We start from the raw sequence: 144,179 nt of genomic DNA, 5'->3' as shown, positions 1-144,179 counted from the left end.
AAAGAGTAGAGGAAGTCACAGAACTCCAAACATATAGGGAGAACAAATAAACTTTATTCCATAGCACCCCCCCCAACACGTGTCTGTGTTTTGGGGAAAATACCACCTGCATCAGGGGGTCTAACAGAACTCTATAAGAACAATCTTCTGTATATGGTGCAAGATGGAATTTACACTGATGCGAATAAGTAAAGCAATCACAAATACACTCTCAGAAAAAAGAGAGAATCAGTTTGCGTCTCTCGCTGCTGCTAAGCTTTTGAGTCCTTTCTATTGAAAGCCATGTTGCAGGACCCATAATGCATCATAATAGGCTTATCAGAAAGCTAGGATTGGCCAAAATCTCCCTCTAGGACCTGGATAACTTGACAGCTCTACATGGTTGCCATGCAAGTCCACTTTAAAGGTAATAAATAGAAATAAAAAATATTTTGCTTTTCTATTTATAGTAGTACCTTTAAGCTGCTATGATCACTCAAATTTAGTTGAGTCCTTCTATCAGGTTTTTATTCAGGTGACATTGTCAATCTATCAGTACCTTTACTTGGGCTGGTTCATTCTGTCACAGAAGCCCTAGACAGCTACTAGCCCAGAACTCCAAAGAATATGCAGGAACAAAATGGAAAATAGGATTGCTCAAGGTAAGTCTTAATGTCATTGTAACTTGAAGAAGTATAACTGCAAATAAGTATTATGGAAAGCAAAGCACTTGATAAGAAGCTGGGATCTTGTGGCATCTGGAAAAAAGGCAAGAGCCAAATGCATAGCTGGACAAAAAAAATCAAGGCTGAAACAGCAGGGAACATGCCCAAAGGTGGGGTGGAGTGCGGTGGGGTGGGGGTGGGGGCAGAAATGCCCAAGCCTGCTCTGTGCTGCTCCCTGATGGTCTTATCAGGAAGCAGGAATGAAGTTTGCATGATACAGCTAGGAATGGTCTGCCTAGAGCTAGAACCTCAAGAGCTAGAATAGTTCTTCATGGAAGTAGATGATGCCTAATTCAGGGATCACTGGTTCAAGGCTGGCTGTATGCATTTCAGCAATTTGCAGTATTAGAAAATAAAATCAGAAATTCAACAACACAGGGAAAAAAATCTGATATTTTGTCAACCCCCCCCCCCCCCCATCATGTTATTTCTGTCTTGAAATAATATGAAACAACACATCTACATTCTGACTAGATAGCCTTCTAACAGTCCTGGTACATAACCATAAAAAAAGAATTTACCATGTTTGTATGTATTACATATAAATTTGAGATGGCTACTGATGAGAAACTCCTGGTGAGGAGTAGAGTATTCGACATTTGGCAGCCCTTGGACAATTACATATGCAATATTGATCTCTGCGGTCCTTTATTTCTTATATATTAGATGATGCACATATAAGTTTGTTGGTGTTTGTTTTTGTTAAATGTGGTTATTTCTAATGTTCAATAAAAAAAACTGGAGAAAAAAAAGAAAACTCATTAGATGATTGAAAGCATAGTGCTCCTTTACCAAAAACATTCCCATTTCTAAAGAAACACCAAGTAACACTGTGTAAGAAATAGGCCAATCCGATTAGGTGGGGCCAGACACAACTGGGCTGAAGGCCAATGAGGGGTAGGATTAGGGGGGGGGGGAGGGAAGGAAATGCTGCAAGGAAGGAGGAAAGGTGGGAGATAGGAGGTAAGGAAAGGGTTAAGGGGAGGGAGGGGGAGGAGGGAGAGGGTGATAAAGTAGAGCTGCTGACGTAAGGAGGGGTCATTGTGAGGGAGCAGCAGCAGGGTTAACGGAGCTGACCCGGCCCATCCACCCTTGGGTAGGGGGCGGTTTGTCGCAGCTGGGCGGTAAGTGACGGTGATTGTGTAAGACTATGGTGGGTACACAGCATGTCAGCACATAATAGTGCTTCGTTATTGGTGAATAATTGCTAAAATGTTATTTTCAAGTTGAAGTTTAAGGTTACGCCTGTATGCTGGCAGGTTGCAGTTAATTGAGTGTCATTATAGTTTGTCTCTTGGCTTGGACGGCCGGAGGCCAAGATTTTCTGCGGGGTGCATCCTTAAACGGGATGCACCATAATCATCGGGTGCTATAAGAAACAAAACATATAGGAGGGGGGTGTGCTTAGACGGCACAACCGGAAGCGTGTTAAAACGCGATGGGGATGAAAAGCTGTGTACCCAGGGTTTTGATTGGGTTGACATGTTATAAGAAGTTATCCAGTTTTGTAACATATTAAGTGGCATTTTGTGAAATAGAATGTATAAAGTGCCTGGCTGCGGCCTTAATAAATTCCAAATTCGCTCAAAAGAAGTGGCTTATGGGTCTTATTGGTTTGCAGAAGGAGATTGGGTGTGCGAGTTGGTACCGAATGCCCCAGTTGATGGAGCTACATATACAAGTGCACAGGCATAATGTTGTTAGCTCTGCAGAATTCAAAGTCTATTATTCTGCTTTATTGATTGTTGTTATAAAATTTCAGGTTTCAGAATATGTGGAAATTATCAAGACCAATATATTTACTGAAACACTACCAGTTGATTTTAGTGTAAAAGAAACATATAACATTGAATGTTTCTTCCATCACTCTGAAAATTAAGGTTGGACAAGCCTCACAGAACTTTATGTGTATCTTTCAGATGTAATTTTATTTTGTGTGTAAGATTTTCCATTGTGGAAAATTTATGCATTACGATTAGGTAAAAGCAGCTGTTTCTAAATTGCTCAGTTATGCAATGATTTTTTACACATATTCACCATGGAGATGACATGCAGCCATTAAAAAAACACCTCTGAATTAATTATAATTGATACAATTAGATATGTTTTATTGTTTCCACTGGAAAGACAGAGCATTCATAATAATAAAAAAAACACTTCTTTTATTTTCAAGGTTCAGATTACTGCAACCCACTCAGAAAATAACATAAGATGTAATAAAAGGGTTATACTTTCAAATTAGAAAGTTATCACTTGCTTTGTTTAAACTCAAAGCCTCTCATTTCTTTCTGATTTATTGTTGTGTATTTTGTTTGTCTCATCTGGACTGTAATCACTAATAAGAAGGCACTGTAAGTTCCTATGTGTCTGTAAAGCAATGCACACACCTGGTAGTTCTACATTAGTGATTGTACCACTATTACTACTACTTCCACAATTAAGGTATTGCCCGAGGTAACAAAAAAGATTTTAAAAAACAAGTTAAAAACAACTTCAAACTGGAAAAACCCTGGCCCTGATGGAATGACAAATTTCTTGGCTCAGTTAACATCACTCAACCAAGACCTGGGAGATTGCAACATTTGAACGATCCAGCAGCCAGACCTAACACCTCAATGGTTAATAACAGGAAGAACACTTCTTCTTTCAAAGAGAAATGCAAGTAATATTCACAAAAATTACAGACCAATAACTTGTCTACCTACAGTGTATAAGCTATTCACCACAATAGCTTATACACTTTATTCGGCAAAGCCTTTGTTACGGTTCCTTACAGAATACTCATGAATAAGCTGAGAGGGCTTAAGAATTTTTGGGGCCGCCCATAAGGGGTTTTTGCCTATGATGAAGAGAAGACTAGTAGGACTGTTTTAGCTCCGACAGATGGATATTTGATCTGGGAGCTCTTTTAGGCTTTTCCCCCATTACCATTGTAGTTTTGTATGGAGTGGAAGTTTTTGTATTGAGTGGAAGTTTTTGTATTTAGTTTTTGTATCTAGTGAGCTCAACTCCTGGTGAAAAGTGGTCAAGTACAGGTGAAGTTTAAGGGTACCTGCTCTGCTTTAGTCCTGCCGGTTTGCCTCAGCTGCAACTCCAGTCCAGAGGTCCAGTCCTGTTCTGCCTAGTCTCCGGTGTGGGGTGGTTTTGCCTGCCACTGCCACTCCTCGGCAGTGGCCCAAGGGCTCACAAACCCAGTTTCCAGCTTGAAGATGTGACAACACCTGAAAGCTTGAGGGCTATTATAATGATGTACTGTGAGGTACATTAGTTTTTTTTTCTGTCCCTGGAGGGCTCACCATACAATATAAGGGGGTTATGGTGAGATGTGTACCTGGGACATTTTATGTGAAGTCCACTTCAGTGACCCTTAGACTGCCCCACTGCTCTGCTGGAATGTATGTTTGGCCAGTCTACTAAGAATGAGGGCTCCAAGACATCCTCAATGGCTGTTTTGGGGGCATTTTTTTCTTGGATGATTTGTTTTTCCCCAAAATGGTCCCAAATGAAAAACACACTTAGAACAAAATGTCTAGAAAAAGGTGATTTTCAAACCAAAAAGAGAGATGTTTTTCAGGTTCAAAAATGGCTTTGTTCACCACTGAACTTTGGGCGTTTTTAGCAAAACATCCAAAATCAGACTTAGATGTTTTATTGAAAAAATGCCCATCTAGATTTTTTCTAATGTCATTCTCAGTAGTACAAGGTGAGTTACATTCAGATATTTCCATGTCCCCAGAGGGTTTACAGTCTAATGGGTTCTTTTACTAAGCTCTGTCAGGCGCTAATGTGCACCTAAAACAGCAAAAATGACCTATGGCTTTTGTGCACACTAAGGACTAGATTCTATATATCACACCTACAAAAATTGGCACCAAAATTACATTTGCCTAAGCGCATTCTATAAAGTACACCTTAATTTAGGTGTACTTCATAGAATAAGCTTAAATTTCCATGTGGTACATAGAACATGCCAAGCACTGGTCCATGCAACTAAATTTAGTCGCAGGCAGTTATACCAAGGTAAACTCGGTGTAAATTCTGATGTCTAAATTATGCACAGATTGGATGTATTCTATAACAATGCACATAGATTTTAGAAATGCCCATGACCCACCCATTCCACACCTATGGCCACACTCACTTTTCAACTATACGATTTAGAATTTACACACACCACGTTACAGAGTACAATTAGACAATTCTGTGTGTAAATTCTAATTAATGCCAGTTAGTGCTGATGATTGGTTGTTAACATCCAATTGTAAAAATGGATTAGTTTGTTAACCAATTAGCTTACATGAATTGTTATGGAATGTGCCTCGATTTGTGCACGGAAATCTCAGCGTGATATATAGAAACTCAAGGTAAGCATGTGGTATTTAATTTTTTTGGGGGAAGTAGCATGTCGGGGGGTGGATAATGAATAGAGAGTGGGCTTGGAAACAGTAGTTAGCATGGTGCACATTAGCATGCATTAACTTGTTACTGCAGGGTTAATGCAGGAGCCCTTACCAACTCCTAAATAAGAGGCAATAAGAGGCCCTTACCAACTCCTAAATAAGAGGATCCAGCCTTATTTTTTTTAATGGCCACACACTAGTGGTTATGTTAATTAATGGCTGAACAAGAAATGGGCTTAGTGCATGGGAAAGATTCGCTAAAGGATGCACTAAATCCATTTCTTAGAGCAGCTTAGTAACAGAGCCCTTGGCTTCTCTTTGAGCAGAAGATCAGTTTCAAATTATTGATACTTACATTGAAAGCACATAGATCAGGTCTTCCTCAGTCTTTATCATCTGTTACTATTCCATATTCACCAGCTCATCTTCAGTCCATTAATGATAACTGTTTAGTCCACCCTAGACCTAAGTCTGCACAGTTAGAATCGACTATGCACCGTGCCTTCCTTTTTGCAACACCTTTCTTTTGGAACTCCCTCCCTTTATATATTCAAGCCGAATCTTCACTGAAAACATTCAAAACAGCAATAAAAACTTGGCTTTTCACCAAAGCCTACAGCCCTATATATGGCAAATGCTGCTTCCTACTGCTACCTTATTGCCCTTCCTTACCCTCTTTGCTCCTTCTTTGTTCTATCCTCCTGTCCCTTCTCTCTTTCCTTTTGGTCCTGTAGGCCTCCCTATTCCCTCACAATGTGAGAGCCTTTCACATGAGTACTGTGTTCTTTCGTGTTGAAATATTGTATCTCTTTTCCTACTTTCTGTTTATTTTTCTTTTTAATTTAAACTTGTAAACCACCTAGATCTGCCAATTAGCCAAGGCGGTATAGTAAGTTTTAATAAACTAAACTATACCTGAGGCAATAGAAGGTTAAGTGATTTGCTCAGCATTTGAACATTGACTTCCCTGGTTCTTAATCGTTTGCTCTAACTATTAGGCTACTCCTCCAGGTCCTCACTATTTGAGCTACTGAATTGCTGTGTGCTTCTCTGATTTAGATAATTCACAGTGTTATTTGCATTTAATAATTAACAAACATTACTAATCCATTTAAAATGAAGAACAGTGAGGAATGAGGAATGAGTGAATTAGTGACGGAATAAAATGTATTTATGTATTTTATGAAAGTCATAGAAATATTTCAAACAATGTCAGTAACTTCTGCCCACTAAGCCTGTCATTTGTACCCACCTACTGTTTTATCACATCTTACTTGTTTGGTTGCCATCTCCCTCACTATGCTACCAAGGTGGCAATTCAAAATAGGGTTTCCATATTTTAGAGCCAGGAGAGCACCTAGTTGGAACCCATGCTGCAAAAGACAGTAGACACATACTTCCCTTTATTGGATGTTAGTGTAACCCAGCATATATTTGCATATTTATTTATTTGGATTTTGCTCTTTTGCTCACACCTTTTTCAGTAGTATCTCAAGGTGAGTTACATTCAGGTGCACTGGGGTGTTTTCTTGCCTGTGGAGAGCTTGCAATCTAAGTTTGTACCTGAGGCAATGGAGGATTAAGTGACTTGCCTAAGACCACAAGAAGAAGCAGTGGAATTTGAACCAGATGGCAAGACTGGTGCTCTAACCACTAAGCCACTCCTCCATATGCACATAGGCCTGAGCTATAGAGCTTGTGTAAATACATGTGCCCGGTTTCTGGAGACATATATTAAATAAGCTACATGTGTAATTATGCACCCCACTCACTCTCCACCAAGACTCTGCCCATAAGCAAGCTCTCCTTCAAACTGTGCACCATAGCATTCAGTGGCCTTATTATAGAATAGCATATAGCCATTATTAGCATCGAAGCACAATATTAGCATTGATGCACATATGTGCACATATTCATGTGTATATGCCAATATTCTAGTCATTTAAGTGTATATTTAGCCCCTTCACTTGAACTGTGACAATGTTCTGGATCTTATAACGTCCACTGGAAGTCTCATCCAGGCATCTACCACCTTCTCAGTGAAAAGTTTTCTCTCATGGTTTTTGTGTGTTTCCTATTCTTCAGTTTCATGATAACCTCTTATTCTTGAATGCTCTATTTGGCAACAGTTATCTTCATGTACTTTACTAAAGCCTGCTAGATATTTGAATACTAATAAAATGTCTTTCCCCTCATCTTGTTTCCAAGTCAGTCAGTCTCAGGGGGAAATATCTCCAAATGGGTTAGTTTTCTGCACTACAAGATTACTGCTAGAGGTCATGGTGGCCATTTTGCATCTGGAGACATCAGAGGCAAAAAAGAGTGGGCTTTTCTCTTGCCCAGATGATCCAGTAGCAGCTCATCAGGGATTTTCAAGTAGGCCTGAGGGGGGCCTGCTGGAATGTGGAAGTGGAGCTTCTTTTGGAGGGCCTGGAGAAGGTCTTTTCCAGTAGTTCAGGAGGGGTACACTTGTGGTCAAGAGTTGGTAGGAAGGTCACATCATGTTGGGGGAAGTCAGGCATTTAGGGAAGGATCAGGAGATAGGGATCAGATCTTGCTGGATAATTCTTTTGTTGCAGGGGATCAAAAGGCATATCAGAATTGGAGAAGGAGAAGAATGATCACTTTGTGCAGGTCCCAGCTGTAATTCAACCAGAACCCACTTAAATATCTTATGAAGATCCCAGCTAAGTATTGGCCAGAACCAACATAGCAGCCAGAACCAACATAGCAGCCAACAGATCTCTGTTTAGCCCAGAATATTGAATACCAATGTCTGGACATGGCCCAGCCAATGCTGACTGCTGCTGACTGAATATGAGGGGATGGATGCTTACTTTTATATTTCAACACCTTTTGCACATTTGGATCTTATAATGCTTAAGTAAACCTGTAGGCCTATGTTAGTAGCTTGATAAGTATTATCTATCTCTATGCGACCCATTTCTCTAGCTTAAAGAATGTTAAGGCTGTAACTGGATCCAGATTCACAGGACAGGGTTGATCCAGTCCTGAGTTTACCCAGTTGCATGCTGGGACTCGTAGTCTCAATTTTCTTAGATAATGTAATGGGGAAATCAGAACTACAAGTCCCTGCATGCAATGGGTAAACCTAGGACTGGATCCAGTTGGCAGCCTTAATGTACAGTCTTAGCATACACTAATTTTTACAAATGATGTCATGAGCATGTAGGAGTTAGTTCATACACTCAGTTTTTCAAGATCTTTAAGAGGCCAGTCTATAATTGCAAACCTGTATGAGAGTCCAGAAATTACCAGCTGATTAATGACTTGAATAAGATACAAGTCATATCAATATCAATTTTAGTCTCCTGTAATATTATATACTGGTCTTTTCTCTAAGTGATTTAAATTGCCTTTGCTTCTCCAGTCCTAGATACTTATATATACTTTCCTGTTCAAGTTCTTTTATCTCACAATCTTCAGTCAGAAGAATGTTTTCAGTTCTGCTCAATTTCCCTCTCATGAAAGTTGCCCGAGCACAGCTGTCCAGACCAAAAATCATATTGATCTTATCTGAGAAGCTTTTCACTACATGGACTTATTCTGCTAATTCTTAGTACCTGGGACTGTAGAGTTTCAAGTCATTTACAAACAGTGATATAACCTATAAGTCATGTCTATGTTTATAATTAAGGATAAACCCAAATCCCAATGAGTTAATAAGAGTACACGTTTGAGTGATAAACTTCTTCTTGACGTATCTACCTTTAGACATATTACACTGGAGGAATGTAGATCCAGGATATTCTGTGAGGAAGAAGCACATTTGTGGAATACGCTTCTTGTAACTCTAGGCAATAATATGAATTATGTTCATAAATTCTTAAAGTCACTGTTATGCAAGAAAGCTTATAATCTGGAATGAGCTTCTTGTAACTATATGCAAACAAGAAATGCATACATTTTTGTAAAATTTTTAAAGATACTGTTAAGAAAGTTTAACGCTGAGAATTTATAGCTTTAGACTGTGATGGACATTTAACAAAAAGATCTATAATCTGGAAAATAGAGTTAGGCCTTGTGAAGAAATAGGTTTTAATTTAATTTTTTAGTATGTTTTGTTGTAGTTCAATCTGTCATATTGTCACCACCCCCCTGCGCTCCGTTGTATCTGTGTAGGTTTACCCAACACCTGTTGTTAGTAGTCGTGGCTAATGTTGGGTACCACACGGAGCTCAGGGGATGGTGCAGGAATACTAACCTCGTCCCACCCTTTCAAAAAGATGTGGGAGGAAAAATAAACTAAATTGGATACTTTTCTAAATTAACCAGAACCAACACAATATTAAGATTTTCAAACAATAAGTCAACTTTAATTTCAGAAATTTCTATAACAAATATTATAACATTGAAAGTAGATAATAATTGTAATACAATGTGCAGATTAACTCTTTTGTTGTGCTATCTTACTTATTTTTGTACCTCTTTTCTCTTTTAGGTTCGCTTTCGTCAGAACACACCCCAAAATCAGATAAGTACAAATTAACCTTAGCAAACCCAAATTTTCTCTGTATTTTCTCTCTCTTTGTGAGTATTTCCCTGAATTTGATTCTTTGGTGTTTTCTTTTCTCTTTTCAGGTCTCCGTAAGCAGCCCACCCCTCTCACCAATGAAGTAAGGTAAGTATTGTTTTTTTTTTTCTTCCCTATTAGTCTTTCTCTCTTTACTTCTAAACACTTTTTGTGTCCCAGAATGTCACTTAGCTGTCGTTGGTTCACACTCCGTTCTTGTCGCCGTCTTTCTTGCGTGGGGGCCCGTTGTCAACAGTTGCTTTGTTTCTGTGAAGTCTTCATTCTAAACCTTTCCTTAACAAAATGAAATGGGGGCAAAACCCTCTCTTCCTGGGTTGAACTGAAACCAGTTTAGCTAAGGAGTGATATCTGGAAAACTGTGGCCAACTATTCTTCAAAAATAAAATTAATTAAATGTTCCCTATCTTCCAGGTCTAAACTTTAGGTTTTTTTTTCCTGAACTAGTGGTGAGAAAGATTGATTGTCCCTTTCACACAATCACTCCCACACAATTCTTTTATTACACTATTCAAATTCTTATTTCAACTCACTACCCATTAAGCTATAACTCTACTTCCATTGAATTAAACTTTAAATTTATTCCCAAACCCTTTACCAAATACTCCTTAAGCTACTAATACTGTTACACTAATAACCCTCTCTTATCAAATTCCCCTTAACTCTTACCCTATTACTACATTCACCCTATCCTAATAAAATTTTAAAGCTTATTCTATAAATCACACCTTCCTTACACACCTCACTTTCATTCACCATCAATCACCAGAAACCTTTCCCAATATCCTATCTTTTACCATTAAAACCCTCCTCTCACTACCAGCACCTCCTCAGCACCTCCACTCTCTCTGACCATCAATCCCACTCTGACCAACTGCAACTCCCCGGTTACCTTGGAAACCAGCTTTGGCTTGCGTTCCAAACCAGCCCTGGCTTGCGTTCCAAGACCCTTCCAGCCAATCCCTGACTAGTACCAACATTCCAATCTCCACTGCTGACCAGCGGAATTCTGGCCAGCAGTGCAAAATCCCCATTTTAACCCCATAGAAACTAATGGAAAAGTAATAAAATTAAATAAAAACCCTATAAAACTATATCCAAATCACCCCAAAATTCCTACCCCAATTAAACTTCCCATTCCCTATTAAATCCTGCTTTTAAAATTTAAAAATATCACTTTTTACAGTCCGCCCGCAATTATCTCTCCTAAACCCCCCTCAAAAATCCCAAAATAATTTGAAACCCACTTTAAAAATTCAATCCCCTTCCCCTCTACCTGCTACGTCGAATTTAAAATTTTACAATGTAATTAACCCCTTAAAACCCACACTACACCAGAACACCCCCAAAAAATTTTAAAATTTAAAATGTAACCCCCCACAAAAATAAACAAAAATACCCCGATCCCAAATATGCAAAAATATTTCCAATCCGTCAAACCCCTGATTTTTTAAAAATAAAAAACCCAATTTATGCAAATTAAAAATTAACCAATCAAAATTCCGGGCCAAACGACCCCTTACCTTGTTGTAGAATTTCCCCTCACGTTAAGCCTTCCATCCGTTCCGGTCTCCGACGTCCTGGGGCAAAAACAGAGCGATAAGAAAACTTGCCCCGAAAACCGCGATTCTTATGGAGCTCCGGCTTAAAAATCGAGGCCCAGGCTTGTAGGCCTCGCCGGAGCTCCCGCCGAAAAACAGTTCGTGCGCGTGCGCGCACCCCCGTCCCACCTCTCACGCTCCTCCCTTGGGCCAGGCAGGCCCCGCTCGCTACCCCCATCAAAAAAAATGACGGCGCTGCTCCTCTTCGCTCCCGGGGACATGCCCAATCGTCCCCGGGAGCCCAAAAACAACGGCGCCGCTTCTCCCTCCAGAGGAGGCACCGGATGGCCCCAAAAATCTCTCGGGAGCGCCACTCTCCTCCTGCAGCGCTCCCGACTACCAAAATGGGCCCGTTGTCGGCCCCGACGCGACCCCAAGACTCGGGCAGCGCCCTGAAACAACGGCGCAAACCTCCCCTTTCCTCCACCAAAAAAACAAAACAAAACTGCCTCCCACAGCGCATCCCCCCCGCAATCCAGCCACAATCGGCCCAAAAACAAAACCCTGCCTCCTGCAGCACACCCCCACTGCTTCCCAAGACCCAGGTAAGTATTTTTTATTTTTTCTTAACCCTTTATTTCTTAACCCTGGTTACAATATGGTTTTAATAATTTTATTTTTACTATGTATGTGTTTATTGTAAATCTGCCTAGGATGTGGGATAGAGAGGTATATAAATCATGGAAATAAGTAAATACTCAGTAGATTAAATGCCATGCAAAATCAAAAGTGGTGACAGGAAACCTTACTATATCTTGATACTGGAAATGACAAACTGACCTCTTCATATTTCAAGTGAAATATGGTTTGCCAGTTTTTCATGGTGAACTTGGGGGGGGGGGTATTTTACAAAGCAACGCTAGTGTTTTTAGCTGGCAGTAAAAATAAGCTGGCGGTAAACGCTGAGATACCCACTATGGGTATCTCAGCATTTACCGCCAGCTGATTTTTATTGTGAACTAAAAATGGTTGCACAGCTTTGTAAAAGGCCCCCTTGATGTACTCAATCCAGTTTTTTTTTGTACATTTCAATGGAATTTATTATCTAGGAATGTGGAATGCTATCAAAATCTTTCTTATAGTCAATCCATGCTATATTGAAATTTCTGCTATTCTTAGCACTGGCTATGATGGATTTATTAAGAAACCAGTTGCAACAAATTGATTTATTTGGTCTTAGTATTAGCAGTTTCATCATTGAAGGATTTTCAGAAGTAGGCAAGGTTGGAATTTCTGGTGTAATGATGGATTATTAAAAGTGTATAAAATATCAGTGAAGATTGCTCTTCCAGTGTGTGAGATTCAGTACACTTTTAATTACTCTGAGCATCAATCACTTTTATTCAAAATAATTGATACATTTATAAATTAGTTTATGTAATTGGAGTTGCAACTGGTTTCTTAATAGAGATAAACTGTTAATTATAGAAACTAAAGAGAATACAATACTCTGTAATATTTTGTGATTAAATTTTAACTGCCAGACCTTTGACCATTCTAATTTTTGGAGATCTCTTCTCGTGGTTTCTACTCCCTCTGGGGTATCCACTCAATTGGCTATCTTTGTGTCATCTGTAAAAAGGCAAACATTTCCTTTTAATCCTTCAGCGATGTCTCTCACAAATATATTAAAGAGAATCAGTCCTAGGACTGAACCCTGAAGCACTTCACCACTCACCTTCCTTTCCTCTGAGTGGATTCCATTTACCACTACCCTTTATCACCTGTTGGTTAACCAGTTTCTTTCTTTTGTTACATTTGTACGCTGCACTTTCCCACTCATGGTAGGCTCAATGTGGCTTACATATTATAAACAGGTTATTTGTACCTGGGGCAATGGAGGGTTAAGTGACTTGCCCAGAGTCACAAGGAGCTGCCTGTGCCTGAAGTGGGAATTGAACTCAGTTCCTCAAGACCAAAGTCCACCACCCTAACCACTAGGCCACTCCTCCACTCCACCAAATCTTGACTTTAAAATACTTCTTAAAAAGGAGAGGTTTCAGTTCCCACCTAAATTGCATATAATTTCTATGTGCATACAGTATATATTCAAGGGAAGAGATTTCCAAAGTTCTGGACCAATACCCATTATGCATATCCTATTCCATGAATTCAATCTAACAATTTAATGGACAATAAAGACAATCAACATTTTTCCCTCATATCTTAAACTTCTTCTTGATATGTTACCTAATTTTCCCCATAATTGGGGCAAGGCCATGCAAAATTTAACCACTGATTTTCCCACTTACCATAGCCATACCTCTGAGCAGTGTCCGTGCACTGGTGGTTAACACACCCTCTCCATTTTTTCCCCCTTTTTTAATGTTAATTCCATGACACATCTATTAGACAATCCTGAATCTGTTGTGTTTATGCATCTATCCACCTTTCTCGATATCAGCATCCTCACATTTTTTCTCCATAGTTATTTTCTTTACACCGCACCATTTATGTCCACCAATCACCAGTTTTTTAAAAGTATATGTTCTTTTTTGTATACAGTCTATACCTTTAGAGGCAGATCTCTTATCTTTTTAGTTTTGGTGATTGTTTCCACTGTTCTTTCTCAGTTATCATATTATATCATGGTTTAATAATTTTTTTTATCTCTCACTAAAACACTACTGTAGATTTCCATGATTGATCACACCACCTGGTTAACCTTCATACGATCTGTTGTCATTTTCTGACTCTCTCTTCCTCTCAGCTGCTTGTGACTCTGGGCAAGTCACTTAACCCTCCATTGCCCCTTGTACAAAATAAGTACCTGAATATATGTAAACCGCTTTGAATGTAGTTGCAAAAACCCCAGAAAGGCTGTATATGAAGCCCCATGTCCTTTCCCTTCCCCTCATATATACTGTGTTTATGAAGTATTTTCATATGTATCCTTTATATATATAAAGGATACATAAGAAAATACGCGTCCAGTTTTTCCTACATAAGCACACAACTATGGAACGCATTACCAAAAGTCTTGAAAAACTATGAACGGCCACCTAAACTTCTGGAAAACACTAAAAACTAACCTGTTTAAAAAGGCATACCCTACCGATCCTGATCTTTGCAACACAACAAAACTAAGGAACGTAATGGACATAACACAACTCTTCCGCTGTACGATTCCCTAGTGTGGCTGTGCCACATGAACTTTATCTTATCACAACATCACTTTGTATTTGTTTACACCGGAGTCTGTAACGCCTCTCTGGTATTATGTAAGCCACATTGAGCCTACAAATAGGTGGGAAAATGTGGAATATAAATGTAACAAATAAATAAATAAATAAATATATGAGGGGAAGAGAAAGGGAAATGGGACTTGATATACCGCCTTTCTGAGGTTTTTGCAACTACATGTTTCTACATCTTTTATTGTGATTTATTTTATTCCTGAGGCAGGTATTGTTGCCAAAACACAGTGCCATGTTGAGTCCAATTTTATCTACAATTAAAAAATATTTTTCCACACTCCAGCTCCTTGGATTTTTGGAAGAGTGTTGTTGATTACGCCACTCCTCTGTTGTTGCATGCAAAATTTTAAACATGAACCCCTGGATTCTATATATAGTGCCCAGCGTTCCACACTGAAATCCAAGTCTACTGTATGACAATGTGTGTAGCTTAATTGGCTTAATAAGCTAATCAGCATTGATAACAGCACTTAACAAGCAATAATGAACACTCATTGCCAATAATTAGAATTTAGGAACATAATTCATTCTGTAATGAACTGTGCCTAAATTCTAATATGTGCAGTTCAAAAGGGGCATGGCAATGGCTAGGGAAATTGGCATTTCGTGGATATTCCAAAATTTGCATGTATAGCTATAGAATATGGCCCAGTGCATGTAAATATAGGCGCAGGGATTTACACCACATTTTTTAGGTGTAAATGGAGGCGCATGGTTTTAGGCACTGGGATATGAACTAATCTTACCACACCTAAATCTAGGTGTAGCTTATAGAATATGCTTAATCAGAAATGTTTACTGTGTCAATATTTTAGGCACCATATATAGAATCTGACCCAAAGGCATCAAAAAAATCAGCACTGCCCCCCCCCCCCCCCACACACACAATTAGCACTATTCTATAACCCTCACCTAAAGTTAGTCGCAGTTCATAGAATATGTGTAGCATTCATTTGGAGTCTATATCCCAGAAATAAGGGGGCCCTTTTACAAAGGTGCCCTGAAAAATGGCCTGCGGCATGTTTGGGCATGCACAGAATCATTTTTCAGTGCACCTGTAAAAATGTCTTTTTTAAACTTGTTGCTGAAAATGGACATTGCCGTGTGTCCATTTTTGGTCTGAGACCTTACCGCCAGCCATTGATGTAGCGGTAAGGTCTCACGCGGTAACCGGGCGGTAATGGTCTATGTGCGTAAAATGCTGATTACCGCCCGTTTACCACCTACAGGCCAGAAAATAAAAATATTTTCTGGTGCGCATAGCGGACGTACGTCAAAAACGAAATTACCTGAAGGGCCAGGTGGTAGCCAGGCGGTAACTCAAAATTGACTTGCATTGGGCACGTAGTCGCCTACGCAGCTTAGTAAAAGGGCCCCAAAGATATTGCTATATTCCCAAAACTGAGATATGCGACATGTATGATATTTCTCTGGAAATAGATTATTTATACTTTTATTCTCAGGATACTAGTGTTTGTACAAGCTACCATAATGCCTCATTCGCATATAGGTAAATTTAAAAAGTTCCTGTAGTAAAAGGTATACAAATAATCATGGTGGTGCTCTCTTAACAGTGGTTTTCTCTTATAAATACTGTTTTATTCTCAGTTTTGATATTGCTTGCTTGGTGGGACTACTTTTCAGGGTGGGCTTGTCTGCACAGGTACAGCTTGTCTTTACGATGACTGCTGTGAAGTTTGATTTATGTTTTTCAGTCCAGCAGACTGGCACATGAGGCTTTTTGCTAACACCAGCAGCATCTCACTTGTGATTGCAATCACAGGATCTTTGAGTTTGTCTATAGGTAATGTGTCCCAGGGAGATGGGAAATGGCTATTCAATTTGCCACTGGAGTGAAGGATTACTTGAAAATCATGTTTGGTGGAGCTGTTCTCAGTTTTTCCCTGATGCAGGTAAATATATGGAATAGTATTAGTGATTAGATTTGGCTAGTTCTGTAATTTTATTGGGCTCATTTACTGGTAATAAAAATCCTTTTCATGCTTTGAAGCCAGCTCTCTTTTCTTACACCTTAATCACTAGAGAATTTCTCACATCACTTAGCTGGATATTTTCTCAAAGAAACCTGGATGTATGGTACAGAAGATCATTATTCACAGTTAATTTGGTGAAAAGGGATTGTGCACTTTAAATTTACATATTTAGGTTGCCCTATTATGGAGAAGCCAATCTCAATTCTTAATTTTTGCAGTGTACAAGACCTAATCATATTTCTTTGCACAAGTCATATATAAGGTAAAGTGTGTTTGTGTATAAGGCGATTACTTACTATGGGGTTGAAAACATTACTAGAAGTACTGATGATACAGGACAAATACACAAGTTTTCTACAACTTTTAAAATCTTTTTGCTTTTACAAATGTAGGATCTCTTTTATTAAGCCGTGTTAGCAGTTCCCGCATGGCAATGCCGAGGGAGCCCATTCAAAGTGAATCGACTTAGTTGGCATTGCCACACCCAGGACTGGTAGTGTGGCTTGATAAAAGAGGCCCTTAAACTGTTCACAACATTATGGTGGCTATTTTAGAAGCTTTATTCTTGTTTTGAATGTCTGAAAACTGGCATTTAGACATACATATTGCACAGACATCAAAATCCCAATTTTACAAAGGTAGATTAAGGACATCTAATACTGCAGTACGTCCATACGGCAAGGGAGTGTGGTCTGGGTGTGTTTTGAGTAGGATTAGGAGGGCCAAAAATATGGATATCCAACTCCGATCACAGACGGGCATCCATATTTATACCTGGTACTTGTCACATCCAGGTTACAGAAAGGTGCTCTGATTGAGTAGCTGTCCACTGGAGGGATTATGGCACACCTCCTTAATTCCTCAGTGGTTGCTGTCTCCCTCCCTCTCCCCTGAATGTGAAACCAGCAAGGAATACCAGGCTGTATGACAACTTCAGGTGTTATGGACATTATTTTTAAATAATTATTTTATTTTTATTAATTTTGCAAATTTCAATCCAAGTATAATAGCTTGTACAGAAAAAAAAATCAAATATAGGTAATAAAATAATAAAAATAGCATAGTAACATAGTAGATGACGGCAGAAAAAGACCTGCACGGTCCATCCAGTCTGCCCAACAAGATAACTCATATGTGCTACTTTTTGTGTATACCCTACTTTGATTTGTACCTGTGCTCTTCAGGGCACAGACCGTTTAAGTCTGGCCAGCACTATCCCCGCCTCCCAACCGCTGGCTCTGGCACAGACCGTATAAGTCTGCCAAGCTCTATCCTCGCCTCCCAACCACTATCCCTGCCTCCCAACCACCGGCTCTGGCACAGACCGTACAAGTCTGCCCAGCACTATCCCCGCCTCCCAACCACCAGTCCCGCTTCCCACCACCGGCTCTGGCACAGACTGTATAAGTCTTCCCAGCACTATCTCCGCCTCCCTACCACCAGCCCCGTCTCCTGATCTTGACTAAGCTCCTGAGGATCCATTCCTTCAGCACAGGATTCCTTTATGCTTATCCCACGCATGTTTGAATTCTGTTACCGTTTTCATTTCCACCACCTCCCGCGGGAGGGCATTCCAAGCATCCACTACTCTCCCCGTGAAAAAATACTTCCTGACATTTTTCTTGAGTCTGCCCCCCTTCAATCTCATTTCATGTCCTCTCATTCTACCATCTTCCCATCTCCGGAAAAGGTTCATTTGCGGATTAATACCTTTCAAATATTTGAACATCTGTATCATATCACCCCTGTTTCTCCTTTCCTCCAGAGTATACATGTTTAGTTCAGCAAGTCTCTCCTCATACGTCTTGTAACGCAAATCTTATACCATTCTCGTAGCTTTTCTTTGCACCGCTTCAATTCTTTTTACATCCTTAACAAGATACGGCCTCCAAAACTGAACACAATACTCCAGGTGGGGCCTCACCAATGACTTATACAGAGGCATCAACAGCATACTGTTAAAAATCCTCAACATAGGTTGAAGTATCAAGACCAGAATCAAGGAAATAGGAAAATCCAAGAATAGAGGAAACATAAGCAACTACATTTATGGACATTCTTAACAGAGCAGTATGCAGGTCTGAGGAGTAGCCTAATGGTTAATGCAGTAAACTAAGACCCAAGGGACCCAGGTTCAAATCCTGTTTTAGGTCTTGTGTTTAAATTGTGAGTCCACCAGGGACAGAAAAATACCTACTAAGCCTGAATATATAGGACACCTGCAAGCTTGAAGGCTATTAAGGTGGTGTATATTCAGGTACTGTAGGTATTTTTCTGTTCCCAGAGGTTGCACAATTTAAACAAAAATTGCAAACAGTTGAAGTGTATTTTGAACCTGTGTTTCCTGACTCAACCCACTACTTGAACCTTTGGCCTACCCCTCTGCGCTGCATGGAGGTCAGTGTGGCCATTTTATAAGATGGACATTCCTATGTTGCCCTACAGAGGTCCCTTTTTCTCCCATTTATAATTTGGATGTTTCAGTTTGTAAAATGGATTTTCATGCTGGATGTTTCCTGCACATGAACATTCATCTCACATGTATTTTAGAAACGGACGTTACCTGTTCTAAAATACATGTGAGATGGACATCCATTTGTGAAATTTTCTTTTTCTTTTTTATTGATTAGATATTTAATAATCATTCATACAAGCAAACCATACTTGTCCAGAAAATAGAATGCAATGAAGAAACAAAAAAATATGACAGTATACATATCCAATATAAGAAACATTCATGAATAAAGATTACTATCCCCTCATAGTCCCCAAGTAACAGGATCCAACAGAAATGCTAACAGAAAGAAACAAAAAAGGAAATACAACCATCAAAAAGAAAAGGCCAAAACATGATGTTTATTCCTGCACCTGAACATTCTACCCCTAGACCGAAAGTTCACTAAGCAGCTGCAAAGGAAATTTGTGGCATTCTGACTTGGATGTCCATATTTTGAGTTGGATGTCCTTTCTAAAATGTTACTCTTATATTTCCAGCAAGCAAATAAGAATCCTCCCTTCTAGACAATTTACATTCCTATCCGTTTTTTATATATCCTTTGACTCAGCCTTCCATGCATCAGCTCATCTATGGTCATGGCCAAAAGTTTTCATTATTTAAGACTGATATTTAACAACATACACATGAAACAAATCAAAATTTAAAGCTACAAATTGTCTATGTTGTATTTAGCATTTAACATAACTGTCTGCAGACATTTTCTGCTAGATATCAGTACTTGCAGTGAGGTCTTTTGCTTTTAATAACTGTTTGTGTGCTGGCTTTGTCCTGGCTTGTTTTCTGCAGAATTCTGGAGTTATTTTCCTGAGTCCACCTAGCTTTGATCCATTACATAAGGTCTACTTCAGATGTTGGATTGTGTAATGCCACTTTCTGCTTCATCAAGGTCCACACATTTTCAAAAATGTATTCCCTTGCCAAAGTTCCAGGGCCTTTTTTGTGCTGATATGCACTGGTGTGGTGTACTGGCACATTTTTTCCCTTCCATGCTCATTTCCCCCATCTCCCTCCTCTCTCTTGTGGCCACAACTGCTTTTCTCCAATGAGCTGCATAGCAAGGAGTAACAGGCACGGGGCTGCACACACTATTGGCTCTGCCGATCCCCTGTCCTGGAACAGGAAGTTAGATTGTAAGCTCTTTGAGCAGGGACTGTCTTTCTTCTATGGTTGTGCAGCGCTGCGTATGCCTTGTAGTGCTATAGAAATGCTAAATAGTAGTAGTAGTAGAAGGGCAGGGGATCGGCAGAGCCAACAGTGTACATCTGAGCACTGTGGCCTCACACCTTTTACTCCTTGATTTGCCTACCGCTGCTGCTCGTTGGAAGAAGTAGCAGCGGCCCTAGGAGTGTTGATAAATGGGGATAGAGGAGACAAGGGGAAAAATGCTGGATGGGAAGAGAGTAGGAAGGGGATAAATACTGGATGGGGAGAGAGGGGATAAGGGGAGAAATACTGAATAGGGAGAGGGAGGACAAGGGGAAAATACTGGATGGGGAGAGAGGGGGCAAGGAGAGAAATGCTGATGGGAGAGAAGGGGCAAGGAGAGAGAGATGCTAGATGGAGAGAGAGGGGGGGAAAGAGTAGAGATGCTGAATGGGAGAGAGAAGGCAAGGGGAGAAATGCCAGATGGCGAGAGAGGGGTCAAGGGTAGAGATGCTGGATGGGGAGAGAAGGGGAAAAGGGAGGAATGCTGGATGAAAGTGGGGAGGAGAAAGGGGGCAATTGCTAGATGGAAGTGGAGAGAAGATAAGGGGGAATGCTAGTTGGGAGTGGGGAGGAAAGAGGGGGCAAATTCTGGAAGGATGTGTGGAGCAGAGAGAGGGCAAATGCTGGTTGGAAGTTGGGAGGAGAGAGAGGGGGCACATGCTGGATAGATACAGGAAAGAGAGAGAGGAGAAAGCTGTAGGTAGACACAGTCAAAAGAGGGAATTTGAAGATTGGATAGCAAGAAAGAACTAAATGTGGATAAAGGCAGAAAACAACATCGAAGAATGATGCAAGGTAAAGGAGGAGAGAAAAATGGCAAACAGGAAATTGTGGCAATAGATTAAGAGACGATGAGGAAAGTAGAAACCAGAAACTGGGACCAACACAAATGAAAAGAAGTACATAGCAGAACAACAAAGGCAGAAAAAATAATTTTATTTTTATTTTAAGATACAGAAGTGTGGTAGATGTGCAAATTTTTTTGTTTTATTTGTAGTTGTTAATTTGTAATGTAGTGGATGGAATATTTTAAATTTATGTCTGCTATTTTTATAGCAAGGGGAAAATATTTTTATTTTTCTGGTGTTATCCTACATGCCAGAGCCTGGTTTTGGGGGGTTTCAGCTGATTTTTTTGTCTACATATTTTATTATTTTATGATCAATCCTAGGGATTCTTTTGTTGGACCTAGGGACTTGTGCACCATTTTCAATTATAAACTATATCATATATTATTGCTCTAGAATTAGAGATTTAACAGAGCATTTGACCTCATAGATTGTTAATTAATAATAATTAGCCTCATAAGCCCAGGGTACCTTTATATTAGGACACCACTGACTAGCTCTCATCATAGGCTAATCCACCAGCCTGAAAACGCAGAAAAAAAACTCTCATATTAATCATTCAATGAGAGAAAAGTCTGCAATATCTAGACTTATGGGAAAACAAACAAAATCTAATAAAACATAGGTCAAATGCCCAACTAATTCTCTAAATGACCAATGAAACTCTGAATTTGGTCTAAAAAGATAAGAAGAAAAAAATGTATATGTCCCAATTTATATGCTCCATGGCTGGTAAAATGGATGTGGCTACTATGGGGGTGGAGTCATAGTGACCCCACCCTTAAGGTTGCACTGTATGAGTACCGGTGCCTTTTTTCCTACAAAAAAAGGCACTGCAAAGTTCTAACAATTGTGTCTGTTCACAAGTCAGCCATGCCTTAACAGCTTTTGTTCCATGGTATGGTGCACCATCCTTTTGACACTTAATAACCTTTCTCCATTATTTTCCTTTACTTCCTCATAAGTGCCCACCAAAGGAACCCATATTTTTTTTCAAACCTGGCTGGCTGGCTGGCCCTTCAGAGAACAAGCAAGTTTATCATCTCATCAACTCTCCTCATCTCATCCACCAGTCCTGGAGCAGCGGCTCAGACTCTTCTTTCCACCTCCAGTCCACTGCCATTCTTTCAGTTAACAACAACCTTTGCATTAGTTCCCCTTTTTCTGCCCCCTTTCCCCCATGTCAACCCCAGCAGGAATAGCTGTGGATCCATGTCCAATGTAAGACTCAACATCTTTCCAATCTGATCCTTTATATCCCTCCAAAACATTTCTATATGTCCTCATTCTCATCATATGTGATTGAGACCCCTTTTCCCAATACTGTGTCTAGCACTCATGGGAAGCTTCATCATCTTACACATTTGTACAGGTGTAGTGTAGATTCAGTTTACAACTCTATATTGAGTTTGCCTGTAATCAGTGGTAAAGGAACTTCCACACACATATTTATACATCTTTGCCCACTCCTTAAAGGTTATTGTTCTTCCCCATCCAACAATCCAATTATGACTTTTCTCCCTGACCTCCTTTTCCCTCCTCAGTTCTTTATATAGTCTAGAGAGCAGCCCCTTGAAGCTCCCCCACTCTCTTGGAATAATAATAATTCTATTGGCCGGGGCTTCTAAGATTGTCTTTGGCCATCAAAAATGCCTTAACCGAAAGCATAAGAAGGGTTTCCTTTGTTGCAACTTGGATTCCATTTGATTCATTGAAACAAGAATAACCTAGTCAAAAATGGTTCTAAACTTCCCCCATCTGACTGCCTAATTTTAACTTTTCTCATCCAGTCTGAGAGAAAGGATGATAATTTGCCACCATTCCATGGATGAAAGTTAATCACATAATTCTTTGCCCTCACTAGTTTCCAATTTTTTTATAAATTGACCTACTGTTTGCCAACCATGGATTCCCCCACTTCAAAGACAAAGTACAGATGGAGCATTATTCTCTCTCTGCCATCCCAGTGTATCCATGAATTTTCAAAGCACTTAGACTTTATAGTAACCTATGGAACTTTGTAAGTCTAAGTGCTGTGAAAATTATCACCCTCAGCTGGTCTATCATAATGATGCTTCAGAACTTTCACCATTACAACTCTATAAGCAGCCCACAAAATGGGATATTTTAATTCTCCTTCTTTTTTTTTCCACAATTATGTCCTCTAATTGTTGCTATGCCACTGCCCCATCCCTCCCATCCCCACACACACACATTTTTCAGTATTGCCTTTTGCCATTGTGTGAACAGAAAGTTAAATTTGGGAAGTATCACCATTTTACAAGCCACTATCTCACCCATCCAGCTGACAGTCAAATTGGACCACCACTCCATTTTGATTTTGATTTTTTTCATCATGAGAGGGTATTCTGGAAGGAAGTGGGAAGGAGAAAGGGGCAGATGCTGGAAAGAAGTGGGAAGAAGAAAGGGGAAAGACACTGGATGGATGAGAGACAGAAATAGGGCAGATACTGAATGGAAGAGAGGAGAGAGGGGGGGCAGATTCTGAAGAGAAGAAAAAGAGGGCATATGCTAGATTGAACGGGGGAGAGAAAAACAGCACATGCTGGATGGAAGCATGCTGCTTACTTCCTCACTGTTCATACAGCATGGAACCCAGGGCTTGGGCAGCACAGCACGTCAGCTGACAAGGTTTGGGCATTCCCATCAGCAAAGGTAGAACTACAAGACAATGATGATAATGACGATGCCACCAGGAAGGAGGAAGGAAAGAAGACCTGAGAAAAAATGTGCAGCTTAGGAGCGCTGTGAAAAAATAACCCTTTTGACCATTGGATGCATAATTGTTTAACACACTTGCTTTTCAATGCAGAGGATGTTTGCAGGCTGTGCCACTTTGCTTTTTTGCATCCATCTAGAAAGCAGAAATCGCAAAACAGAGAAGAATTCATAGTACATTTCTCAGTCCATGGTGATTCAGATTGGAACGGTGGCTAAGAAGGACCAATGAGGTTGCTATTAAGTGTATCCTTGACTTTAGTCCCATGAAATGAGATTGAAGTGTGCTGTGATCCTTCCATTATACTTATGTAGTAAAGTGCAGACCCAATGTAATGTCAAGCTGGGCTTACTACACTGTAGTACTGATTTCTCTTTCATTCACTTGTCAGTCATTCTTTTGGTTGTAGATATTTATTGTGCACACATCCTTAGCTTGCTTTGCTTTAATGGAGCTATATTGGAAGGCAAAAAGAAAAGGTGAGAGAAGCAACTTGTATTATTATGTAACTAGTTTAATCTTCCTTTGGGGCCTTTTTACAAAAGCGCAATAGGGGTAGCTTAGGAACCTGGCAGTAGTTCCAAAGTTGGGATGTGCAGTTTCTCGTGGTAGAAAATAATTTTCTATTTTCTACCACAGGGGGCATTCCTGGTGGTAATCAGCAGTGCAGCCACTTTGCTGCACATTGCCTGATTACAGCGGGGTTAGTGGGTGAGCCCTTACAACCAAGTAAATAGGAGGCGGTAAGGGCTCCTATGGTAAATGGCCAGGTGCTAATTTGGAACTTAGCGCCTGGCCATACATACTATAAATAGAATTTCACCATTTATGCAGATGCTATAAGAGGTGGCCTGAGCACATGAGAAAATCACCCGCAAAAAGAAGTGCAGGCCACTTTTTAGTGCGTCTTTGTAAAAGGATCCCTTTGTGAATATTGAGCATAGGACCTCATGTGGTTTAAAGACTGAATATTCATGCCTAACTGGCTATCCTGCTTATTTTTGAACGAGAAGGCCGGCCATCTTCCCACAGAAATCGGGAGATGGCTGGCCATCTCCTCAACCCGGCCAAATCGGTATAATTGAAAGCCGATTTTGGCTGGATTCAACTGCTTTCCGTCGCGGAGCCGGCAAAATTTCAAGGGGGCGTGGCAGCAGTGTACCAAAGGCGGGACGGGGGAGTGGTTAAGAGATGGCCGGCTTCAGCCAATAAAGGAAAAAAGAAAGCCGGCCCTGACCAGCTTTTGGCTGACTTTACTTGGTCCCTTTTTGTTCATGACCAAGCCTCAAAAAGGTGCCCCAACTGACCAGATGACCACTGGAGGGAATGGGGGATGACCTCCCCTTACTCCCCCAGTGGTCACCAACCCCTTCCCACCCAAAAAATAAAAAATAAAAAAAACATTTTTTTGCCAGCCTCTATGCCAACCTCAAATGTCATACCCAGCTCCATGACAGCAGTATGCAGGTCCCTGGAGCAGTTTTTAGTGGGTGCAGTGCACTTCAGGCAGGCAGACCCAGGCCCATCCCCCCCTACCTGTTACTACTACTACTATAAATCACTTCTATAGCGCTACCAGTTGTACGCAGCGCTTTACAATTGAACATGAAGAAGACAGTCCCTGCTCAAAGAGCTGTGGTGGTAAATGGAAGCCCTCCAAAACCCACCTGAAACTCACTGTACCCACATGTAGGTGCCTCCCTTCATCCCTAAGGGCTATGGTAGTGTTGTACAGTTGTGAGGAGTGGGTTTTTGGGGGGGTTGGGGGGCTCAGCACCCAAGGTAAGGGAGCTATATACCTGGGATCAATTTGTGAAGTCCACTGCAGTGCCCCATAGGGTGCCCGGTTGGTGTCCTGGCATGTGAGCGGGACCAGTGCACTACAAATGCTGGCTCCTTCCACGACCAAGTGCCTTGGATTTGGCTGGGTTTGAGATGGCCGCCATGAGTTTCCATTATCGGCGAAAACCAATGGCGGCCATCTCTAATGCCGGCGATCTCTAAGGCCGTCCCAAATGTTGAGATTTGGGCGTCCCCGACCGTATTATCGAAACAAAAGATGGCCGGCCACCTTTTTCAATAATATGGTCGGAGACGCCTCTTTACGGGGCCGTCCCCGGAGATGGCCTCCCTTAGAGATGGCTGGCTCATTCGATTATGGCCCTCCATGCCACACCATATAAGCGGTTACCCCCAGATTCTATATAGGGCAACTAGAGATCTGTGCTGATATCGGCACAGATTCTATAACAACGTATGTAATTTAATTGGCTTAACCAGTTAATCAGCATTGATAAATTTTAACAAGCAATAATGAGCACTCATTGGCACTGATTAGAATTTAGGTGTACAACTCATTAAGTGTATTCTATAATGAAGTGCACTGAACGTATAACGTATGCAGGAAAAAAGGGGGTGGTTATGAGTGGGGAAATGGGCATTTTGTGGACGTTCTGAAATTTGCATGCGTAGTTATTAGAATATGACACATAGTTATAGAATATGGTGTGTAAATCTACACGCTGGGATTTATGCCACATTTTCATTGCTGTAAATGAATGCACATAGTTTTAGGAGCTGAGATATCAACTAAGCATATTTTTTCAGCACCGATTTTTTAGGCACAATATGTGGACTCTCACCCTAAGGAGGAGATTCTATATATAACGCCTAAAACAATTGGTGCTGGAATTAGTGCCGACTAAATGTATTCTATAATCGGCAACTAGGTTTAGGCGCTGATTATAGAATAAGCTTAGTTGATATTTCAGAGTCTAAATCTGTGCGCATCCATTTATGCCAACTAAAACATGGCGTAAATTCCAGCGCTTAGATTTAGGTACGCTGGGCCATATTCTATAACTAGGCGCCTAAATTTTAGAATACCCATGAAGCTCCTAATTCCCTGCCCATAGCCACACCCCTTTTTGCCTGTATACATTAGAAGTTTGGTGTTCATCATTACCGAATACGCTTAGCAAGTTGTGCGCCTAAATTCTAAACAGTGCCAATTAGTGCTCATTATTGCTTATTAAGTGCTGATATCAGTGTCCATTAGCTTGTTAAGCCAATTAACGTATGGTGTTACAGAATCTGCACCGGTTTTGGTGCCTAAATCTAAGTGCACTATATAAAATCTGGGGGTTAATGACTAGTTGATAACCGTGGATATTTAGCGGGAGATCGGTTATCTCCCGCTGAATATCTGTGGTTAGGTACCGATATGTTATTTAACTGATCAGGGGCCGTGTCTGGCTGGTTAAATAGCTTTGAATATTGGGGGGAATATTATTAGCCTGTAATGTAAGAAAAAGAGAGAAGAGCAAACAGTAATGAATTTTGCATATTCTTTTCTTTTATAATGGTGGAGACAGATGTTGCCAGATCACATACCAGTTGCTAAGTGATTCTATTTTTATAAGACATTTTTTTTAAAGTAGAACAAAATTAAATGTCAGGATGATAGAGCTACTCTGAGATCCGAGGGAGAGAAACCTTCCCCAACTCATTAAACAAAAATCAGTTGAACAGGTGTTCTTGTGAGACAGATTTTGGTCAGTAATTGAAACAAAATATGGATTCTTCATATGCTGCTGCTAGCAGCACTTCAGCCTGACATGTTAATGCAGACTTTGCCTTCTAGAAGATAACCAAGTATATTTTTTCTGAGAACACACGGACATCCACCTGTTCACATTTCACCTACTTGTGCATGGGCCTTAGCTCCTCAACAAACCTGTGTTGCTCTTCCCTTTGTCTGTTTCCAATTCCCCAAGGCACAGATACAGCAGCTGTATGTAGCTGCCAATGCATTTTCCATGTTTGATATATTGTATAGCAGCCACATTAGTCAGCTGCTTATTATTAACATCAGTATGTCAATTAAGATATCGATGTGACAAAAGTGCATAGTAAAGAGAAAAAATACTTTTAAAAAGTGATGCTCCCTAGAGACAGATAAGGTATACCTGCTGCAGATTTCTGTTAGTTATTTTCATGGCTTTTGACATGTGCAAAATAAAAACAGAGTTCATCCTCACATGTCCAGTTTCTTTATAGTTTGTGAGGTGAGGAAAGTGTAAGAACATTCTAATTACTTGGTATGGGATCTGAATTTCTACTCTGTACAGCAGGGATATGCCTTACTATCTGTGGATCTTACATTATTCCTACTGTGACAGCATTGTCCCCCAAACAATAAGACATGCCACTATTTCTTATTAAAAGCTTACTGTAAACATTCGCTAGAGAGCTTTTATGTCATTCCATTTATTTAAAGTGTAATTCTTAAAGAAGGCTTGGATATTGCAATTTGTCATTTCTAGCTCCTGTTCTTTTTTTTTCCCTATAGAAATACAATAAAGCACTTCAAATTGAAAAATATTTTGTTTGCGTTGATTGTACAGTTTTATATTGAAAGCAGATGCTAGTGGACACTGTTTGTACACTCTGCTGCACCTGATATAGCAAATTGTTTTCTATCTTTAATTGGATAAGGATAAATCAGCCTATTTTGCAAGAAGCAGATAACTAGAATGATTATTTTGCATGTTGTTATTTGTCTGGATCTCGTGATACCAGAAATGCTATCAGCAGCCTCTTTTTCCGGATGAAGGAGATTTGTGGGCTCATTTTCGAAAGAGAAGGACGCCCATCTTTCGACATAAATCGGAAGATGGGCGTCCTTCTCAAAGTGTTGTCCAAATCGGTATAATCGAAAGCTGATTTTGGACGTTCCCAACTGCTTTCCGTCAAAGGGACGGCCAAAGTTCAAAGGGGCATAGTGAAGGCATAGCGAAGGCGGGACTTGGACGTGCCTAACACATGGATGTCCTCAACTCATAATGGAAAAAACAGGGCGTCCCTGACGAGCACTTGGACGACTTTACCTGTTTGTGTTTTTCTTACGACCAAGGCACAAAAAGGTGTCCAAACTGACCAGATGACCACCGGAGAGAAATGGGGGTGACCTCCCCTTACTCCCCCAGTGGTCACTAACCCTCTCCCACCCTCAAAAATATCTTTGAAAATATTTTTTGCCAGCCTCTATGTCAGCCTCAAATATCATACCCAGCTTCATGACAGCAGTATGCAGGTCCCTGGAGCAGTTTTAGTGGGTGCAGTACACTTCAGACAGGCGGACCCAGGTCCATCCCCCCCACCTGTTACGTTTGTGGAGGAAACAGCGAGCCCTCCAAAACCCACCACAAACCCACTGTACCCACATCTAGGTGCTCCCCTTCACCCATAAGGGCTATGGTAGTGATGTACAGTTAAGGGTAGTGGGTTTTGGGGGAGTTTTGGGGGGCTCAGCACACAAGGTAAGGGAGCTATGTACCTGGGAGCAGTACCCCCTAGGGTGCCCAGTTGGTGTCCTGGCATGTGAGGGGGACCAGTGCACTACAAATGCTGGCTCCTCCCACCACCAAATGGCTTGTATTTGGTCGTTTCTGAGATGGGCATCCTTGGTTTCCATTATCGCCAAAAATCAGAAACGACCAAGTCTGGGGATGACCATCTCTAAGGACGACCAAATTACAGGATTTAGGTGTCCCTGACAGTATTATCGAAATGAAAGATGGACATCCATCTTGTTTTGAAAATATGAGTTTCTCCGCCCCTGGATGTGGATGTTCTGCGAGGAAATCCTCTTCGAAACAAGGGCGTCTCTTTCAATTATGCCCCTCTTGGACTCCTATCCAAGACATATTTCAGTTTGCACTTGATCTTTGACATCCTGCTAAAGTGCATTAATGTTGTGAAAAAAGAAAGATGCTCCTCAAGATCCAGCCATCCTCTTAATTTCTGTTTGTTATCTCACTCCCAGTTCTTGTACTAGCTCCATCTCTTTCTCACACACATCTCCAGCATCATCTGGATTAGCTTTACATTTTCCTTATAGCTCATTGTCTAATTGTAAAACCTTAGAGAAATCATACCTATATGCCAACCTGTGCAAAACCTTTAATGACAATTTGATTCATTAGTATGCCTTTAAAATTTTCCTGTGCACTAAGTTGATTTAAGACACATTAACCCTATCAATTAATGAGTATTGTGCCAATTAATAAACTTTTAAAAGCTTTTAAAATGTGTTAACATTTTTGTAGTACAAATGTGTAAAATGGAATGAAAAACGCTCAATATCAAAGAGAAAGGCAAAATAAATTGAAAACCAGTTGAAAATGTTTGCCATGTGTGCATCCCTAATTATTGGTAGAGCTAGATGGCTATCACTTATATCTTACCCTGTTATGCCAAGTTTTCCACTTTCTCCTCATGTACTCCAGATATTTGCTGCAATTTTGTAATATACATGCCATTTGATACAATAGAGTGGGTTGTGATGATGTTGTGTAATATAAGTAAGTAAACTATAGGGCTCATTTTCAAAAGAGAAAACATCTAAAAAGTTGCAGTCCTCAAAACATACAAATTAAAATTTTTGAAACCATTTTCCAGACATTTTTTCTATGCTGCTCATCTGTAGTGCATCCAGTCTCATGGGGGCTTGTTAGGGGTAAGTTAAGGGCGGGATTTGGGCACTCCTTATACCTGGACATTTTTCAGTCATAATGGAACAAAATGAAAACACCCAGGACTAAAACTAAGGGGTCTTTTACTAAAGGATAGCTCAAGTTATCTGCAGCAGGTCCCATTTTATTCCTATGGGCCCTGCTGCAGATAACTTGAGCTAATCTTTAGTAAAAGACCCCCTTAGAGATTGAGTTAGACCAGGGGCGTAGCCACGGGTGGGCCTGGATGGGCCCAGGCCCACCCATTTTCCCTCCAGGCCCGCCCATCCTTCGCACGCTGTCGCTGCCCTTTTGTCCCGCGGAGGCAGCATTCAGAATTTCCTTCCTGCCCTGTCTTCTCCCCAGGCACCGCTGTATCGTCCCTGCAAGTGGAATTCTTCTCCTTTTCGGCCGTCGCGCTGCGCTGCCATACACACAGGCAGCTTCGCTCCTCCCCCTCCGCATCCATTCTGGCCCTCTCTGATGCACTTCCTGTTAGGGCCGGATGAACGCGGTGGGGGAGGAGCGAAGCTGCCTGTGTGTATGGCAGCGCAGTGCGACGGCCGAAAAGGAAAACGATTCCACTTGCAGGGACGATGCAGCGGAGCCTGGGGAGAAGACAGGGCAGCAGGAAGGAAACGCTGAATGCTGCCTCCGGGGGACAAAAGGGCTGCAACAGTGCGGGAAGGATGTGGATTCGCGGGCCTGGGGGGGAAAGTGGCTGAGCTGCTGGGACATAGGAGGGAGAGGAGGAAGGGACTTGAGGGAAGGAAGAGAGAGCTACTGGGACATGGGAGGGAGAGGAAGAAGGGACTAGAGAGAAGGGAGAGAGCTGCTGGACATGGGATGGAGAGGAGGAGGGGATTGGATGGAAGGGAGAGAGCTGCTGGACATGGGAGGGAGAGGAGGAAGGGGCTGGAGAGCTGCTGGACAAGGAAGGAAGAGGAAGAAGGGACTAGAGGGAAGAGAACTGCTGGACATGGAAGGATAGGGAGAGAAAGAGGGGAGATGGATGAAAGGATGCAGAGAGAAAGGGGAGAAACTAGAAGGATGTGGAGAGAGGGAGGAGACTGAACAGAAAAGGGTAGAGAGATAGACACTGGATAGAAGGAGAGGGAGATAGAGACACTAGATGGAAGGATCAGGAGAGAGGGTAGATGAGTGGAAGGATAAGGAGAGAAAGAAGACACTGGATGGAAGGGTAGGGAGAAAAAGGAGACGCTGGATGCAAAAGAAAGAGGGGAGACACTGGAAGGATGGGGAGAGAAAGAGGGGAGCTGCTGTATGGAAAGAGGGAGAGGACAGAGTAGGGAAAGACTGAGAATAAGAGGAAGGGGCATGTGGCGAACAAGGGTGAGGAAAAGATGAAAAGCCATAGGTGATGAATGGACAGGAAACCCTGGCAAGAGAAAGACGAAGGAAAGCAGAATCTAGAGACTGGGAGCAACACAATGAGAAAAAGTAAATGGCCATACAACAAAGGTAAAGAAAATAATTTTATTTTTAATTTAGGATAAAGTAATATGGTACCTGTGTTAATAAAGTTTTAAAGACCAATACTTCCTTCCTTAGGTCAGGAGAGGATACCGTAACAGCATTATACTGACCTGAGGCAGGAGGTTTTGGCCTCTGAAAGCTCACTGAAAAGTGTGACTAAATTTTGCTGGGGGAGGGGGGTAGAGAGAAAATTTTGTGCCCACCCACTTTGGGTTCAGGCCCACCCAAAATTGGCAGTCTGGCTACGCCACTGAGTTAGACCTGTTTTAATAATTACTAAGCCACAAAAAAGTGCCCTAAATGACCAGATGACAACTGGAGGAATAAAGGAATGACCCCCCCCCCCTTTAATCCCTCAGTGGTCTCTGACCAAACCCACCCCCCAAGGATATAAAAGAAAAAGTACATACCATCTTCTATGACAGCCTCGGATATTATAGCTAGTTCTATTAGAGCAGCAAGCAGGTCCCTGGAGTAGCCTAGTGGTCAGTGCAGTGCAATGTGGAGAAGGGGACCCAGGCCCATAATTCGCCCTAACAGTTACACTTGTGGTAGAATGTGTGAGCCCTCTAAATCCCACCAAAAAACCTACTGTACCCAAATATAGGTGACACCTCCAGCCATAAGGGTTATTATAGTGGTGTAGAGTTGGGTACAATAGGTGTTTGGTGGGTTTTGGAGGGATCACTACAATAGAAGGGAGCAATGGTGAGATGTGTATCTGGGAGCTTTTAGGTGAAGTCTACTGCAGTGCCCCCCAGGGTGCCCCACTACTCTGCTGGAATGGTTGTGTGACCTGTCTACTAAGAATGCTGCCTCCTCCTAAATCCCAATGGATTGATTTTGTGTGTGTTTCACTTAAATTTCTTTTTTTTTTTTTTTTACAAAATGGATTAAAAGACATAGAGCACAAAAACATATGTCAAGCGGCTATTTCAAAAACAAAACAAAACAAAAAAATATTTTGCTGCATTTGCTTTTCAGATTCTAGACATTTTGAGCAAAATGTCCAAAGTCAGACATCATTATCGAAAATGTCTCTATAAATATGTAGGGCATTTTCCTAGCAAATGAGATCCATTCTTTAGTGAGTTATAACCATTAATGAAGAATTTCAGTTTTATCAGCTGCATCAGCTTTCATTAATTCATGTTAGCAAAAAAAAACCTGAATTAATTTCTCTGGATCCCATTCTAATTAATAAAAAAATTGACCTATGAAATTAATTGTATTATCATGATTAATTGTATTATCAATGATTAGCAATGCTATTCCTCATTTATGTCACAGACTAGTACTGGGAAGTCATTTCTGCGTACAAAGTCGAATTCCTTAGATGTTTAAAATAAGAAATCCATTGTTCAGGGTTCTAACTGCCACTTAGGGCCCTGTTTACTATGCCGTGCTAGAGGCGCATTAGTGCTTTTTGTGCACTAACCATTAGCATGCGCTGTATTGGTGCTCACAATATTCCTATGGGCGCCTATACAGCGCACGCTAATTTTGTGCACGTGCTAAAAATGCTAGCGCACCTTAGTAAACAGAGCCCTCAATGCAGTTTATTCCTTCTACTTTTGTTTAGGGCTGTAACTACCACACCAAACAAGTCCCCCCCCCCCCCCATGCCTTTTTTTGAAGTGTGAACCAAAAAAAGAGCACCACAGGCCTTTAAAAATGGAACACAGTTCTTTAATGAATGAGCTTTGACAAAAAGACCCGACACGGGCCGTGTTTCGGTGACTAGCACCTGCGTCAGGGGTCACAGTGATGACGTGGAAAACTTGGGGAATAACTCGAATATATTCCTCTCTAATATATTATTCCTTACCCCACGTCTCATATAGTAAAAGCTACAAAGCACCAAGGCACTTTCACTTTCTGTATCCAAATGGATGAAAAAAGGATACAGAAAGTGAAAGTGCCTTGGTGCTTTGTAGCTTTTACTATATGAGACGTGGGGTAAGGAATAATATATTATAGAGGAATATATTCGAGTTATTCCCCAAGTTTTCCACGTCATCACTGTGACCCCTGACGCAGGTGCTAGTCACCGAAACACGGCCCGTGTCGGGTCTTTTTGTCAAGGCTCATTCATTAAAGAACTGTGTTCCATTTTTAAAGGCCCGTGGTGCTGTTTTTTTTGTTTGGACTTTAGTTTGTACTTCGTTCCCTCTCTTTTTTTGAAGTGTGAACATCATTTAAATTTTGCTTTGAGAGGAAAAGCTGTTCATATTAATTCAATCCTTTTGCTATACAGGGATCCTCTGTGTCTTTGGGGAAAAATTGTTTGTTCATTAACACCTTTCAATTATTTAAATATCTGCATCATAAATCTGCTGTCCCTCCTTTGCTTTATGATTATATATATTCAGGTCTTTAAATCTCTTGTCATCCTTTTTTTTTTGGCACAGATCCCATATCATTTTGGTCACTTTCCTCTGAGCCGCTTCAGGTCTTTTACATCCTTACATTTAGTTGCGGTGTGTTAGCCTTCAGATAAATTCATTTGTACATGTAATTGTTACTAATAGGCAAAAAGCAGCTGCTTAGAAAAAAACTGACTAAGGGCTGTCATAAGGAAATACCAGGGGGAAAAAAGACACATGGACATCAAAAGCAACTTCAACATAAATTCTGTTTGTTTTAATAATTTAAACAATTTTGACAACAAAAGACACAGGCATTAATATATAACAACTGTAGCACCTTCTTGCAGATGTGCTGGGTTAATCTGTCCTGAATGTTTGGTGCCTACTGCCTCCATGGGAAAAAGATGAGTGCTAGTGGGTGGGATTTCTCTCCCTTCCTCCCAAGAAAATGAAAATCAAGTGTGACTGTGCATAAGGATGGCTGGCAGTATTTAAAAGTTGATTTAAGTTTGTACTTTCTATGAGCCTACAGTTGTATGCCACTGCATTTAAACAGTTGAGGTATTAAACTCATTGAAGCATAATCATCCAAACAACAGCTTACACGTTCTTATACAGCATTATATAACTATTTAGATAATATGAGTGAGATATTAATTCCAAAATGATATTATCAGTTAATTGGGGAGGTACAATTTATTTATATATTTGGATTTTGCTCACACCTTTTTCAGTAGTAGTTCAAGGTGAGTTACTTACAGGTACACTGGATATTTCTCTGTCCCAGGAGGGCTCACAATCTAAGTTTGTACCTGAGGCAATGGAGGGATAAGTGACTTGCCCAAGCTCACAAGGAGCAGTAGTGGGATTTGAACTGGCCACCTCTGGATGCTAAAATTGGTGCTCTAACCACTAGGCCACTCCTCCACTCCGCTATTCTTACTATATCTGATTACTAGGTGTCCTTCCTATTCTTTTTCCACTGTACCCCAAGTCTCATCCATATGTAGAAGTGCAACTGGACTTGTGACTGCTGGAAGTCCTGAGAGGATCTGTGAGGCTTGGCCTAACTAGTTTTTGCTGTTCTGCTGCCTGGTCCCAGAGCTTCATGTCTGTGACTAGCTCCACCCCTCCTGTCTCTCTGCTGTTGACTTCCATCATCCTAGAGGAGTCACTGATTCACCCCTGCAGCCCTTCCTCTTAGGAGCAGATCCCTCCAAGCACCTCTGCCTTGGGAGGGGTTTTTATCAAGATTGGCTACATTCCTGCTAGGCTCAAGGACCAGTAGATCTAGTTATTTGTGGTTACAGTTCACAGTAGTTCCAGCTAACCAAGCCTGCAGTTTAGCCTCCCCAGCTAGGAGGAGCATAACCCCTTTCGGCCAAAAAGGCAAGTTAGGAAGACAATGGGCCAGATGTAGTAAATGGCGTGCAAAATTAGGCACTGTTAAGATCCATGCTAAGCTACTATTCTGTAAAGGGCATTCTGCTTCTCACACCTAATTTGGGCGTGAGGATTTACGCCTGTCAAAAGCTAGTGTAAATCCTCATGCAAAACTAATGGCAGTTAGATGCATAAATGCCAGTATTCTATTTGATCTCGCCAAATTTCTGGGAACACCCCTGACCCACCCATGCCTCTCCCCCTTTTGAGTTTGATGCTATGAAATTTAAGTGCACATGTTATAGAATAGGGAGATCTGTGTGTCATTCCTAATTATTGCCAATTAAGTGCTGGTTAAAACTAACAATTGATTGCTAGTGCCTAATTGACTAGTTTATGCACAGATCTGGAATCCCTGCCCAAATTTGGGCAACTTATCTGGGAGATAATGTGCAGTATTAATTAGACCACCTGGACCAATGATGACTCATCAGTTTTCTTTGGTTTCTCTTAAACTAACTCTCCTGATCAGTGGCGTAGCCACAGGTGGGCCTGGATGGGCCAGGGCCCACCCAGTTAGGGCTCAGGCCCATCCAACGGTAGCACATGGTAATGAAAATGCTGCTCTCCACAATACTGGCACCTTCAAATGCCCAGTTTTCAGTGCATGCCTTCTGCAGACTACCAAGATGGAGACTGGAGAGAAGCATTTTCCCACCAGCTGAGATATTTTTTTGATGTGGGGGTGGGGGAGAGAACATTTGGTGCCCACCCACTTCTTGCCTAGGCCCACCCAAAATCTGCTGTCTGGCTACGCCCCTGCTCCTGATACCAGGCGCCAGCATGACCTTCTGGGATTTGTAGTTTAAACCTTTCTAAAGGAACCTCTGTGTTTGTGTGCCTGAATTTACTGAATGGATTTTTCCTTGCTTGTATGCTTTCCTACTACATGATAGGTGTCCCTTGGCTTATTATCACTATATATAGACAGATAGACAGATTGTTCACTTTCACTGATGGGTAAGAATCATCCACCACTATTATTTCCACATATAAATAATAATATCATTCAAAGTTGAAAAGGAAGAATATCTACCTCCCTATATATATATATATATATAGCTATATAGATAGATAAATATTCTTCCCGTTCAGCTTTGAATGATATTATTATTTATATGTGTAAATAATAGTGGTGGGTGGTTTTTACCCATCAATGAAAGTCAGCAATTTGCATGTCCCGCCTCCTGCAGTTCCCTCTAGTCAAGTACAGTAATTGCCTGGTTACCCACTGATAGAACATATTACTCTGCAGGAATGTATAACTTCTGCCTTCCTGTACTTGAAGATTGTTCCAGCAAAATAATCCACTCTTATCTCCCCAAAACCTCTGGGGTCATTCACATTGCATTAAGACACTAGCAGCAGGCCACCGATAATGAATTGCCCCATACACTTGGAGGAAGAAAATTCTAGATGGGTTTTGAGACTACTTGAATTGTAAGTCTGTTCGTATATTTTCTTCTTTTGCTGTCAATCAATTCACTTAAATAGAATGCTAATAAGTCTTTAAAAAGTTTACAAGATAATTTTACTTTAAAATACACTAATATATCATCTTTACTTGCAATGTATACAGACCTACCATAGCTGTATATCATTTTGGGATGCAGTTTTCATTTAAAACCAGAAGAAAAAAAAAACTCAGATCAACTTTCTTGAAAAATTCCACTATGCTTACAGTGCCATATATACGATCCAATTGGTAGGTGGTTTAATAAAACAGTTTAATCATTTTTTTGTTTGATCTTGGATGGTACTCTACAAGTAGAAATCTATGGTGGAAGTTTTCAAAGAGCTTGCTTTTGAAAACTGCCCACTACTACAAAAGATCTGTAGGCCTTGCACCTGCTTTTTCTATGGGCAGACTTTTGGTGGAAAACAGCATATGCAGATTTGAAATTTCCATTTAACAAAAGCTTTGCCATATTGGGACAGACCAAATGTTCTTCAACCCAGTGTCCTGTTACCAATAGTGGCCAATCCAGATCACAAATACCTGGCAAGATCTCAGAACAGTAAAACAGATTTTATGCTACTTATCCTACAAACAAGCAGTGGATTTTCCTAAGTTTATCTTAATAATTGCTCATGGACTTTTCTTTTAGGAACTTATCCAAACCATTTTAAACCCTGCTAAGTTAACTGCTTTTACCACATTCTCTGGCAACAAATTCCAGAGTTTAATTATTCATTGAGTGAAGAAATATTTTCTATGATTTCTTTTAAATTTACTATTTAGTAGCTTCATTCCATGCCCCCTAGTCCTAGTATTTTTGGAAAGAGTAAAAAAGCAATTCATGGGGTCCTTTTACTATGGTGTGCTGGAAAATGGCTTGCGGTAGTGTAGGCATGGGTTTTTGGTGCGTGCCATTCCATTACATGCCATAACAGATCTCTGTAAGCCACATTGAACCTGCAAGGAGGTGGGAAAATGTGGGATACAAGTGCAATAAATAAATAAAAAAAATTAATAAATTTTTAGCGCATCTGTAAAAAAGGCCTTTTTTGCCAAACATGGATGTGCGGCAAAATCAAAATTGCCGCAAGTCCATTTTGGGTCTGAGACCTTACCACCAGCCATTGACCTAGCCGTGAAGACTCACATGGTAACCGGGCAGTAATGACCTACGCGCACCAAATGCCACTTGGCGCGTGTCCATTATGCGCGCCTGAAAATAAAAAATATTTTTCAGATGCGCGTATTGGACACGTGCCAAAAATGAAACTACCTCAAGAGCCACGCAGTAGTTGGGCAGTAACTCCATTTTGGCATGCATGGGTGCGCATAGATGCTTATGCGGCTTAGTAAAAGGGCCCCCATGTCTACCTGTTCCACTCCACTCAGGAGGTCTTTTACTAAAGATTAGTTTGAGTTATCTGCAGCAGGGCTCATTTTATTCCTATGGTCTCTACTGCCGATCTCAAGCTAATCTTTAGTAAAAGACCCCCCTCAGTATTTTATAGACCTCCTTCATATCTTCCCTCAGCTGTCTCTTCTCCAAGCCAAAGAGCCTTAGCCACCTTAGCCTTTCCTCATAGGGAAGTTGTCCCATCCCCTGTTATCATTTTTGTTGCCCTTCTCTGTAGCTTTTCTAATTCTGCTATATCTTTTTTGAGATGCGGTGACCAGAACTGCACATAGTATTCGAGATGTGGTCACATCATGGAGTGATACAATAGCATTTTAACATTCTAATTTTGTTTTCCATTCCTTTCCTAATGATTCCTAATATTCTAGTTCCTTTCTTAGATGCCATTGCACACTGAGCAGAGGGTTTCAACGTATCATTAACAATGACACCTAGATCCTTTTCCTGGGTGATGACTCCTAATGGAACTACTTAGCTATAGTTTGGGTTCCTCATTCCCACATGCATCACTTTGCATTTTATCACATGAACTGTAATTTCCATTTGGTCTGGACCTATTTCAATCATGACTAAGTTACAAAAAGGTGACCTAAATGACCAGATGACCACTGGAAGTATTAAAGCATGATCCCCTTACTCCTCCAGTGGTTACTGACTCTCTCCCAAAGATGTGATAGTAATAGTACATACCAGCCTCTACAACAGCGTCAGATGTTATGGCCAGTCCTTTTAGATCATCAAGCAGGTCCCTGGAGTAGCCTAGTGGTCAATGCAGTGCATTGTAGAGAAGGTGACCTAGGCTCATATTCCACTCTGTTACACTTGTGATGGAAAGTATGAGCCCTCCAAAACCCACCAAAAACCTACTGTACCCATGTATAGGTGATACTTGCAGCCATGCGTGCTATTGTAGTGGTATACAGTTGGGTACAGTAGGTTTCTGGTGGGTTTTGAAGGGCTCACAATACAAGACAAGGTGTTAATGGTGAGATATATACTTGTAACCTTTTATGTGAAGTCCAAGTCATCACCACCTATGGTGCCCCACTGCTCTGCTGGGATGTCTGTGTGGCTAGTCTACTAAGAATGCTGGCCCCCCACACATCCCAATGGCTTGTTTTTGTGTATTTTTCCCTTGGATGTTTTTTTTTCTCCCAAAAATGAGCCTAAATGATAGATGTACTAAGCACAAAAACATCTAGGAAATGGTCATTTTTGAAACAACAAGTTGGACATTTTCTGGTTTGAAAATGTCCATGTTTGCAATTGGATTTTTGGACATCCAAAATTGAATTTAGACATCATATTGAAAATGCCCCTCCACATATTACAAAATTAAGCATTCATTATATAATGAAGGGATGTATAATATTTGCATGCCAGTAAGGGATATGCGATCAATGAGCAGTGTTTTTTTTTTTTTTTGCAAATTCTGTGAATCACATTCTTAAATAAACAGGATTTATTTCTATTGTGATAATGTTTATTGTTCTTGGGATATGATGCAATAAACATTTGATTTAAAAGTATATAGCTCTGCAGGGGGATACCATATGTTTTTTCAGCAACGCAAATGTTTGTTACTTTCAGGGTTCTATGCATGCTCAACTACAATTATAGGAACAGATGTATACCAGTATTTTCTTGGAAATACTTTAGGGTCTCTGCTTGTTGCTAATTATACTTTAAAGAAAAGAGCAGTAGTAAAACAGGTACAAAAACTTGAGAATCTCATTCTGCAAAATGTTACAGCAGACCGATTCTGCATTATACACTTAAATCTGTAAAGAAAATACTTAACAAGCTGATGGATCTGCACAGAAATTCAGCCAACAGAGACCTGCACTGAATGTGACTTGGCAGAATCCCAACAGTCTGACCCAGATTTTTCAGACCAAGAACTAATAAAAGGGTCTAATCTGTTATGCTTCATAAAATAATAAAAGTTTTAAACACTGAAGAGAAAGGAATAGAAAGTGTGTGTGTGTTGGCGTGAGTGGTGTGCTGCTAAATGTTTAACAACAGGCTCTCTCCCCGGTCCACCTCTGTGCCCCCCCCCCGTCACCTCTGCGCCCCCCCCCCCCCCCCGTCCACCTCTGGACCCCCCCAAATTGCAGAGCTGGCTATAGCTGGGGAGAGAGCCGGGGGGGGGGGGGGCAATGCATTACTCCAGGAAAAAAAAATTAACTGATCCCAGGTTCCAGTCTAATTCATGTTTAATGTGGGATAAAATGCCATAAATAAGTAAATAAATATAAACTTTTAATGTTGAGCACCTGATTCTGAAAGTGGACATATTCCAAACACTATAATGAAAATAAAATTATTTTTTCTACATTTGTTGTCTGGTTTTTCTGATCATGCTGGCCCAGTATCTGATTCTGCTGTCCTCTTAACTCCGTTTCCAGGGCTTCCTGTCCATTTATTTCTTTACTTTCCGCCTTTCTTCTTCATTTCTTGCCCTATATCCGTAAGTAAAAGTTGGGTCCTCTGCAGACTTGACTGTCCAGTGGAACCAGCTTCTATTTTCTTCATCCATGTGCAGTTTTTCTCCTCTCTTCCTTTTCCCTCATCTCATCTCCTTCCTCACTCTTCCCTCCCCTCCAATCATGTCCAGCATTTCTCTCTCACTTCCCTCTCCTCCATCCATGTCCAGCAACCCTCTTCTCCCCTGCCTTCCCCTCCATCCACCCATGTCCAGCAACCCTCCTCTCCCCCTGCCCTCCCCTCCATCCACCCATGTTGAGCAACTCTCCTCTCCCCCCTGCCCTCCCCTCCATCCACCCATGTCCAGCAACTCTCATCTCCCCTTCCCTCCTCTCCATCCACCCATGTCCAGCAACCTTCCTCTCTCCCCTGCCCTCCCCTCCATCCACCCATGTCCAGCAACTCTCCTCTCCCCTGCCCTCCCTCCATTCATCCATATCAGAAATTCTCTTTTCTCCCCTGCCCCCTCTATCCATCCATACCCATTGATTCTCTTCTCTCCCCTGCCTCCCTCCAGCCACCCATACCCAGTGATTCTCTTCTCTCCCCTGCCCCCCCCCCCCAGCCATCCATACCCAGTGATTCTCTCGCTCCCCTGATTAACTCCGTCGAAGCAGCTGTGTTATTGAAAGCCCTGCCCGTCTCTAGCCTTCCCTTCGAGTTCGATCCTTCAGAGTCCCGCCCTGGCGGAAGGAGGAAATGATGTCAGAAGGCGGGACTCTGAGGGAACGAACTTGAAGGAAAGGCTAGAGATGGGCAGGGCTTTCAAAAACACAACTGCTTGAACGGAGGTAATCAGGGGAGTGAGGAGAATCGCTGGGTATGGATGGCTGGAGGGTGGCAGGGGAGTGAGGAGAACCTGAAGTGTACTGCACCAACTAAAACTGCTCCAGGGACCTGCATACTGCTGTGATGGAGCTGGGTATGACATTTGAGGCTGGAAAAAATGTTTAAACAGTTTTTTTTAGGGTCATCCCCGATTCCCTCCAGTGGTCATCTGGTCAGTTTGGGCACCTTTTTGAGGCTTGGTTGTGAAAAAAATGGACCAAGTAAAGTCGACCAAGTGCTTGTCAGGGACACCCTTCTTTTTTCCATTTTCAACCGAGGACGCCCATCTCTTAAGCATGCCCCAGTCCCGCCTTCACTACGCCTCTGACACGCCCCCGTGAACTTTGGTCATCCCCGTGACGGACTGCAGTTGAGGACACCCAAAATCGGCTTTCGACTATGCCGATTTGGGCGACCCTGAGAGAAGAACGCCCATCTCCCGGTTTGTGTCGGAAGATGAGCGCCCTTCTCTTTTTCGAAAATGCCCCTGATAGCTTGCAAATTCACATGCACTAATGTATACCTTTTCCATTCTATGGGGCCCTTTTATAAAGCTATAGTAGAAAGTGATCTTAATGTGCCCTTATAACTTTTCACGGAGAGAGTGGTGGATGCTTGGAATGTCCTCCCTCGGGAGGTGGTGGAGATGAAAATGGTAACAGAATTCAAACATGCGTGGGATAAACATAAAGGAATCCTGTTCAGAAGGAAGGGATCCTCAGGAGCTTAGCGGAGATTGGATGGCAGAGACGGATACAAATCAAGGGGCTGGTGGTTGGGAGGCGGGGCTAGTGCTGGGCAGACTTATACGGTCTGTGCCCTGAAAAAGACAGATACAAATCAAGGTAAGGTATACACAAAAAGTAGCACATATGAGTTATCTTGTTGGGCAGACTGGATGGACCGTGCAGGTCTTTTTCTGCCGTCATCTACTATGTTACTCTATGACATGGGAATTTTAAAAAGCATGGAAGAGGAGAGAAGGTCTGTAGGGGTGAGAAACTAAGGCTAATGCCAGAGATTTGTGCTATTGCAATTGGTAACAATGTAGCAGATTGAATGCGTTTCAAGATTTTTATCTGCCATCAATTTCTGTTTTATCTGTATTATTTATTTTCTTCCATTGGCCTTAGGTGGTCAATAAATTGTACCAGTTATATTGATAGATTACTCCTTTCAGTAAGAGATCATAAAAGTGGTTGAATGATTCATTTTTCTAACCATACAATAACAGCATCTGTGATCAGAAAGTGTTGATGATGATGTATATCTGATCTGAAGTGAGATACGTGTAGAACTGGTAGAATATTTAAGTTATTGGCTTTCTGCAGTGATCTCTCATTTACCAAGCTGAGGCTGAGGAAATGATTTTATAGACATAGCAATTCTGACCTCTGGAAGAAGAATACTAGGTGGTGATGAATGCAGTGCATTTAGGACCTGATTTTATAACATGACACCTATATGAGAAGCCTACTTTATGAAGACAACATGGGCACTCAAGTGCCTTTGGAGTTCATTTTACAAATCTTGTATGATATCTACACATATAAATAGTGGTATTGAGATGTGTATGTTGCAGACACTTGTGAACATTGATTTGAGAATACTGCTAATTACACATGTAGAGGCCCCCACAACGCACAGATTCAAAAGGGGTGTGTTTTGGGCATGGTTTGACTAGTCTAAAAAACTACACATGTATTTTCCATTTTACAATGGAAAACAAATATATAAGGGTGAATTTGAAGTTAGGCACTGTTTATAGAGTGGCACTTATGTCCTTTTTTAGGGTGAGTGTTTTCACATTTGTTGCATGCGCCTGACCTCCACCCTGGCTGGATGTACAAGTGACATCACCCATTCTCCTGTCCAATAGCAGCTCGCCCCCAGAGTCTCTGCTACATGCTATTGGTGACACACTCCTTCCTCCTCCTCCCAGGCAGGCATGAAGATTGCCGCCATGATGACTCAGTGACATCTTCCTGCTCTTTACTCAAATTTATAAATCTCAGGTCTATGTGACAGGCCCTACGATGTTTGAAAGCCACAAATGGCAGTTCGTTCGCTTGAGGCCAGTCTCTCTCACAGCCAAATTAAAGTACTTTTCCAACACTTTCAAATGTCAGTGTGAAACAAAAGTATTATTTTTCACACCCTTTCCATCCCAGCAGAGCCTCCAGAATTTTATGTAATGCCCCTTTGCCTGGGCACTTCTGGGTCCAGGCTCTGAGTTGACTGGAGCCTCCACAAAGGCAGGTTCCATCAGACCCTCACTCACTCACTTGGCACACGGTGCCTCCACCTGGGGAAAGAAGTGTTAGCGGGTGGGATCACCCTCTTCTTCCCCAGGAAACTCAAAGTCAAGGTCCAAATCTCTGTGGGAAACAAAGCTGGCAGTTAAGATAGGCTGCCTGTGGGAAGACGGCTATACACCTTTTACTCCAAATGACCACTGCACGGTCAGCAGCTTAAAACTTAGTTTATTCAACTTCAAACCACAGGGACATCCAACTATATGGACTCTTCATTAAATAGTACAATCCTTAAATAACTCTTCCTCTGGTATTCCTCCAGTGGAACTGCTATATTCTCCTCCTAATGGGGTATATGTTACACGGCACTCTTAAACAGGGTTATTTACACTTTATACTGATCCAGTCCATGCCTATTTCCAAAGGCAGTGTTCCAAAGGCTGTGCTGCTTTCTATGTTTCAGGTTCTGACCCTTCTGGTCTAACCTCCACCCAAGGTGACTTTTGTGTTGGCTCACCCTGGCTATGGGATGGGCATGTTATGATATCAGTTTAATTGCCAGGATTATTGAAATATATGTAGCATGATGTTGTGTTGGATCAGATACAAATATATACCAAGTATAAAACAGCTTTAAACACTCATTGAGATCAGCTAGCCTGGATTTCATCTCCCCTTCCCTTTCCTTGGGAAACTTTTGATAAACAAAAGCTTGGCTAGGTGTTGACCTAAAGCCATTAACACCTCTACTACTTTTAACAAAAGAGACTGCTTCAAAGGTTTAAATTTACTCCCTTCCTCTGATCAAAAGGCCTTCCTGAGGGTGAACAAAGGATCGAAAGGCAACCAGTAGACACAAGGAGACAGAAAACCTGTGGAGGTGGGAATCCACACACCTATTGACAAAAGGAAAGTATAATGTGTATCTGCTACAGAGAATGAGACAGGAAACCACCTGCTGGCTGCCTCAGACAAACAGGAAGTCTTTTGCTTCAATAGACCATTTGTCAGCAAAATTTATTTATTTATTTGCATTTGTAACCCACATTTTCCCACCTATTTGCGGGCTCAGTGTGGCTTACAATACATTGTGAGTGATGGAAATACAATTTGTTGCAGTACGATTATGGGTTACATTGTGAAGAGTTATGGGAAGACAGAGTAAAGTCAGGATATCATTTGGGAATAGAACATCATTTAGGAAAGAACAATGGAATATAACAGTGGGGAATAGAGAGGGCGATAAAATAGTATCAAGGGAACATAAAGGTCTAAACAATTTTATCTGTGGGTAGAGTTTTAAGAGTGGTGAAGATAAGGGGGAAGAGAATTCAGAAGAGAGTGTATTGATGCGTATCTATTAGTGTGTATGGACTTCATGTGTTTTGATTCTTGCAGTGGATTTTCTCAAAGAGATGAGTCTTCAGTAGTTTGCGGAAGTCGGTTAGTTCGTAGATCGTTTTCAGGTTGCGTGGTAATGTATTCCAGAATTGCGTGCTCATGTAAGCGAAGGTTGATCCGTGCAGTACTTTGTATTTTATGCCTTTGCACTTAGGGAAATGGAGATTGAGGAAGGTTCGGGACGATCTTTTAGCGTTTCTGGGTGGCAGGTCTATTAAATCGGACATGTATGCAGGGGCTTCACCGTGAATGATTTTGTGGACTAAGGTGCATACTTTAAAAGTGATACGTTCCTTGAATGGGAGCCAGTGTAGTTTCTCCCGTAAGGGTTTTGCACTTTCGTATTTTGGTTTTCCGAAGATGAGTCTGGCTGCTGTATTCTGGGCTGTTTGAAGTTTCCTCAGTATTTGTTCTTTGCAGCCTGCGTATAGTGAGTTGCAATAATCCAGGTGACTGAGTACGAGTGATTGCACTAGACTGCGGAAGACAGATCTTGGAAAGAATGGTCTTATTCTTTTCAGTTTCCACATGGAGTAGAACATTTTTTTGGTTGTGTTGTTCGCATGAGTCTCAAGTGTTAGGTGGCGGTCAATAGTGACTCCAAGGATTTTTAAAGTTTCTGAGATTGGCAGATTTAGTTTAGGTGTGTTAATGGCGGTAAATTTATTCGTGTTGTATTGGGAGGTAAGTATGAGGCATTGAGTTTTTTCTGCATTCAGTTTCAGTTGGAATGCATCTGCCCAGGTGTTCATGATGTGTAGACTTTGGTTGATTTCGTTAGAGATTTCATTAATGTCTTTTTTGAATGGAATATATATCGTTACATGATCGGCATATATGTATGGGTTTAGGTTATGGTTTGATAGAAGCTTTGCCAGGGGGGTCATCATTAGATTGAAAATAGTTGGTGAGAGGGGGGATCCTTGTGGAACTCCACAATCAGGTGTCCATGCGGCAGATGTAGTTGAGTTTGATGTGACTTGATATGAGCGTAAGGTTAAGAACCCCTTGAACCAGTTTAGGACATTGCCTCCGATGCCAAAATATTCAAGAATGTGTAATAGGATTCCGTGGTCTACCATGTCAAAGGCACTTGACATGTCAAATTGTAAGAGGAGTATATTGGTGCTGGTTGCAATCATTTGTTTAAATTTGGTCATTAGGGTAATTAATACTGTTTCTGTGCTGTGATTTGACCGGAATCCTGATTGGGAATCATGTAGTATGGAGAACTTGTTGAGGTAGTTTGTGAGTTGTTTGGTAACCATCCCTTTGGTTATTTTGGTTATTAGTGGTATAGATGCTACTGGTCTGTAGTTAGTTATTTCGCTTGCGTCTTTCTTTGTGTCCTTGGGTATTGGGGTGAGTAAAATGTTTCCTTTTTCTTTTGGGAAAAGTCCGTTTTGTAGCATGAAATTCATGTGGTTAGTTAGGTCTATTATGAATTGTTGAGGGGCTGATTTCATGAGGTTGTTTGGGCAGATATCTAGTTTGCATTGTGATTTGGCAAATCTTTTGAGCGTTTTAGAGATGAGGTCCTCTGACAGTAGTTCGAATTCGGTCCAGATCCTGTCTGCTGGGTATATTTCATCTTCTGGGTCTAGACAGTTTAGGAGTGTTGCGTATTCTGTAGGGCTGGTTGGCATTTTAAGTCGTAGTTGTATGATTTTTTCCTTGAAGTATTTTGCGAGGTCGTCGACCCCTGGTGTATCTTTGCTGTTGTTTGTAACTGGTGTGGTGTCTAGCAATTTGTTTACAAGGTAGAAGAGTCTGTGTGTGTCTTTGTAGTTTGGTCCAATCACTGTTTTATAGTGTAGTCTTTTAGTCTGTTTAATGGTATATTTGTATTTCCTCCGGAGTGATTTCCAGGCATTCAGTGTGTGTTCATCTTTCTTTTTGTTCCATATGCGTTCTAGTTTTCTGACTTGTGTTTTGAGTTTTTTCAGCTCTTCGGTGAGCCATGAATTTGGTTTTTTCCTGTGTGATGTTCTGGTTTGGATTGGGGTGATTGTGTCTAATGTTGTCTTACATATGTCTCCCATTCTTGGAGGAATTGAATGGTGTCTGTATTTGTTGACCATTCGTTTTGGTAGACCTGTTGCCAGAATGAAGTGGGGTCTATTTTTCCTCTCGTGGTGTATGTTGTTCGTTCATGTTTGTTAATTGCGTTTCTGTGTATTTTTCGCCAGTGGAGGGAGACATGTGCTTTAAGGTGGTCTGTCCATGGTGTGGGTGTCCATCTTGTATCTGTAAGTAGGAGAGTTGAGTCTGGGTCGAATTTGTGTGTAATGATGTCCAGTGTGTGTCCTTTTTCGTGTGTTGGTTGATTATTAGGTGGGTGTAGATCCCAGAGTTTTAAGAATTCTTTGCATTCTTGTGTGCCTGTTGAGGTGTTGTCCTCAAGGTGTAGGTTGATATCTCCTATTATGAGGATGTTTGAGGCAGAGACACATGTGTTGGAGATGAAGTCCATGAGTTGCGTTTGGGAGTCTTTCCATTTTCCTGGTGGCCTGTAGAATAGGATTGTGTTGAGGTGTCCTTGTAGGTTCGGATGAGTGATTCTTGTTGAGGCAATTTCGAGTTGTGGTGAGGTGGATTCGCCAGTGGTTGTTATGGTGAACTCAGATTTGTAAATTATGGCTATTCCGCCACCTCTTTTTCCATTTCTTGCCCAATGGGTGATTTTGTATTCTGGTGGGCATGTCTCTATGATGGCGGGGTCTGTAGGGCCGTGGAACCATGTTTCCGTGATGAACAGAAGGTCTAATTTCTCTGTGGTAATCCAGTCTAGTATGTCTATTGAGTTGCTTATTGCTGATCTTGCATTGATGTATCCTATTCGGATTAGGCGGTATGGTTCTGTAGGGAGGTTAGATGTGTTTATTTTTATTAGTTGTCTGTTTCCTCGGTGGTTGAATTTGTCGTTGTTGTTTTTTTTTTCTCTTTCTGTTGGTGGGGTTCATATATGGAGGTTTTTCCTTTAGGTTGGTTATTGTATTTTTGGTCTGGTGGGTTGTTAATAGTTTGTATATAGAGTTGGTGGATTGTGGTTGGGTTGTTGTTGATGTTAGGGGTGGTCCATGTGTGGTAGATTATGGGAGTGAGGTAGATTATTATCAGTAGCTTATTAGTATTCATGTTGGATTTTTGTGGACGGTGTTCGTGGGAGTGTTGGGTGTTGTTGGTGATGTCAGTAGTTGTGTGGGCAGTGTTTGTGGGTGTATTGGGCGGTGTTGGTGATATCTGTAGTGCATCGACTGTCTTAACAATTAGTCCAAAACAGTAATTAGATCTGCAAGGTATAGCAGTGCTATTAGAGGGAGGAAGTAGATTATCATAATCAGTATGTTGGTGTTCATGTTGGCTATTATTCTGAGGTCCGTAGTATGTATTTAAATTTATGTAGCAGGTAATAGATCAGCATTTATATTGGCATTAGGTATTTAAGTGGAGTAAAGCATTTATAATGCAATGCACTTAGAAACAATTATAAGCAGGCACAAAAGCAATGCACAGTAACAATTATAAGCAGGCACTAAAAGCAATGCATTCGAGAAACCTTGAGATGCATTTAAGAGTAGTAGTGCAATTGAGACATATAGGTTGGTCAGATTTTAGGGTTACTTACTACAGTGATTTTAGCAAACATAGTAGCCATACAATTAGAGTGTCTATGCATGCACTTTATCATAGGAGTTCTTGCTACAGTGTTGCAGCAGACAAACAAGCAATGAGTTAACCTGTGCAGGCATGCAATTATCACCGGAGTTCCTTGCTACAGTGTTGCAGCAGACAGACAAGCAAAGAGTTAACCTGTGTAGGCAGGGAGGTCTGGGTTTCGTTCCGCCGACTGCTCTCTCTCTGCCTGGTCCCCCGGCCTGCAATCCGGCAGTGTGGTGTGTGTCTTGGTGTTCTGCCCTTCTCTCCTTCTGCCACCATGCACGGTCGGCGATTGATCTCCGGCGCTTCCCGTCCTTCCGGTACGACTAGATCACGGAGGTCCCCGCGGTAAGCTAGGCCGAGATCGCAGGGGTACAGCCTCGCGGCAGGCCCTGTTTCGCCTCGATTGTCGGTTCCCGGTCGTTCTCCGCGCTTTCCTCTCGGCAGGATGGAGTCCACTCTAAAAGTGTTTAAATCTCTGCTTCGTCAGTGCACTCTCTCCCGCTCTTGGACCCTTGCTACAGTGTTGCAGCAGACAGACAAGCAAAGAGTTAACCTGTGTAGGCAGGGAGGTCTGGGTTTCGTTCCGCCGACTGCTCTCTCTCTGCCTGGTCCCCCGGCCTGCAATCCGGCAGTGTGGTGTGTGTCTTGGTGTTCTGCCCTTCTCTCCTTCTGCCACCATGCACGGTCGGCGATTGATCTCCGGCGCTTCCCGTCCTTCCGGTACGACTAGATCACAGAGGTTCCCGCGGTAAGCTAGGCCGAGATCGCAGGGGTACAGCCTCGCGGCGGTCTCTGTTTCACCTCGATTGTCGGTTCCCGGTCGTTCTCCGCGCTTTCCTCTCGGCAGGATGGAGTCCACTCTAAAAGTGTTTAAATCTCTGCTTCATCAGTGCACTCTCTCCCGCTCCTGGACCCCAGCGGCACAGGTTCTCCCGCCACAGCCTGGGCCCCTTCCGGGCCACTCCCCGCTCAGGCAGTGTGCGCCGATGGTGGCTCTCCTGGCAAGCCGCTCCCCCACTCCACTTCAATTCACTCACGCCGTCCTCCACTCCCGGCAGTCAGGCACACTGGACCACAATGGGGTGTTGGGCCCTCGCGTCAGACCCTGGCTCCTCCCGGGCCTCTCGCCGCTTGAGCAGTGCTCGCCGACTGTGACTCCCTCGGCACTGCAGGCTACTCTTTCCCTCAGCTCCGATTACCCCAGATTGTCCTTCGCTCACTACCGGCGGCTAGGTGGTCAGCGCTGGAGTGGGGTGGCATGCCATGCGGCGTGGGAAGTTCTGGGCGTACAGACCTGCCGAATTCGCCGTTTGCTACCTGGCAAATTGGACCTGTCTGGATCTGCTGATTCGGCTCCGATCTAGCTCTTGTCTGATCCGTTCCAGTTCGGTCCAGGATGTCTGCTGACCCTGGATGGGCTGGCCGCGTGTGTGGATATGTTCGTCCAAACTTCCCGTTTGCCCTCTGGATCCCTTTGGGCCCGATTGGCTCAATCAAATTCAGTAAGTGTCCGGCTTCGGCTTGGTTTCATCCCGGTCCGTTCCGGTCCGGTCAGGGATGGCTCAGGTGAGTTTGCTCGCCCGTGACCTCTGGAGCTCTTTGTTGAGCTCCTTACCTGTCGGCCATCTTTCTCCAGACAGGAAGTCTTATGATGTCATAAAACATGAGACCCGGTACCATGATTCATTGCAACTACCCAGGGTCCAGTGCAAACCAGGAAGCAAATGATCCAGGACGTGCGATCATGTTTCTCTACTATAAAAAGAGGAGCTGTTTCCCTAAAAGACAGATTCTTCTTCTCTTCGGCTGAAACACAGATCTCATCTACCCTGCTGCAGCCCTGATCATCTCCCTGCCACTGCTACAGAGACTCTCCTTCCTCCTGTAACCACGTGCTTACCTCATGCTGCTCATGCTTTGTAACAAGGACTTATAAGTAACTTATAACTTTTGATTTAAACCTGTTGCCTAGCTTTAGCACAGATTCTCTGTAAGAACTACCTCTTGCTGCAATTGTATTATAATAAACTCCTTTTGAAGCTAAATATATGGTCTGTTCTTTACATATGTTCTTAAACCTGGTAATGCAGGTTAATGTAATCCAATAAATATACTTAATTCCTTTTATTCTTGCAATTGCAAATATTATTATCTTAATAGATAATTGGTGAAGAAATAACTAAAATATATCTTAAAAATTATAAATATTAGCGAGTGCTCTGGAGCAATATCCCCAAGTATAAATTATTTCTTGTTACAGGCACTCCTTGGCTCCTACCCCACCCTCCTGGGCTTGGTCTCTCCACTGCTCACCCAGAGCTTTCCTTCACAGTTACTGCTTCTCCTAGCAGCACCTCTCCTTTCCTTTAGCCAATGGATTCACTTCTTTTTAATAGGATCTCCCTTCTCCTTCTTTGAGTCACTTGGCAGGGGTTTACTTTGCAGGCAACCAAAGATCTATAGCAACAAACAAACAAAAAACCCAAAAGAAAAGACCAAAGAGAGAACCCCCCTACAGGGTAAACACTTAACTTTTTCTCCCCCCTAGTCTTCTCCCCTCTTGTCATTCTTCCTCTCTCAGTACCATCTCTCTGCATTTTATTTCAAAACTACTCCCCTTGGGCTGGGCTTCCTCCCACCTGGGAACCTCCAAGCGACTCCCCTCAGTGACTCTCTACAGGGACTTACTCTCTTAGTAATTCCAAACTAACAGGGGATTACATTTAGAAGCAGAAGGAAGCCTGTGCAAGGTAGTGAGAGACAAATGTATGTGTGTCACACCAAACTCGAAAGTGAAAGCACACATTGATGCCTGTTTTCTGTGCCTAAATATAAGCTTGTCATTGAAAAGCTTATATTTAAAAACACAGAAGAATGGTGTCCATGTGTGCTTTGTTTCTGAGTTTACCTGCTGCATGCGTACAAGGGCTGTGCTTATCGCAAAACTCTACTCTTGTATGTATGCACCAGGCATGTTCCTCCCCCTTGTTTTCAGTCAACCAGCAAGCATATCATTTTCATGATTTTAAGGTTAAGCATTTGGGAGATACTTTTCTGCGCTGCTCCCACAGAATTCATTGGGCGCTGTTCCAGATAGTACTGAGTTCTAAATATTGGCCCATCAGCTTCTTAGACTGTAAGCTCTGAACTCAGGGACTTATCATACCTGAATACACAGTATGGTTCGACAAGTGTCATGCAGTGACATTTATAGCAGGGGATTCAGTAGAAATATATATATGCATATAATGGAGGCAGTGTATGCAAAGAATTTTATGCATATTCATTGAGGAAATTGATAAAACCCAACTAGAGTGCATCCCTCAAGGGCTGAGTTTAGACACCCCTGTGCTAAACATTAATGCAATACGTACCATTAACCAAAGTTAATGTACTCACTGCTTGTGTTGAAGGAGGTCACGTTTTGGTCTCATTCTGAGAGTCATCTATAATGTTTGCCACTTTTCCTTTTGACTTCTGTGCTGATTCAAAGAAACTTAAGTTCAGTATCACCACCACCTTTCCAAATCTATCCTTTAGATTTCTACACCACATACCCCTGGATTCTATAGAGCTCAACTGAAATTGTCGTGCAAATCCGGACATATTCTGGATTTACTGATAATTGCCACTTAACAAGCAATTACTGATACTAATTGGTATTAATTAGAATTTACATGCACAACTTGCTAGGCATATTCTGTAAAGTGGTGTGCATAAATTTTAATGTGCATTGTAAAAAAGGGGGCATGGGCATGGGCATGGAATGGGTGGACTGTGGGCATTTTGAAAATCTACATACATGTCTATAGAATATACCTGCTCTGCTCCTAATTTAGGCACTGATATTTGCATCAAGTTTTACTTGGCATTAATGGACTCGGTGGCCCCATCACATCATCTCTCTGTGGGAGGTGATAGGTTGGGACTGCCAAACCCCTCTTGTTTTTCTCAGGTTGGGATGCCCTGCCCCCAAAAAAACAGCAAGAGGGACTCAGCGGCCCCAACATATCACCTCACACCTCCAGAGAAACAACGTCATGCAAGGTTCCACGTTAGGAGTTACGGACCGAGAAAGGGATCTGGGTGTCGTTGTTGATAATACACTGAAACCTTCTGCTCAGTGTGCTGCTGTAGCTAGGAAAGCGAATAGAATGTTGGGTATTATTATGAAAGGTATGGAAAACAGGTGTGAGGATGTTATAATGCCGTTGTATCGCTCCATAGTGCGACCGCACCTTGAGTATTGTGTTCAGTTCTGGTCACCGCATCTCAAGAAAGATATAGTAGAATTGGAAAAGGTGCAGCGAAGGGTGACTAAAATGATGCGGGAATGGGATGACTTCCCTTTAAAGAAAGACTAAGGAGGCTAGGGCTTTTCAGCTTGGAAAAGAGACGGCTGAGGGGAGACATGATAGAGGTATATAAAACAATGAGTGGAGTGGAACAGGTGGATGTGAAGCGTCTGTTCACGCTTTCCAAAAATACTAGGACTAAGGGGCATGCGATGAAACTACAGTGTAGTAAATTTAAAACAAATCAGAGAAATGTTTTCTTCACCAACGCATAATTAAACTCTGGAATTCGTTGCCGGAGAACGTGGTGAAGGCGGTTAGTTTGGCAGAGTTTAAAAGGGGGTTAGACGGTTTGCTAAAGGACAAGTCCAAAAACCACTACTAAATGGACTTGGGAAAAATCCACAGTTCCAGGAATAACATTTATAGAATACTTGTACGTTTGGGAAGCTTGCCAGGTGCCCTTGGCCTGAATTGGCCACTGTTGGGGACAGGATGCTGGGCTCGATGGACCCTTGGTCTTTTCCCAGTGTGGCATTAATTATGTACTTATGTGCTTATGTAACAAGGGGAGCTGAAATTCACACCTACCTCATATCATGTGACAAATGAGTAGAGATATGATTGAGGTCTACAAAATTCTAAGTGGTGTAGAATGAGTAGAAGTAAATCGATTTTTTACTCATTCTAAAAGTACAAAGACTAGAGGGCACTCGAGGAAGTTACATGGACATACTTTTAAAACAAATAGGAGGAAATATTTTTTCACTCAATGAATAGTTAAAGAAATACCTTGAAGGCAAATAATCATGGTGAACTGAAAAAATAGGAGAAAAAAACTATAATTTTATTATGCTTAAGGGCAATGTTATACCTGTATACTGAAGTATTCCGGTCAGGGATAAAGACATGTATCAGGTTTTTATGGCGGTGTTCTATGGGCCAGGAACTCAACTTGAAAACTAGGGTATGTTACTACTACTACTCATCATTTCTATAGTGCTACTAGACGTACGCAGCGTTGTACACCTGAACATGAAGAGCCAGTCCCTGCTCAACAGATCTTACAATCTAATTAGGACAGACAACTACAACTTGGGAACTACAATTTGCTTTGAGGAGCCATATTTTCTTTGAGATTTGAAGCTAATCTGGTTTTTAGTTACAGAGAGTTCCTTAGGATTGAGACTGAACTTGAAAACATCTCACAGGTTAGCGAGGGGGAGAGGGGAGGTTACCAATTCTCAACCTCTTCTGCTATGATGGAGGAAAAACTGAGAAGGTTCTCTTTATTGTATTTGTGAGGCAAAGTTCCTTATAGGTTGGCATGACAAGGAGAGCTTGTTATAGTGAACATAGAGTGGAAAGGAATATATGGAATGAGAAGACAGCTAAGGTCGAGTGCAGCACAGCCTTTGTGGGCTAATAGGCCAGAACCAGGATTTAAAACTTGGCGCAGAGTTTTTAACATTAGTGTGAACCTCTTAAATTATTTTTTTTGTATGTATAAGCTTTTATTGAGGTTATAGTCCTAGTCATATTCTTAAAAAAGATTTACTTCAGAATATTCCAATATTCAGAGAGACATTTGGAAAAAAGAGATAACAGAAATATCTGTTAATGCTGAAATTGGACTGTTACAGTAGTCTATGAAAAAGAGTTCCATGGCTACCTATAATCTCATTATTTAGGGTAGGGATTTTTTTTAATAATCAGTAATCTCAAAAAAGCAATCTTAATTTCTATTTGTGGGCTATAGTAACAAAGTAATACGTTTTCCTGGTCCCATAATCTTGAATAAAATGATGTGTTGACATTGTCTGATTTTAGAATTTTCTCCTTTGTCTTGTGTTCATCCTCTTGGTATATTTCTTTCCACTGATGAGAATATTTCAACGCTTGTGAGCTCAGTTAGCCTCAGCAAGATCCCATACTGTGCAGCGCTAATTAAATGCAATTCCATCAAGAAATGGGAAAAAGCCATCATGAGAATGTTATCTCTATGCTTCTAAATCCCCAGAGCCCTGGAAAAGAATGCTAGAAGTTATCAGTGCTTTTTTTGTGCCGGTACGCAACGGTACGGCGTACCGGCACCTTTTTTTTTTGCTCCCCCCGCCCCGTGAGTCCATGTCCCGCACGCAGTGCCAGCCCCCATTTCCGGCCGCTGCTGCTTCTCCTGTTGAGCAGCAGCGGCCGCTACACAAAGAAAAAGATTTTTAAAAAAATTCAAACCTGGCTGAAACGCGGCACCCTGGCACTGTAGACAGCCATTAGGCATTGGCTGTTGCCCCGCAGCCGCTCCTCCTCTTGCCTCTACGTCACTGCGCTCCTCCGGGGTCTTCCTCCAGGGGCAGTGACGTAAGGCAAGAGGAGGAGCGGTTGCGGGGCAATAGCCAATGCCTAATGGCTGTCTACAGTGCCGGGGTGCCGCGTTTCAGCCAGGTTTCAATTTTTTTTTAATCTTCTTTTTCTTTGTGTAGCGGCCGCTGCTGCTCAACAACAGGAGAAGCAGCAGCGGCCGGAAATAGGGGCTGGTGCCGCGTGCGTTGCGTCTTCGCGCCGTTCGCGCCAAACTTGGCAGGGAGAGGGAATCCAACAGAGGGAAGGATTGGGGAGAGAGAGAAAGAGGGAAAACAACAGAGGGAAGGATTGGGGAGAGAGAAAGAGGGAAAACAACAGAGGGAAGGATTGGGGAGAGAGGGAAAAACAGATGGAAGGATGGGGAGAGAGAGGGAAAAACAGATGGAAGGATTGGGGAGAGAGGGGAAAACAGATGGAAGGATGGGGATAGAGAGAGAGGGAAAACGGAAGGATTGGGGAGAGAGGGGAAAACAGATGGAAGGATGGGGATAGAGAGAGAGGGAAAACAGGGAAGGATTGGGGAGAGAGAGAAAGGGAAAACAACAGAGGGAAGGATTGGGGAGAGAGGGAAATACAGATGGAAGGATGGGGAGAGAGGGAAATACAGATGGAAGGATTGGGGAGAGAGGGAAAAACAGATGGAAGGATTGGGGAAAGAGAGAGGGAAAACAGATGGAAGGATGGGGAGAGAGAGGGGGAAAACAGATGGAAGGATGGGGAGAGAGAGAGGGAAGATGCTGGATGGAAGAATGCAGAAAGAAATAGGGGAGACACTGGAAGGATGGGGAGAGAAAGCAGAGCTGCTGGATGGAAAAGGGGAATAGAGAAAGACTGGAGAATAAGAGGAAGGGGCATGGGGAGAACAAGGGTGAGGAAAAGATGAAAAGCCACAGGTAGATGAAGGAAATTAAAGAATGGATAGTAAGAATGAATTAAATCTGGACAGAGAGAGAGCCTGAAAAATATTGAAGAAAGCAAAGAAAAAGGAGACAAAAATGACAAATGGCACAGAAGAGTTAAGCGAAAAGAAAAGAAAGCAGAATCACAGACTGGGACCAATATGGAAAGAAAAACAGTCACCAGACAACAAAGGTAGAAAAAAATCATTTTATTTTCATTTTAGTGTTTGTAATTATGTCCAATTTGAGAATTTACATTGGCTGTCTTATTTTGCACTGGGTATACTGGAGCTGTAAGAGCTTACAGAGATTATTTATAATGAAAAAAATCACTTTATTTTTTTCTCCTATAGTACTATAATATTTTCAATGATGTCTGTTTATATGCGCCATGGCTGGTATAGGGGGTGTGGTTAATGTGGGTGTGGCTATGATAGGGGTGGAGCCATGTGTGGTGACCCCGCCCATAATGAGTACCGGCACCTTTTTTTCTACAAAAAAAGCACTGGAAGTTATTAATATCTAAATTGCAAACAGTCCTCTCTTTCTTGCTAACTTGGACAAAACAGACTTTATAGAGTGATTATATAGAATTTATTAGGTTTCTAAGGGGTCCTTTTACCAAGCTGTGGAAAAAGGGATCCTGCGCTAGCTGTTTTTGCTGTGTGCCAAGGCCCTTTTTACTGCAGTAGGTAAAAAGGCCAAAAAAGAAATGTCTGTGTGGTAAGTTTGCACTTGCCACATGGCCATTATGGGGGTGGGGAGCAGGGGAGCACTTACCGGAACCCACTGAGTGGCAGTAAGGGCTCCTGCACTAACTTGGTAGTAACCAGACAGTAACCCCTGCATTATAAAAATCAGACCTAAAGTGCTGGAAATGGCAGGTGCTGGGGGCAAAACTACATTGGTGCCCTTGTTAGGCCTGTGGTACTTCCGATCTAGCATGCATGAAGCCTGTTGCCTTGCTAACCGTTTGATAAGAAAGCCCCTAATTTAGTAGAACATTTTTGAACTGTTCAGATTACTTCTGTCTCTCTCCAGTGCACCAATTTCACATGCCAAAACTAGCGCAGTCCACTTTTTACCGTGGCTTATTAAAAGGGCCCCTAAACCAATTGGAACAATTTAATTTAATGGTTAGTACATATTAAACCAATTTAGCATGTTGGAAAAATTTGCATGTGTGAATGTAATGGAAAAAAAACACCTAACTATTGGGGAAAATTTCACAAAAATAAAAATTACCAAAGTATATATAGGGAAAATTAGCAAAGAGGGCGAGTGGGGAGAAAATACAAAATGGACATACAAACTTCTTTGTCTCTTCTTACCAATAGTCTCACAGGAACAAGGAAACTGAGTCCCTGGGGGACTAACAGGCTTATTTTCGAAAGAGAAGGGCGCCCTTCTTTTGACACAAATCGGGAAATGGGCATCCTTCTCCCAGGGTCGCCCAAATTGGCATAATCGAAAGCCGATTTTGGGCGTCCTCAACTGCTTTCCATCACGGGGACGACAAAAGTTCATGGGGGCGTGTCAGAAGCATTGCAAAGGCAGGACTGGGGCGTGCCTAACACATGGGCGTCCTTGACCCATAATGGAAAAAAGAAGGGCGTCTCTGACTTTACTTGGTCCATTTTTTTATGACCAAGACTCAAAAAGGTCCCCAAACTGACCAGATGACCACTGGAGGGAATCGGGAATGACCTCCCCTTACTCTCCCAGTGGTCACCAACCCCCTCCCACCCTAAATATAAATATTTTTTGCTAGCCTCTGTGCCAGTCTCAAATGTCTTACCCAGCTCCATGACAGCAGTATGCAGGTCCCTGAAGCAGTTTTAGTGGGTGCAGTGCATTTCAGGTAGGCGGACCCAGGCCCATCCCCCCACTTGTGGTGGTAAATGTGAGCCCTTCAAAACCCACCAGAAACACACTGTACCCACATGTAGGCGCCCCTTTCACCCCTTATGGCTATAGTAGTGGTGTACAGTTGTTGGGAGTGGGTTTTGGGGGGGGGGGGGGGATCAGCACACAAGGTAAGGGAGCTATGCATCTGGAAGCAATTTGTGAAGTCCACTGCAGTGCCCCTAGGGTGCCCGATTGGTATCCTGGCATGTGAGGGGGACCAGTGCACTATGAATGCTGGCTCCGCCTACAACCAAATGGCTTGCATTTGGTCATTTCTGAGATGGGCGTCCTCAGTTTCCATTATCACCGAAAATCGGGGATGACCATCTCTAAGGTCGACCTAAATTTTGCGATTTGGGTGTCCATGACCATATTATCGAAAAGAAAGGTGGACACACATCTTGTTTCGACAATACGGGTTTCTCTGCCCCTTTGCCAGGACATCCTGCGACGACATCCTCAGGAAAATTTGGGCGCCCCCTTTTGATTATTCCCCCTCCACGTGATACTTGTGGATGACAAGGGGAGATTTTATAAAACTGTATAATTATGGAGTTCTTTTACTAAGCTGCGAGAAAAAGGGCCCTGCATTACAAAAGGGGACGTTTTTCCCATGCACCAGGGTCTTTTTAACCGCAGTGGGTAAAATGCCCCCCAAATGGCTACACAGTAAGATAACCCTTACCATGTGGCCATGCAGAGGGGACCACTGAGGTGGCGGTAAGGGCTCCCATGGTAACCTGGAAGTAACCAGGCAGCACATGGCGATGCCTGATTAGTGTCAGATTAGCGCCACTCTACAGAAAACAATTTCCAGAGCACTGGAAATGGTGTGCACGCCAGCTGGGACTACCACCAGCTGCTATGTTGGGCCAACGGTAGTTCCAGATTAGCGAGCAGTAAGCCCACATTGGGCTTACCGCTGCTTTGTAAAAAAAAGTCCTATGGACCTTGTATACTGAGCCGCGCTGTAGGCATGCAAAGTTTTTAGGGCACACTTAAAATTAGAGCATTCTAACACTAGAGACATCCATAGGAATATAATGGGTATCTCTATAGTTAGCATGCGCTAATTTTTAGCACATGCTAAAAAGTTAGCGTGCTTACAGCACGGCTTAGTAAACAGGACCCTTATGTGTTTTAACTTGAATGCAATTTGTTCTCAGTTCTTCATCTTGGTTTGATTGCCACTTGCTTTGGTTAATAAAGATATATTAACAATAAAAAAAAAAAGAAAAGAAAAGTGTAATGAAATGGGGAATGAGATGAAAGATGCCTGGTAGATATTCTATCACCTAGATAAAGGGATTGGGGAAGAAGTAGCATAGCAACAATTTTGTTTAATTTTCTATTACTGTTTTTAACTCGTAATATATTAAAGAACTTTTCAATAGAAATAGTCCTTAAGCTTCTAAATAAGCTATTTAATGAAAAGATTTTGTTAGCTGTATTGAACTAAATATCCAGTATTCTCATTTATCTAGTATTGTTTCATTATGTCTAAGATGGTTTTAACATTAATTTGCAGAAGAAGTCAAATGTATTTTGTCCAAACTCTTACAATATGTGAGTGGAGTGTTAATAAACTGCTTTTAATAATGAATATAGATTCCAAGCTGGAAGTCAGTTTAATAGTGTATACAGGTTTTCTTAAAGGAATATTTCAACTGAATTGACTCAAAAAGTGGGCAATTTGACATACCTGTGAGTGAATGAATGTTGTAGACTGAAGGAAAATTCCAGGGTTTTGCATGCTTTGGATGTGCTTGTAGTATGTGCTATTATGCAAATCTCAGGGGCAATATTCAACCAGTGGCAGTCAGCCTTTCTTTAAAGGCTGGCTGTCACCTGCTAAATTAGAATCAGATACCCAGTGTTGGCAGTATCCAGGTTGTCATTAGTGGCCATATTGGTCACTACACATTCTTCAGATGCGGATCGATATATGGTGTTGAGAAGGATTTTTAGAAACAAACAAACAAACAAACAAATAAACAAAATGCTGCATAAACAATTACCACCACCCATTTTGTAGGCAGCAAGGGCCAGCATGATAATCCTGCACTAACCAGTTAGTGTGAGCTAATGTGGATTCACTAATTGTTTTGTGCAGAAACAATCACTCTTCAGCCCTCTGATATACCCCTTCCCCCCCAAAATACAAGTATTTATTTTGCCAATTTGGCAGTTAACACAGGGTGCCTGAGCGCATCCCATGGTATACCATTTTAAGATGCATTAGGTGTGCATTAGCATTTAATGCAGCTTTGTTTTTTTTTAATTGAGATCTTTTCATATATTACTTATTTCACTTACATAAGGAACCTGATGCATTATACTAAAACAAAAAACAGTGGGAGGAGTGGCCTAGTGGTTAGGGTGGTGGACTCTGGTCCTGAGGAACTGAGTTTGATTCCCACTTCAGACACAGCTCCTTGTGACTGGGCAAATCACTTAACCCTCCATTGCCCCAGGTACAAATAAGTACCTGTATATGTAAGCCGCATTGAGCCTGTCATGAGTGGGAAAGTGTGGGGTACAAATATAACTAAAAAAAAAATATATATATATATAAGAGAAACAAAAAGTACTAGAATACATATATACCATATCCCAAATCATGGGAGAAAATGAAATAAATCAAGGAAAAGAAAACATGAAATTCTAAGAACAAAGCTTAATCATTTGAGACCCAGTTACATATTATGGATCCCTAATTCCACCTAACCCAAAGAAAACTACACTAATTACTATGTTCCTGCACAAATTTCTTCAATTGAGAAGAGTCATAAAACAAATATTGAGTTCCTTGAAATGTAACATAACACTTGCAAAGGAATCAAAGGAAAATCGAAACACCTACAGCCAAAACTTAACTATTCAAAAAAGCTTTCCTCAATACTTGGGTGTTCTGGGATATATCTGGGAAAATCTATGTGGTATCTCTGCAGCAAAGCATAGATTTCTTTTCAAAGCATGCAAAAAAGTAATCAAATGGTTATTCCTAGTTGAAATAGAACCTGTAGAATCTTCCAAGAAGGCAGTCAAATCTGCAGTAGTTGATGGACCCAGAATTGCTTGGTCACTCTTCTGACCCTCTCATTGAACTTTCCTCAAAGACAAATAATAACATTTAACCAAAACCATTTCTTTAGAGCTAGGTAAACAAAGTATCTCCTTAAAATATTTCCTTGCCTGTATTTCTGCTGAAAGGTAATGAGTAATTAGAAAATTGAGGAAACTAAGATTCTGATTCCTCAAAACATTTTCCATCATCTCAAGTTTATGATGAAGGAACAAGCTATCTTTTATAGCATAGATACTGGAATTTTGCAAGGAGGAAATTTTATTCTCTACAATAATTACCTGTGAGGAAATGTTATCAATTTTAGCGTCTACTTGCTTGAACTTAGCAAAAGATTTGGAGGTAAAAGAATATAACTGAGGTACCATGTTCTTCAGTAATGACTCTGTCAGTGTAACAACTGTCCATATGTCCATAAAAGTCAGTTCTTTTTGAGCAATAGGAGCACCTTTTATCAACTGCTTAGGAAAAGAGACTTTCTTAGGAAAAAAATCTCAGCTACTGAGGAGTCCAAGCATTCTTGAGCTTAGGCCTCAGTTGCTTGGGGAGACTTCTACCACAGGTTGTAGTGGAGGGATCCTTTCATGGGAGTTAAAAGAAGCTCCCTCGAGTGAAGAACAATCCAATGTTATTATTAGTTTTACTCCTGGAATAACATGCTTGCCATAGGACCTTTCACAGTTGAGGTAGATGTTTCAATAACCTTTCTCTTCTTCCCCATAACAATAGAAAAAAAAGAGTCATTCAGAAACAGAATTAAAGGTGGCAAGAAAAGGAAAAGACAGCTCACCCAAAGATCTTCATTGCTCCTCGGTGCCCCCCAGTGCTCCAAGGGACTCCCAAGGGGTCGGTCATGCCCCTTAGGTCATGCCCATTTGGCCATATCCTATGGCCATGCACTTGCAGCCATGCACCACAACAGTGGCTCAATTTTATATGGGGGAGAAGTGGCACCTAAAGATGACATCAAATGACTCCAGCAGCTAACCAACCAGTCCAGGAGGAAGGTATTCATTTTTTAATGGTTAAATATTCATTTTTTAATGGTCAAACAGCAATATGTTTCAGAATCAGAAAATGAAGAAATACTTAGTGATGTTCACCTTCACAGGGCCTGGTTTAGTTTAGATGGGTCATTAAATCCTGGCTCTTTGTTTCTAGCAATAGACTAGAGTATTAATATGCCACAAAAAATGGAAGTGCTGTTGGTCACTCATTGGGTGGAGGCTAAACATTTGCTAAGTGAATTGAAGTTTGTGGTTTTGGTTCAATATAATGCAAATGCAGACGGTGATATTTTGCAAAGCATTTTAAATAAAGAACAAAGGCTAATATATGAGTGGAGAATGGTGGCCCCGTTAGGACTAAACAAAGAAGTCAAGTGGCTGGGAGTAATCACGTGACAATTTCTATTAGGGCACCCTTGTGGAAACAGGATATGAGGGCGGGACCAGAGCTGAGAGAGAGAGAAGGGAAAACAACTAAGCACCGAGCCAAGCCTGCATGCTTTTTACCGTTGCTGCCACCCTAATCCTGACGAGGTAAAATAGATGACTTTTAAAATTTGGAGGGAGGGGGCCTGGAACTCGATGGGAGGGAGGGAACGAACTTCCGGTGGGTGAACGAACTTCCGGTGGGTGAAATATTGGGGGTGCTCGAGCACCCACAGCACCCATGGAGTCGGCGTCTATGGCCCAGTGTGCCTAAATCTGCATGCTTGGATTTAAGCTACTGTCATGGAAATTTAACCATTTATACTCACAAACAGCACAAGACCAAGTCAGGCTCTAAGCTTTTATTTCTTATTTTTGTTGGTGTAAATGGATGAGCATAGATTTAGGTGCTAAAATATCAACCAAGTATATTCTAGAATTGGTGCCTAAATCTAGGTACTGATTACAGCATACATTTAGTTGGCACTGATTTCAGCGCTGATTTTTTAGGCACCATATATAGAATTTACCCCTTTATGTTTAGCTCGTATCATCCCAGCACTTAAATTAAATAATTACAAGCAAATAATACTTGAACAGAACAGGATACAAAAGAAACTAAATCAGAAGAAATTAGAAATTACAGCAATAAAACATATCCTCTTTTAGCCCCCAATGTCGGGATCCTTCAGAAATCACAGAGAGACTAATCAAAAATCAGAAATTTAAAAACAAAATAAGGCCTAAGAAGCATACCTGACTCTTCACCCTATGTTCAAAAATCAAGTTCTAAACAGCAGACTATCTAACTCTAACCCTATACTGCAGTTCTATCACCAAAATACAAAGGAAATTTATAATATTGGCACTTGCATTGCATCTGTTCCTGACACACACATGAACAAAGAATTCTATGACAACCTTATAAATTGGAAAATAATTTTGGCTGCAGCTTTATTAACCAATCAAAAATTCATAACCAACACAAATAAAAATGTTATTATCAATATTTCAATGCAACCTTCACTTTTCTTATTACCTTTTATAAAGTTAGTTGGTGCTGACCTAGCTGCACATATTTATTCCATCAAATGTATTAATACTCCATGAACCACCTTGTAAAGTGAGACCTGCAGTGACAACAAGCCCTCACTTCTGCTTCTGGCGGGTTCGCACACAAGCAGATTGCACTGTAAAATCCATATAGCCAATAAATTCATTGTCCTTAAATGAAGGCTGCTTGAAAAATTCTCATTTAAATTACAGCAGCTGTGACTTGAACTACCCCTTTTAACATCCCTAAACATCGCTATCCCAACTACAAAATTACCCAAGATCCCAATCCCAACCCTCCCTCTTCTAAAGTTTGGGAGGGATTGGGTGGGATGAAATTTTTTGCATCAGTTCCCTCAGCTAGCTTTCCTCCTTGCTGCCCAGCAATTCTCCTCAGCTTGGAGCCCACCAATTTTCCTGACGTTCTCATGCTCTTTTGCTCCACCCCCCAACCTTAAAAAACCCCCAAACAACCCAAAATTTAGTTACCCTTTGAAGTCACCATTCTTTCTTCTCTAATTTGGATGCCTTACTGAACCTCATCATCTCTTCCCAGTAATCCTTTCTTATTTTGCTTACCCCTTTTGCTAATTAATTTGTTAATTAACTAATTTAATTACATCAAAATATCACTAATTTTAATTTTTAATGCCTAAGTCTTTATAAGACTCCCATTGCAAAATAATTAAATTATCTTCTTATCAAGTATATATCTCCCCTGCCACCACCCATTTTTCTTTTATCCCTTCACCATAACAGGCACTACTGCAGCAATGCCAATATTATCCACCAATAATTGATCTTATGGGTTGTCTTTATCCAAAAATTGTTTAAGATGAGCAGGATCATAGAAAATATCTCAATGTATTCAACTTAACTAAACATTTTACAGAAAAAAAGGAAAAAAAATCTGAATCACGCATTGCTGCAAACCAAAAAAAAGCCATATCTCCTTACCATTATCAGTGGTACCTACATTTCAGTGACCTTTTGAGAATTTCCCCATTCTGTGCCTATAAATGAGGCAAAAATCAGTGTTCTTGTTCCATATTTTGTAAGGAAAGGAAAAGTGAAACAGCATTTTTACTGTAAGAAGCTGAGTTTTTAGGACTACACTATACCCTGGCACCTTGCCACAGACCCACATGGGTAGACAGAGACTAGAAACATTTGTGCATGGCAGATTGCAGGTGCTTTGCAGTTTCACTGTAGCAGAAACTGTTCCAGTCTTTTCATGACAAGCGTTTGAACTGCAAAGTTTTATTTCTGCTCAATAAGCTAAAATGCTGTCATCTGCAACCTGATAAAGTGCTCAGTAGCGAGATACACTTTACAAAGTATGTGAGGGAAAAGCAGGAAATGCTTTTGAAAACAAAGTATTTTGATAGGTTCCATGGCATTTTGATTGGCTTCCAGAACATATGAAGCAGAACAGCAAATAGCTTTTAGATAAGGTTTTTAAAAATAATTTCTGCACCATAAAGCAATAGAGAATGACATTTTCAATGTCAATTAGGAACAAAGTCCCACTTAGAAATGTTATCAAAATGCTCATTCTAATGTATTACTGAAGAGTGATGGCCATGGAGAGAGATTACTGGCTTGCTGGGTCTTCTGATTCTAAGCTTGCCAGCTCCTGCCCCTAGAGCTTGTTGTTGTATTCAGTTTGATAATGGGGAGAAGCAAAAGATTATGCTGGTTATTTTCTGATCATTATAAGCTGTTAACATGTTGGCAGATGCTTCATCATATGATGAAAGCTGTTAGATTATATAAGTATCATGGCTAATTACTGTAAATATCATTGAGCAAGTAGCAAACACAAATATGCACCACTGGATACTCTTAGTTTTATATTAGACTATGAATGATGCAACCATTATGCTTACACTATATCCAGATGGCCAATGCAGAATAATGTTGAAAGTGTTTAATTAGTCCTTTTTATCAAATGATACCCTATGGACATTTAAAGTAATATCAATTTCTGAAAATACTGAGTCAAACAGCAAAACAATGATAGATCAACTTGTGTGGACAGACCGGAGCGAGGACAGCTATATGGCATATGTAGATAACTTACATCTGCCTCTGTCTAGAAGAAAGAAAAGTCTTGATCAAACACTCAGGGGATGACAGCATTGTGAAAATAATAGGCAGTACTCAAAGTAAATGAAGAGCTCCCAGAAAATGAAGAAATAAATACACTTCCATTAATATTTCAGTCTGCAGGACAGTTGCTGTAGTGAACTAAGCAGAATTGTTGGAAGTACCAAATGAGTAATTATACAAAACATCATTGCCAAGGCTAGAAATGCAGATGAGACATAAAAAGAAAATGAAATGAGATAACCACATTTGCAAGCATTAATTGCTCGGTCTTTAATACTAATAAAAATAGAAAGCTGACATGAAAGCACATAAAAATAAGAAATGAAGTGCCAGTCATATTATTATTGCAGGCTTTGGATGTAGGTATTACTACCTGGTCTGAGTAAGGATGGTGTGTTCATTTTCTTAGATTTCTTTTCCATTTAAATTTTCTGTGGAAGTAAGTTTTTCCATGAACATTTTATCTCAGAATATTAACACCATTGTTTTGATTTAAAGCAGTAGTTTTAAATTCATTTGTTTAGGGCCACCCATCCATTCTGGTCTTAAAGATTAATTATTATTATGACATGATCAGAGATATCAGTGTAATTTCAGGATATGTACTCAAAGGGCTCCTTTCACAAAGATGCTCTACTGATTAGCAATGCACTGAATGCGAAGAAGCACATTCTGTTCCCATGGGCTTTTCCGCATTCAGCGAGCTGCTAATCAGTAGCACAGCTTTGTAAAAGGAACCCATAGGGGTTTTTTTTTCCAAATATTTCTTCTAAAATCTTTTTTATGTTTACAAAGAAATATAGGACATGGCAGGAGAAGAAAAATGCCTGTTCTCCCTAACTATTGCAGTACTTCAGACAAAGACTTCACAAACCTGTTCTGGGATCCCACACTTAAGAGACTTTTTTACTAAACCGTGGTAAACTTTGTAGCTACTGTAACTTAACTTGCAAATATATTATATGGTAGCTAAAAATTTTAGATGACAACCAGTAGGGCTGGAATCACAATTTTCTAATGCTTGTCCCACATTAAAGTGGCAATTAGTGGGTGATATCTGGCCACAGTTAATGCAGAAACACCACTTCCGGTGCTAAGTGCTCCTGCACTAACTGTGCATTGGGCAGTTGGCACATGTATAATGCACTAGCTGGATAGCTCTTCCATGCCTATTCTCCGCCCATGCCAAGACCCCTTACAGAAAAATTCAACAGCATGTGATTTAACGCTCATATACAGGCATACTATCACATAACTCTTTAATGTGGTTGTGCAGTAGCCTGTGCCCACATATTAGTTGTGCATTAACCCCCAGATTCTATATCAGTTGCCCAAATGTGCATGTGCATCCCAGAGCAATGCTTTAACTATTAAGTCAATTAGACACAATTATTGGACTTAATAAGAACTTTAATTGGGAGTGATTAGGAGTTATCCCCCCAGATTCTATATAGCATGCCTAGAGATTGGCGCTGAAATCAGCATGGATTCTATAACAATGTGCGTAACTTAACAAGCTTAACAAGCTAATGAGCGCTGATAACAGCACTTAAGCACTAATGAGCACTAATTAGCACTGATTAGAATTTAGGTGCACCAGTTGCTATGCGTATGTAACATGCACAATCAAAAAGGGGTTGGTTATGGGCAGGGAAATGGACATTTCGTGGGTGTTCTGAAATTTACACGCATAGTTATAGAATATGGCCCAGTGCGTAAATCTATGCACTGGGATTTATGCCACATTTTCATTGGTGTAAATAGATGTGCATAGTTTTAGGTGCTGAAATATGTTTAGTCTCCCCTTAAGTGCTTAACACACTTTAGTAAATGGGCTCCCTAGTCTGATTTGAAGGATATCCACTATGAATGTACATGAGATAAATGTGTATACACTGGAAAACTAGTATTTGTAAATTTATCTCTTGCATGTTGTGGATATCCTAAAATCCAAACCGCCTATGTGGTCCTCATGATATGCCTTGTATAGTCCTACTTGATTTAGGGCTTTTTAACATTCCGCACTTCTAAAGATACCCTATGCTTGTCTCATGCATTTTTTGAGCTATTACTCTCAGACCTGAGACCTGTGGATTGTGCAGTACCATTTGATTGTCCTATTACTTGAGAGTGACCCATGCATAGAGCAGAATCATACTGAGACCAACTCATAAAGGGGGGATTCATCAAGAGGTGTTAAGTGTTATTTAACATGACCTAAAGGGTCCTAACACCACTTGACTTAAAATACCATGGCAATATTAAGTCGCTGCAAGTTAGTAATGAGATTAAAAAATATGCAAATGAATGGTTTGCATCTCATTACTATGCAAATACCTTAACATAACTTGTGGTGACACACTGCAAGTCACATTAGGGCCCAAAAAACAAGGTAAAATAACCCTAGCTTTTTGCTGGGGTAATTTTACTGCCCAGGAGTAGCCTAGTGGTTAGGGTGGTGGACTTTGGACCTGGGGAACTGAGGAACTGAGTTTGATTCCCACTTCAGGCACAGGCAGCTCCTTGTGACTCTGGGCAAGTCACTTAACCCTCCATTGCCTCATGTAAGCCGCATTGAGCCTGCCATGAGTGGGAAAGCGTGGGGTACAAATGTAACAAAAAAAAAAAAGCCACAAAGCTGTAGCCTGATGCATCTGGGCCACAGGAATAACATAGCTTGAGTGGGGCTCAAAGGCAGCATTATTCTTGTAAGGCAGGATTCAGCAACCTGTGGTACTGAGATCCTGCAGGTTGCTGAATCCTGTGGGGAATGAAGGTGCAGTAAAGGGTGATCTTTTACCACACCTTGATGAATCCACCTCCCTAAGTGGTGAAATGTGCTTGCCAGTGGAAAGAAATATGATATTGGATGGACAAGAGAAGAAAAAAAAAACATTTTCTTGGTGAATTGTGCAACGTTAAAATAGCATCAACTTAAACCCTTTGGGGTTTAAGTATAGCAAATATGAATTTAAATTGCTTACTTGATCAAATGTTATATTATTTACCTCTGTACATTTTGCACCTTAGAATGGTTTTCAATCAAATGAAACAAGAAAGATGGGCCATGAGATGTCTTTGTTTATAGTAAGCAATGAATGGGCAGATGAGTGGTGCACAGCTGGGCTAAAGGAATTTGTTTCTATTTTTTTTTTTTACAAGTAATTCTAAATGTATGCCCTATATGCTGCTGAGATGATCAGGAGATGCAACTAGTCTATCTCAGAGTGAAAAATCATTCACATTTCATTTAGGATTGTTTAGATGATAACAAAACCAATAAATCTCAGCATTGTAAGGGGTTATCTCAGAATTATTCTTCAGCATTTCAAATGGCGCTTGAAAACACATTAAATTGAAGAGAGACTTGAAGTTCATTATGATTGTCTTCCTTCAGCTGTTTCTGACAGCACCCTAGTGGCCATCTAATGGAAAGCAAAAAGAAGCATATCATAGCGGGTTTTATATTGTAGTGCAATGATTTTTGTGATGTTCCCCAAATTGCATGTCCCTGGGTTATGATATAACATCTAAGCACTGATCCTTTTAGATTCATTCTCATTTTGAATGAATACTGGTGGAAAAGTCCATAAACTATTAGCTATATAGATTTGGGAAATCCACTGCTTATGGAGTTTATAAAAGAAGACAGAGGAGCAGCCACAGTCCCACAGTGGATAAAGGAAGAAGCAGAGACAACTACATTATGGATTGTCTGGGATAAAGGGATGAACCACTAGGAGAACTGAGAGCTCAATTCATTCAAACTGATCCTTACTAAAACAGTACCCAAAACCATATCCAACAACCCTATAATGCCATGTTTTTACAATAAGGCATTGATTCAGTAAAGGACACCTAATCTTAGACACTGACATACAGCACTCAAAGAACTTGGTACTCAGTAGGTGAGAGGCTGGAGCAAGTGCAGCATACACTTCCACAGGAACTCCGCAGGAATTGCTTCCATCCCCATGGGAACTCCGCAGAACTGCTCCCGTCCTCGCGGGAATCCCGTGGGTTCCGTGGGATTCTTACAAACCCCATTCCCGTGCAGGTCTCTAGTCTGAATTCAATGAAATACCAAAAGCAGAAAATGGTAAACAAAATCCTGGGGAAAGCTTGTAAACAGATGTATTATATAAACATTCCCTCAAATCAGCAAACACTGCCTTCCCACCCCTTCCCTCCCCTTGTTCCCTTCTTCATCCCCCCCCCCCCCCCCACACCCAGAGCCATCCCACCTCTCTAGACTACAAGAACCAAGTTACAGTGCAAGGTTATTTATTATTAAACTTCATGCACAAGAGGGCAAAGATTGTATATATGGTTGCCAAATGGCCCCAAACAGTTTTTTTTTTCTTTTGAATTTGAGACATGCATCCCGAGCCTCCATCACTAAAAGGCTATGAAAAGCATTCCTCCAATGTGAGAAATTGAGTGCAGACTTCAGCATCCAATGCTGTGTTTTTTACCCATTGCACTGGCTTTATATATAAGAGCACATTAATTCCCCAAAAGTGGGCCACAATGTTCTACTTTTCCAAATAGTATGCCTATAGGAGAAGGGATAAGAGATTTATGAAACAAGGACAAGGATTCCCAATATGCAAGCAGTCGAGACTGGAATCTTTGAATGAGGGGACATTGCCAGAAAGAGTGGGACAAGGTAGAATCCTGGGACCCATAACGAGGGCACACTGCAGAAGTAACACAACCAACGTGATATGCCTGTTTGTGGGAGAAGTATTCCCTGTTCAGAAATCGAAAGTGACATTCCCTATACATTGTATTATGTATACTAAGGAGTAAGGATTGGATAAACTTATGGATCTCATCATTGCATAGGCATATCCTCAGTTCAGTATTCCATTTTAATATCCAGGGAGAGAAGTCCTTCCCAGGAAGCATCACCGTTAGCCTTTTATAGAGACTAGACACGGAGACTTGGGAGACAGTGGATGGAAAAATAAATTTGTGTAAGCAACTCAAACATGCCAAGAGAGCAGTTGAATCTAAGCTGTTTTTTAATATAATGTGAAACATGTCTAACTTCTAATGTGCGTAGGTAAAAAGGGGCATGGCTATGGGTGGGGAAATGGGCATTTCATGGACGTTCCAAAATTTACACGCATAGTTATAGAATTTGGCCCAGTGCACCTAAATCTATGCAATGAGATTTACACTACATTTTCACTGGTGTAAATGGAGGCGCATAGTTTTAGGTGCTGAGATATCAACTAAGTGTATTCTATATACCAAGCCTATATACCAAATCTAGGCGGCGCTTATAGAATACCCTTAGTTGGCATTGATTTCCGTGCTGATTTTTTAGGCGTCATATATAGAATCTCCCCCTATGTGATGTTCTATAAAGTAGCATGTAAATGTAAAGGGGCATACATGTGGGCAGAGCATGGTACTAACTTACGCGCATAATATATAATACTATATAAGTTACGTGGACTGCATGATGCACTTAGGCACTCCAATTTACACATCGATGCTGACGTGCTAAGCTTTTCATAATGGAATCTTGGCATCAAGATGCCATTATGGAATTGACACTCAGCACATGGCATCAACATGCCTAACTTGAAGTGTCAAGTTATATAATTGCACCATAACTGCCTAGTGTGCTTTAGTAGAAGGTCTCCTATGCCTTCTCTGCTATGAGTTACAATTCAATAATGGAAGTACAGTTGATGCAGTAAAAGGGCCCCCTAGTCTAGTTTACTGTTGCAGCACATTTCTTAACTTCAACCCTGGAAAACAACATAATCCATGTCTACAGTCCAGCAGTTTGAACTCAGGATTATAGTCTAGTAACCTAGACAGCAAGTTGAGAACCAACATAATAAAAAGAAATAGAGATGATGCCCCCACTATTAGAAAAAAAAAAAAACCAAACAAAAGACAATAGAACAGTGAGAGTCTTTTAATATGTGCTAATGGCAAAATCACACACATTTTATTTGTGAAAACCTCCATGGTAATGTTTTCTAGTGAAAAGGGGTGCAGTTAGCAACCGGGAGAAGCAGCTGTAATGTTAACATGTGTTAAGGAGGCTGTTAGATCCAAAGCAGTTAACTACATCTCTGGAGATGTATTTAAATTTTCATGATAACAGCCTGCCTTGCTGCTAAGACAAGCTAATATATGTGCTATCCTCCCCAACTCTTTCCTACCTCTTTCTAGCCTTTAGCATAAAATTCTCCATTGGTTACCAATGCACTATGTAATTCAATAACATGAACACCAATACATAAAATTTCTTAATAATTACTAACTCCTCTGTTTACTAAGCCATGCTAGCAGCTGCCTCGTGGCAATGCCAACACAGCCCATTCAAAGTGAATGGCATTAGCGCATGGCAGCCATTAGCATGGCTTAGTAAACTGGGGGGCGGGCGGGGGGGGGGGGGGATAAATGTGGTTAAATAAAAAATTACTCAAAATTTTTAGTATTAAGAAATCTCTGAAATAAAAAGGGTTTCTTCAAGCAAAGATCTCACATGCTCTTTCTAACCTCCAATCAGAAATAAAATTCCTACAATATAGAGTTAAGCTAAATTACATGTTAGAGAGAAAATAGTACAGCACAAGAAAGAAGGGCTGGAACATAAGTAACCACATATCTATCCTTAAGATCCTTAGTCCTTGAAAAATGGAATTCAGAAGATGTGATTGAGGTGTGTGTGGGGGAGATTTATCATGTAGTAGGGAAAAAAGCCCCGAAGGAAATAAAGTTAGAGAAAGCGCACTGAGCTGCCAGTAAGAGATCTTCCATTGCTAATGAAAAGCATTCAGTAGTGGTTTGTTTACTTCTCATGAAATTTAGGAGCAAACCTTTTCTTAAACATAAAGTCTTTTTCCCTTAAGATGTTTTTCTGATCTATCCTTAATTTCCTTGGGGTGAAAAAGAAGAAGCTTTCACCCTCTCAAATTGCTGCGTACATGTAGTATCACTATAGAAATGATTAGTAGCAGTAGTAGTAGTAATCAGTTCAGATTCAGGTGCAGTTTTCTTTTTAAATGTTGACAAACCCATAAATAGTCTCTTAGCCTGACCTTTTGAAAAATAAAGAGCTAAAAAAGCAATAGCAAAGATGTGGGATAATTTGGGAAATTACGTCTATGAATTCTCTCAGATTGCTAGCAATTTCTTCTTACCACTGTGACATTTACACTTCTCATATTTCTGCATCAGATGCCAAAATGTAAGAGTGGCTCCAACCCTTGATATCCCTAAACTGGACAAAGAACTAGCACAGTCTCTCAACAGATCTTTCAGCCTTGCTGAAGTGGTCCAAGCCGTACAGACACTTAAAGGTAACAAATCAGCTGGTTCTGACTCCTGTTTTGCTTGAGTTTTTCAATGAAGTGATTCTAAAGGTGAAGTTGCTCAATTATTTCTACAAGGTGACTATCTCAGTAATCCCAAAAGATGGGAAAGATCCCACTCTCCCCTAGATTCTATAAATGGCACTCCAAATTGCACATATAATTTAATCGAATAATGAGCCAATTTGTACCAGTAATTGGCCACTAACAATTGTTGGTGCTAATTGGCAACAATTTGCATTTTCATAGTTGGTATTCTATAAAGATGTGCACGTACATTTTTATGCATGGATCTGAAAAGGAGATGTGGCCATGGGAGGAGCATGGGTTGGGTGTAGGCGGGGCAGGGGTGTTCCTACAATTTGAACACAGTGTTATAGAATATGGCAGATCTGCACCTAGGTGGTCTTTTACTAAGGTTTAGCTCGAGTTATGTGCAGCAGGCCTCATTTTATTTCTATGGGTCCTGCTGCAGATAACTTGAGCTAAGACCTGGATTTAAGAAAACCATTCTGCAGTACTGGTTTAGTTTAGATACACTAGAATGCAAACTGTCATGTTTTCTATGACTCTTCTGTAGAGTTATGATTTCTAGTCCATATCCAATCCTGGTTAATCCCTGAAATCTCCTAGGATCACAGCCTGAGTAGCAAAGGAAGCAATGGCATAAAATTATAAAATGATCCAGAATTTCATTTTCAGGTTTTGCAGTTTCCTCAATTGTAAGCAAGTACTTTTTGCTAAACATTTGGATGAGGAAGACACCCAGGTATAGGAATTGTTCCTTCAGGAATAATTCTCAGCTACCAGCTGTAGTTTTCAGATCCTAGACATGTTTATTTTTCAGTGCAGCTCTCATGCCTTTGTCCCTGTCTTTGTTTTTCATATCTCTAATCACCAGGCAGACTGCCAGATTTCTAAAGGTGTCACACTGCAAGGTTCAGACTCCCATTCATCATCATCATATTCAAAAAATGTGCATGCTTCAAACTTATACAATGCAAAATCTTCCCTACTAAGATTAATGAATACTCGTTATTACTCTTCCTCTTTGCCCTAATTAAATATACAAGAATAGAATATTTACTTTCTCCTTTTAATGTGTCCTCCAAGAAAAGTCAATTTTCAAAAAGGATAAATGCATAAACAGAAAAACTTGCATCATTATCCAAAAATTGCAGTATATGGAGCTCTCTACAGAATTGTACTAGTCTTATGAAAGTCTTAGCATACCTTCACGGAAATTATTCACATCTAAGTGGGGGTATTTATTTTTCTGTTTGCAAACACCATGAAGACTGTTGGCAAAATGTGATACAAAGCAATAAGGCAGACAATAAGAGAGATCCTAAAGAATTCTACAACATTGGGGGAGGGGAGGAGGAAGGGGAGGATTGAAAAGTTAGTTACAAGTAAATTAATTTACAGAATGAATTTCCCCCATGAGATACAAGATCTAAGGATAAAGAGATAATGATGGATGACTATAAAGCTGAAATCTTCAAATTAGCAAGATGTAGTAAAAAAAAAAAAAAAAGGTAGAGCACCAAAAACTATTTGGGGGGGGGGGGGGGGGAGGTATCAACATGGTCTACCATTAAGACAGGTTATTTTACCACCTCTTGTGCTATTTTAGAAAAAGTTCCAATTTTATGCAATGAGACCCTGTGCAAAAATAGCCTGACTTGTATTAATCGTGACCCATCTTAGCAGCAGACCATGTTGATAACTTCCCTATAGATGTATCAAATGTTCTGCTTTATTTAGGGACCTATTTACTAATGTCTTTGGTTTATGTTTTGTAGTTTGACTTAATACACCACATTTCTCAACAGGCATAACAGAGTGTTTTACAAAAATAAAATTTAAAAATAAAATAATACCAAATTTGAGACAGGATAGGGAAGAATAAGAAAGTTGTAGAATCTTGTAATCTGAACTCCATTCTCCTGGATGCCAATTAGATGTCATTTGCTTTTTCAAATAAATATATTAAGTGCCAAATTACATTTTATAAGTGACTTTTCTGTACATAATGCCAGAAGAAGCATATTCCACAGGAAATGCACAATACAGAAAAAGGTGCCATATGTTGATTTCATTTGGGCTTGACATGGGGGCGGGATGTGAAGGCAGTCACTGTGAAGATAGCGAAGCAACCTAGAAGGAATATGAAAGGTTATAAGAGAAGGGAGAGATTGGGGGCTGTTCAGAATGCAGTGTTTTATGAGTAAGAGTTAAAAGTTTGTATTGAATGCACAACTGTATTGCTAGAGGTCAATTTTATAAAGACATTTTCATGCATAAATGTTTGTGTACATGCATAAAAGGCTTTTTCTAAAATTACCTCTCATTGCATAAAAGCATGCATAATGAAACAAGGCATATACAAGTCTCTTTGAATGCACCCCCTGTATTCACAACTGCACTCCACTCCAAATTCTTAATAGTAGGGAAAAGCTAATACAATAGATCTAGCCAGTAGGTGTCCATTTAAAATGTAACTAAAATGTCCCACCTGTGGAATTTAGAGTGAAAGCAGCCCTGAGATGGATGCTAAAGCAGCAAAATCACTGTGTAATGCAGTTCTATATGCCCCTGAAAGACCACCACCCTGCTCAACTGTTTGAAAAGCCTGATGCACGGCAACAAGAAAACCATCACCAAAATGAGGAAAATGGGCCTTCCATAGTATCCCTCAAATATCCAAGGGCAAAATCAAAAGCGGACAGATAAAAATCTCTTTGGGGAGCAATACACTTATTGTGGAGAGCCGGGTGAGGAGAAATTTAGTCAAACATCCATCAGTTGGCTTCCTAGCGCAAGCCCCCTGACACTCTGGGGATTTTTGAGATCTGGTTTTTCCTGTTCTTAGGATGTTCTCACCTCCTCCACTTCCACAGCTACATACCAGATCTTTAAATTAAGGGAAAATGGTATCAGGGTGTTGATTCTGCAGACTCTAGTGATCTGTGCCCAGTTGTCTTCTTTCAGCTAAACAACTTCATCCCCTTTCCTGAAGATCCTTGACACCTCAAGAATTTCATTGATTTATTTCTTGTTGTCATTGATGCTCCTCAGCATTATCATCTGCTCTCTCAGTTCCTCTACTTGTTTCATGAGAGATTAACCCTGCAGACATCTAGCACACAAAAGCAGCCCCTTATCTTGGATCACATTTTCTGTCAGGACAGAGGCAGAAGCTGTAATGAGGAATCAGCTTTGGTGATGTATTGTTTTCCAGCCATCTGTGGGGGCTTTAGTACTAGTAAAAAGCAGCTAGCTTCTTTTATGTGAGATCTAACCCCCCTATTTTGATTCCCTGTATGTAGTCCTCTTGCTTTCTCACCTGCTATTAGGGTATGCAGCAGTTTATCTTATGTGTTCATAAATGTGTTTTACGTATCTGATGAGTGAAGTATAGTGTGTTTCTTTTTTAGGCTTACCTCCCAATTTCAAAACAGCTGATTTAAGCAACGGAATTATTTTCTCCTCTTATGCATATCTTTAGCTACATCAGGGAAAAAGTGAACCTTAAAATTCATAAACATAGTTTATCTTCTGTGTGGAAAACATTTTAAAGAGCCAGTGCATGTCTGAGTCCAATGCACTTGCAAATATTCCAGTTTGACCAGGCAAGGATTGCTCCAAACATTTCTTTCTTAATAACCTATGATAATAATGGACTTCCAAGAGTGATAGTGGTTGTTTCAATACTTTGTGTATTATTCCCTATTGGGAGATTTGAGGTTTATGTTATTTAAAGAAAAGTTATATAGAAAGAGTGAATGAGGCACATATTTCAAACTATTGTATTGCAGTATAGCCCAAACATTAAATGTGATCATATAAAAGGTTTTGCTCTCACTAAAGCAAAAACAAGAGCCAATTTAGAAAAAGCTACAAAAGCCACACCTTTCATCTAAACAGAGGGCACAGGGTCTTTTCAGCCAGGATTCATAACATGAGGAGTGGCCTTGGATCCCAGAGTCCTGGGTTTGATTCCCACTGCAGCTTCTTGTGCCTACAGTACAAAAGACAATATTGTGAGCCCTCTAGAAACAATAGCACCTGCATTGGATTGTGAGCCACATTGAACCTGAACTCTGTTTGGGATAAATTAGATTGTAAGCTCTGTCAAGCAGGGACTGTCTCATTGTCTCTTCAAGTGCAAGTGTACAGCACCGCGTACGTCCAGGGACTATCTCACTGTCTCTTCATGTGCAAGTGTACAGCACTGCGTACGTCTAGTAGTGCTATAGAAATGATAAGTAGTAGTAGTAGTAGTAGTATAAAGCAGGATACAAATGTCATAATAAACAAAAAAAATCTCTTTGCAGTCTCCAATGCAGCATATCTAGGGCAATCTGCTGCTAGGACTTAAGAAACTTCCAGTTTTAAGGGCATCATAGAGTCTCCCTCTGCAAGCAATACCCCTAGTGAATCACCTGGAGCCTGCATTGCTGTTGCCTTGAGTCAAAGGACAAAAATGTTGATTGGCCTAGTAAACGAGGGCATCACAGGCACATTTTTGCAAGAAAAGTGCAGATTGCCTAATTGTGAGAGCTACAGATCCACCATCTTGGATCTATCTCCCCACCACCACCAGCATGACTTTTCTTATGTTCTCATGCCTTCAACCTGTTAACTTTTTACCCTACCTTATTCATGTTAAATCCTCTGTTAGGAGGATGGAATGAATATAGAAAAGCATTTAGGACCAAATTCTACCACTAAAAAAAAGTACAGTGCTATTCTATAAATGGTTCTCAAAGTTAGGTGCCATTTATAGAATAACACTTAGTGCCAGGATCCATAACTACCTTTAGGTGTGTGGATTTACACCAAATGAACCCTGGTGCAAATTCTGATGCCTAAATTAGGTGCAAATCCCCCTTATTACATAACAGCATGCATACATTGTAGGAATACCCCTGATTCGCCCATGACCCTCCCTTGACGGTGTCCTCTTTTTGAAGCCATTTGTAAAATTTACACGCAGATCCAGGCACATAAATATGGGTGCATAAATTTAAATTAATGCCTATTAGCACAGATTATTTATTTATTTATCATGACATTTTTATCCTGAAGCAAGCTCAGGTTCAACGTGGCTTACATTTCAAGTCACAACTTGAATTTATACACAATTAAGAACAAATTGTCAACATTGAGAATTCATTATACAGTTGAATTAAAATGCAGAAATTTTAGAAATCTGTATATTGAGCTCTAAGGATGCAAGAACTTGAATTATAAATTCTGGGAGTAAAAGTTACTGTCAGGTCCTCGAGGCAGGACTGGAGTTCATGAGCCCTTGGGCCACTGCCGCGGAGCGGCAGCGGCAGGCAAGACCACCTCGGGACTGGAAACACAGAAGAGCAGTACTGGAACTCTGGACTGGAGTAGTACAAGGCAGGCAACTAGAACAGACAAAACAGGAACAGCTTCACCTGCACTTAGCCACCATTCCTCCGGAGTTGAGCTCCGAAGTGCAGGTGGCCGGCAGGACTTGCAGGATAAGGCAGGAACGGAAGATCCAGAAGACCCACCCTGGGTCTAGGAAACGCGAGGGAGACTAGACTAGGAACTAAACACAGACAGTGTGCTGCTGCACAGCCACTAGCAAGACCCAGAAGACAGACCAAGGAACACAAGGCGTACAGAAGCTAGCAGGAGCAAGGACTAGGGCAGCATACACACTAGGCAGAACGGGGATCCAGGAATACCCTCTAGCTAGGAGGAGACAGGATACAGGAATAATCACCCAGGAAAACACACTAGCCAGACAGATACAGGATTCAGGATATACCCTCAGGATATACAAGCAGGGTAGGCACACAGGCTAGGCAAGGCAGGGTTCAGGGTAAAGAAAGCAAACCAGGAATAACAGGCCAAGGGTCTTGGGCAGGCAGCACAGCAAACAGAGTAACCAGGAAGAACAGGCCAAGGGTCTGAAGCCACAGCTGTTCCACTCACTGACTGGGGAACTCACAAAGGCTGAGGCTTCGCATACAGACAGAGAACAACCCAGACAAAGGCTTCACCCCAACCCAGGGTAAGCCAGGAACAGAGGCCTCACCCCAAACACAGGGTAAGCCTGGAGCAGAGGCTTCACTCCAAACACAGGGTAAGCCAGGAAGGACCCGCAGTCCACAGACAGAGGCTTCACCCCAACTCAGGGTAAGCCAGGAAGGACCCACAGTCCACAGACAGACAGTGGCAGGGAAGACCCCCCACGGAAGGACAACAGAGACACAGACACAGAAAGAAGCTGAGCTGGAACCCAGAGAGAGGCTAAGCAGTAGTGCAGCAGACACTTACTAACCTGACCTGGCCTAAGAGCATAACACTTATGCAAAAGGCACTGACTGCAAGCACAGCACTTCCTTATGAAGGCTCTCACTGATGAGCCACCAGCAGTAGGGCAGAAGCAGGAAGTACACAGACCCCAAAGAGAGGCTTGACACACATAGGAAGTGAGCCCACAGGAAGACAAGCAGGAGCCATCTTGGAAGCTGGCACAGAGCCGGTGGCAGCCATCTTGGATGCTGGCTCCCTAAAGAGGCATAGCCCACACAGGTGAGGTCTAGTGAAGCAATCAGCCCAGAGACTAGAGTCAAGACAAACACAAACACAGACAGAAGCCAGCAGAGCTGCTGACCCCCAGAAAGAAGGTAAGGCTGAGGGTGGTCACGGCCACAGACGTGACAGTTACATAATAGGAGGAATACTGACAATTATCTGAGGTACAATGGAATCAAGACATGGTGATCATACAATTAAAAACATCTGTGAATTGAAGAATGTGCAAAAAGGAGCAAAACATTATTATTGCAGATTAATTCTTTTCCTTAGTGAAATTTGAACTGAATAAGTGGGTTTTCAAGAGTTTGCAAAACTCCATGTATTCATTTATATACCTGAGCCATTTGGGTAAAGAATTCCAGATTTTGGTGCCTTGATAAGTGAAACTAGTAATATAGATAGATTTATAAATTAGGGGGTCTTTTACTAAGCTGCAGAAGTGTTTTTAGCTTGTGGTAGAAAACATTAGGCAGTAGACGCCGAGATGTCCATAGGAATATAATGGGCATCTCAGTGTTTACCACCAGTTGATTTCTACCATGAGCTAAAAACGCTACTTTGGCTTAGTAAAAGACCTCCATTAATTTCTTACATCTGGGGAAGTGTAGAATAAGGTAGTCTCTAGAGGTAATGGAAGCATTATGTGGTGGCAAATCAATAAGATCATTCATATAAGATTGGGCAAACCTATATTGAATTTGGCAAAATACACATAATTTAAATAAATATCTAACAGAAGACTTATTTAGACTCATGGTACAATCATTGATTCTTAGTAAATTGGATTATTGCAACATTGTTTACCTGGGATTACCATGAAAATCACTTAGGAAATTGCAGATGGCTCAGAATGTGGCTGTTCGCCTAATTTACTCTCTTAAAAAATCAGATAGGATTTCATCCTATTTTGTTAAGCTCCATTGATTGAAGGTTCAGGCTAGAATGTCCTCTAAATTAGGTTGTCTGCTGTGGAAGATTATGAATGGGATGATTCCACAATATATGATTTTTATGTTATGCTATTCCTGTGAGACAATTCTATAATACACAAAGCTTTTTTTCTTTTTGCTTTCTAAGTTCCAGGCTGCAAAGTTTTGGAGTTTTTTACCAGTTGATCTAAGATTTTTGTCTAGTTATGATATGTTTCAGAGGTTCTAAGACATTACTTTTTAAGAAGCATGTGATTAAGAAATGATCATTTGCAATGTGTATGATTCTTAAATGTTGCTCTGTTTTTTACTGTTTTATCCTAGAGGTTTTGTGCTCTAGTTTTCTAACTGTAATCCACTGTGAACTGTATGAATGATATTGGTGGTCTATCCAGCTTATTTTCAAAAGAGAAAAACACCTATAGTGCGACCTAAATCAGGAGATAGACGTTTGTCTCACAAAGGCGCCCAAATCGGTATAATCGAAAGCCGATTTTGGGCGTTTCCTACTGCACTCCGTCGTGGAAATGAATAAAGTTGATGGGGTGTGTTGGAGGCGTGGTGGAGGCGGAACCAGGGCGTGGTTATCAGCCGGAGGCGGAGAGATGGGCGTCTTTAGCTGATAATCGAAAAAAAAAGGCGTTTTAACCGCGATTTTGGGTCACTTTTTTTGGACCCTTTTTTTTCACGAACAAGTCCCAAAAAAGTGTTCCAACTGCCCAGATGACCACTGGAGGGAATCGGGGATGACCTCCCCGGACTCCCCCAGTGGTCACTAACCCCCTCCCACCAAAAGAAAACCACTTTACAAACTTTTTTTCCAGCCTGTATGCCAGTCTCAAATGCCGTACCCACCTCCATGACAGCAGAATGTGTTTGATCCTGTCACAGCCTTTCCCTGGGTCAGATGTGGCTCTCGGGTGCAGTACAGGGTCACATCAGCATTGCATTGTGGTGGGTGTAGGGTATTGGGCTCCCTGATTTCATTAGCTTGTGTTACAGTCTCACAATATTGGTAGTTGGTAGGCTCTTCTCCCATGGTGCTTTTCCCCCTGCCTACTGGGTCAGAGTGTGCCCTGTTGTGTTTCCTGTTGTAGTCCATGCGGTAGTGGCCATTTTTGTATGCCAGTTTTAGTTCCCTTTCCTGTGCTAGCCACGTTAGACAACTTAGTTCTTCCCTTGAATGTGGCTGAAAGAGGGCATTGTATAGCATTCTGCCAGCTCTGACCTACTGCTAATCTCAGTACCAGGGAGACTCGTTGCCAGTGGGGCACAACCTCTGATCTGCAGTTAACTGTGAGTAAAGGTGGTTATTCCAATAAAGGAAGTTTTCGGAGAGATTAGTCTTCAGGTGTCAACTGGTGTGCCAATGTTATATAGCAGCAACCAATCCTAGAGGCCTGCGTGTATGCAGGTCCCTGGAGCACTTTTAGTGGGTACCGCAGTGCACTTCAGCCAGGTGGACCCAGGCCCATCCCCCCTCCCACCTGAAACACTTGTGCTGGTAAATGGGAAGCCTCCAAAACCCACTGTACCCACATGTAGGTGCCCCCTTCACCCCTAAGAGCTATGGTAGTGTTGTACATTTGTGGGTAGTGGGTTTTGGGGGAGGGGTTGGGTGTTCAGCACCCTTGGTAAGGGAGCTATGCACTTGGGAGCTTTTTCTGAAGTCCACCGCACTGACCTAGGGTGCCCAGTTGGTGTCCTGGCATATCAGGGGGGCCAGTGTACTACGAATCCTGGCCCCTCCCACGACCAAATGGCTCAGATTAGGACGTTTTTGAGCTGGGCGTTTTTAGTTTCCATTATCGCTAAAAAAAACAAACGCCCAGCTCAAAAACGTCCATTTTTTCGAAAATACGGTTCAGCCCGCCCCTTCACGGACCCGTTCTCAGAGATAAACGCCCATGGAGATAGGCGTTTCCGTTCGATTATGCCTCTCCACGTTAACTAACTGTAACTGTAATTTAAAAGACGTTTTATCTTTTATTGGAAGCCAATGTAAGCTAAATAAAAGAGGGGAAGCTTTTGCATAGAGTGGTGATCTGCACACAAAGTGTGCAGCAGTGTTCTGTGCAGTGTATAACTTTTTATAAGCAGGAATTTTAATTTCTGCATAGATGGCATTGCAGTAGTCAAATGTAATATGAACTAATGATTGAACCAGAGTGTGAAAAACTGATTTTGGAGAGAAGGGTCTCAATCTATTTAATTTCCAAAGCTTATTAAAGACACTTGATGTTATTTTGGAGACCTGTACATCAAAGGATAAATGTTGGTCAATTGTGATTCCCAGTATTTTCATGGTGGAATCTAAAGGATATATTGTATCACCAATAGTCAAGTTTTTGAGGGATACAGGATGATGATTTAAAGTTGGAAGCTCAGGATTCCATTAAAACTAGACCTAATCTAATTCCGGGTATACTTTTGCTTATTTCATAAAAAAATGGAATATATTATAACATCATTGGCGTACATAAAGGTGGAGAATCCATGTGCCTAGTGGATTCATCATTATATTGAGAAGGATAGGAGAAAGAGGGGAGCACTATGGTACTCCACAGCAGGGAAACCACAGTGAAGAGATTGTGCCTGATTGTTTTACACAATAAGACTTTGATTTCAGGTTCAGTTATTGACTGTTAGGGTCCATTTAGCAGCACTAAGTGGCTCATTATTCAATTATTTATTTATTTTCAGCACTTGATATACCGCAAGTGATCCCTGAGGCTACTATGTGACTTGCAGTTTCTATTAGAGGTACTTTGCACTGTCTCTAATGGGTTCATAATCTAAGTTATATATTGTACCTGGGGCAAAAGAGGGGTGGGTGACTTGTCCAGGGTAATACAGGGCTGCAGAGAGAATTGAACCTGGATCCCCAGGATCTCAACCCATTGCCGACCGCCAGTGTCAAGCAGGTGTGAGAATCGGACCTGGTTCTGCAACCCACTGGACTAACCATTTGGCCACTCCTCTACAACATTTAGTGCTATGTAAAAACAAACAAAAAAAATTAGAAAATGTCGGGTAGATCTATGAAGATGTACACAGCGCCATAAGTATATGGGACGCTATGCTCAAATGGGAAATGCTGTTGATTATTCTGATGATCCCCGTTCTTCAAAAAATTTTTAAAAGAAAAGGACTGTGGAATATGTAAAAATGTGGATGTTTGGGACAGAATTAAAGAACAGTTAGGGGTGAGCACTTACATCCTTTGACATGACGTGAGTGCTCGTGCCTAATGTTAGATGAAAAGTGTGGACTTATACATGTATTCTATGGCAGTTCCATTCCTGTACCTAAATGCTGACACTCCCTCTTGCATCTAGTGTCTGAAGGTGCCATACAGTAAACCATTTTTTGTTTTTAATCTATTAACTAGAAACTTTCATTATCCCCCCCAACAAAAAAAGTGGGATTCTCAGGCCATGATCTATTATTTATAACTTTTATGATGTGCAGACATTCAGAGCTGGAACTTAAGCCTCATTCTGAACCACTAATAGTCAATGTAGCCATGGCAGGTCATCAGCATTTCTCTTCTCCTCCATTTCTGGTAATGGAAATCCTGAAAACAAAGTGGCTGAAAAGATCTGAATTTACTGCACACCATTCCCGTGCAGATGCAACCATAACAAATCATAATCCTTCCTCCTCTCGTTTTTCTAGTACACTTGAAAGTGGTGAGATAGAGTAAGTAGTCAGGAACATGAAAAAAAACAATACTATAGAGAAGTCATGAAGAAGCTTGAGAGCATATGGCTATGAAATGTTCAGAAAATACTTTGTCATCAAAGATGTTATGCTGTTTGGTGCATTGCTTGCTCCAGGGGCGTAGCCACGGGTGGGCCTAGATGGGCCTAGGCCCACCCAGTTTGGGTTCAGGCCCACCCAGCAGCGAAGCGGAGGGAGCAGGCAGCGCTGATCCTGCATCTGCCTTCTTCTCTCTGACGGCAGCGCTTCCCAGACGCTGCCTCCGCCACCACGATCTACCTCCTCCCTCTGTCTCACTCAACAGCAGCGGTAGCGTTGCGATTCAAACACGCTGCCTCCTGCTTCTAACCCGGAAGCGTCTCCTCTGCAGAGGAGACGCTTCGGGTTAGAAGCAGGAGGGTAGTGTGTTTGAATCGCTACCGCTGCTGTTGAGAGTGAGACAGAGGGAGGAGGTAGATCGTAGCGGCGGTAGGCAGCGTCTGGGAAGCGCTGCCGTCAGAGAGAGGGCGGACAGGTGGAATGGGAGGGAAGGATGCATGGGGGTGAAGGAGAATTGCTAGACACATGGATGGGAGCGGGAGGGGAGAGAGGAGAGTCACGTTATGGATGGATGGTGGTGGGGGTCAGGGGAGAGAGAATTGCTGGGGATGGATGGATGGAGGTGGGGGTCAGGGGAGAGAGGAGAATTGCTGGGGATGGATGGATGGAGGTGGGGGCAGGGGAGAGAGGAGAATTGCTGGGGATGGATGGATGGAGGTGGGGGGAAGGGGAGAGAGGGAGAATTGCTGGGGATGATGGATGGATGGATGGAGGTGGGGGGTAGGGGAGAGAGGAGAATTGCTGGGAATGGATGGATGGAGGGGACAGGGGCAAGAACAGAATTGCTGGGGATGGATGGATAGGGCAGGGGAGAGAAGAGAATTGCTGGGGATAGATGGAGGGGAGAGGAGAGTTGCTGGACATGGGTGGATGGAGGGGAGGGAAGAGGAGAGAGGAAGGTTGCTGGACATGGGTGGATGGAGGGGAGGGCAGGGGGCAGAGGAGGGTTGCTGGACATGGATGGATGGAGGGAAGGGCAGGAGAGAAGAGGCTGCTGGATAAGGATGGAGGAGAGGGATGGGAGAGAGAAGAAATGCTGGACATGGATGGAGGGAAGGGAAGAGTGAGGAAGGAGATGAGATGAGGGGAAAGGAAGAGAGGAGAAAATTGCACATGGATGAAGGAAATAGGCAAAAGCTGGATCCACTGGACAGTCAAGTCTGCGGAGGACCCAGAGCAAGAAATGAAGAAGAAAGGCGGAAAGTGAAGAAATAATGGAAAGGAAGCCCTGGAAACGGAGTAAAGAGGACAGATAGCAGCAGAATCAGATACTGGGCCAGTATGATCAGAAAAAGAAAGTCACCAGACAGCAAAGGTAGAAAAAAATCATTTTATTTTCATTATAATGATTGAAACATGTCCACTTTGAGAATCAGGTGCTCAACATTAAGAGATTATATTTATTTACTTATTTATGGCATTTTATCCCACATTAAACATGAATTAGATTGGAACCTGGGATAATTTAATGTTTTTTTCTGGAGAGAGTAATGCATTGCCTCCCCCACCCCCCAGGCTCTCTCCCCGGCTATAGCCAGCTCTGCAATTTTGAGGGGAGGTGGACGGGGGGGGGGGGGGGCGCAGAGGTGGACCGGGGAGAGAGCCTGTTGTTAAACATTTACCAGCACACCACTGTCTAGTGCCCACCCATCCAACCTGTTGGCCCACCCAAAAATTGACTTCTGGCTACGCCACTGGCTTGCTCATGGGATGCTCTCATATAAGTAACTATGAAAAACACAGAAGTTGTGGCCTGCCACATTCCTTAAAAATAAAAAAAGTTATTTTTCAAGGGTTTAAGACAACAGAGGGAACACTAATGGAATATGCCCAAAAGATAATTATAACTGGGGTTCTTTGTCTTTTGTTAGTGTCACCTAGGCAGCTGCATAGTTGTTCCCCGAAATCAGAGCAAAATCCTGCATGTAACAATATTTATAGATTTTGGGACAAAAGCCTGGAGATTATTCCAGGAGGCTGGAAGCAGTATTACACACTCTGCAAGTTTCTCGCTCTCTCATTCAGTAATGTATACCACACCAGTTGCAGGAACATTGCAAACCTGAAATCCATATGCTCTTGCTCTATCAACTTGCAGTGTGCCAGCATGGGAAGCCAATAGATAGGGTGCAAGTTTAGTGCCCTAGTTTCTCTTGTTCTCTGTGTGGCCCTGAATTATTGTGCTCTCAGGGGTCCTTTTACAAAGCCGCAGTAAAAAGTGGCCTGTGGTAGCATGGGTGCGTCTTTTAAGCATGTACTTGACCATTTTTTTACTTTGGCTGGGAAAAAGGCTATTTTTTTAATGGGCCAGGAAATGGGCCTGCGTTAATATTAAAACTAGCGCACGCCTATTTATGGCTTGAACCTTTACCGTCACCCATTGATCTAGCAGTAAGGGCTCAGGTGCTACCCACGTGGTAACCATGCAGCGTGCACCAATGTGGGTGTGCTGCTGGTTACCACCAGGAATGCCCCCCATGGTAAAAAGTAGATTATTTTCTACCAAGGGATTTGGCACATGCCAAACTCAGAATTACCGCCATACATATGCACTACCCCAGTGGTAGTGCTGATTAGGTGCATGCTACTCACATGTTAGCCCTCCCGTGCCTTTGTAAAAGGGTCCTTGAGTCATCCCAGCTTTACTTGAGATATTTAGGGCCCTATTTACTAAGGTGTGCTAATGTTTTTAGCATGCGCTAAATGCTAGAGACTCCCATATATTCCTATGGTGTCTCTAGCATTAGTGCGTGCTAATTTTTAGCACGTGCTAAAAACGATAGCCTGCCTATAGCACGGCTTAGTAAACAGGGCCCATAGAGAATCAATTGATGGGATAGTTATCAGCAGAGGCAGTTTTATAAGATAGAGCTCAAAACAAACAATATTTACACTGTCTCCAATATCCATTCAAATATCATTTTACTCCAAGATAAGAACAGTGATGCTTTCTCTCCCTTCTTTCTATAGGATACAAATTTAACAGTCAACAATGTTTAATGATCAGTGAAGGAATGCACTTACAGACTTGGTGCTCTCTTTTGATGGGTTTTGAATTTTCAGAACTTGCTAGTTAGTAGGGGCAATTCACTCTGGAACTGCTGATAACAAGAATACTGAAGTGATGTATGTAGATTTCTCCTAAGCCTCAGGGCGGTGCCTAAGACCAAGAGTAAGAGGGATTAGGTCCCTGGATTGCCCAGCTGGAAATAACATATTAGTACAGCTTGTCTTCTCTCTCATTTCAGAGGGGTGAATTGGGCTTCCACGTTCCCCTTATACCTAGGACAGGGCAAAAGTCTCTTCAGCTTCAGCTTCTATTCTACTGAAAATTAATTAGTTATATGGTACCCACCGGGTTAGCAGAGCACAGCTAAGTGTAGATGCTGTGTCTAACTGCCTATTCTTAAGGAATGAGAGCTCTCCCTCATACAAGGTTGATTCTGAGCTATGAAATTTATATTGTTCCCTCCAATTTCAAACTCATCCTCTTAATTTTAGATACCAGCTACAGGTGACACTCCCATTTCCTATAGTTGGTATACAATTTGATAAAATCACTAAAGTAATTCTCTCAGTAACTAATGATGTCACTGGAACTCCAACTCATACTGCTATTGGTGGTGCCCTTGGGATTTCTTTCTTCACAAACCATAAGTGAAAATTGCACACGTCTCTACATAAGCAACATTACATAAACATTTGGAGCAAGATTTAGTAAATAACACTCATATTTAGGCACTGGAAAAACTTTGGGTACAAGGACTCAAGCCTGTTGAAACCTGATATAAATCCTAGAGCTAAAGTTGGGCAAGTAACCCTGGTATCCTATAATGCTGCACCTAAATATAAGGACCCTGCCCATGCCCCTCCCATGGCCATACCCCATTTTGGGCACACAGCATTATAGAATAGCATGTAGGCAGATGCAAGCATAAATCCAAATTAGTTCCAATTAATGCCAATAATTGGTTGTTAGTGCCCAAATTTGGGTGACCAATATAGAATCTGGGGGATAATACAGATATTGAGAATTGTATTGACTGTGGCAATGTTTCAGTTTGTCAAAAGTCTTGATGATAATTAAATTCTGATATTATTTTGAAACCTGTGGAAGGAGGCAGTGACAGTGAAAATGAGGAAAAGCAACTGGATCTGCAGAAGATGACAATGGATGAAGCTACATCCATTATAAGTCAACTGGGAACCATCTTTGAAGATTTACCTGCCACATCTTTGATGCAAAGGTTTCTCCTATACTGATGATGCATAACACAGATGGATACTGATGAACTGATGGTATCATATGCCAGTTGACCGTTATTTCTTGTTGAGCTGCTGTTCAACCAGTTGTCCTATGGCTGTGTTCATTTTTTAAAGGGGACACTCTATACCTGCAGAAACCTTTCTGCAAGAGACCTATTGTCATCTATTCTGGATAAACAATTGTCTCCAAGAGTGGAATATATTTTAAGAGGCTGATTCAAGTAGGTTTTCTTTTCCCTCATAGATAAAGAGTAGGAAAAAGCCTTGGTGAACGAGGCCCTAGTGGTAGACATTAAAATGAGTTTTATTGGTTTTGAATCAAAGTTAATCAGCCTTTGAGTCACTGAACGCATTTGCAACAGACACACAAAGTTTTGTTTAGTTTCTAAAACGAAATATGAATTTCTGAAACATTTTATGATTAACAATATTCAGAATTGCATGGCTACTACAGCTAATCATTTTACTTTCAGTAAACATTTCCTTTGAAGTGTTTTCCCAAATGTGAATTTGTATTTATTAGAAATTTCATGCTTGATTATTGCACTTCTGTTTTAAACTTGCTATAAAACAATATTTGTAGGTCCATGTGGAATTAAATGGAAAGGAGCAAATGAATACATTATGATTTTACTTTTCAGATCAACAGCCAACCTTACAAAGGATTACATATCATTTATAGTATATTAGGTAAATATTTCTTTTGAATTTATGTTTATTGCACAGGCACAGAATTATATTTGGTGAGCGTTATCATTTCTAGTCTTGCATTTCTGTGCTGTAGAAACTGAAGTCTTTTTTTTTTTTTATCCATAGTGTTTTGTACAGGAAAGTGTTCTAGTGGAGGAGTGGCCTAGTGGTTAGGGTGGTGGACTTTGGTCCTGAGAAACTGAGTTCAATTCCCTGCACAGGTAGCTCCTTGTGACTCTGGCCAAGTCACTTAACCCTCCATTGCCTGCTACATTGAGCCTGCCATAAGTGGGAAAGCTCAGCGTACAAATGTAACAAAAAAAAAAAATTATGCTTAGATTACACTTATTTATTTTCTTTAACATGTCTCAGCATGGTTTGATTCTTAGCAATTAACATAAAACCAGAGTGTTAGTGGTATATTACCAGTGAATAGCATCGTATAGCTAAAACAGGTCAAGCAAATGATGACTCCAAAGTAAGAAGCATAATAGTGACTGGTTTTCATTCTGTTTACTTAGGATGATCAAAGGTTAGTGCAGAGTCTTTTGAAATAATAGTCACAAGAACAGAAAAATGAAATTCTATAAAATCCTCTTGGAAAAGCACACATCAGTAAACAGCCAGTAATGCTCCATATTCGCCTGAATTCTTGTTCCATACCAACTGACAAATTTTACTTTAATTGACAGCCACACAACAGGCAAAGTCTTGCTGGAGATTGCTAGCAGCCTTCATAGCCAAACGACCTTCAGGATCAGACAGAGGTTGTGCAAATACTATATGATGGGAATTTATTATAGTGTTCAGCATTTACTCAGAGAGACATGGTGAACAGTGAAGTCCTGAGAAATACAACCATCCATCATCCCTCATGAAAAGAGTAAAGTTCTATAAATGTACTTTTTGGACCACTATATTCTGCAAATATTGTACTGTGGATCTACAATAAGGTTCTTAGAATATTCAACATGTGACAACAGTGTGCTAAAACAGCTCAAAGCTAACTTGTTTTCAGACTATTACTGTTTACATTCTTACCTGTGACGTCACATAAAAATTACTTGGTATGAGAAGCCCAGAAAGATTCCTTCTGGCCTTTATAAAATTCACATCAGATCTAGCTACAAGAGCACAAAAAATGCAAACATGGAAATTTACACATCCCCCGGAATCTATGTAGCGCGCCTAGCATTCTGTGCCAAAATCGAAGCATATTCTGTAATAACATGCATAACTTAATTGGCTTAACAAGTCAAATAGCATTATTAACAACACTTAATAAGCAATAATGAGCAATAATTGGCAATAATTAGAATTTACGCACATAGAGGCCCTTTTAAAGAACAGCGGTAAGCCCAATGTGGGCTTACTGCTCGCTCTTCCGGGACTACCGCTAACCTACCATGGCCACTGGCAGTAGCCCCACCCCAATTGTTTGTCATTTCTGAGGGGAAAACCCCCCTTGAAATGGCTTGCATGGCAGTAACCCGGCAGTAATCAGGCATTGCACGCTAAAACATTTCTGCGCCTACAGCACGGTTTAGTATACAGGGCCCTTAGTGAAATTACGTGTATAACTGTAAATTAGTGCCAATTAGCACTAATTAACAATAATCCTCACCACTAATTGGTTGTTAGTGCCGGTTAGCAGGTCAATTGTCAATTATGTTACCCATGTAACTATAAGTATTCCATAAATTGCACATGGAATTTTGAGTGCTAAGCGTAAAATTGTGCACAAAAGATTATAGAATGAGGGGAGTTAATGTGTGGTAAAGAATTTTTCTATGCTATGAGTGTATGGGATCATGCTAAAAATGCCTCCACCATCTGGACAACAATCTTTGCACTCACTGCTTGTTAATTGTTGCATCTACAATGTGGTAAGTGCAAAATGTACTGCATTTTATTAAAAAGGCCCCTAAGTTTTCAGTGCATGAAAATATCCAGAAAAGGAGGATTAGCCTACTGATTAACAGTGGGCTAAGAACCAGGGAAAACCAATCAAACTTACCCCACCACTGCTCCTTGTGATCTTGGACAAGTTGCTTAACCTTGCTTTGCCTGAGATACAAACTTACCCCCCTGTTTACTAAGCTGCGCTAGCGGCTGACTAGTGGCAATGCCGACACAGCCCATTCAAAGTAAATGGGCTGTGTCGGCATTAGCGTACGGCAGCCACTAGCACGACTTAGTAAACTGGGGGGGGGGGGGGGGGGGAGGGTAGATTGCAAGCCTTCTGGGGACAGAAGTTCATATGGGGCTAAATTCTATATTTGGTGGCAAAAAAAATTGGTACCAAAAAAGTGCTATTCAATAAACTATGCTTAAATTTAGGTGCAGTTTATAGAGTAGCACTTATGCCCAGGCGGTCATGCATAAATTTAGGTGCCGCCATTTGCACCAATGAAAATGTGGTGCAAAAGTCTGTGCCTAAATTTATGTGTGGAGCCCCCACATTCTATAGTTATGTGCATAACTCAAAACCCTGCCCCGATCCGCTCCAAAACACCCATGACCCTCCCATTTCCATGCTCCCTTTTTTGAACTGCATGTCAAATTTAGGCACGGGATACGCATGCAAGTTCTAATGAAATCTAATTAGTGTCAATAATTGCGTATTAAAAAGTCAGTTATTGGCACTAATTGGCTTGTTAGGTAATTAAATTGCACTCAGAAATTCAGCACACATCTAAATTTGTGGGCATAATTTTTATACAATTTGGTGGATGGTGACTTGCCTTGACTACTGAGAAAGTTGGGAACTATGAGGGAAAGTGTCATGTTGGCTACCATTAAAGTGGGCAATTTACCACAGGGTCCCATTTCATGTAATCAGACCCTGAGCTAAAATAGCACGTTGATAACTCCCCCCCCCCCCCATCCAAATCCCTTTTACATTTGAAAACCTGCCTGGATGTGGAATTCCTAGGACAAATTGGGAAGTCCTGTCTTATCCTATGTACCACTGTGGACCCTTAAAGGAGGGGTAAGTACTCTGGTCCTGGCTACATTCTCTAGATAACCTTAATCAATATGCGTGAGATAGATTTACAAACCATGAAGACAGTGTATTCAAATTTATCTCTTATTATATGCACTCTTGGGTTGGTAGTTAGCCCTCAAGGACTGGAGTACCCGGCCTTGATTTGAAGGATAGGTGGTTAAGCATTATAAATAAAGATTTACTTACCTGGTCTCACTGCTATCAACATTTGAAAAAAAATGTCCACAGAATTTACCAACTCTTGCTGAAAACTCCTGAAATTGAGGGCTATGTCTGTATTTCATGAAAATTGTTTTGAAAAAGGAATATATAGAGAGTGATATATCAGTTTTTATATTTCTTTAAGGAGCCCTTTTTCTAAAATATATTTAGCAGTAATGTATGTTTAGCATGTGAAAAACAGACTACTAGAAAACACGTTAAAATTGTTTTGTGGTATTTAGTCTGTTTGCATGCACTAAGCGGAGCTTGTACCAAGCTGTGCTAGAAACCGGCCGGCGATGTGATTAGCTTGTGGGTTTGCCGTGTGCTCCGGCCACTTTCCATTCTAACGCTACTGAAAAATGGTCACTGTCATTTTTTTCAATGGCTGCACACTAATTTCCTCATTACTGCATGGCCATTACCCATGGGAGCCCTTACTGTCACCTATTTAGGAGGCAATAAGAGCTCTCACATTACTCCTGTGCTTATCGGGCAGCGCATGGCAATTTGTCAATTAGTGCAGGCAAGCCTAATCTCCGCCCCCAGACACATCTCCCATGGCAAAAAATTAAAAAAATATTTTTTTACTGTGGGAGTAGAGCACGCTGATGGCCAAACTACCGAAGGATGCCTCAGCGCATCCTGTGGTACTGCTCTTTTACCACGTGGTAGGCTTGCATTAGGCCTTCCGCACCATAGTAAAAGGACCCCTAAATGCACATTAACAATTTTTCTAAAATGACTTTCAGAGGAGGTATCACAAGGGCAGAGAATGAGCATCGACGCATTAACCAGTTAGCATGTTAACATTAGCCTGTGCTAACTGGCCAACACAGAGGTGTCCTTTTACTAAGATGCGCTGAAAAATGTCCTGCGGTAGCGTAGGCATGGGTTTTGGGTGTGCGCAGAATCATTTTTCAGCGCACCTGCAAAAAAGGCCTTTTTTTATTTTTGCCAAAAATGGACATGCAGCAAAATGAAAATTGAGATCTTACCGCCAGCCATTGACCTAAGGTAAAGTCTCATGCGGTAACCAGATGGTAATGACCTATACACTCCAAATGCCACTTGGCGTGCATCCGATTCACACTGCAGAAAAGAACAATTATTTTTCGGACGCGCGTATCAGACACGCACCAAAAATGAAATTACTGCAAGAGCCACACGGTAGCCATGCGATAACTGCATTTTGGCACGTGTTGGGTGCGTCTAGACGCTTACGCGGCTTAGTAAAAGGGCCCCTGAGTTAATGCAGGAACATGTAGCACCTCCTAAATAGGAGGCAGTATGTGCTCCCACATTAATATATTTGCAAGTGCCTACTGCTAATGGAAAAATTAGCACAGGACCTGCAAAAAGAAAAGAAAAGGCCCTATTTTTGGGACATGCTGGAATAGTGCATTTTAATGCAGTACTTTCCCATGTACTAAGCCCATTTTTTAGCACATCTTAGTGAAAGGGCCCCTAAATTTTGAAAGGCTGACACAGATCTTCACAGTTTGGTCCCGCTTTTCTATAGCTCCATGACTCCCCAGGGCTCTTGATCCATTATCTAGAACCAGTGGGGTAGCCACAGGTGGGCCTGGGTGGGCCGGGGCCCACCCACTTAGGGTTCAGGCCCACCCAACAGTAGCACATGTTTAGAGGTAGCTAGTAGGGATCCCAAGCTCTGCCAGCTGAAGACTTCTCCCTGATGGTAATGAAAACGCTACTCTCCAAGATACCGGCACCTGCGCACGCTCAGTTTTCAGCCCATGCCTGCTGCAGACTACCAAGGTGGAGAGAAGCATTTTCCCACCAGCTGAGATATTTTTTTTGCATGGGGGGGGGGGGGGAGAACATTTGGTACCCACCCACTTCTTGCCTAGGCCCACCCAAAATCTGCTGTCTGGCTACAGCCTTGTCTAGAACATTAGCTTCGGTTTCATTGAACAAGGAGATCAGATGCACGTACTGCAATGCACAGGTCTGACTATTGGATCACAGTATATAGTTATTCATAATGCTAAAATTATGGTTTTTACTTGTTTTCCCTTTGATTAGACTGTTTTGTAAATGACAACTTGGTTAAAGAACTAATGTTAAAAGGAGTTCACTGGAGAAAAGCAGAACTATTAATAATTGAAGCAATTCTCAAACAACTGCTAAACTCAAACCCATGATATCAAAGCAGAGAAATGAACCCAAAGTATATTAATCTTTCACACAAAGACCAGCTCAATCCATTTAGAAAAATATAACTCTTATAGAGGGGGTAGCAGAGCTATACAGAGCCTAATAAGAGTATTTCTTTTGTTTTAAAGTATGCACTGCTGTAACATAAAAATTAAGCGAATCAAACACTTAGCAATAACAGACTACAAAAATGCTTGCCTAGGGTATTAGCAACAGATGTTTTCATATTGCTATAAAGTAGGAACCAGTGTACCAAGGGAGTATGAGTTTAAGTGCTGATACTAAAACACCAGATCAGTCTTCCCAAATACCCTACAAAAATGCAAAAGTTAGTGTGATTAGTGAAGAGAGAAAAAAAGGCCTTAAATGTGAATTTTCTTTCCATCTGTCTCTCCAGCAATCAACTCTTGGCTGTGTCCAAGAAGAATTTTAGAAGGTAACAAAGCCACACAAAGTTAGTTTCTATGTAGGTCAGCAATTCCTAACCAGTCAGATTTTCAGGATATCCACAACAGATGTGGAGGGTGTGTACATTGCCATACAGTTCAGATTCCCCAGAGACAATTTAAATTGAAATCATATACTAATTGAGTCCCTAGACAAGTACTGTAAGGGATAGTTTGTCCATGTTGAAAGTAGTATATAGGTCAGACTGTTAGATCTATTAAATGCAGAATTGCCCAACACTTTGGGGCCCTTTTAATAAGCTGTGTAAGCATCTATGCATGCCCAACGCGTGCCAAAATGGAGTTACCACCCGGCTACCGCATGGCTCTTGGTAATTTTATTTTTGGCATGCGGCTAATATGTGTGGCCAAAAATAATTTATTATTTTCAGACATGCGTATTGGACGCGCGCCAAGTGCCATTTGACACGCATAGGTCATTACTGCTCGGTTACTGCATGAGACTTAACTACTAGGTCAATGGCTGGTGGTAAGGTCACAGACCAAAAACGGACGTGTGGGAATTTTGATTTTGCCACATGTCCATTTTCAGCAAAAATTTTGAAAGACCTTTTTTACAGACACGCTGAAAAATGGATCGGTGCACACCCAAAACCCACACCTACACTACCGAAAGCCATTTTCAGCGCACCTTAGTAAAAGGACCCCTTAAGTAATTTGTGTTTGAATTGAATGGAAGTAAAATATGTTTACTATTGGAGTCAGGTGCAACATCTCCCTGCAGATTTGCGGTTTGTGGTACTACTACAGGCGAATTCATGTAAAGGAGGGGGCATTACCCAAATATTAATACTTAAAGAGCAGAGAATTATCTATACATGGGGTTCTGTTAAACCAATAGAATTAAATAAAGAAGTTGACTGGTCACAGGTATGATTGAGGGGACTTTATTTACATCATTTCCAGAGGTTGTCTTTATACTTGGCAGTGCAAGGCTGGTTATCCGCTCATCGGTATGACTCCACCATCTTGTGGTCCGAGTATATTTGAAAAATTGTATGAGGTAAAATGTTATATTATTTATGTATGTATTATGTGATTAAGAGAATGATGTGGTGTTTATTAGTAATGTTCTTTTTACGTTTCTAATATCTACTTGTATTTCTGGCTCGTTAAGACACCGATTTGGCAAAACATGATATTACGTACAGCCTAGATATCATTTTGGGTAACAAGAGCATTGGTGGTTTGCCTAATTCTAGTACTAGATTTTTCCTGTTGAGCTTGGACAAGATTGATAAGAACGATATAAGAGCAACATAAAGTGAATACAGGAAGTCACTTCAATTGGTGTTCCAGGTTGATTTTGATTGATATTTATAAAGAGTGGCTTGGATTTTATGCAGGATATTGTGGAGAGTGACTTGAAACTGCCTGAGGGACACTGAGGGGCCCTTTTACTAAGCTGTGTAAGCGCCTACACACGCCCAATGCGTGCCAAAATGGAGTTACCACCCAGCTACCATTTGGTTCTTGTGGTAATTTCATTTTTGTCATGCATCCGATACGCGTGTCCGAAAAAATAATTGTTATTTTCTGGCACGCGTATGATACGTGCACCAAGTGGCATTTGACACGCGTAGGTCATTACCACCCATTTAACGTGTGAGACTTTACCACTAGGTCAATGACTGGCAATAAGGTCTCAGATCCAAAATGGATGCACACCAATTTAGATTTTGCTGCACATCCATTTTTGGCAAAAAAAAAAACCAAAGGCATTTTTTTTTCAGATGCACTGAAAATGGATCTTCACACACCCAAAACACATGCCTAGACTACCGCAGGCCATTTTTCAGTGCACTTAGTAAAAGGACCCCTGAGAGAAGATGTTTTAAAGAATTATTTTTGGGGTAAAAGGAATGCATGAAGAAACAGCTACTGTTTGAATGAACCTTCTGCCTAGTTCTTTTGGACATTTGATTAAATTAGTTGAATATCTTGCTCCAGGGAGGACTCAGGAGGGGAGGAGGCACACCACATTTTAGATCATTCTGTGCCAAGATTTTAATATTTGTGAGTTTAAGAAACATTTGGTATTTGATTAGGAAAATACTGTTTAATGGTTGAAGTATTTATGCCTTGATATTACTATCACTTTCTGTTAGATTGTGAACCCAGTCAATTTTGACTCAATGAATATTCCTGAGAGATAGTTGCATACACTCCCTTCATTGTATGCACATCTCTCATGAATGTTCATTGTGGATATCCTGAAAACCTGACTGGCTGGAATGCCTCCAGGACCAGGTTTAGGAACCACTGATGTAAGGGTTTAGGATTAGATTATATGTATAGCACCTAAAAAAATGTCACCGAAAAAACCTGCTTATGTAGTATTCTATAAGCTGTGCCTAAAATTCAGTGCAGTTTATAGAATTAATGCTTAAGCAGATAGGTCACATGAAAATTTAGGCACTGCAATTTGCACCAATGAAAATGTAGTGCAAATGCCCACGCCTACATTTATGTGTGGAGCACCATTATTCTACAATTACATATGTAACTCAAAGGCAACACAGAAAAAGCACAAAAGGGCCTTCAAGGTTGGAACAACGCAAATTCTTTAATAGAAGGCGACCCGTTTTTGCGTTGTTCCAACCTTGGAAGCCCTTTTGTGCTTTTTCTGTGTTGCCTACTGGACTTATGTACTTTTGGACCCTCTCTTCTGCTGCCATGTGTAACTCAAAAAACCATACCCCAATCCGCCCCGAAATGTCCATGACCCTCTAATTTCCATACCTCTTTTTTGAGCAGTGTGTAAATTTTAATCCTGTACCTAACTTTGGGGTCCTTATACAAAAGAGCGCTAGTGTTTCAGTGCACACTAAAAATAAGCATGCACTAAATGCTAGAGGTACCTATGGGCAACTCTAGTGTTTAGCATGCACTAATCATTAGTGCATGCTAAAAACACTAGCGCTCCTTTGTAAAACACCCCCTTTATGCACTTGTCCCAATTAAATCTAATTAATGCCAATAATTACTTCTTTAAAAAACAACTATTGGCACTAATTGGCTCATTATTCTATTAAATTGCATGCACAAATTATGGATACATGTAAATTTGTGTGTGTAATTTATAGAATTAGGAGGTTAAGTACTGCTATTCCTGTCATTTACACACATATATGAATATGTACCTGTGCAAATTATAACCAGTTATGCACTATTTTGTAACTATTTGCATGTCTTTGACAGCATGCACTTGGCAAGTGGGTGTTCACAAGGGCAGAGTCTGAGCAGGACATATTTATGAATATGCCTGACTCTAGGCAGAAGCCTGTATAGCAGTTCTATGGCTGGCATAAGTTCTCACTCCTATAACACATACACACATATATACCTGGTTATTATTATTACTTTCAATAGTTAGACAATCCAGAGGACTGGCTGCTCTGATCTCTGAGACATTTACATACCTACTTATTGTATGTAGAGGAGTGAATGTATTGACTCCTATCATCATGCACAAGAGAGCCAGAGGTAAATCAACACATTTTTTATTTCTTGTTTTTTTTATTGTGGGTTGTTCCTTGACTATATGATTGCCTTTTCCCTTTCTTGCCAGTCATTTCACAAGCAGGAGACTTAAGTAAATTTCCTTGCATTTTGTTACCTGTGAGTTATTTCATGTTTGTATTTGTATTTGGTATTTGAATTAATTGTCTTTAATTGCAAATGTAGGTACAGTTGGTAGGTCCCTGCCCCAAAAAGCCTTACAGTCTATGGGCCCTGTTTACTAATATGCAATACAGGCACGTTAGTGTTTTAGCACATGCTAAAATTTAGCATGTGCTAACACTAGAGACACCCATAAGAATACATGGGTGTCCCTAGCAGAGTTAATGCAGGAGCATTTACTACTACTACTACTATTTAGCATTTCTATAGCGCTACAAGGCATACGCAGTGCTGCACAAACATAGAAGAAAGACAGTCCCTGCTCAAAGAGCTTACAATCTAATAGACAAAAAATAAATAAAGTAAGCAAATCAAATCAATTAATGTGAACGGGAAGGAAGAGAGGAGGGTAGGTGGAGGCGAGTGGTTACAAGTGGTTACGAGTCAAAAGCAATGTTAAAGAGGCGGGCTTTCAGTCTAGATTTAAAGGTGGCCAAGGATGGGGCAAGACGTAGGGGCTCGGGAAGTTTATTCCAGGCGTAGGGTGCAGCGAGACAGAAGGCGCGAAGTCTGGAGTTGGCAGTAGTGGAGAAGGGAACAGATAAGAAGGATTTATCCATGGAGCGGAGTGCACGGGAAGGGGTGTAGGGAAGGACGAGTGTGGAGAGATACTAGGGAGCAGCAGAGTGAATACATTTATAGGTTAGTGGAAGAAGTTTGAACAGGATGCGAAAACGGATAGGGAGCCAGTGAAGGGTCTTGAGGAGAGGGGTAGTATTAGTAAAGCGACCCTGGCGGAAGATGAGACGGGCAGCAGAGTTTTGAACCGACTGGAGAGGGGAGAGGTGACTAAGTGGGAGGCCAGCAAGAAGCAGATTGCAGTAGTCTAAACGAGAGGTGACAAGGATGTGGATGAGGGTTTTGGTAGAGTGCTCGGAAAGAAAGGAGCGGATTTTACGGATGTTGTAAAGAAAGAAACGACAGGTCTTGGCAATCTGCCGGATATGAGCAGAGAAGAAGAGAGAAGAGTCAAAGAGGACCCCAAGGTTTCAAGCTGAGGAGACAGGGAGAATGAGAGAGCCATCAACAGAAATAGAAAATGGGGGGAGCGGGGAGGTGGGTTTGGGGGGGAAAATGAGAAGCTCGGTTTTGGTCATATTTAATTTCAGGTGGCGTTGAGACATCCAGACAGCAATGTCAGACAAGCACGCTGAAACTTTGGTTTGGATGCAAGGTGAGATATCAGGGGTAGAAGGTAGATTTGGGAGTCATCAGCATAGAGATGGTAGGAAAAGCCATGGGATGAGATTAATGAGCCAAGGGAAGAAGTGTAGATAGAAAAGAGGAGGGGACCAAGAACAGAACCCTGAGGTACGCCGACAGGCAGAGGGATAGAAGTAGAAGAGGATCCACCAGATGTGAACACTTAAAGGTGCGGAGGGAGAGGTAGGAAGAGAACCAGGAAAGGACAGAGCCCTGGAATCCAAGTGAGGACAGGGTATCGAGAAGTATGCTGTGATCGACAGTGTCAAAGCAGCGGAAAGATCAGAAGAATGAGGGATGGAATATTGACCTCTGGATTTAGCCAGTAATAGGTCATTGGAGACTTTAGTAAGCGCAGTTTCGGTTGAGTGGAGAGGGCGAAAACCAGATTGTAGTGGGTCAAGAACAGCATGTGAGGAGAGAAAATCAAGGCAGCGGCGGTGAACAAGCACGCTCAAGTAATTTGGAGAGAAAAGGAAGGAGGGAGATGGGTCGGTAATTAGAGGGACAAGTAGGGTCAAGTGAAGGCTTCTTAAGGAGAGGTGTGACCACAGCATGTTTAAAGGCAGCAGGGACAGTCGCAGTGGAAAGTGAGAGGTTGAGAATGTGACAGATAAAAGGAATAAGAGTAGGAGAGATGGCATTAAGAAGGTGGGTGGGAATGGGAATGGGTGGTAAATGATTCTGCATTAATTTTTAGCAGGTAGCATGCGCTAATGGGAACATTAATTTATGACCTGAAAAAAAAAAGAAACCTTACAAAATTGCCATGTTAGATCTATGCTTAGTGTGTGAAAAAGTTCCACATTAAAATGGTGTTAACCCAGATTTACCACACTTTAGTAAAAGGGCCTCACATCTATTAAATATGTCTCATAGAGAATAATTGGTCTGGCATACATCATTAAGGGGTCCTTTTACTAAGCTGTAGTAAAAATAGACCTTAACATGCCTATGTGGGTCTTTCCCGCACACTAAAGCCACTTATACCGAGGCTGTAAAAAAAACCCCATTTTCTATTTTTTTCCATTAATGACCACAAGCTGATGTTGCCATTAGCATGGGGCCATTTTTTAAAATTACTGTGGCAGCACTTACTCCCACCTATTTTGTTAAGTGGTAAAAGTTCTTGTGTTATCCATGTGCTAACTAGTTAGCATGTGGTAATGAAGATGCACTAACTAGTTAATGCAGGAATGCCCACTCTCTATCCCTGACATGTCCCTCAAAAAATATATATATATACATGTGTAACCCTGGCCTCACACAGTTCCAGGCACCAGCTAGCTCAACGTGGGTCAGGGGCACCCCAAGACCAGGGCCACAATGAAAACTTCACACTTTACCAAGCTCTTAGTACTTCTGACTCACTGAGCTGGGCGCAGGTTGGGGCCGGATAAAATTCCGGGAGGCCGTAGGGTTATGAGCTGGGGATTTATCTCTCTCTACTCTCTGATCTCTTTTCTTAACTAGTTTGGGAGTGAATTAATTTTACCCTCTCTCAAAGAAAGAGACACCAGTCCAAAGAGTTATGCAAAAATAACCATACTTTACTAAAACTGCAACAAGCAGTTCAATTCTTCCTTGAAGCAAACAGTCAATTCATAAAACACTTAATGTCAGATGTAAATTATAATCCAAAGCAATTTAGGAATGTGGTGTATCTTCTTGAAACCAATTTATAATGCTACATTATGTACATATTTGGGCAGCTCCTCCTGTTCATACCCATTCCTTCTGGGTGAAAAATCTAAGGCAGTGCCTGCAACACTTTTGCAACAAGCAGATCTTCCACTATCTGTCCACTCCTCTCCTCCAAAGGAGTACCTGTTCAGGCAACCACCTTTGGCTCTGAACAGCTCTTCACTGTCCCTGCTCCCAGGCTGGGATCCCCTATTTCCCACCTGGAGCACTCCTCATGGTTAATGTTGGTATTAGCAGAAACCACCTCTTTGGTCAGCCTTAGTTTCTTGAACCCATCCAGGACTCTCCCTCTCCTCCAAGGGTCCCAGCAGGGGCATAGGCAACCAAAGACCTTGCGCACATCCCAACAATAACATTTTTTAACTCCTAACTCCTACCATATTGTCACTTAACAACCGGAAACATTTCCCTCTGTAAGTTACTCAGTAATCCACCCTCTTGGGCTGGACCCTTTACCACCCAGCCATCTCCAGATTCCTCCCCTCAAAGACTCTGAAGATGAGACTTAATAATAACCATTCTAAAATTACCATGTGATGCTCTAGTGCAGGGTTGGACGGCTTCCTAAAGGAAAAGTCCATAGACCATTATTAAATGGACTTGGGGAAAATCCACTATTTCTGGGATAAGCAGTATAGAATGTTTTGTACTTTTTTTGGATCTTGCCAGGTATTTGTGACCTGGATTGGCCACTGTTGGAAACAGGATACTGGGCTTGATGGACCTTTGGTCTTTCCCAGTATGGCAATACTTATGTACTTATGTCCAACCTCGGTCCTTGATGGCCAAACTCCAATTGGATTTTCAGGATTTCCCAGTAAATATGCATGAGATCTATTTCTATGCACTGCCTTCATTGTATGAAAATAGATCTCATGCATAATCATTGAGAAAATCCTGAAAACCTGACCTGGCGAGGGCCGAGGTTGGACACTTCTGCACTAGTGCATCCCGCAGTATTCCACTTTTTGATGCATTAGGCATGCATTAGTGCCTAATGCATTTTAGTAAATGAGCCCTTAATGATGCCCTAATTTTGTACTCAAAGTTATAAAGGGCAAACTGTTGTGAGCACTTACTAGCACCCATTTATCGACAGTAAGGACTCAGGTGGTAATCCTGTGCTAACCAGTTAGAGTACAGCAATTAAGATAAGGTGATTAGCACAGGAATGCCTACACTCCACCCCCAGTCATGCTCCCTCCAACAAAAAAATATTTGCTTAGCATATGGGTAGTGCGTGCAGTTTTGAAACATACTGCAGGATAGCTGAGTGCATTTTAAGCTGTAGTAAGCACGCACTAGTGCTTACCACAGCTCAGTAAAATGACCCCTAAGTTTACAAGGATTATCAAAGAGAGAAGTGACATTTAAACCCTGGCTTCCCTGGTTCTCACAGCACTACCCTAAGCATTTGGCCAGTGCTTTCTAATAGCTTCTTTAGCTCTACCATCATTTTCGATAATTGCTCAGAGAAGGCATGACTTGAATCTTCCTATCTAATGAATGCCCTGTGCATAAAATTATTTCTATGAAGGAAAAAGCTGAATCAATCAGTTTAGTCAGTCTACTCAGTGAAATCAATCTTTTTTTATGTGGGCAGTATGTATGTACTCATCAAGGATCTGAGTTATATCTCAAGTGAATAGAAGAGACACTCTTGTCTTCATTGAGAAACTAACACTCATACTTTCACCCACAGCAGCTATAACAAATGGATTCATTTAATTTCCTATCAAAACATTGATCTAAACTGTAAGACCCTAGAGCAAGTCTTAGCAGATTTCAGATGTAATAGTCCAGTAGAGAAATAGGAACTGTTATGTGACAATGAAAGACAGACATTTTCCGGTCTAATGCGAGAGGTTTCCTATGGCAAAACGTAGAGCTGAAATAGTAACAGATCAAACACTTCTAGAAAATCTTAGGTACAACTGGGATACAACGGGCAGGGAAACTGTGTAGAAGATGTCAGAAACTCAAGAATGAAGAATATAGTTGCTTTTTTCCTATGGTCAAAAGTGACAGCTGCTGTAGGCCCATTGCTTAATTGGAGGGGAGAGGAATAATCCAAAGTCCTTAAAGCAATTTCTAGACAAAAAAGACAAGCTGCAAATATGGAATCGCTCAAGCTCTGTCAACAATTGACACATGCAAATGAAGGGGGGTGGGGAAGAAAAAGAGGCCATACTCAAAAGTTGGCTCAAAACCCTGTAGGTGGTTAAAGTGGCCCTGATAGAGAATAATATATTACCTAATACTAAAAGCCTTCTTCATATTTTAGACACTGGAAGCTGCGGGGAGTGCCAGTGAACATGACTAATCTGTGCTGGAGATACTGGTATGTATCAAGCTACTGTTGCAAACCAGAGAAGCATATATATTGCATAAATGAGAACAACATCTGTTTGCTAAAATGAATCATAAGCTGCTATGGCTTGCAGGAAGAGTAGGAGGTGTGGGCAGTTAATTCACTTTTCTAATCTTCAGCATTTGTGAGGCATTTGGGGTGGAAGGAAGCTGTGTAAATCTGTCTGTGGCACAGAGGTGCAGAGGCACCACCTCTGTCCTGTCACTGGAATGTGCTAGAATGACCACCTCTTTTATCATCTCCACCATCTTTTGAACTCCGGCTAAACGTTTTTGCAAGTTTTGAACGACCAGTGGAAAAAGAGATTGCCACCGCCATTTAGAACAAAAGATTATAGATTGCACACATTAAATTCATTACACTTCTCACCAGTTCTCAGCCTGTAATCTTACGGTCCCCTCCAACAACAATCATTATGGTTTAGTATGGCACTTTTAGCAAAACTTCTACATTTAAATATTTTGATTAGAGTTTTTCAACTAGTCAGAATTTTATGAGGCTTCTGTCGGTGAATGGAATAGAGAACAAACTCCTCTTTATTGCATATTATGTTTTATAATTACTGTAGATGCATTATTTGAAACATAATGATTCCAAGTTACAGTAATATTGTTTCAGTGGTTGGCTTGTACCAGATGGAGGAAAGTCTCAGCTTATATAAAGAAAACATAATTTTCATTTTAATACATTAGAATGAGATTCACATTCTATGGTAAGCTATAATTTCTCAGCAAAATAGTTAGTGATCTCAAAAGTCTGAAAATTTTCAAAAAGTTCTTAAGATGATTTTTTTTTGTTCAGGCTTGCAATCTAGTATGAAGCTGGGTCTGCTCTTTAATAAAATCTCATTACATTGCAGTTGGATATTTTATGATTCAGGCATTTTTCATTTGGTATTGATTTTGTGCTACAAAAGTTTTCAGTGAGGGAACAGAGAGAGGTTTTAATTGTGTATCATAGAAAGCTTGGACTATGAAAAAGTGGCAGACACTAAACCTTAGATCAATCATATCAGGAAAAGAGTTCAGAGAAGACAAATAATTACATTAAAGAGTTTGAGTTAAAAAAACAAAAACAAAAAAACCTTAACTGTTTTCACATTAGTATGCCAAAGTAATGATTCAGTGGAGTATGTTAAAGGTTACAGAACAATTTTCTTTGCAAACAAACAAGAAGTTTCCAGGCTCACTGATTTTAATGTGCAATTGCATGCATAAGCCAAGGGTTTACAAAGAGGAATGGGCATTTCAGCTCAGGTGCATTATAAAAGAAATATGCATATGACAAAAAGTTTTTAAGGACCACGTGTTATCATTTCTATTTGGGTTAATGGAAGGCACTGGGCTGTAGAGGACAATGATGTTCATTTACATTGTAGCACATCCATTTGCAGTAATCCTTTCACACAACACTGATAGAAAAAAAACTGAAGTTGCCTTATTGTGCTAGTGTTCAGTAGTCACTTCAAGATAATTACTTTTTGGATACAGTGACTTGCTGGCTGTTTAGTGGAAATCTAGCTCACAACCCCTGATTCTATATATGGTGCCTAGAATTGCACGTGCTCCCAAGCTGCACATGCAAATTAATTGATGAGCTTAGAATCATCAATAATTGGGTGCTATCAGCCAATAATTGGTGTTAATTGGCACCCATTAGAATTTGCATGCATATCTGGCTGCACACTATTCTATAAGTCAGGGTGCTAAACTCCCATAGCATGTATCTGAAAAGGGGGCGTAGCTATGGGAGGGGCATGGGCATGACAGGAGCATTCCACAAAGCTACACACATACTTATAGAATATGGGATCAATGTGCTGAGCTTGGGTGCCTCATTTACACCAGGTTTTAGTAGGCATAAATCTGGTGCTCAAAGTTTGTATGTGGGACTTAGCACTAAGCATGAATCTTTAAAGGGCATATACTTTTCATAGAATCACACTTAGCACTGATCTTTCTGGTGTCAATTTTTAATCTTGATTTATCTAGCTGATCTGTGTGTGGAACTTAATTGGTTAACAAGCCAATCAGCTCCAATAATTGGATGTTAACATGCAATTATTGGTACTACATGGCACAATTTAGGATTTGCATGCATAGCTTGCTAAGCGCATTCTATACAAACCGCACTTAAATTTAGGTTAGGTTTATTGAACACCACTAAGAGTGGGGGGGGGGGGGGGGGGGGGGTTGGCGCTGATTTTTTTGGCACCATATAAAGTATCTGGCCCTAAATGTGTAAACTGGAATTAAAACCTTAAATACAAAATAATTTTGAGAGGGTAATTGGGCAAGAAGGTCCCTATTTTGGCCCTATTTTTAAAAGACATGGAGGAGCATAATCAAATGGGATGCCCAAGTGTTCCTGGGGGCGTTCTCGCAGGATGTCCCGCAAAGGGATGGGGAAACCCGTATTATCGACACAAGATGGGCGGCCATCGTTCGTTTCAATAATACGGTCAGGGACGCCCAAAACTCAATATTTAGGTCGACCTTAGAGATGGTCAACATAAATGTTGAGATGGTCTACCTTAGAGATGGTTGTCCCTGGTTTTCAGCGATAATGGTAACCGAGGACGCCCATCTCATAAACGACCAAATCCAACTCATTTGGTCATGGGAGGAGCCAGCATTCATAGTGCACTGGTCCCCCTGACATGCCAGGACACCAACCGGGCACCCTAGGGGGCACTGCAGTGGACTAACATGCACTAACTGAATGGAAAAAAGCCTTCCCTTACCGATCCCTTAGCGATTCGGAAAGGAACGGGCATGCATGAAGGAAATCGAATGCAAATGAGCTGCTCACTGTTAGCTCATTTGCACACGATTTCCTTCCTAAGGAGGGGAAGCCAGTGCAGAGCAGCCAAACGTTATGCGTGGCTGCTCTGCACATGCCAAAGACGGCTTCATACATGCAGACAAGCTGTGTGTATAATAGCCGTCTACAACCTTAAAAAAAACACAAGTCCAGGTGAAAATGTCTAAGTGCTCGTCAGGGACATCTTTTTTTAGTATGGGAGAAGGACGTGCAGGTGTTAGGCGCCTTCGCTATGCCTCCAGGGCAGTTGAGGACATCCAAAATGTAGATGTTTCTGTGAGAAGGATGCCCATGCCTTTGCTATGCCTCCAACACCCTCTTTATTTATTTATTTGGATTTTGGATCACAAGTAGCAGCAGTGGGATTTGAACTGGCCACCTCTAACCACTAGGCCACTCCTCCACTCCACGCCCTTGAAAATTGTCCGTCCCTGTGAGGGGGCAGTTCAGGACATCCAAAACGTTTGAAAGAAGGACATCCATTCCTTCGCTTTGCCTCCGCAGACACACACACCTACCCCCCCCCCCCCCCCCCCAAGGACCTGCATACTGCTGCGATGGACCTGAGTATGATATTTGAGACTGGAAAAAAAGTTTTTAAAGTTGTTTTTTTCAGAGTAGGAGGGGGTTAGTCACCACTGGGGGAGTCAGGGGAGGTCATCCCCGATTCCCTCCGGTGGTCATCTGGTCAGTTCAGGCACCTTGTTGAGGCTTGGTTGTAAGAAAAAATGGACCAAGTAAAGTCGGCCAAGTGCTCGTCAGGGACGCCCTTCTTTTTTCTATTATCTGCCGAGGACGACCATCTCCTAATCACGCCCATCTCCCTATTTGTGTCTAAAGATGGGCGTCCTTCTCTTTTGAAAATAAGCATGATAGGTACCTATGCGCATCCAACATGGGCCAAATTGGAGTTACCACCAGGTACCGTGTGGCCATTGCGATAATTTCAATTTTGGCGCTCATCTGCTACGCGTGTCTGAAAAATATTTTTTTATTTTCTGGCACGTGGCAGTTACGTGCGTCAAGTGGCATTTGATGGGCGTAGAGCATTTCCGCCCGGATACCACATGAGACTTTACCGCTAGGTCAATGGCTTGTGGTACGGTCTCAGATCCAAAGTGGACATGGAACAATTTTCATTTTGCTGCATGTCCATTTTCAGCAAAAAAAAAGAGACATTTTTTGTAGGTACACTAAAAAATAATTCTGCACGCGCCTAAAACACAGATCTACACTACCGTAGGCAATTTTTTAGCGCACCTTAGTAAAAGGACCCCTAACTCCCTTGTTCACTAAGAATCGAGGGAAGGAGCACGGACTGGGTAGGGACTGGGTGGCAATCCTGCTTATAATCGAAAGAGAAAAACGCCTATATTCCAACCTAAATCGGGACATGGATGTCTTTCTCATGCGGGTGCCCAAATAGGTATAATCGAAAGCCGATTTTGGGCGTTTCCAACTGCACTCCGTTACAGGAATGAATAAAGTTGATGGGGCGTGTCAGAGGCGTGGTGAAGGCGGGACTGAGGCGTGGTTATTGGCTGAGCAGAGATGTGCGTGCTCGACCGATAATGGAAAAAAGAAAGGCGTTTTTAGAGAGAATTTAGGTCACTTTTGTTGGAACCATTTTTTTTCACGAACAGGTCCCAAAAAAGTGCCCCTAAATGACCAGATGACCACCGGAGGGAACCGGGGATGACCTCCCCTGACTCCCCCAGCGGTCACTAACCCCCTCCCACCAAAAAAAACAAACGTTAAACACTTTTTTTTCCAACTTGTAAGCCAGACTCAAATGTCATCCCCAGCTCCATGACAGCAGTATGCAGGTCCCCGAAGTAATTTTAGCTTAGTTGGTGCTGCGCGGGACCCATGCAGATAGGAAAAATCAGAAGAAAAAAAAAACAACAAGCAAGCAAGTGCAGACAGGGACGTCCAAATTAAATGATAGTAAAAGGGGGAGTCAAACCAGCAACCTTCTGATTACAAGCTCAGTGCTCTAGCCAGTGCACCACATTATTCAGTTGCTTAGCTATCCTTCCCTTTCCATTAAGTCCCTCCAAGTTTCTGTCAGCCAATCACAGCTGTTTAGCTGACACCGATGTCAGCTAAACGATTAATTTGGACATCCCTGACTGCACTTGCTTGTTTTTTTTTTTTTTTTTCCGATTTTTCCTCTCTGCATGGGTCCCACGCAGCACCAACTAAACTAAAATTGCTCTGGGGACCTGCATACTGCTGTCATGGAGCTAGGTATGATATTTGAGGCTGGCATAGAGGCATCTTAGGGGGACCAGTGCACTATGAATGCTGGTCCCTCCCACGACCAAATGCCTTGGATTTGGTCGTTTTTGAGCTGGGCCGCTTCGGTTTCGATCATCGCTAAAAAACAAAAATGCCCAGCTCAAAAAACGCCCTAATCCAATGTATTTTCGAAAAAAAAGATGGACGTCCATTTTTTTCGAAAATACAGTTCGGCCTGCCCCTTCACAGACCCGTTCTCAGAGATGGATGTTCTTACACATAGGCGTTCGCGTTTGATTATGCCCCTCAATGTGTGGTATGTTACTGCATGTTAATTGTTAACACAGCAAATGATGTGAAATGCAGTTAATGTATGGTAAGTATATTGTCTTTGTGTCAACTGTGTGGTGAAATACTTCGGATGCTCCCAACAGCACTGAAGTCTTGCAATTACCCTATATTCATGCTGCCCATTAATATGTATAAGTATTAAATTCCAGCATTCCTAGGCACAGTGGCATTAAATATTGAATGTTATTATTAGTAACACTTCATCTCTAGTGTTTTGTTTTCTTGTTTTTGCAACTGACAAATCTGTACAATGTAAAACATCAACCCGTCCAGAAAACCATGTAATAATTCAGTCTAAAATCAGAAATCAACAGCATGCATCGGTTATCAGCACTAAACCCTGCTGATTGGATTACAATTTGAACAGAGACTTAGATTACAACACAAAGCAATTTTGTATATGTCTGGCTGCTTGGAGTGTAACATTTGCAATGCATGTAACAAAACCCGAAAGATGTGAGAAGAGATTACACTTCCTAGGACTCCAGGAAAATAAAAGGATTATATTGTGTGTGTGATGTGATTGGAGTAAGATTTACAGCAAACAAGATTACTTTATTGGTAATAGTGTTGTAAAATATACATGTACCTGGAAATCATAGACCCTGATTTACCAAGGTTCTCCCCCCCCCCCTCATATTATGCCTACGGGGAAAAAAATTAGTATGTAACATTTGGAGAGGCAGGAAGTGATCCTGTAGCCAGGACCTGCACCCCAGGGGATGCAATATCCTCTCACACCAAGGATGTGTTTCCAGTGGCTTCTACCCAGGAGGGAAAGCTTTAGGATGGTCATATTAGTTGGAGATTCAATCACTAGGCATGTAGATAGCTAGGTGGCTAGTGGGCATGAGGATCACTTAGTTACTTGCCTGCCTGGTGGCAGACCTCATATGTCACCTAGATAAGATTTTAAACAGTACTGGAGAGCAGCCAGCTGTCTTGGTGCGTGTGGGTACCAATGACATAGGAAAATATTACCCTAGTGTGTCTGTGACACATGAACTTTATCTTACCACAACGTCACTTTGTATTTGTTTACACCGGAGTCTGTCATGACTCTCTGGTACTATGTATCAGGGGCGTATCTGCGTGGGGCCACAGGGGCCTGGGCCCCCGCAGATTTTGCCCTGGCCCCCCTCCCCGCCGTCAACCCTCCCCCGCTGCTTACTTTTGCTGGCGCCGAGGTCCGACCCGCAATCTCCGTTTTTCGTCTTCCTCCGTGGCCATGCTTCCAGGAAGTAACGCTGCAGTGCTGATTCGTTGAATCCAGTTCGGCGTCTGACGTCAGACGTCGAACTGGGGTCAACGAATCAGCACTGCAGCGTTACTTCCTGGAAGCATGGCCACGGAGGAAGACGAAAAACGGAGACTGCGGGTCGGGACCTCGGCGCCAGCAAAAGTAAGCAGCGGGGGAGGGTTGACGGCGGGGAGGGGGTGGAGAGAGGCGGCGGCGGGGGGGGGGGGAGGGAGGCAAAAATGTGCCCCCCCTCTCTGGCTCTGGCCCCCCCTACCGCCGGATTCCAGATACGCCCCTGCTATGTATGCCACATTGAGCCTACAAATAGATGGGAAAATGTGGGATATAAATGTAACAACTAAATAAAATAAATAAATAAAATATGAGAGGGAGATTCTGGAAGCCACATTTTGGCACTTAAGTAGAAAACTAAAATCCAGAACCTCCAGAGTAGCATTTTCAGAAATGCACCCCATTCCACGTGCAGGACAGAGGTCTGGAATGATACACCAGACCTCTGAAGTCTCAATGCATGGATGAGACTATGGTGCAGAGAGGAGGGACTTAGATTTGTTAGGAACTGGGCAACATTCTGGAGAAAGGGGAGCCTATTTCAAAAGGATGGACTCTACCTTAAAGGGGATGGAAAGAGGCTGCTGGGGTTAATTTTTAAAAAGGAGGCAGAACAGTTTTTAAATTACAATTGGGGAGGGGAAAGCCAACAGTCATTCAGGAGTGCATGGTTCAGAGTGAGGTACTCTTGAAGGATACTATTATAAGAGGACAGTTAGGGAATCCCAATAGAGAGGTTTCAACAAAGGTGAAAGAAAGCCAGGAGTGTTTAAGGGTAGAACAGAGCAAAGTTTACAAATTATCCCTGTCACCTTCTAAGCAGTTTGTAGATGCAAGGAAAAAACACACTTTGAAGTGTCTATATACGAATACCAGAAGCATAAAAAATATAAGCTAGGAAAGTTAGAATATATAATAGATGGAACTGGGAATATCGGCCTCCTGTGGTTACGGAGGTCTTTTTTTCCATAATATACAGCACTAGTTTATATATGCAATTGAATACAGTATAGTTACTATGGAACCTTTTAAGTCTAAATGCTTTGAAAATACACCTGTATATAAATTATTTATGTGGCTTTTTAGATTTGATTATTTGTAGGTGATTTCACTTACCTCAATATTGACCGATTAAATGCCACATCAGGGAGTGCTAGGGAGCTAAAATTCATAGATGTAATAAATGACTGCTACTTAGAACAACTGGTCCTGGAACCAACAAGAGGGGGAGCTATGTTAGATCTAGTCCTTAGTGGAATGCAGGTAATGGTGTTGGGTCCACTGGGAAGCAGTAATCATAATATGATGAAATTTAACTTAAAAACTGGAGTGCATTCACTAAGGAAATCATTTAATTTTTGAAAGGGTAACTATGATAAAATAAGGAAAGTGGTTTAAAAAAGCTGAACGGCTCAGTTGCAAAGGTTAGGACTTTACATCAGACATGACCATTGTTTAAAAATATCATTTTAGAAGCCTAGACCAGATGTATTCCATATATTAATAGCGGTAGAAAGAATAGCAGATAACAGCCAACACGGTTAAAGGGAGAAGTGAAAGAAGCTATTAGAGCAAAAAAAAATCTTTCAGAATATGGAAAAAAGATATGAATGAAAAAAACAACAAGCAAAATAAGTACTACCAAGTGAGATGCAAAGCACTAATAAAGAAGGCCAAAAGAGAATATGAAGAAAAATATTCCTCTGAGGTATATATCAGAAGCATTATGCCTGTGAGGGAATCTCAAAGGTTTTCAAAGGTGACAATCCAGAGGAACTGAAAGAAATCTCAGTGAACCTGGAAGATCTCTGAATTCCAATCTCTTAATCTGGAAATTGCTACTTGTTCTATATCTTGTGATTCTTCATTAAACCTATCTGCATTCTAATGTTATATCATCCTCCTAATTGTTGGAACTTATTTGCAGCTGATCTTACCAAATTCATTATCAATGAATGTATTATTAATGATAATATCATTATGGTTGGAGATGTTAGTTTACATATGGAAAACCTTACCAACCAATATATCAAGAATTTCCTAGCATTCCTTAATGTTTGGCAATTTTCACTTTTCAACGGAATGTCCTCTCATGTTAAAGGTCATAAATTATTAGCAGCAAAATGTATAGACCCAATTACTTTTTTCATCTCAGATTTTAATTGGACGCCAATACCTTGGTCAGATCACAGTAGCCTCTTTTTTTAAATTACACTGGGATTAATTGTCATTCTAAATCCAAAAATTTGTTACATTCCTTTGAAACTAGAGGTCCAATTGAACTTTTAAAATTCTGGTCCAATGAGTCATTCAGTGCATTACTTACCTCAAACCTTGTAAAGCAGTCCTTGATGTTATTGCACCTGTGACTGTTAAATCTTGTCCAAAAAGATTATCTCCTTGGTTCAATGATGATCTTTTTCAAATGAAATGTAAATTCAGGAGACAGGAGAGAATTTGGGCTAAGGACAACTCCATTGAACAATGGAGTGCTTGGAAAAAAAAATGAAAATCTACAAAGATATGAGTCCTAAGTGAAAACTTCCTTTTATTCCAAATTCATTGGTGCTATGGTAATTAACCCAAGGAAACTTTATTCATTAGTTTATTGGACACTCAACTAATAACCAATTCAACTGATCCCACACCTACTGCCAACCACTTGGCTACTTATTTTAAACAGAAAATAGCTAAAATCAGACTAGAACTTAACAATACCCCTTCATCTATAGACTATTTCCTCTATTTACGTGATCCTTTACTGCCTCATTCTCAAGCAGATAGAATCTGGTCCATTTTTCATCCAATCACTACTGATCAGGTCAATCACGCATTATGCAACTATGCAAATTCACATTGAGGAGCATAATCGAACGTCGCCGGTGATCTATTTTGGCGGCGGTGCAACAGTTGGCCAGAACCGTATTTTCGAAAAAGATGACCGGCCATCTTTTTTTTTCGATAATACAGTTTAGGCCGGCCAAATGCCAGAGTTCGCCGGGTTTGAGATCGCCGGTTTTGTTTTTCAGCGATAATGGGAAAAAATACTGACCATCTCAAACCTGGCGAAATCCAAGTCATTTGGTTGTGGGAGGAGCCAGCATTTCTAGTGCACTGGTCCCCCTGACATGCCAGGACACCAACCGGACACCCTAGGGGGCACTTCTAAAAATGTTTAAAAAATACACAAATAGCTCCCAGGTCCATAGCTCCCTTACCTTGGGTGTTGAGCCCTCCAAATCCCCCCCAAACCCACTCCCCACAACTCTACACCATTACCATAGCCCCTATGGGTGAAGGGGGGCACCTACATGTGGGTACAGTGGATTTTGGGGGGGTTGTAGGGCTCAACACTTAGCACCACAAGTGTAACAGGTAGGGGGGGATGGACCTGGGTCTGCCTGCCTGAAGTGCACTGCACCCATTAAAAACTGCTCCAGGGATCTGCATACTGCTGTCAGGGAGCTGGGTATGACATTTCAGGCTGGCATACAGGCTGGCAAAAAAGTGTTTTATTTTTTTAGTGTGGGAGAGGGTTGGTGACCACTGGGGGAGTATGGGGAGGTCATCCCCCATTCTCTCCGGTGGTCATCTGGTCAATTGGGGCACCTTTTTGAGGATTGGTTGTGAAAATAAAAGGACCATGTAAACCCGGCGAAATACTGATTAACGTCGCTTTTTTTTTCCATTATCTGCAAAAGCCAGCCATCTGGTAGCCACGTCCATGCCCGCCCATGTCCCGCTTTTGCTTTGCCACCGACACGCTCCCTGCACTTTCGCCGGCGCTGCGACGGGAAAGCAGCGATGGTGTCAAAAATGCGGCTTTTGGTTATACCGATTTCACCACTTTTACGAAATCGCCGGCCATCTCCCGATTTATGTCGGAAGATGGCCGGCGATCACTTTCAAAAATAAGCCTGATTGTCCGCTTCATATGTGCCCTAGTTATCTCTATTGACAATCACTGCATGCTGCCAGCTGAAATAAGAAACCCTTGATGATGCTGCCTCTCTGCTGCTTTGTTGTGCTTGTGCTACTGTGTGGTGTTTTTGCATCTGCTGAGGAGCAGGTGGAAGAAGAAAGCAGAGCTAGAGATTGCCTCTGACTGGCCTCACCACCGCTTCCTGCATACATGATGAGTTCTGCCATGGCTTTGCTCATATGTCTCTCTCCCTGAGTTGCTGTTGCCAGTAGGCAGTGGGCTGACAATATTGGTGAAAAGGGTGAGATGTTGAAGAGAAGAGGAAGTAAAGGGAGTGAGATGCTATATTCTGAAAAGAGGGTAGGACGGGGAATCCCAAATGCAAGAAAGGTATAGGGGAGGTGAAAGGAGAGAAGGGGAAGTGATGCTCTAACAAAGAAAGGGGGCTTACTAGTACAAGAAAGGGAGGGGAGGAGAGAGGGTGCTAGATGCAGGAAAGGGGAAGAGGAGGGGCTGGACACAGGAAGGAGAAAGTAGAGGGCAGGGCCGGTCAAACCCAGTAAGCAGGATAAGCACTGCAGGGGGGCGCCTGCCTTACAAGGGTGCCACTTTGCAAGCAATCAAGCTCTGCTGAGTATCTAATCTCTGCTGCTCATCTCAGTCTGGCTCCAAAGCTGTCAGCTCTTTGTCCTGTCCCGCCCCCCCCCTCCCAAGCAGAGAAATATCCTCCTTGTGTTTGTCAGAGGACGTCACTGCTCCAACTGAATCTGGCTTTGAAATAACTTGTGGGAGCTCAGCTAACCTCTGTCCTCTGCCCAAAGAGGGCTCAGACAGAGACAGCACAGCAGAGCCTGGACCCTTGTTTTGTCAGAGACTGCTGTTTAGTGCTGCACCTGACCCACCCTTTTCCACCCCCACCCCCAACACAGCAACTCACAGGACAGGAGGGCTAGATGCCTGCTTTCAATTCCTAACCATCATCTATCTCTCATTCCCACTTCAGTAACTCCTGTTAGTCTGTCCAACTCAGATTGTAGAATATGCTAGTTTATGCTGATTAAGTCTGTCCTAGCTAGATCCTAAGCTGTGCTCGATGGGAAGGCTATTGTGCTGCATGCAGAGTCTAACTTCTTAGGATTTCAGGTTAATTTTTGAAGAATTTGAAGAGGGGCTATCTCTGTTTTACATGTGTGACTGCAAGGCCAAGTGTCTGAATAGGGATCTGTTTGTTAGATTCTGAAATTTTGATAACACATTGTTTTTAAGAGTTGGCAAGACTGTCTGTTCTCCTAATTCCTGGTCTGTGTGCTAAGTTATTTTTCTTCTATACTGGTGTAATATTTTCAATGATGCCATGGCTGGCAAAGGGGGTGTGTCTACTGTGGGGGCGGAGGCATAGTGATCCCGCCTCTGGATGGGTAGGGGCGCCGACTAATAGACTGAAGGAGGGCGCTAGAAACCCTAGGGCCGGCCCTGATAGAGGGACTGGGATGCAGGATGCAGGGAGGAAGTAAAATGCTTGACAGTGTGGAGGATAGGAAAACTAAGGAAAAGAGATAAAAACTGCAGCTGGATGCAGGCAGACCGGGAGAGATGTTGTAACTAGGGTTACCATTCGTCCGGATTTCCCCGGACATGTCCTCTTTTTGAGGGCGCCGTGGGGAGTCCGGGCGGATTTCCGCATTTCCCCGATTTGTCCGGGTAACCCTACCTACCGCGATCCTGTAACGCGGCCGTTGCCGAGAGGGTCCGCCGACTCCGCCTTTCATTTACTATGAAAAACGGGTCAGTATCAGCGCCATACTCCTTCCCCTGTTCTTGCGCTCTCCCTGGCTCCAACAGTGTAGCTGTCGCGTCTGTTACCAGCACTGCACTTCCGACTGCTATGGGACACGTCATTTCCTCGAAGCTCGAACGAGGAAGGTGGAAAATCAATCCCCGATCCTAGCGAGCAAGTAGGAGCAGCCTTCTCATTCACCCCCGAGTACCATATGAAGCCAGACAGCATCAAGCTATACAAAACGACCAAATGTAAAGCACATTGTTGTAACAACTTACAGGCTCTCTGAATCCAGCGTCAGGGAACAAAATAAGAAAAAAAAAAGGTTTAAAAAAATTAGATGTCATCATGCCGTCCAGCGTAAGTGGGTGTGTCCACACGGCAATGAAAACCAAAGGGACTGAAGAAAAAAACTGGAGACGGCATGACGTCAAAACGTTGAAGTCACTTAGGTTAGCCTCTGTTTCCTCTTCCTCGCGCAGCCATCATCTGGTACACTCAAAACAAAGAAAGCAAACCTATGAGCTGCTGCATCCTCGTTGTTGTCGTTCTTTATTGTTGGTAGCATTTTTATTTAATCTCCGTTATATTTTCAGACATGGTCGCTTGTGCAGCATACGGATGTACAAAGAGGAAGGATTGGTTTCATCATTAGTACTAATGGTGTCATATTTGGAAGGGCTGTCTATAGGGGCTCCTTCATGCATAAGTTCTGTCCAGTCTAAATGTGCCAACATAGTCCAGTTCAAAAGCAGTTATATGTACCACTCCAAACTGCTCATTCAGTGAGAGGGGAAAAGGTCTCATAATGTCATAATGTGAACCTTTAGTTCAAAATGAGGTGGTAGACCACCAGGGCTAGATAGTAAGTGAGGGGGGGGGGGTATGTGACGGGGGGGGGGCATGTGACAGGGGGGCACGGGGGGGTGTATGTGACGGGGCGGGGGAGGGGACTATGTGACGGGGAGGGGAATAGGGGGCGGAACGAGGATCCAAAAGGGGCAGGGTGGGGCGGAGCAGGGGGCGTGATGGGGCGGATCAGGGGGCGTGACATGTGTCCTCTTTTTCAGAGGACACAAAATGGTAACCCTAGTTGTAACTGTACCAGTACCTCTTTTACCTGTGGTCAAAAGAGGAAGCTGCCCCAGGCTCTGCATGAGTAGGTCCATAAGTAAAAGCTGTCTTGAATTTAAAATTGGATCGGGCAAGGCTGGAAAAAAAATCCTGCATGATCTATTCTGGTGTGCTGTGCAAAACCTGCTCATTTCCCATGCATAGCAGCAGGTGATGCATTCAAATGCAAGTCAGCTTCTGCTGCTGATGTCAGAGTGTCCAGGGCCACCAAGAAAATATTGTGAGGTGGAGGGAAGAGGTGGTAGGATTAGGGGATGAGGGTGGGGATCCTGAGGTGAAACAGTCTATTTTTCTCTATTGTTGCCCTTCTAATGGGGCTTGCTCTTGCACTGACAGGAAGGAGACATTTTACTTTCAATGCAGCAAAGCACTGCATATTCTTGTGGTTGTGTGCACTGTTCTTTTTTTTTTTTTTTCCTGAAAGTACACATTTTTTAATGCTTCTGTAATTTCCATGGTATCAGTTTACTGCAATGGCATTCTGGAAAATAAAAAGGTTTATTTTAGTGCTTTTTGAAAGGTGGGCAGGGGGGCAGTATAAGTTTTAAGTTTATTCTATGTTTGATATACTACCCTGGGATACACTATCTGAATGGTTAACAATTTAAAGTTAAGGAAAAGAACTACAAATAATGACAGGAAAGAACAGGCAGAAGCGAAGAGTTAAGGACAGAAGAATTTAAATAATCTTGGCTTTGAGCCTTGGTGCACAACCACTTTTTAAGTGTCTTTTTGTTTGAATTGTCTATGATTTGTTGTACATTTTGATGTTTTTGAAAGGGTGGGTAATATGCATTTGGCTGCTAGACAGCTGTCAGCTGCATTGTTTAATATCTGCATGGTGCCCCTCTGCCACAGGTTTCAGTCTCTGTCAGTTTTTTTATTGTATTTATGCTGATGATGTCCAGTTTATCTTTCTTTTTAGAACAGTGAATGTAGCAACAGCCCAATTAGACAGAACTTTTGAGGCAGAGTCCAGCTGATTGAGGGACAATAGGCTGGTGTGAAATGCTGGGAAAACGGAGGTGATAGTGGTCTCCAGACTTAGGGTCCTGTTTACTAAGGCACATTATCATTTTTTATGTGTCTATAATTAGCGCGCAAGCTAACCATGTAGGTGCCTATAGGTATATTATAGGCGCATACACGGTTAATGCTTGCACATGCTTAATGCACGTTAAAGATGCTAACACGCCTATAATGTGGCTTAGTAAACAGGGCCCTTATTGAAGCCAACTTTCCCAATAAGATGGTACCTGGTGGCCAGGAAGTTTTGATTGTGCAACACATGGGAGTGCTTGATGCTAGCCTACCTTTTAAACAACAGATGTGTGCTATGGTTAAACACTCTTTTTTTTAATTGAGAATGATGGCGGATAAGATTTGATATACTACCTTTTTGTGGTTACTTACATATTATATACAGGTACTTATTTTTGTACCTGGGAAAATGGAGTGTTAAGTGTCGCATGGAGCCACAGTGGTTATCAAATCCAGTTTCCTTGGCTTCAGACAACTGTACTAACCATTAGGCTACTCCTCAGGGTGAGGCCTTTTGTGCCAGAGGAGGACTTTCGGTTGGTTGTTCAGAGTATAGAGTTGAGCAGTTTAGACTATTGTAATGTGTTGTATTTGGGGCTTTATGCAGGCCGGATAAAGGCCTTACAGGTGATACATAATGCTGCTGCTCAGCTGATATGATCATGTCTCTTTGTTGTTTTGCATGTTGCATTGGTTTCTTGCGGAGGCCAGGATTCAATTTAAGATTTTTTTTACTTATGCATCCTGTGCTTTGACATTCTTCTGCTGGTTATCTAGCTGATATTTTACAGATGCATTCACCTGGGAGGCTTTTGTGATCTGCGGGAATGGCTTTGTTGTGTGTTTCTAAGTTGGTACAGATACAGTTTGAACAAACGAGCAAGGGCTCTTTTTCAGTGGTGGGTCCTGTGCTCTGGAACCAGTTGCTGCTTTCTTTGAGGCAGATGACTAATATGGCAGCCTTCAAGAAGCAGTTGAAAGCCCACCTCTTATCACACTAATTGTAATTTCTGTGAATAGGGCAGGATGAGTGACTGCAGTGAAGTGCACTGTATATAATATTTTGTGGATGGTTTAGAGAGGGGTAGGAGGGTTAGGGGTGGGAAAGGATAGGACCTTTTGGGGTATATTTATGGGTGTTATGCTTTGTGTATGTTTTCTTGTGCTCTGCTTCAGATAGAGGCAGAATATAAATATTTTGCCATTAAACCATTAAACTCTTTTCATTCAGTTAATTGGTAAGTAGGATAGAGTAACTTCTAATGTATGATATAGGAGAAAGAAAAATGTTATATGTGGCTAGTGACATCTGTCACCAAAAGACAGACAGACACACACACAAACACACAATGAAATGGCACAAGCAGAAATCTACCCACGTGCTGAAAAAGACCTTATACTGCTAATTTTGCCTAAAAACAATCTATTGTTAAAAGTATAGAAGATTGGACAAGTGGGAAATGTAAAAGTACAGATTGACCTAATCCAAGGACAATGGCTTGAACAGCGAACAAGGTGAGAGTAGATAGAATGAACTATAGTGGGACATTTGGGTGATCTTACAGCATGTACTGTGCCTGTCAGTGTGTAATCAGCAATGCTGGACAGCTGCTCTATACACTAAGGGATTATAGCTAGTCTCTGGGTTTTTTTTCCAAGGCCATTACTATAATGATGGAACATTCAGTCTGATCTAGTTCACTTTTGCTTAGTCTTTGTCAAGGGCGAAAAGACAAGAAGTCAATGATTTCAGAACTTTGACTCAAACAGAGCTACTAATTTTGGATAAATATTTAATAGGACAGTTGTATTTAATCTACTTCAATGAATTATTTTATTTATTTATTTATTTATTTATTTATTTATTTTTAAAACCTTATAATACGCTTACCCCTGATTTTGTAAAGATTGCCAAAAATTGTGTGTGCAAATTTAGGGATGTTCCTGATTTCTGTGCACAATTTAATTGAATAACAAGCCAATTTTTAATAAGTAATTATTGGCACTAATTAGATTTAATTGAGACCAATATGTGTAAAGTTAGGTGTAGGATCTGCACTTAAAATTTATGTTATAAAAAAGGGGGATGGAACGGGGATATGTGTAAATTTAGACGTAGGCATTTGCACCACATTTTCGTTGGTGCAAATGGCCATGCCTAAATTTACATGTGACTTTCTGCTTAAGCATGTATTCTATAAACCACACTGAACTTTAGGCACAGCTTATAGAATACCGCTTTAAAAGGTTTTTTCAGCAGTGATTCTTTTAGGTGTCATTTATAGAATTTACCCCTTAACACCAAAACGGCTACTATAAAAACATACATAATAAAAAATTACAAACAAAATAAAAATTCAAATACAGATATCATCATCCATCGTTTGTCTGTGAATATCATTAAACTTTAGCAAATGCCTGAACAAAAAGCTGTGTCTAAACAATTTCCTAAATTGCAAAACATTTGAACATAAGTGAATCTGAGCAGTTATGCAAGGTACATTTGTGGTATAGTACAACTAGTGTGGTACCTGCAATATGAGGAAATGTGGGTGATTCTATTGTTCTCATCAATTAGAGAATATGCTATTAGTTGGGTCTCTTTCATTTGAGCATCCCTCAGAAGCAGTATAAAAATGTTGAACTCGTTGATCACATTAAGAAAAAGGAACATACTAGTTTCTGCTGGCTTTTCTCTTTCTTACATGAATGGCTTGTTTATGCTCAGCTAATGAATTTGATGGGCTATGATATCTAAAAACAGAAGAAGCAAGTCTTCGCAAAAATATAAATAACAAACCAGTGGCGTACCGGGGGGGGGGGGCGGTGGGTGCGGTCCACCCCGGGTGCACGCCGCTGGGGGGGGGGGTGCCATGCATCTGTTGGCAACGCTTGTTCCCTGCTCCCTCTGCCCCAGAACAGGTTACTTCCTGTTCCGGGGCAGAGGGAGCAGGGAACGGGCAAAGCCGACAGGCGCGCGGCACCCCCCCCCCCCCGCAGGTAAAAATGCACCCGGGGGGGTGTCCTTTTGCCGGGGGGAGGTGTCCGTCCTTTTGCCGGGGGGAGGTGTCCTTTCGCTGGGGGTGGGGGGTCGCGCTGCACACGGGGGGATGTCCTTTCACCGGGGGGGAGGTGTCACGCTGCACCCGGGGGGGGGGGGCGCATCGGCGATCCGCCCCGGGTGTCAGCCACCCTAGGAACGCCACTGTAACAAACAAAACAGCAAACATAACTAAAAGAAAATGGCCGACAAACAAGACTTGACAGGCCTGTGTTTTGGTCTAGATGGCCTGCATCAGGAGTCCTTTACGATCAGAAAGATCAATCCTTGTATTCGTCATATAGTTGTTAATCTTGTAGTGGAACTGAAATGTCTCTCGCGTTGGAATAAAAAAGTGCTCTTGTCAGCTTTCTAATCAGGAGTATCGACTTGAATAGATTTTAAAAGTATAGATGAGACACCTTACATTATCTAAAGATCAACAACCTCATTTTAGACAGAAAGTAGAATTGGTATTGAGACATCCAGGTTGGGACCTGTTCAATTCCAGTAGTATTTGAGAAAAGGATCTGCTGATGAAGAGCCTTTCCAAAATACATACAGGATTGCATGTATATGCACTGGTTATGCACATGGGAACAGTTATTTTTAATTGTCAACAACTAAAACATCAACACATTCAAGGAAGCCTATATATGGGGTGCAGTTATCAATGTAGGCAACGTGTTGTCCTACCACTAATTTGTGCTATTTTACCACAGGTCCTATTTTATGCTATGAGATCTAGATGCTCATTACTGGGGTTAACAGTAAAATAATATATCTTAAAGGTAGCCAACGTTGATAACTTTCTCCCTTAGTGTTAACATTTACACTTGTAAGTTGGTATTTCAGAACCTAGATATATAAAATGTTGACACACAGACATGCATATGAGCCTTTTCAAAACCTATACATTAAAATGTGCCCAATTAAGTACAGAGGCCACAAACATTTGGCATGAGAAATTTAGGGCGGGAAAACTATGGGTGATTAAGGGGGTGACCTCCTCTAATTCCTCTTGTAGACTGCTGCCCCAAATGAGCACTTTTACCAAACCTATACATACATATAGGAGCTACTATGAATCCCAGCATTAATCACAGTGATCATAGATGTGCATTCTCCTTCTGAAATGGATATTTTTTGGTCTCCCACACACTATGCATTTTTGCTATATACATGTACTGCAGATTTAGATGTGTAAATCTTGGCTTTCTAAAATTGGGTTTTCAATATTATTCAATATAGACATGTAAATGCCAGTATTTAGATATACAAATCACAAATAGGACATCTAAAATAAGAGAAGATATGACTGAGGGGGGGGGGGGGGCATGATAGATATCTACAGAATCCTGAGTGGAGTACAACGAGTAAATGTGAATTGATTGTTTATTCTTTCAAACAGTACAAAGACTAATGGAAATGCTATGAAGTTACGATAGTAATATTTCTAAAACAATAGAAGGAAATATTTTTTCACTCAATAAGTAATTAAGGTCTGGAACTTGTCACCAAAGGATATGGTAAAAGCAATTAGTGTAGCTGGGTTTTAAAACATTTTGGACAAATTCCCGGAGGTAAAGTCTATAAACTTGTGTTAAAGTCAGTGTTTTTTTTGTGCCGGTATGCACCGGTACAGTGTACCGGCACCTTTTGTTTTTAGGTCCAGGAGCTCCCCGACGTTCTGTTCTGCCCCCTGCAAGTATTTACCAAAATCGCAGTGGTGAACTGACAGGCAGCGGTAGTAAAAGCAGCAAGCAGGCAGGATCGACTCCGTCCTTCGCTTCCCTGCCCTCTCTGCTTCCCGCCTTCCTTTGATGTCATTTCCTTTCCACAAGGGTGGACAGGACACTGAGAGGGCAGGGAAGCGAAGGACGGAGTCGAGCCTGCCTGCTTGCTGCTTTTACTAGCGCCGCCCGCCAGTTCACCACTGCGACTTCGGTAGAGAGTGGAATGGAAGTGGGACATGGGAGAGGGGAGGGCAGGGGAGAGAGGAGAATCGCTGGACATGGGAGAGGGGAGGGCAGGGGAGAGAGGAGAATCGCTGGACATCGATGTGAGGGGAGGGCAGGGGAGAGAGGAGAATCGCTGGACATGGGAGAGGGGAGGGCAGGGAAGAGAGGAGAATTGCTGGATATGGGAGAAGGGAGGGCAGGGAAGAGAGGAGAATCACTGGACATGGTGGGGAGGGGAGGGAAGAGAGAATTGCTGGACATGGATGGGAGGAGAGTGCAGGGAAGAGAGAATTTCTGGAGATGGATGGGAGGGGAGGGCAGGGAAGAGAGGAGAATCACTGGACATGGATGGGAGGGGAGGGAAGAGAGAATTGCTGGACATGGATGGGAGGTGAGGGGAGGGCAGGGGAGAGAGGACAATTGCTGGACGGATGGGAGGGGAGGGCAGGGAAGAGAGAATTGCTGGACATGGATGGCAGGGGAGGACAGGGGGCAGAGAAGAATCACTGGACATGGATGGGAGAGGAGGACAGGGAAGAGAGGAGAATCATTGGATATGGATGAGAGGGGAGGGAAGGGGAGAGAGGAGACATGCTGGACATGGATGGAGGTGAGGGAAGAGAGGAAGGAGATGCACATGGATGGGAGGGCAGGGAAGAGGAGAAATGCTGGAAATGAATGGAGAGGAAAGCAGGAGATAGAGAATTGCTGGACATGGATGGATAGAGGGGTTGGCGGAAAGAGAGGAGAAATGCTGGACTTGGATGAAGGAGAGGGGAGAGAGAATTATTGCTTTATATAGATACAGGAGAGGGAAGAGAGGAGAAATGCTGGACGTGGATGGAGGGAAGGAGAGAGGAAAAGTGCTGGACATGGATGGAGGGGAGGAAAGAAAAAAGAAGAAGATGCACATTGATGGAGTTGAGGGAATGAGAAGAGAGGAGAAAAACTGCACATGGATGGAAAACAAATAGGCAAAAGCTGGATCTACATTATACCTCCTCCAGTCAATTCCATGGAGGAGGACCCAGCTTTTACTTATGAATGTATGGCAAGAAATGAAGAAGAAAGAAGGAAAGCAAAGAAATAAATGGAAAGGACGCTCTGGAAATGGAGTTAAGGGATCAGATAGAGAGCAGCAGAATCAGAGACTGGGACCAATATGGATAGAAAAACAAAGTCTCCAGACAACAAAGGTAGAAAAAAATCATTTTATTTTCATTTTAATGTTTGAAATATGTCTAATTTGAGAATGTACATTTGCTGTCTTATTTTGCACCGGGTATACTGGAGCTGTAACAGCTTACAGAAATTATTTATAATGAAAAAAAATCACGTTATTTTTTTTCTCCTATACTAGTATAATATTTTCAATGATCTCTGTTTATATGCGCCATGCCGGGTATAAGGGGTGTGGCTAATGTGGGTGTGGCTATAAAAGGGGTGGGGCCATACGTGGTGACCCTGCCCATAATGAGTACCGGCACCTTTTTTCTAAAAAAAAGCACTGGTTAAAGTAGATACAGGGAAAGCCGCTGCTTACCCCTGGGGTTGGTAGTATGGAATTTTGCTACTCCTTGGGATTCTGTCAGGTACTTGTGACGTGGGCTTGGCCAGTGTTAGAAGCAGGATACTGGGCTAGGTGGACCTTTGGTCTGACCTAAAATGACAAATGTTATGTTCTTATGTAACCTAAAATATAAATACCAGAAATAAACATAGGGTTCTTAACTTAAATGTTAAATGATTATCAGATAAGAAACTATCACAAATTGTGTACTTAAAAAACTATTGTAAAGACAATTGCAGATTGCAAGACTATTATATGCAAACACCAAACAATGGTATTTAGCATATTGAAGGTAAACATTTTTATCTATAAAAGCCAGTCTAAAAACTTTGGATCTGAGCTTATATGGGCACTACTCATCTTTGGAAGGGCTGTTTCAGCAGAATGTACTTGGGATCTGATTTATCAAAAGCACGGGTAGAAAATGGACCAGCATCCCTTGTAGATCAGATCCGTCATCTTTGCTGACTTCACAACAGAAGCAGCAGAAGTAAAACAGAGCTGACCTTCCTTTCAGGACATATTCATTTTAGTGTTCTCACCTCTATAAGTGTCAGTGAATGTAAATTCCTCATGATCAATAAATCCCTCAGCATTTCCTACTAATTTAATATCCGTCAGTTTCATTATTTAGCCAAGTCTCAATCTCTAAATTAAACTGCTTCCCTCAGTCAGACATATTTGCTGTCACTTCTGTAACATTAATTCATGTTCTATTGTATTTATACTTTGCACTGTATTCATTATGTTGTATTTCCACATGCTACTCATAAGCTTTTTTCATGGATCTTCTACATTTACTTCTACATTTAACATTTCAGGTTACAAAATATATCAGTTATCCCTATGTCCTTTTCTCCTTAGTTATGGCTTAAAATACTTTTTTTTTTTTTAGTTAATCTGAGCCTGTCCTAATCTCTAAAATTATCACTTCTGTGTCAAGCCATTGAGTAACAGAGGCCTATAACACCCGGAGCAACGCAGACATTGGCTTACAGATGAGAGGGAGAAAAGGGAGAAACGTTGATTACAGTTCTCATCATTAGGAAGGAGCAACTTGAGTTACACAAACCAATAATTAATGCTGACTTTTTACCACAGTGCAGATTTAGCAAAGGGAAGTTAGGCCTGACTATTCTATTAGAACTATTTGAAAGTATAAATAAACATGTAAATAAGGAGTAGCTGATAGTAGGGACACATATTCATTATTGCACATTTGGTTCATTTTGAGGGGCATAATCGAACGTCACCGGCCAAATAGATCACCGGTGATCTATTTTGGCGCCGGTGCTACAGCTGGCCGGAACCATATTATCGAAAAAGTTGGCCGGCCATCTTTTTTTTCGATAATACGGTTTAGCCCGGCCAAATGCCAGAGTTCGCCGGGTTTGAGATGGCCGGTTTTGTTTTTCAGCGATAATGGAAACAAATGCCGGCGATCTCCAACCCGGCAACATCCAAGGCATTTGGTCATGGGAGGAGCCAGCATTTGTAGTGCACTGGTCCCCCTCACATGCCAGGACACCAACTGGGTACCCTAGGGGTCAGTGCGGTGGACTTGAGAAAAGGCTCCCATATGCATAGCTCCCTTGCTTTGGGTGCTGAGCCCCCCAACCCCCCCCCCAAAACCCACTACCCACACATGTACAACACTATCATAGCTCTTAGGGGTGAAGGGGGCAACTACATGTGGGTACAGTGGGTTTTGGAGGACTCCCATTACCAGCACAAGTGTTACAGGTGGGGGGTGGGCCTGGGTCCGCCTGCCTTAAGTGCACTGCGGTACCCACTAAAAGTGCTCCAGGGACCTGCATACACGCAGGCCTCTAAGAATTGTTGCTGCTGTATAACCTTGGCACACCAGTTGACACCTGAAGACTGATCTCTTTGAAAAAGTCCTTTATTTGAATAAGCACTTTTACTCACAGTTAACTGCAGATCAGAGGTTGTGCCCCACTGGTAAAGAGTCTCCCTGGTACCAGTGGCGTACCAAGGGGGGGGGGCGTGGGGGCGGTCCGCCCCGGGTGCACGCCGCTAGGGGGGTGCTGCGGCGCACGCCTGCTCCGAGTTCGCTAAACTTTGTCGCTTGTTCGCTGCAGCTCCCTCTGCCCTGGAACAGGTTACTTCCTGTTCCGGGGCAGAGGGAGCTGCAGCGAAGTGAAATTTAGCGAACTCGGAGCAGGCGCATGCCGCGGCACCCCCCCCCCCCCCCAGCGGCATGCACCCGGGGGGGTGTCATTTCGCCGGGGGGGGGGCGAAGGTGTCATTTAGCAGAGGGGGGGCGCATTGGCGCTCCACCCCGGGTGTCATCCAGGCCAGGAACGCCACTGCCTGGTACTGAGATTAGCAGTAGGTCAGAACTGGCAGAATGGTGTACAATGCCCTCTTTCAGCTACATTCAAGGTAATAACTAAGTCCTCTAACGTGGGTAACACATAAAAGGGATCTAAAAGTGGCTGACAGAAATGGCCACTACCTCATGGACTACAGGAAACAACACTGGACACACTCTGACCCAGTTAGCAGGGGGAAAAGCACCATGGGAGTAGAGCCCACTACTCTACACCCACCACAATGCATTGCTGATGTAACTCTGCAGTGCACCTAACAGAAAAGGTGTCACACTCACCCGAGAGCCACATCACAACCAGGGAAAGGCTGTCAGAGGATAGAACACATTCTGCTGTCATGGAGCTGGGTACGGCATTTGAGGCTGGCATGCAGGCTGGCAAAAAAAGGTTTTTAGTTTTATTGTTTTAGTGTGGGAGGGGGTTGGTGACCACTGGGGGAGTACGGGGAGGTCATCCCCGATTCCTTCCGGTGGTCATCTGGTCAGTTGGGGCACCTTTTTGAGGCTTGGTCGTGAAATTAAAAGGATCAAGTAAACCCGGCGAAATACTGCTTAACGCCGCTTTTTTCCCATTATTGGCGAAAGCTGGCCATCTGGTAGCCACACCCATGCCTGCCCATGTCCCTTCTTCGCTAAGCTACCAACACGCCCCCTTGAACTTTCGCCTGCGAAGCGACGGGAAAGCGGCGATGCTGTCAAAAATTCAGCTTTCGATTATATCGATTTCGCCGCTTTTAAGAAATCACCGGCCATCTCCCGATTTATGTCAGGAAATGGCCGGCGATCACTTTCAAAAATGAGCTGGTTGGGTGCCTAAAATATTGTGGTGCACACAAATTGATCATACACACATACACCTATGAATTAATGTATGTACAATCAATTTGCATACATATAAAGTTCTAGTGCTCATAAAATATGTGCATCAAAAAGTGGACATGAAAATTATTTTTAAGTTATGTATTTTTATTTTCCTTATTAGTCATGGTGAGGCACCAGAATATATGAATATTTTAATTTTATTGTCAGATCTGAATAGATTAGCCAGAAGATATTTGGTACTTACTTATCCTAGACCCAAAAAAGTTATTTTCAAGTCAGTGTTTACTTCAACATTTCAATATCTGACAGCCAAATGTTGAAATTTGCTACCCAATAAGCTTAGGGCATTAGATTATTACGGTTTATTTTGTAAATCATTGAAAACTATTTCTATTTGAAGAATATGTTTTATCTAGATTCTGAAGTATATATTAATGAATGAATTATGTAGTAGATCCTAGGTATGTCCAGCTCTTGATTTGTTAAACCACACTGAACTCCACTGGGGATTTTAACAGTATAAGAACTGTAATGTAATGTAATGTCACAAATATAAAAAATGAACTGGAAACCCCCCCCCCCAAAAAAAAAAAAAATCATAAAAATTCTGAGAATATGCAAACTGAATATTTTTTGCTCATGCATATCCGTAGCTGGTAGTTATGAGGGCGTATTTACTATGTTGTGTAGGCATTCCCAGTGGTAATTGGCAGTGCGGCCATGTTGGCATACATGCATGGTTACCGCATTGGTAGTCCATGAACCCTTACTGCTAAGTCAATGGCTGACAGTAAGGGCTCAGGCTGTAAATAGGCATGCACTAGTTTAAATTTTTGTGCACACCCATTTTAAAAATGGCCTTTTCCCCAGCCACAGTAAAAGTTGTCCACCACATGCCCGAAAGACGCGCCCAGACTGCCTCAGGCCACTTTTTACTGCAACTTTGTAAAAGGAACCTTAATAGCATTATGCATCACCTGTTGTGCTATTAATGCATAGTAGTGTCTTTTTCTCTGTCCTTTGAAATATGCTATGTATGCTCCCAATAGTTAACAAAGGGGCCCTTTTACCAAAGCTTAGTATGTACTAATGGACATTAGCAGGCACTAAATGCTGTGTATCCTATTTTATACCTAAGGGTCATATGGCACTTACCACCCCCTAATGTCCATTAACACATGCTAAGCTTTAGTGAAAGGACCCTAAAGAGATTTTGCAGTTACCCCATGCCAACTTCGGCAATTAGAGGATAATTTTATAACAGGGCATCTAGGTTAATAGGGAAAGAAGATGCCTATTTTAATGACACACGTTTTTATAAAATACTAGCACAAATTCTGCAGAGTTAGTACCTAGATTGTTGGAACTGACATAGACATGTGTTTGGGAACAGGCCTAAATATTAATATGTGAAGTACATTTTTACATGCATATTTTGTAAACTACATGAATAAATGTCAACTCTACCCAAACTCCTCCTGAGCATGCCTCCTATACAAGTATGCTTTGGTTTTCACTGCACATAGAGCCTCTTTTACTAAAGTTTGCTAGTGTTTTTAGCACACACTAATATTTAGGGTGTACTAAACATTAGAGACATCCATAGGAATATATGGATGACTCTAATGTTTAGCACACCCTAAATATTAGCGCATTATAAAAACGCTAGATCGCCTTAGTAAAAGACCCCCATAGTTTTAGGTGTGACCTAGTTTTATGAGGCATTTTACAAGCATAAAACAGCATTTTAGACACAAAAAAGACTTATAAAGTTACCCTTTTTCTTGTGCTATAACTATAAAACCTTACTGCACTTTAGCAAAATAGAGGTCACAGTATCTGGATTCCAGGAAGCATTTAACAAAGTTTCTCATAAGAGAGTCCTAAGTAATTAAAAACTCATGAGATGGAAGACAATGTTCCATTATGTGTGTACATTGCAATTGCATTTCTGCTTCACCCAAACTATATCCCTAGGAATGACTATGCATGGTTCACACAAAAGTACATGTGATCTTTTGGTGCATAATTTTACAACAGAACAAGATGCTTGGTTTAAGAGGGTAAAAACATACCATTTAGGTGCTATTTTTCTAAAAACATATAGGTACCTATGTGTTTTTATTGTTTGTATCGAATACTAATATAAGCAGCAGAAATCATGCCTACCTTGCAGACATGGACAGTTACATGTGCTCTAGACTAGGCTTCTGGATTATTCATGTAAGCAAGTACTTTACCGTATATTTCTATTCTATGTGCAAACTAAATTTCCAAGTTTATTTAAGGCTTCTACTCCATCCATCAAATGTAATATCAGGTGGAGGAGATGGAACTGCAATAATTGACGCATGTTCTCCCCAACTTCTAACTTGTACATTCCTATAAGAGATCATTTACACACATACATGGCCAAATATGTGCAACAACTTTATAAAATTACCCCTTTCCCATGGATTCTATATATGGTGACTAAATTTGTGTGCATAAATCAGCACGCATTGACAATCTGTACATGCAAATTAATTGATTAATAAGCTAATCATCACCATTAATTGGTTGCTAACAACCAACTATGGGCATTAGTTGGCCTTATTTAGGATATACATGTGCACTGTATTCTACAATGATGCATGTGGAATTCCTATAGCACATAAATTCAATGGGGGTATGGCCGGGGGTGGTCCGAGGGTGTTCCCAGAATTTATGTGCATTGTTACAAAATAGACTCAATTGGTGCCTAACGTAGGATCTGGCACTTACACCTACTTTACAGCAGGCGTGATGGTCAGCACCTTAAGTTAAGTGTCTTTTATACACTTAGCCACTATTTTATAAAGGGTGCAGATCCTTCATAGAATAACGCTCAGTGCTTAAAAGTTTCAGCACCATTTATAGAATCTAGTACTCTATGTGCATATACAGATACCTGCACAATTTACTAAGGGCCTTTTCCACATGTGAAACATGCTTTGCAAGTAGAAAGACCATTTAATGGATAAACCATAATTTTATGTACATGAATAAATCTTTTATGGGCATAAGTTTGTCTGATATGAGTAAGGGCATTGTTATGGAGAGAGGTTGGAAAGAAATTAGCATTCGTGTGCATACTTTGGGCAGTAGTTGTAAATTTAGGGCCCAATATTCAGCTGGTGGTGATCACCATTTTGCTGACTACTGCCAGCATGAAATCTGGAAATTCAATGCCAGGCCATGTCTGGGCACCAGCATTGATTTATGGGTTTACAGAGCTGGCTAACACATACCTGGTTAAGTGCAATATTCAGCACATAACTGGCTATGGATTACCACATAAAGGTAGGATTGACTTTTATGCAGCCCTTTTTATGTTCTTAACATAGACAATTAAGTGCTGAATATTGGCACTTAACCTGCCAATCACTGACTCCACCCCCAGAATGCTCTCAAAATAGTTGATTTTCAGTTCAACATTAACCAGTTATTCTCAACAGCACTAACCTGTTAGGTGCAGCTGAAAATTAGATGTTAACCCAGAAATGGCAGTTTAACCATCCAGGAGTTATTTCTGGCTGGTTAAATCAATATTGACCCCATATTTTCAGAGGGAAAGTATATGCATGGCTTCCCTTAAAAAAATGCTGTAACTTATGAATATATCTGATACACAAGTTCGACAACCTGCAAATCTAAGACTTTTTTTTTTGGGGGGGGGAGGGGGTGAACAGAGAGTCTGCTCAAGTGTCATATGGCAAAGGGTATCACACATTCCATACTGCAGTGCACTGCCTCAGGCATAGGCGCCGACTCCGTGGGTGCTGTGGGTGCTCGAGCACCCCCAATAGTCACCCACTGGAAGTTCCCTGCAGGGCATCCCCCCTCCCTCCGAAATTTAAAGTCACTCATCTTACCTCCTCGTCGGAGGAGTTACATCTGCAGCAGCAGCCCAGGAAAAAGCGTGCAGGCAGGAGACTCAGAGCTGTTCCGTTTGGTCTCTCTCAGCTCTGGTCCCACCCTCATTTCTTGTTTACGCAACGGCGGGACCAGAGCTGAGAGAGAGCAGATGGAACAGCTCTGAGTCTCCTGCCTGCATGCTTTTTCCTGGGCTGCTGCTGCAGATGTAACTACTCCAACCAGAAGGTAAGATGAGTGACTTTTAAATTCAGAAGGAGGGAGGGAGATGGGGGGGGGGTCCACCCTGGAAGTGGGGGGGGGGTTTGGAACTGGGAGGGTGAGAGGGGGGGCTGGAACTCAGAGGTAGGGAGGGAGGCCTGGAACTCGGCGGGAGGGATAGGGGAGGGGGGAGGGGGCAGGGGGCAGGGGAATGCACCACCTGTAAAAAAAAAAAAAAGAAAAAAATTCAGCACCCCCAATCATTTTGAAAAGTTGGCTCCTATGGCCTCAGGTACCATTCTGCAACTCTCCAGTCAGCAGCAGAAGCAATTGATTGGGCATCATCTGCTGCCATAGAGCCAAATCTCACAGTTCTTATCAAGAGACTGTGTTTCTACAGGAGCAGGATAACGTCAGATTAAATGCATGTACTGCTCTTGTCCCATAGGAATGAAAGGGAGAGATGGGTAACAAGCGCATATAACTCAGCAATATTGTTGAACTCTGGAAATGGTGGAAGGGGAATAACTAAGGAGAGAGAGAAGGAAGGGTAAAGGAAAAGAGATTGGAAAGAAAGGGCCAGGATGAAAAGGGAGGAATGGCTTCCGGTGGCAGGAAGATCATGAGATAGTGGGAAGTTAGTCCTTCCTTCTCAGACCCTCCTTAATAATCTAGAGAGAAGAACAAAAGTGAATGAAGGAAGGGGGTAAGAAGGAGAATATCTTCAGGAAGGAGGGATAAGAATGAGGAAAAAAATATCCAAATGAGGGGATGAGAAAAGAAGGAGAGTTTCTAGATGGAGTAGGTGAGAAGGGGAGAATATCTTTAGGAGGGAAGGAATGAGAAGGGGAATATCTTAAGGAGGGAAGGGGAAAGAGGAGAAAAGCTTGCATAGAGGGAGCAATGAAAGAAATATCTAGATCAGTGATTCCCAAATCTGGTCTTGGAGACACTCTAGCTAGTCAGGTTTTCAGGATATCCACAATATATACATTATTGAGAAAGATGTGCATTCATTGAAATCAGTGTATGCAAATCTCTCACATGAATATTCATTGTGGATATCCTGAAAACCTGACTGGCTGGGGTGTCTGCAGGACCAGGTTTGGGAACCACTGGTCTAGATGAAGGGGGTGAGAAATGGCAAAGAGCCTCAAGAGATAGTGAGGGATGAGTAGATAAGAAGAGACTCCATAGAGATGGAAGAGTGAGAAGGTACTGAGCCTAAGGAAGGTGGTAGATATAAGGGGGGGGGGGGAAGAGTACAGTGGTGAAGAAAGTGGGTGGAAAGGGGAAAAAGTATCTGGAAAGGGTAAGAGAGCGGGTGCAAAGGAGAAACAAGCCCCTGGAGAGAGAGAGAGAGCATGCAAAAGGGATAGGCATGGAGGAAGTGTGTGAAAAGGGAAAATAAAATCTGAAGGGAGTGGGTGTGAAGATCATAGAACTTTCAGAGAAGGAGTGATGGGATGAGAAGAAGAAAAGAAGTGAAGAGCAAAGGTAGGGGTGGAGAGATGGTATGAAGGATCTGGAGGAGCTCTTAAGAGGTTGAGAGGCACAGAAAATAGGAAGATAGCATATACAGTACCTTTTTTTTTTAGAATTGTAACTAACTATTATTTTCTAAAACGTGAATGCTATAAAAGTTTGGCTCATTTTCAACAACTAAAAAACTCTAGTGGAGAGGAAAAACAGCTTTGAATATTTCCTGCTGAAATTACATACTTTTATACACATTTTCATACACAAAGATTCCTCCTGCATTTCATCATAGAGCTATTGAAAGACTTGTTATCACGAATGTATATGAAACATAGCTGGTGAATATATTTGTATAATAATGGCAGCTTTGGAAGCAGAATCTCATCTGACAAGTGATTTTCTATTTCCTAGTGCTATTGTTTTCAAATTGGTTATTTCTTACAGATGTAGGCAAATGCAACCTGACTGTCTAATATTACTCAAAGACCTTCTATGACATTACTTTGAAAGTGGAATAGAATATAGAACTTCTTCAGCTGACTGTAAAATTTTGTTTTCATCATGAAATTTAACAAGTAACAGTAATTTTTCCTTTACAAAAACATGCAAATCAATATCTACAAAATTAGCCAAGGAATAGAAATCCTTTCTGTATTTTCAGTTTAGGATATAGAACTTGTTTTTGTGTTGGAGCACTTAAATAAGATATAGAATAAGAAGAGTTAATATTGTTCTCTGACAATGTTTGTTTTGAGGTTTTATTAGTTTTATCCTAATTGGGAATAAGTTTTTTTTGCATTTTATTATGTTTTCAACATTAAAACTACTTGTCTATATACGTGGAGGGGCATAATCGAAAGGGAAGTCCAAGTTTTGTTGAGGACTTCCTCGCAAAATGTCCCGAAGGAGGGGCGGGGAAACCTGTATTATTGATACAAGATGGACATCCATCTTTCATTTTGATAATACGGTCGGGGACGCCCAAATCTTGAAATTTAGGTCATCCTTAGGGATGGTTGTCCCTAGACTTGGTCGTTTCTGATTTTCGGTGATAATGGAAACCAAGGACGCCCATCTCAGAAATGACCAAATGCAAGCCCTTTGGTCATGGGAGGAGCCAGCATTTGTAGTGCACTGGTCCCCCTGACATGCCAGGACACCAACCGGACACCCTAGGGGGTACTGCAGTGGACTTCATAAAATGATCCCAGGAACATAGCTCCCTTACCTTGTGTGCTGAGCCCCCCAAACCCCCCTAAAACCCACTACCCACAACTGTACACTACTACCATAGTCTTTACAGATGAAGGGGGGCACCTAGATGTGGGCACAGTGGGTTTGTGGTGGGTTTTGGAGGGCTCATTGTTTACTCCTCAAACGTAACAGGTAGGGAGGGGGATGGGCCTGGGTCCACCTGCCTGAAGTGCACTGCACCCACTAAAACTGCTCCAGGTACCTGCATACTACTACTACTACTACTTAGCATTTCTATAGCGCTGCCAGGGTTATGCAGCGCTGTACAAGTTTAAACATGGGGAAAGACGGTCCCTGCTCAAGAGAGCTTACAATCTAGAGGTAACAAACTATGTAGTAAGTGTAGGTATCATGAATGGAGAAGGTGGTTAGGCGCCAAAAGCAAGGGAGAAGAGATGGGCTTTGAGTAAGGACTTGAAAATGGTCAGGGAGGGCGCATGGCGTATGGGCTCGGGAAGTCTGTTCCAGGCATAAAGTGATGCTAGGCAGAAGGGGCGGAGTCTGGAGTTAGCGGTGGTGGAGAAGGGTACAGATAGGAGTGATTTGTTCTGAGAGCGGAGGTTACGGGTGGGAACATACGGGGAGAGGAGGGTAGAGAGGTAATGGGGGGCTGCAGATTGAGTGCACTTGAAGGTCATTAGGAGAAGCTTGAAATGTATACGATAGCGGATCGGGAGCCAGTGAAGCGACTTGAGGAGAGGGGTGATATGAGAGTATCGGTTCACGCGGTAGATGAGACGTGCGGCGGAATTTTGGACAGATTGAAGGGGGGATAGGTGGCTAAGCGGGAGGCCAGCGAGGAGAAGGTTGCAATAGTCAAGACGAGAGGTAATGAGCGAGTGGATGAGGGTTCGGGTGGTCTGTTCAGAGAGGAATGGGCGAATTTTGCTAATATTATAGAGGAAGAAGCGACAGGTCTTAGCTGTCTGCTGGATATGGGCAGAGAAGGAGAGGGAGGACTCAAAAATGACTCTGAGATTGTGAGCTGAAGAGATGGGGAGGATGAGGGCGTTGTCAACAGAGACGGAAAGTGGGGAAAGAGGAGAAGAGGGTTTGGGTGGAAAGACAAGGAGCTCAGTCTTTGCCATGTTCAGTTTCAGATGCCGGTTGGACATCCAGGCAGCGATGTCTGAAAGGCAGGCCGAAACTTTGGCCTGGGTTTCAACTGTGATGTCGGGAGTGGAGAGATAAAGCTGGGTGTCATCAGCATAGAGATGGTACTGGAAACCATGTGATGAGATCAGCGAGCCCAGGGAAGAGGTGTATATCGAGAAAAGAAGTGGTCCAAGGACAGATCCTTGAGGAACCCCAACAGAGAGCGGGACAGGGGTGGAAGAAGAGCCATTAGAAAATACTCTGAAGGTGCGTTGGGAAAGATACGAAGAGTACCAGGAGAGGACGGAGCCCTGGAACCTGAATGAGGACAGTGTGTTGAGAAGTAAATTATGATTGACGGTGTCAAAGGTGGCGGATAGGTCGAGGAGGATGAGGATGGAATAGTGACCTTTGGATTTGGCAAGGAACAGGTCATTGCAGACTTTAGAGAGTGCTGTTTCTGTCGAGTGAAGTGGGCGAAAGCCCGATTGAAGTGGATCGAGGACGGCCTGAGAGGAGAGGAAATCAAGGCAGCGGCTGTGGACAGCGCGTTCAAGTAATTTGGAGAGGAACGGGAGGAGAGAGATGGGGCGGTAGTTAGAGGGACAGGTGGGGTCAAGTGATGGTTTTTTGAGAAGTGATGTGACTACAGCGTGCTTGAAGGTGTCAGGGACCATAGCAGTGGAGAGAGAGAGATTGAGGAAGTGACAGATTGAGGGGTTAACTGTAGGAGAGATGTTGGTAAGCAGATTGGTGGGAATGAGATCGGAGGAACAGGTGGTGCACCTAGAGGAAGAAAGAAGGTGAGCAGTTTCCTCTTCGGTGATCTGCGGAGGGCACTTTAAGTAGGGAGTTGAGGGTGGCGAGGAGGCATACTGCTGTGATGGACCTGAGTATGACATCTGAGGCTGGCATAGAGGCTGGCAAAAAATGTTTTTAAAGATTTTTTTGAGGGTGGGAGGGGGTTAGTGACCACTGGGGGAGTAAGGGGAGGTCATCCCCGATTCTCTATGGTGGTCATCTGGTCATTTCAGGCATCTTTTTGTTCCTTGGTCATAAGAAAAACACGACCAGGTAAAGTCGTCCAAGTGGTTGTCATGGACGCCCTTTTTTCCCATTATGGGTCGAGGACATCCCATGTGTTAGGCACGCCCAAGTCCCGCCTTTGCTATGCCTCTGAAACGCCCCCTTGAACTTTGGCCATCCCTGTGACAGAAAGCAGTTGGGGACGTCCAAAATTGGCTTCCGATTATACCGATTTGGACAACCCTGGGAGAAGGACGCCCATCTTCCGATTTGTGTCGAAAGATGGGTGTCCTTCTCTTTTGAAAACGAGCCTGATTGTGACTCATACATCATAGTTTGAAGCAGGACCCTATAAACTGCAGTCCTAAAGGTGCATGGAGATTTAGGGCTAGAGTCAGTAAATGATACTGAAAAATCAGCACATAAGTACATAAGCATTGCCATACTGGGACAGACTGAATGTCCATCAAGCCCAGCATCCTATTTCCAATAGTGGTCAATCCAGGTTGTAAGAACCTGGAAAGATCTCAAAACAGTACAATCCATTTTATCTTGTTTATCCTAGAAATAAGCAGTGAATTTTCCCAAGTCCATCTTAATAATGGCTTATGGACTTTTCTTTTAGAAAGCTATCCAAACCTTTTAAAAACCCCACTAAGCTAACTGCTTTTACCGCATTCTCTGTCAACAAATTCCAGAGTTTAATTGCACGTTGAGTGCAGAAATATTTTCTCCAATTTGTTTTAAATTACTATTTTGTAGCTTTATTGTGTTCTCCCTAGTCCTAGTTTCATGCCACTCATTATTTTATAGACTTCTATCATGTCTCCCCTCAGTTGTCTTTTCTCCAAGCTGAAGAGCCCTAGCCACTGTAGCCTTTCCTCATAGGGAAGTCATCCCATCCCCTTTATCATTTTTGTTATCCATCTCTGCACCCAATGCTAATTCTATAACACTGTGTGCAAATATGCCCCTGACCCGCCCATATACCTCCCATAGCCATGGCCCCTTTTGTGTTACACGCTATGGGATTTGGGCACACATTGTTATAGAATAGCGCATAGCAAAATGTGCACCCAATTCCAAATTGATGTTGATTAGTGCCAATTAGCACCAATTATTGGTACTAATTGGCTGTTTAGCCAATTTAATTGGACACACAGCTTAGAGTGGGCACCATGAACTAAATTCATTATATGATGCCGAAAAAATAGCACTAAAGTGCAATTCTATAAACAGTGCTCAAAGTTAGACACTGTTTAAAGAATAACACTTATCACCGGGACCGGGACCACTTTTAGGTGTGACTAGCTAATGCTGTACTCACAACTGCTGCCTTTCTGAAAGAAGGAAGACAGGAGAGGGAATCCGAAGTACACTCATATAGGAGTGAAAAGAAAAGCACAAGGAGCCTCCAAGAGTGGGGGCATCAACTGAAAGAAGCCAGAATGATCAAAAGTCATATAGTACTCTGCCAGGCAACGGTCACCCAAAAGTAAAAATACCTTTAGACACATCCCTTTTACTTACCTTTATTGATGACACAACAACAAACCTGCAGATCCCAACACTTGTACTGCTCCCGCAACACTATGCTGCCCAAAGTTCCCAGAAGTCTACCTGAGTGCCCCACCCAGCAGCTCCCTGATCCTTTCATACGCCTGCACATAGAGCTGCCAAGTTACACAATTCCAAGAGGGAGACTTTTTAGCCAGTCCTAGTTTTAAACTTATATTCCAAAACAGTGTGAGATTTGTAGTCTCTGCTTGAGACAGAGGATTGGGGCATTCCAAGGATGGGGCGTGGCAGTGGGGACAGTCTGCCCTTTGTCCATGCTGCAAGGGGATGCAGGCAGCAACCGTGCGGCTGTCAGCTATGCCGGTTCCCTGCTCCCTCTGATGTTACTTCCTGTTCTGGGGCATGGAACTGATGGAGCCGACATCCACGCGACTGCTCCCTGCACCTCCAGGAGGTAAGAGCGATGCGCTTGGGGGGGGGGGTGGAGGTGATATACTGGGGGTGTCGTGATTCACAGGGAGAGGTTGGTGCGCTGGTGGGGATGATATGCAGGGGGAGGGGGGCACAGTAGCGATCCGCCCCAGGTGGCAGCCGACCTAGGAACACCACTGGATTGAGAAGATTGTTTTACAACAGTTGGAAGTGTTTGTAGACCAGAATGATTGCTTGGATCAGAACCAATATGGGTTATGCCCAGTGCATGGGGTGGAAACTTTATTATTGGCTATGGTAGATGTACTGAGGAGAAGAATGGGTGTGAAACAGTGTTTTTGCTTATTTTCTCTAGATGTATCTTCTGCATTCAATTCTGTGGGAGTGAACATGCTGTTGGGTAAATTGTGAGAATTGGGTACAGGAGACCAGGTGCTTAAATGGTTTAAATCTTGTTTGTCTGACTGTACATTACAGGTGAGGAGTGGTGGGGTGGGGTGGTGGGGGCGATCCACCTCTGGTGCACATTGCAGGAGGAGTGCAGGGAGTAGCCATGTGGTAGTTCCACTGGTTCCCTGCTCCCTCTGATATTACTTCCTGTTCCAAGGCAGAAGGAGCAGGGAACTGATGGAGCTGACAACTACATGGCTGCTCCCAACACCTCAGGATGGCGATAAGACCAATGTGGGGGGAGGGGTTGGAGGTGATGCACTGGGGTGGGGATAATGCTGCATCGGAGGGGTGGGGATGACTCTGCACCCCATCCTTGGCCACCTTTAAATCTAGACTGAAAGCCCACCTCTTTAACATTGCTTTTAACTCGTAACCACTTGTAACCACTCGCCTCCACCTACCCTCCTCTCTTCCTTCCCGTTCACATTAATTGATTTGATTTGCTTACTTTATTTATTTTTTGTCTATTAGATTGTAAGCTCTTTGAGCAGGGACTGCCTTTCTTCTATGTTTGTGCAGCGCTGCGTATGCCTTGTAGCGCTATAGAAATGCTAAATAGTAGTAGTAGTAGTAGTAGTAGTAGATACAACGATGCTGCACCCGAGGGCGGGGCAATGCTGCACCTGGGGGGTGATCAGCGGCGATCTGCCCCAGGTGGCAGCTGAATAAGGTGCCTACAGCACAGCTTGGTAAACAGGGCCCTTAATGCTTTGAGCTCTGTTTATTTATATGATTAGCTGCATTGCTCCATCAATTCTAGGACATCTAGGATTCAGAACAGTAATTTCTTATATATCCAACTGTCAAACACATCACTTCAAAACATAATCATGAAAGCTCTTATTCATATCAGGTTACCTATTATTGGGTATTAGATCTAAGACAGGAAAGTTTTTTATGGTTCAATCTGTAAAAATTTGAAAACTTTTATCCCAAGAATATTTAGCTTTAAATGTTGCATAGACAGTTTAGTTTTGTTTATTTTGATTGTGTTTCTGCAAGTATGATTAATTAATTGTATATTAGAGTAATTTTATTGTACACCACTTTGGACCCATTGAGGAATTTAGCGGTATACTAACCTGCTTATAATCGAACGAGAAAAACGCCCAAGTTCCGACCTAAATCGGGAGATGGACGTTTATCTCACAAAAACGAATAAAGCGGTATAATCGAAAGCCAATTTTTGGACGTTTTCAACTGCACTCCGTCGCGGATGCGGACAAAGTTGATGGGGGCATGTCAGAGGTGTGGCGAAGGCGGAACTGGGGCGTGGTTATCTGCCGAACAAAGATGGGCGCATTTCACTGATAATGGGAAGAAAGTATGCGTTTTTAGCTAGAATTTAGGACACTTTTCCTGGACCCTGTTTTTTCACGAATAAGGCCCCAAAAAGTGCCCTAAATGACCAGATGACCACTGGAGGGAATCGGGGATGACCTCCCCTGACTCCCCCAGTGGTCACTAACCCCCTCCCACCACAAAAAAATGATGTTTCACACATTTTTATTTTCACCCTCAAATGTCATACCCAGCTCCCTGGCAGCAGTATGCAGGTCACTGGAGGAGTTGTTAGGGGGTGCAGTGGACTTCAGGCAGGTGGACCCAGGCCCATCCCCCCTACCTGTTACAATTGTGCTGCTTAATGCTTATTAGTCGTCCAACCCCCCCAAACCCACTGTACCCACATGTAGGTGCCCCCCTTCACCCCTTAGGGCTATAGTAATGGTGTAGACTTATGGGCAGTGGGTTTTGAGGGGGATTTGGGGGGCTCAACACACAAGGGAAGGGTGCTATGCACCTGGGAGCTCTTTTACCTGTTTTTTTGGTTTTGTAAAAGTGCCCCCTAGGGTGCCCGGTTGATGTCCTGGCATGTGAGGGGGACCAGTGCACTACGAATCCTGGCCCCTCCCACGAATAAATGTCTTGGATTTATTCGTTTTTGAGCTGGGCGCTTTCATTTTCCATTATCGCTGAAAAACAAAAACGCCCAGCTCACACATTGTTGAATAAAACATGGGCGTCTATTTTTTTTCGAAAATACGGTTCGGTCCGCCCCTTCACGGACCCATTCTTGGAGATAAACGCCCATGGAGATAGGCGTTTTCGTTCAATTATGCCCCTCTAAGTATGATATTAGATTAGATTAAAAGATGGTTCACAATAATCCAAAGCAGACATTCATGAGCTAATAGCAAACCCTTTACAATGTACACTAAATCAACCCCCCACTCTACTGTCATAAGTCATTAATAGTTGGTGTACGTAAATGTTAGGCGCACTGATACCAGGTTATGCTAGTATTCTTTAACAGAATCTTTGCACTCAGATGCCATTATAGAACAAGTTCCCATCATGTGGCATCAGGGTGTTCAAATGGAGGTGCCCAGTTGTAGAATTGCTTCCATAGTGACTTTTCTAGGTGAAACTGTGCCGTACATTGACATTTCATCAGTAAAGAAATGAACATACGATCTCAATAGGCTGAATCCTTTTTTAATTCTTTTTTTACTCCCACTCAGAATCCCAGGGGGTAAAGAGCAAAAACACATGCTTGGAAGGATTTTAGTTTCCAATGTTGACATTTTCTCAACATATACATACTACAGGTATTCAAATGTTTGAGAATGAACATCCATACACTGCAATTATCAGATTAAATATGAACCAGAACTACTGGTGAGGCAAAAATCTGGTTTTGCTCATAAAATAAAACAGCAATGCTACCAGTCTGAGCTACTACCTTCCCAGTCTTATACCTGATATCACTTCAGAAATTCACCTCAGCCTTAAGCAGCAGTAGAGAAATGAAATGGGAATTCAAGTACAATGCATACTGTTATTTGTACAGTATAGAACATTAGAGTGTCAGTTAATCTGTGAAAGTCAGAATAGACTCTGTGACACAATAAGAAGATAGTAACTTCTCCTTGGGGTTGTTAATTCCTCCAGTTTGTGCATCAGAGGGACAATTATCCAGCTAGGAGATAAGGACCTGGATTTTCCACAGATCCTACTGTGCCCTTTGATCATTATATAGTGACACAGTAGTCAGTAGTAGAAAACTATCAATTCTTTCTGTGACAGGAAAAAGGATCCTTAGAAAGAAATTCAGACACTATATTTCTAGACATTTAAACTAGAGGGTGGGGGTGACAAAAGTAAGAAAGGAAATTCAGAAAGTCAGCCTCAGGAAACATGACGGCAGTGAGGAAAGTAATGTTAATATAGAAAACCATCTAAACTCACTTAATAACACATGGAAAGCAAGGAGCACAAATGCTCGTAGTCTAAGTAAAAAGGTTTGCAAGCCCTGATGTTTGAGGAAGACTTGGATATTGTTGCCATTACAGAGACATTGTTCAATGATTCCCATGAATGGGATGCCATATTGGGCTATAATCTTTTTAGGAAGGATTGGGAAGGCTGAAGAGGTGAAGGAGTGGCATTGTAATAAGAAATATAATATCAGAGTGACTGAAATGCAGGAGAACTGGGCAAAGGAAGAAACTATATGGACCATCCTTGAAAGAGAAGATGGAATCTGTAAACACAGAGGTATTATCTATAGACCTCCAACACAAATTGAGAAGCTAGACAACAATCTGGTTTGCTGGGAGATTTCAGCTTGCCAGATGTGAATTGGAATGTCCTATTGGCAGAATTGGAAAGAAACATAGAGATCATGGATGCCTGACTAAGTGCCAGTGCTTTGCTCAGACAAATGGTGATGGAACCCACATGGAAAGGGGCAATGCTGGATCTAGTGCTCAAAATTGGAGGA

Source organism: Microcaecilia unicolor, chromosome 5 (genome assembly GCF_901765095.1).
Source record: "Microcaecilia unicolor chromosome 5, aMicUni1.1, whole genome shotgun sequence".
Taxonomy (NCBI): domain Eukaryota; kingdom Metazoa; phylum Chordata; class Amphibia; order Gymnophiona; family Siphonopidae; genus Microcaecilia; species Microcaecilia unicolor.
This window is presented reverse-complemented; position numbering follows the sequence as displayed.